We start from the raw sequence: 143281 nt of genomic DNA, 5'->3' as shown, positions 1-143281 counted from the left end.
TCTCGAAATGTCTTTAATCTCGAAACGTTTCGACTTTAATCTCGAAATGACTTTAATCTCCAAACGTTTCAACTTAATCTCGAAATGTCTTTAATCTCGAAACGTTTCGACTTTAATCTCGAAATGTCTTTAATCTCGAAACGTTTCGACTTTAATCTCGAAATGACTTTAATCTCCAAACGTTTCAACTTAATCTCGAAATGTCTTTAATCTCGAAACGTTTCGACTTTAATCTCGAAATGACTTTAATCTCCAAACGTTTCAACTTAATCTCGAAATGTCTTTAATCTCGAAACGTTTCGACTTTAATCTCGAAATGACTTTAATCTCGAAACGTTTCGACTTTAATCTCGAAATGACTTTAATCTTGAAACGTTTCGACTTTAATCTCGAAATGTCTTTAATCTCGAAACGTTTCGACTTTAATCTCGAAATGACTTTAATCTCGAAACGTTTCGACTTTAATCTCGAAATGACTTTAATCTCGAAACGTTTCGACTTTAATCTCGAAATGACTTTAATCTCGAAACGTTTCGACTTTAATCTCGAAATGTCTTTAATCTCGAAACGTTTCGACTTTAATCTCGAAATGACTTTAATCTCGAAACATTTCAACTTGATCTCGAAATGACTTTAATCTCGAAACGTTTCGACTTAATCTCAAAATGACTTTAATCTCGAAACGTTTCGACTTAATCTCAAAATGACTTTAATCTCGAAACGTTTCGACTTAATATCGAAATGTTTCGACTTTAATCTCGAAATGTTTGGACTTTATTCTCGAAGCGTTTCGACTTTAATCTCGAAATGTTTCGACTTTTTTCTCGAAATGAAATTTTTTTTTTACCTTGCGGTTCAGGATTTCCGTTGTTTACTAACTGCTTAAAAAATTTAAACAAATCAATTAAATCTAAATCCATAGAATGATCCCATGGGAATCCCTTAAAGGGTAATGAAAATCCCGTTATGAAATCTGCAGCAAATTTGTGCCCTGAAAGTAGAATTTTCCATCACAAATTGTTTGGATCTATAAGCATGCATGTATTGGTGCGGAAATGTCGTGTTTCTCAGTATTCTCTGGGGCGAGTGCATCTAGGTTGCGATTGCTTTCTCGTAACTCTGATTCATAGTTTGGCCCTGATCTTGAGGGACTCTGAATGCTGATTTCCATTCTATTTTCCACTGGCTTTTTCATAAACCATTAGCTTCTGAAAAGCCTTTGCTTTATATTGTCAGTGGAGTTTTCTTTTTTTCCTTGGGTGACAGTCACACTCATGCTGTGTGTGGATCTGTTCTAGTCTGTTCTTCCTGCCAGATCGGTTTTTAATGTTAACTGTAGCAAGTTATTTTAGTTTATTAGTTTAAAGGAATCTGACATTGACAAAACACAGCTATGGGAGAAGGACTGAGTTTTGTCTTGTTACTATCAGCAATCTGTAAAATCAGAGAACTATGTGAATGTGGAATGTGCTGGACGTTCCAGCTGAAACCAGTTAAAGGTGGTTTTAGTTGGTCGAAACTGGGCTAAATTGGTCATTACTTGATCCAACCTGGTCCAAAGGGATGATTAGTTGTTTCAAGCTGTTCCGAGATTATCCAAACTGGCTATTAGCTGGTCCAAACTAACAGAATGAGAAGGAAAACAAAGAAAAGTGACTCAGCGAGGTGTCAGATGTCTGTCTCAGAGTATTGATCAGTTTTCCTCAGAGCTTTGCCATAAACTCCTCTGCATTTAAAACACATTTACAAGTTACCAAGGCCTGCTCTGCAGAGACCAATGAAATTTGATTATTCACCTTATTATTTATGTTCATTTTACTTCTATTGTCTTCTTTCTTTTTAATATTTAAATATATGTTTTAGTACCTGTAACTAGATATCACGTTTTAAAATGCTGATTATCAATATTACTTTTTTATTGATTACATGATTACATATTATTCACAAAATTGTAATAAATTATTCATAATGTATTGATTCTTCCTAATTCTTTTAAATCATCCATTCTTAAAAGAAATATTAATTTTAATTAAAAAATGTTTTCATTTAATTAATCATTAGCTTTTCATCAACTCACAACCTTCCCTGCATGTTCTTTCAAATAATAGGGAAACTCTGAAACTCTAATTTAAAGCTTAATGCACTTGGAAATAATGGAAAATATTCTCTCTCTCTCTCTCTCTCTCTCTCTCTATATATATATATATATATATATATAGGTACACAATAATCCGATTCAAATCTAAGTGATAAACGAGTTATAAAAGTTACCTTATTATGAGTTTTTTAATAGTAAAAAAAAAGTTACCTAATTACGAGTTTTTAAATTTTTGTTAATTACGGTAATTTTACGAAAAATTACCTAAAATGAGTAATCCTGACAATACTAACAAAAAATGTGTTATGTTATTTGTAATCAGTAACGGACCACAATTTGCAAGTAAACTACCCAGTACTGAATGTAAAACATTAACTTATTATAACCGCACATTTTTCTGTAATTAACCGCGATCTCCAAGTTTGCAATATATTTTTTATTGTAATACTTTCACATTGAATCTACAAAATAGTGTACAAACAACATATGTTATAAAAATTTTACATTTAATTTAAGTGAACCTGAAACATTCATAAACCGATTGTAATAATTGTCACATTTAATAAGTCAGGGTACAATGCTATGTATTTTTTTTTTTTTAGATTTTTACCTGCCCTGCTAAAATGCAAGAAAAAAAGAAGTTTTCTTTGCTTTTTGACCCATGAAACCTCGTAAACAGTGCCTCAAGATTTTCAGTCCACATGGTAAATACATAAACTGAAATGAATTTCTTGAATAATTTGTGTATGCAGTTAATAAACACTAGACAGTCTTCACTGCATAAATTATAAATTGAATATCATTATTAAAGTGATTCAGTCAACAGCAGTGAGTGAATTTCTGTCTTTTGTTCTTTTATTTTGTTCTTGTTAGGCTGTTGTCACTTTAAGACCTGCCACACGTGACGCGAATATGACACGCATCCTATTTACTCATAAATCTTCGCGTTCATTTATCAATTTTTAAGCCATTTAGGACTGTGCTGTATGATACACATCAATAGGCATTTCAACATAATTCTGTGTTTTTGTCCATTCACTCATGAAAGACAACTCAATACGGTGAGATATATTTTTGCGTATTATCACGCTTGAATGGTTTACTTGCACTTGGATGAATGGTAGCGTGATTCAATGAATAACTTCCGCATTTGGAAGTGTGATTTGATCAAATGTCAGCATTGACATTGATGTTTGCTTGATTTGACAGTATAGCGTTATAGTGTCAGAAAGCTGGGCAAATGTCAAGTTAGCTGACCTTCTGACAAGTTCAATTCTAAAGGAAATATCTTATTAGGCAAATGTATTGCCTTCTCCCCATATAATCCCCACATTACGTCACACAGACCCTCACTTGTGACTTTCTGAGAGCCCCTGCCGATGCTGGCTTATAGACACTAATACCCTTCCTTCCGCCACTGTTTAATTGCCATCTGGGGCAGATAAACATAAGGTGGCATCTTTTATTTATAGTCTTGCTTTCTTCCTGGCTCTGATGGTCAATCGATGTCGGAAAGATTCGTTCAGTGCATTAGTGTCTCTTGTGTCATCAGAAATATCCCGGTATCTGCTGACCTCTTCATCAAATCAATACGGATTCAATTATGAAGCTGTCAGAGCAGGTATTTCAGAATATATGACGAGCGAATAGTAGCTTAACTGTTCTGAAAAATATTTTGCAAAAAAGACATCTTGCAAATGAGTCATAACAACGTTTATCTGCAAAGCTTTGATTTTAAAAAGGAAAACTTCAGAAAAGAAGAAACAATGCACATGTGTGTTAAGGTTGATTTTGGAATTATTTTAAAGACGATTAAGTACCCACTGTAATTATACAAAAACTTCATTAAAACCCAACAAGTTAATCTAACTAATTTCCTTTGAGGAAACCAATTGCCTCAATCCATTTAAGTTTAAGAAAAACAATAGTTAGGAGTACTCTGAACCAGTGGCGTAGCCACGAGGGGGCCTGGGTGGGCCTAGGCCCCCTCATTTACATGTCCGGTCCCCTCAGATTTCTGATTGCTAAAAAAAAAAAAAAAAGTTGTTTTATTTATTAGGATTGATAGATTGACCAATCAAAATGCTGCGCGGTAAAATGCGGCTTATTTTCAAACTTGATTTGTTTATATAACGTGTTGCGCGTAACGTACGCTGTCATCTTCATCTTTGCGTTAGAGTTAATATGCCGTGACAATGGCAGGCGCTCAAACTCAAAGTACAATATTACACTTTTTTTAAAAAGCATGGAAAGATCAACTTGATATATATATAAATAAATGTTGCCCCCTCATTTAAAGACGGGACCCCCCAAAAATAAAATTCTGGCTACGCCCCTGCTCTGAACTTGTTTTAATCGAGTTCACTAAAACGATAATGTTTCTTGGAACACAATTAAACTTTATTTACACTGCATTTAATAGTGTATATAGCTGAGACTTCATTCAGTAAAAACAGAGAGAGAGAGAGTGTGTTGACTTTTTCCATTGTCATCTGGTATGTTTCCATATCAAATAATTACCAACACCTGTCCTTCAGTTAGTCTCTTCATCTTGTGTAGTTAAACCTTCAGCCATCGTCTGTTCATTGTCTTGTGTTAATGTTTCATGCGTGATGTTTTTAAGTGTTATTTCATTGTTCATCTGCATCAAGCATCCTGTTTTGGATTTATCAAGACACTTTGTGTATTTAAAAAAAAAAAAAAATGTTTGCTGTATCCAGACACATTTGAGTCACAGACACCTTCACACTTTCCATAGTTCCTCCTACAAAACATTCCAAACTTCTGAGTTCCTGGTTTAGCCTCCATCAATCTGAAGCCCTCCTCGTCGTAGTCTGTGCGTATAACAGCTGGATGTCACAGTTCCTTCTGCATATCCTCAGAAGTCGGCATTAGTTACTTGAAGTGCAGAGGTCATTATATCTGTTCCTCATTAAATACTGCATTAGTTAAACCCTTATCATGAACTAAGAATAAACAATACTTCTTCAGCATTTATTAATCTATTAATTTCAACATTTACTAATATTAAAATCAAAGATTGTATTTCTTCACACTAATTAATGCAGTGTGAACTAACATGAACAAACAATGAAAATGAACAGCTGGATTTTTATTGATAAATACGGTAACACATGTATTGCTCATTGTTAGTTCATGTTAGTACAATTAACTAATGTTAACTAATGAACCTTGTTGTAAAGTGCCACCATATAATATATACAGTATATGGTGTGTTTACATATGGGTTTATATATTTATTACATCTTCTCAACGTCTCAAACTGTGCTCAGATCAGCCCTCAAGTTCAGTTTTCATTTTGATCTTCATTTTAAACATTTCTTATCTAATTCCTCCAAATAGTATGACCTGAGCTGCTACTACTCATTTTACAGCTTGATCCTCTTTGTGAAAGAGGTTGCTCTATAAAATTGACGTTTAATTTTAAAAGCATCATCGGAAGAAGTTTCAGTCGTCAATCCTCACGAACTTGTAATGGGTTCAGAGCTCTTTCTGAGATCCAAATCTTTTCCAAAAATGAGTTTAATGTCTGTAAAAGGAGTTTAATGTTTGTTTTATTCTGTAATAAGAGTAGTTCTCATGCAGATGACCTCTGGTTGTGTTTAAAGTCTGAATAGGCGAGAGATGGGGGAGATTATGAATATTAACACACCACTTAAACATAATCGGGGCTAATGCACCAGTCGCCACAATTTTGAATGTCTCCTTCATGACTTTAAACAGGGAGGGATTGATTCAAACAAGAGGCCTAAAGGCTTGATTACAGTTTCAGTGCCTGAAACGCTTCTTCTAAACACTGTATTTGTGGGTGTTTATGCAGAGGTATACCAGATAGACGAATCTCACATCCATCAAACTCTCTGTCCACCTCAGTGTTTCTGTGCACTCTAAGCTTTCTGACTATATAGCTTTACACTGGAAAATACCTTTTTTGATTTTGCCGTGTGGCTGCGCACCACACACTGTACGACCAAAACTGTTAAACCAGTGATTTTTTTATTGCCATGTGTGGGGCCTCTTGGGTTTGGAAAATCATCTGACAATTTTAAAATCGGCCCATGTGAGCCAGGCTTTACATTTGCATATTATTTTAATTGAGCCAAGAGGTCGGTCTGCGACATTTAGATCCTCTAGAGCTGTACTGATGAGAATTTGTATGCAAACCTGAAAGGTTAATTTGCCATGGCATCTCTCAGAGATTTACTATGGGCTTTTTCAAATTATAAGTAAAATGAGACACGAAGTAAACATTAGCTGAAGGTACTTGCACAATTTGTTAAAAAAAAAAACATAAGCTATTTTTTATTTTATTTTTTAAATATGGCATCTTGAAAATTCAGATTTGAGATGCAGTATGTTGAGTGTAATTTAAGTTGTTAAACAAGACATCCACATATCTCCAGGTCATGTTAACCAAAACAAATGTTTCACTCATAATTTGAAAATCCATTAAACAAAAAACTAGAAAATTCCTAACAAACTCATTGCTTGAAAATGCTAATTCTCTTCCAGGTTTTTGGACTACAACCTGAACAGCTCTATCCCTTTTTGCTATGCAGATTCATAGGTCAAATTTCACCAAGCTTAACCAATCAGAACACCATAGCAACCACCTAGCAACACCTTTACAAAACAAATGAATGAATGAAAACGAATGAAAATGAATTGTTCTTCAGAAAATGATCTTTCTTTTTTGCATTTCTGATGGGTGTCACTAATGGGAATAATAAAAAGAAAAACTATCGTTCACGCGAATAACTTGAGAAAGATTAAACAATAGAACTATTACTCTATGTGTCACTTTGTCATATGATTCTTTCATATTGACCTCTACCAAAATATAAATAAATAATAATAATAATAACAACACTTTTTCTTCTGAAACTCTCAAATAATTCCCTCCCGACAGACTGAAGAGCCGCATCTTATTCCCGGACCCAAAGGAGAAGGACAAAGACATAAATCCCCCAGTGTTGCTTAAAGGGATACTCCACTTTTTTTGGAAATAGGCTCATTTTACCACTCCCCCAGAGTTAAACAGTTTTTCCGTTTTCAAATCCATTCTGCCGATTTTCTGATATTTAGAAGAATATCAGTAACCAGACAGTTTCTGGTCTCATTGACTTCCATAATATATTTTTTTCCTACTATGGAAGTCAATGAGACCAGAAACTGTCTGGTTACTGATATTTTTCTAAATATCAGAAAATCGGCTGAATGGATTTGAAAACGGTAAAACTCGACTGTTTAACACTGGGGGAGTGGTAAAATGAGCCTTTTTCCAAAAAAAAAAAAAAAAAAAAGTGGAGTATCCCTTTAACACCTGAGTCTCTCTGCCAAATATATGGTGTTTGTAGGAGACAGGTTAAATTTAAGGAAGTCTCTTGGCTCAGTTCATTTCAGCGGAGCATTACAGGAACATTGAGTTCAAATAGCACATTTGAAAGAGTCACATTGGTGCGTACTCTTGACATTACCTCCCAGACACCTCAAGGCTTTGAGTAACTCTACAACATTGATAATCGCTACATCTGTACAGGAAGTGTCTGCAGCCCTTGAAATGATGTGTGTATGTTCCCTGTGCTCAAACTCTGAGTAAGTGAATCTTACTTTTGTGTGAAACAGGCCATCTTTGGCTTCTGGTGAAATACAGTGTAATCAGTGGAAACTGCAGTCATTCGGGCTGATATGTTGCCAGCTGTGTGTGTGTATGTGTGTTAGAAGAACTTGTCCGCAACAGAAAACAAAGGGTATTTAAGTTAATCAGACAGTTTGTCTGTAAACTAAGAGATGTGATTCACTCTGCATTGGAAATCAATCTCAAATCAGTTCTTTTGATCGCAATGTTTCATTTTAAGCCACGTCATTTGCTCATTTAAGATGTATTTTTAGGTTTTTCCATGCATGCATCATACGTGCCAAGATCATAATATAATTGTTGCTTAAAATGTTTTATAAATTCAATAATCCACCTGATGTTGTGCTTTCCAGTGCTTTGCTTCATGTTCTGGCTTTTCCCTGTGCTAAAATCACGTCAGATCACTCTGGGCTTTTCAGAAGGAGGGAGGGGTTTGTAGAAATCGGCGTGTTTCCAACAGACTGGGAATAGAGGTACTTCAATAATGTGCAGTATGTGAAGCATAATGTGTTTTGTGAGCATTAAAGCATGTTAACTTATTCTATTACACTCAATAAACAAAATAACAAACTTTAAAATAGCAACATGCAGTGTGACCCCTTTAATGCACGGCCTCTAATGCTTTATTTTGATTAGGCAACAAAGACTGAACAGTTGGTGGAGGAAGAGAGGCCAGACACAATAGCGGGAGTCACAGTGGGTTCAGGATCCCGAGGTCAAGTATGTTGCCAGGTTCGTCTTGGCAGAGGCTTGGGAAAAGGAACTATGATCTAATACAGTAAGTGTGAGGTTGTAAATGTACAGTTGTATAAAATCATGGTTTAAAAAGAAAAAGCAGGGTGTCATGTTTCAAAAAGAGGTTGAGGATCCCATTGGGTTTGTTTAGGGAGATGTCCTGTACTGGTATGCAGTCACTAAAGCCCGAATTTAGCTGGGTGGGTGATAGTTTCACAGAATAATAACAAATGCTCATTCCTCTACGGCTTAACACTGAACGCATTTGTTGTGTTTGGCAAACAAGCCGGCAGGAGGATCACTCGACCCGAACAGACCGGACAGTGTGTGTGCTTTTGAACTGGAGTGCTGCATATTCAGGACAAGCACTAATGTAAGTGGTGCAACATAAATCACATTCCTATAACACTGAAGGATAAAAATAGAAGATGCAGTAGCGATTAAAAACGTCTTTTGCCGGTGCTTCGAAATCACTCTCGAAGTCTTGGGTTTTGATGGGAGAAGAATAGACTTTGTAATGAGAGATATAATGCTGAGTTGGTCTGACTCTGCAATGCAAATGGTATACATAATATAGGGTACAGTTTTCCATATACTTCAATCGAAGGCAGAGTCGCTAATGCCACTTTATTGTACATCCCAACCTATGTTATATAAAGCAAGAGATCTCAGTTCATCACGTTTTCTCATGTAATGTGAAATGTCTCATGTCTCTGTGTGGGCGTGCAGCTTCAAGTGTTCTCGAAAGGCCTCTGCACACATAGTCCAACATGACTTTAATAGTATAGTAGCTTAACATAAATGGCTATATTCACAATCTTGCACACAGCAGTGTGTCACAAACGGCTCTGACATGGAAATCCAGGTGGAGGAGTTGGATCCAAATCTTACATATACCTAAACCTTACATATACCTACCTTACATATACCTAAACCTACCCATCTCCACCCCCTGATCCCTGACCCCTAACCCCACCCCTAATCCTACCCATCTCTGCCCCCTGATCCCCTAATTCTACCCATCTCCAACCCCTGACCCCAAACCCCACCCCTAATCCTACCCATCTCCACCCCCTGACCCCTAACCCCACCCCTAATCCACCTATCTCCACCCCCTGACCCCTAACCCCACCCCTAATCCTACCCATCTCTGCCCCCTGATCCCCTAATTCTACCCATCTCCACCCCCTGACCCCAAACCCCACCCCTAATCCTACCCATCTCCACCCCCTGACCCCTAACCCCACCCCTAATTCTACCCATCTCCCCCCCTGATCCCTAACCCCACCCCTAATCCTACCCATCTCCGCCCCTTGATCCCCTAATCCTACCCATGTCCACCCCCTGATCCCAAACCCCACCCCTAATCCTACCCATCTCCGCCCCCTGATCCCTGACCCCACCCCTAATCCTACCCATCTCCGCCCCCTGATCCCTAACCCCACCCCTAATCCTACCCATCTCCGCCCCTTGATCCCCTAATCCTACCCATGTCCACCCCCTGATCCCAAACCCCACCCCTAATCCTACCCATCTCCGCCCCCTGATCCCTAACCCCACCCCTAATCCTACCCATCTCCGCCCCCTGATCCCTAACCCCACCCCTAATCCTACCCATCTCCGCCCCTTGATCCCCTAATCCTACCCATGTCCACCCCCTGATCCCAAACCCCACCCCTAATCCTACCCATCTCCGCCCCCTGATCCCTGACCCCACCCCTAATCCTACCCATCTCCGCCCCCTGATCCCTAACCCCACCCCTAATCCTACCCATCTCCGCCCCCTGATCCCTAACCCCACTCCTAATCCTACCCATCTCCGCTCCTTGATCCCCTAATCCTACCCATGTCCACCCCCTGATCCCTAACCCCACCCCTAATCCTACCCATCTCCGCCCCCTGATCCCTAACCCCACCCCTAATCCTACCCATGTCCACCCCCTGAACCCTGACCCCACCCCTAATCCTACCCATCTCCGCCCCCTGATCCTTAACCCCACTCCTAATCCTACCCATCTCCGCCCCTTGATCCCCTAATCCTACCCATGTCCACCCCCTGATCCCTAACCCCACCCCTAATCCTACCCATCTCCGCCCCCTGATCCCTGACCCCACCCCTAATCCTACCCATCTCCGCCCCCTGATCCCTAACCCCACTCCTAATCCTACCCATCTCCGCCCCTTGATCCCCTAATCCTACCCATGTCCACCCCCTGATCCCTAACCCCACCCCTAATCCTACCCATCTCCAACCCCTGATCCCAAACCCCACCCCTAATCCTACCCATCTCCGCCCCTGATCCCCAACCCCACCCCTAATCCTACCCATCTCCGCCCCCTGATCCCCAACCCCACCCCTAATCCTACCCATCTCCGCCCCTGATCCCCAACCCCACCCCTAATCCTACCCATCTCCAACCCCTGATCCCAAACCCCACCCCTAATCCTACCCATCTCCACCCCCCAATTCCTAACCCCACCCCTAATCCTACCCATCTCCACCCCCTAATTCCTAACCCCACCCCTAATCCTACTCATATCCACCCCTTAGATCTGGATCCAACTCCGCCCCCTGGATCTCATGTACTGCAATGAGGTGTAAGTAATCAAACATAAAGCCAGGTAATGGGTAATGGGAATCCCCAATTCAGAGGCTGCATCCTTCCAAGGCCATTTGCATCGCCACGAAAAAAAGGGTTTTTCCCAATTCAAAGGCTCCTTAAAATACGGCCTCCAAATGCGTCCTTCGTTTCCCGTGAAATGAAGGATACAACTGACGGATCCTTGTGGCCTTGCCTACCCCAGAATTCATTGCACGGGACGGGAGTGATTTTTTTTTTTTAGAGAAATCGATGAATTACACTTTTAAACGTAAGTTTGGGGTTTCAACTTACTCAAATATCTAATGATACAAATGTTGATCTATCTCTGTATCACTTTCAAATCATTAAGCTCAACCGATGTTTGCGTTTGGTGGCGGGGATTCGTTTTTTTTCCAGACAAATAGCAGATGGAGAAGTGTTTGGGAAACTGTTTGAAATGTACCTTTTTTTGCCATTTTTGGTTGACATTAGAGGCAAAAAAAAGTTTCAAAATACAGGAATTCAGATCAGCATATCTTTTTTTTTGACAAGCTCTGCTTCATTGTTTTTGTGCTTTCAACATCTGGCCTGTTCTGTCGTCGCGATCAAATCCGTCGGGATAGATTCATTATGTGTTGATGTTGTTTTCCAGGGAGCAGAGAAGGTAAAGTATTGAATTATGAGAGATGTGGATTGAGCAGGACTATCTGAAGAGCTGCAGAAACTGGTCTGTCCTGGTCTAACAGAAAACTGCAGGCTGTCTACTCCGCTGAACATCGCAGGAAATACTCTAGACGTATGATGAATAAGGCCTTATGGGTTTGGTTTGGAAACCAGATCCAAAGATCGGCTTGTCCTTCCAAGTTTCCAGCTGTTGCATAATAAAATCGAGTGGAAATTATTATTATTATGAAGCTTGATTAAAAGGTTTGGCCAGAATTAAAGATTTTATGGTGTTGGCCCATTTATAATTACAATTATATGTTTATTATTATTATTATTATTATTATTGTCTTTAAAACATGTGCAATGCAGATGCATATTAAACATTGTTTTACATGGCACAGATGTTTTTCAGGAAACCATTGGCTGTCAAATACAGAGGAATTATTAATGGTGTGTTGTTTCACCTGCTCTCTCTGCAGCAGGCCAACGAAAAACAGCTGCCAAGAAATACCAACATCTCCGTCCCGAGATTGATGTTGAGAATTCACTTTATACATCAATGAATGAAGACGTGAATGTGCAAAACAGCGAAGGTATGTCCTCATTAGCTACTGTTCATCAACTGCACTTTTAAGCAGGTAAAGTTTCATTGCTGCTAACAAGGTCAAAGTTCACCTGATGATTTGTGCACTAATGTAGTCTATGTGGTTCATGGCTCTAATTATGAGATAATGTGTTCAATTTAGGAGAATGTCAATGGTTAAAACATATAGAAAAGCACATCAGTATTGTGTTAAATATTACATTAAAAAAACTAAATGCATTAATTAATCCAAAATATTTTATGGTAATGGAAAAATATATAAAATATTAAATAATTGATAAATATTTAATCAGTTTAAGTTAGAATATATAAAATATTAGGCTATATGAACTATGTATTTCAGCAAATGCTTGAGCCAATAGTTGATCAGAAATAAATGTAAAAAAAAAAAAATTATTTTAGGTGGAAAGTATGAATTATCTTACCTTGATCATATCCATATGTTAAATTTAAAAAGAGAGTACATAGACGTTTTGGTTCATTAATCACTTAAAGATTATAGGGAAAAGCACATACATTCCTCGTCACATATTTATGAGTTATGCTTGTTCATCTTTTTGCTGTTATTTAATGTGCATTTGAGTGCTTCAAGTAACTTTTATTTGGCAGATACTTTTATCCATATAGATCTTCAGGTTATTTTACGAGGATTTGTGTTCTTTGGGAATTGAATCCATGACCTTGGCGTTTCAAGCGTTCCTTGGCGTTCTCTCCCAGAAGCAGTTATCATTTTTTATAAAAATGAAAAGCAACCACAGCAAATTTTACAGGGCATAGTGTAAGAATGTAAAATAATTTCTTTTTTCCTCTGCAGAACAGTCAGATATGACATAAAAAGCACTGTTATCACTTCATGTTAACAAATATTGCTTCTCAAGTCTTTATCAATCACTTGATCTTAAAATGGAGTCAGAAAAGTGATTGTTTGTTTTATTTGTTAATTCATTCATTTTTTTTTTTTTTTTTTAGTCATGTGTCTTCCCGGTTTTGTTATCACAAAGCAATAGATAAACAGCTGGTTGGACATCATCCCATGTTAAATAAGGATGTCCGGGAAGCCCTACATGTACTTGGACAGATAGCAAGGACATATACAGTTGGGGTCAGAATGAATGGCACCCCTTGTAAATATGATCAAAAATGGCTGTAAAAAATAAATCTGCTTTGTTTATACTTTTGATCTTCCATTCAAAAAAAAATTGCAAAAATCGAACCTTTCATTGAAGTATAATAAAATTGAAATGAGTATTGCCAAATTGTTGCCACGAACTAAAATACTAAAATATTTCTGACGTATATTCCCATTAATATTTCCCTTTTTTGTTTTAGCACACCAGGGTGACTTGGAACATGAAATTGTCCAGCTATGACTTCTTGTTTCACAGGAGTTTAAATGTGAGGAAACACAATGGCGAAATTCCCTTAATCATCCGTCACAATGAGTAAAACCAAAGAATAATATTCTTAGGTTTCATCTATTCTTTGGTTTTACTCATTGTGATGGATGATCAGGGAAACTCCACAAAATAGAAAGTGTCTGTAAGAACATAGCTAAAGAGTTGACCATTAGGGCAATAATTAAGAAGTTCCAATCAACTAAATATGTTACGAGTCTGCCAGGAAGAGGACGAGTGTCTATATGGTCTTAATGGACGGTGAGGATGAGAGTTTGAGTGCAACGCATATATATATAATGAAAATAGACACCCTTACTGTTCTATGTGGGACTCTGGAATGGATGTGGGATTGGGTTTAAGCATCTGGTTTGAGTTCTCCCTGTCGCCTGGACTCCCGCGGTGAAAATTAGTCTGGCATTCAATGAATTCAGCAAATATTGTAGAGATGGACAGTGCTAAGCAAATGCAGTATTTTACCACACAATATACCTGCTTTTATCCTGCAAAAGCTTAACATTTTAGGTAAATTCGTACAATGTTAATTTTGTCATAATTTACTCCCTCTCAAGATATTTCAAACTTTTTTTTTTTTAGCACATGCAATATTTTTGATTGAATGAATGATTACAGAGCTTCAGCAGTGAATAATGAGGTCAAGTTTGGGTCAAGTAATATGCTTTTAGAAGATTTGGACTAGTTTTGAGATACTGTTGGGATGTTTTCATTATGTTTTGAGTGTAAGGTGAACGGCTTCCTGAAAAAGTTTGTGGGCATATGGCATTATTTTTTGGTGGAATGGTGATATATATCTTGGTATTTAAAAAAAAAAAAATTTCTTATTTTTTCTTATTTTTTTTTTATTTTTTTTTTCTGTATTTATTTGAAAAATGGTATTTCACATCTGCCCAACGTTGTGGTTCATATTGAAGACTATGACAACAAATACAGTTAATTTAACCATATATGCTATATATCATGTGCAAAAAAAGGGTTAAAAGCACATTACATGCTGACATTGCAACATTACTGTCTAAAAACAAAAATAATGCTTTTTAAAGCAGAATTAATAACTGCTAATCTCCGCCGAGTCTCCGACAGGTGACCCTAGTTTGTGTCCAAATTTTGGAGAGAGATTTTCTTAAGTTTCTGGGGGCGACTGTCAGTCTGTCCTCAGAGAAATGGCCAAACCGAGAGAGACAACCAATGTGGCACATTTAATGTCCAACAACAAATATTTTAGCAAAATGTAGCTATATTTTAGTAAGAATTATTGGCAGGTTCACAGAAAAGAGAATATCATAGGAGTTTGGATGAGAGGCGATTAAATAAATGCATAATTGTCATGTTTTGGTGATGTTTTACATTTGTTTTTCCTTTATCAGTATAGACTTTTTATTCATTTATTTTCATTTGAAGACCCACCACAGATATCCTGAAGATACAATCTCCTGAAGCTTTTCCAGAGAGTACATTTTTTTAACCTAAAAAAAAGAGATTTCTGCAGAACTGGTTGAGGAATATATAAACATTACGGTACAATTAAGATAAAACAACCCCAGGCCTTCATTTGTATTTATCTTGTGTGATATGTTTCTCCCTAAACCATCAAAAAATAAATCTTGATGGTAATTATGGTGATACAGTGACATAATTCTGTGCGTACAAGTTCATAAACTGTTTCAAAATAAATACAAATATTAGTTAAATCCAATATAAAATAAAATGTATATATACTGCACACACACACACGAGAAAATGCAGTCAGCATGGATAAACTCCTTCAATACAGTCAATGAAACATCAGGGTCACTAGTCTTTTGACCTTCTTTTTTCCCCCACAGGGCAGTTATAGACAGAGAAACACAAGGGTCAGTGCATATATAAAAAAACAGCTGCTGATTCTTGTATAATGGCATAAATAAGCGAGAAATGATTTGACCTTTAATGTGGTCAATGAACAAGCTGACCTTTGGACATTTTTAGAGCCCTATTGGCATTGTGAGTAGTTTGGAGTTTGACGCATTTTACATTTTTGCATCACTCCGAATGCTTGTGTTTCTAAAAATGACTAGTCTGGAAATCTGCAGAGTATATCCTTGGCACGCATGGGGGGGTTATCAGTTGTTTTTGTTTCTGCAACACAACATGGAATCTTGAAATAATTTAAATGTTTTCCTACACTAAAGTGAGACGGCAAATGGAGGTCCAGAACAGATGTCCCATCAAACATTCCCTGGTCGTTACGTTATTAATGCATTATTTGCAGCTTAACTATATCAATATTGGCGTTACACTGACTGCTAATGGCTTAAATAACTCTATAGTCCCGCACCAGCATTTAAGGAAAGCTTAAAATCCATGGTAAAAAAATGTTCTAATATAGTAAACATACAAATATAAAACTCAAATGCCTCCATTTATTACATGCCAAGCAGAATTTGCTTCATATATATATATAAATGAAGAGTTCAGATGCAAAAGCCTCTAAATGCCATTTGAAATTTTCTTCTTTAATGATGATTTTTATCAAACTTGTATATTTAAGTTCAGTAATATCACTTAAATAACAATTAATAGGTAATTATCATTGCCATTTAAGTGAAACTACTGAACTTAAATATACAAGTTTGATAAAAATCATCATTAAAGAAGAAAATTTCAAATGGCATTTAGAGGCTTTTGCATCTGAACTCTTCATATATAGCCTTTACTTATGATTAACATAAAAAGATTGATGCATTAATGGTCTATATTTGCCAATGTAATCAGGAAATAAAATTATATAAATTCATATATTGGCGAAGGGCGCTTTCAGTAACTCTGACTATCATTGCTATCATTTATCTTTTGTACAAATAGCATATAACATCTGTTTATGCTGTGGGTGAAAAGCATCTATCACTATATGCGCTAGTGTAAACAAGAAGCTATTTGTTTTTACACGTATCTAGTGCGTCTACCACTATTTACGTATAAAGAAAAGGATCCAAAAAGGAGGTTTTTTGCAGCAATGTTCATCAAAATATCTTGCAGTGACCAGTTCTTAAAAGAATACTTTTTTTGTTAGTTCATTTAAAAAAAGTAAGTAACCTTTTTTTTTGTGACATAAAGAACGTTTAATGCAATGGAAAGTTTCCTAGAACCATCAATGCCAATATACAACCTTTATTTTTAATATTATTTATGAATACGATATGATATATATATATATATATATATATATATATATATATATATATAAAGTAAAAAAAGTAAAAAGTAGCACATATTTTCATTAAGTGCACTGCACCAATGAAAAATTGGTTAAAAATAAACCAAAACTGTACTCATTTTTAACTACATTTAATTATTAGAGTTGTATATGATATGTATGTATGCTTATTAGTATTTTTATTATTAGTATTATTTTTTATTATTATTATTATTTTTATTATTGAAGTAGCTAATCATGTAAATTTTATTGTGTATAAAAGCCCTTCCAGGGACAGGAGTTGAAAATTAGCTATAGCTATAAACTTTATATGCAACACTTCAGTGACATGCTTGATCTTGACACTATGTTTGTTTGCATTGTCCCTGTCAAATAAATAAATAAATAAATAAAATCGTGTTTTTTGCAGTGTTGTCACAGCTTTCTATATTGCATGCACATGCAACATGGTGAGTGTTTAGTTCATCGTCTGTTCAACATTCAAAGTTCTTTTGTTGAATTGTTTCCCATGTTCAAATGCCCATTAGGAAACAACTTGACATAGATTAATCAGTAGCCTTTTCATTTAACACCGCTGTCTTGCTTTCCCTTCAACCTTGACAAGATTGAACAATGTGGACTTAGTGTGTCCATGAGAATAATGGTGTGGGTGGGTGTGTGTGTGTGTGTGTGTGTGTTCTCAGGGAAGGGTGCGGGAGAGATATTGTAGATGTTGGACGTGACCCAAAACACACATGCATCTGTCAGCACCTCAATCTCCCATCATGGGTTTAATGGAGCTGGCCTTTTATGTAACGGCTGACCATGAGAGCTCTAAACATGATTGATATGACTTTAAATTAAAGCAAATTGGCTGAATGGGGAAAAATGCTTTTAAAATAGATTGTTTTAATCATAAATGCATGCAGGATTTGGAGTCGTTTAGGGTGAACCTAAACAATTAACATTTGGGAAGTATAAAAAATCCTTTTATTAACCTCTCGTTTGTCCTTGTTAAATCATTTGAAGGAAGGAACATAGTTTTTTTTCCACTTTTTTTCATTCAGGCTTATCTTAGTGAATAATGAAAGAGAAGTTTAGTTTCATTGACATAATTTAAATGTTGCAAAAAAAAAAAAAAACTAAAATACACTTATATTTCACAATACAGTGCTAAACAATCATTACTCACATTTTAAACCTATACAATGTCAGACATGGTTGAAAAACTTCAACTTTTTACAAAAAAAAAATAAAAAATATATATATATATATATATATATATATAAGAATATACTGTTTGCTTGAATGCTTGTAAATAAGAGTATGTAATTTTGGACACAATATACATATGAATATTTGCAGTGTGGTTTATCTTTGTGATCCCAACAGGAAAAGACAGAGAAAACAATTGTGAATGAGGGGTGGAATGTGTTCTGGAATTCTAGTCCTGTAATTTTTAAAATAATTGCTGGGAAAAGCAGAGCGTTCACTGCTGTTTCGCCCCTGCAGTCAACTTAACATTTCTGTCTCTGTTCTGTCATGCTAAAGCCAGCTTGTGCTATAAGAAACATGTTTTGGTGCCAATATCAACAAATTTGGAGGCTTAAAGGTGAATTCGGCCTCAATCCTAAAATAAATACTAACTTGCTTACTTAAAAGCAGCGCGCAACACATGCAGGAGACACATTTTTTAGTCTCTTGTAGGCGCGAGAAAGCCAGTACTGTTTTCATCCAGTACTGTTGTCAATACAGTGTGGGTCACATGACTTGGTTCAAATTTTCAGTTGTCAAATTGTCAGTTTGACCTAAAGCCAAGATGTCCGTCTAATATAGTTCTGGACATTCTGAATTTGTATAAAGTAGGCAAAAAATAAATAAATAGATACATCTTCTAATATTGTGAACATTGTCTTAAAGGAGCTGTATGTAAGATTGTGGCCAAAACTGGTACTGCGATCACTTTCAAATTACTGTAGAGCAGCGCATCCCCTCCCCTTCCCCCTTGACTCAGGGTTGCCAGATATGCTGCAGGATCCAACATTTTTTTATCCCACATGTTTGTATCTGCAGCTGTGGTAACTAGAGCAGAGCTGGCAACCCGAATGCCACAACACTACTGACTTTGTGATTGGTAGATCGGTGGAGGGTGGAGCATTAGACCAAACACAACATGACAACATCAACATCAGTTGAGGATTCCAACTTCACTTAAAATGACAATATCCTGGCTGGACTACTGTTGTTAGTGACATAAGTATTTGAAATGAACATGATTTCTTAATGTCTAGTGACATATTAGGGCCGTTTTATGATTATTGGAAATACATTTCTTACATACAGCTCCTTTTAAGGTTTTGTAAAATAAAATATCTCCCTTTGCTTTGAACTTTGAGCGTTGTAACTTTGCAGATGTTGTTTGTGCTCAAACAGCAACATTACAAGAATTACACGCTAACTAAAGTTCGAAAAGTGAAATCAAATTCAACTAGCCCTTTAAAAATGACATGAAATTATTTTTTGATTATCATTTTCCACTCGTGCCCAGGTTTAGTGTTAATTATATCGTCAATCATCTTACGAAAAAGAAGTATATTTCAAGTTCATTTTATGTAGTATACTTAAGTAATGTTCAAGTATATTTTTAAGTATACATTATGTAGTAAATATTCTAATGTCACTATGTACTAGTAGTAAACTTGTAAGTGTACTATTTTAATACCGCTTGGGACTAAATTGGCCCACTTTTAGTACATAAAAGTATATGTTTAAGTGTACTATAAGTGTAACAGTAAGTGCACAACTAGTTCATAATTATCTCATGTGTACTGCAAGTGAATTTATGGGTATACTAGTAGTTTACTTTTTTACTGTAATACTTTTACAAGTATACTTTGAATACTTAATTATACTTTTAAGTATTTCTGGATCAAAAGATTGAGTACAAGAACAGGACAAATATACTTGCTTTTCTCTCAGTATAAGTCAAGTACACTTAAGTGTAATTTTAAGTATATTTCTGAGAAGTACATATACTTCTGAGAAGTACAGGAAAAATAAACTGAAAGTATACTTTCTTATTTTTTGTTTAAAAGAAGTATACTGATGGCACACTTGAATAAACTTCTTTTTCTTAAGGGGGAATTTTGTGGATTTCCATATTGATCCATAATTTGACTGTACTGATTCACGATTCAACTCTTATTTATTTAAGTTTCCCAGAAGGGCTTCAGGTCAGACGGATTTGGGTCATGGAGAACAAAACACAGCTGCCAGTATTTTTCCATTGAAATCTGCCATTTTTTTTTTGCTTGACCAATAGATGTTTAGCATTTATATATCAGCAGGTCACGGTGATGCCAAATCATCAGTGTAATTACTGAGATGTCTATCAGAGGTTTCATCAGTTGAGAAGCTTAATGTTCACTTGAGAAGGTTAATGTTCATATCACAGATCAAGGAAGAGTGTACCGTACCAGAATAAGGTCCGAAAGAGTGAGTAATTGTTTTAGTCTTGCAGTGGGGGATTATGGGTAAGAATAGGGGAATTGTTTGTGCATTGAGTGTTAACATGAGAATCCAATGAGACAGCAGATGAGGTTTGGTATTAGCTAATGATGATGATAAGTTATCATCCGTCAACCGCAGAAACTGTTTATTAATCTGTCAGAGGGGTTTGCATGAGAAGATACATGCTTGAGTGTGTGTGAGAGAGAGTTTCTGAAACCAGAAGCAATTCATTTAGTTCTTCGTGCTTTAATATATCAAATTTAGTGAAACATTTCATTAAGGCCTAAGGGTTTTGGGAGGCTGATTTCTCGCAAAATGTACTGCTAATGTTTTTTCAGCTGATCCTGACTGTGGATTTTGGAATCAGGGACATGGACATTGTAATTGCCTCTTTAAAGATGTTTTATATGGCATGGCTTGTGGGATTTACTAATACCAAAAATTTGCCATTTTTGTTTTGACCCAAATCTGGGTCGGGTAAACTAACAAGGGAACACAGGCAGGCAAAACAGGGGCTTAACACAGTGACAAAAAAACTGAACTGCATGTTAAATATAGCCTATAGTCTCAAATATACTGTAAGGCCCCGTCCACACTACTGCGTTTTCGTTTAAAAACGGAGAATTAAAACGAAAACGATCTCCGTCCACACTAGCGTTTTACCTGCGCATTAGAATTTATCTCCGTCCACACTAAAACGACTGAAAACGTGGATGACGTGACCATTCACCAAAACTGGGCATGCGCGCGCCGGTGTAAACAGTGGTTGGCGAATCAGGGAAAGATACGTCATGACTGATGACACCCAATCATAGAGCCGAGCGTGAGCCTCTGCGTCATCGTTTGTAAACTCCTCCGTTTTGTCTCGTCCACACTAAAACGCCCTCCGGAGATTCAAAACGCAAAACGCGGCTGCAGCGTTTCTAAACTTCTCTGTTTTAGGTCTTCATTTTTCCCATTTTAGTGTGGACGGGAGGTGCAAACGTAGCAAAAGGTCTCCGTTTTTAAACGAAAACGCAGTAGTGTGGACGGGGCCTAAGACTGGAAAACTGGAACTGGTTGATGTAATCAGTCTGACCAGTGTCTTCTGAAGATAAAAGGACCTTGCTTGAACAACACACACACACACACACTCTTGAAGAGGAAACTCACACAAGATGGTTTTAATGTGAATGTGATAATCTTTGTGAAGTGTTTGATATCATTTTGAAAGTCTCAGGGTGACTGGTAATAATGTCTCATACCCAAAGAAGTAAAAGGAAAGGCAATAATGTTTTTAATAATATAGAAATATCTTGCACACAAAAGGGTGTGTCTTTGAGTTAATCACCATCTACCTTTTGTCTGAATGCAAACTCTCCATCCCCCAGTAAGCATGGTGGGGGGATTCAGTCCATTGTAGTTTGGTGATTAGATCAGGTAAATTTGGTGATTAGATCAGGTCTAGCTCTATTTAAGGAAAATTCCTTAAATAGAGTTCAGGGCTGCTATTCTGTATCAGATCAGCCCATGATGTTGTGTCTTCAGGGCTCAGCTCATGTAATATGTTGGGTAAAGTTCTTTGAAACATTTGATGATTTGCATTGATTGTCTTGTGGAATTGTAATAATACATTTACCTGACATAATAAATTGTCATACTCGATTATTCTAACGGACTTTGACTTTATTTCATTAGAGTTAAAAGGAATAGTCAAGTATTAACGTATTAAATGAAGCTCAGATATCATTGATAAACCTTTTTCATTTTATGGAGTCAGATGAAACGAGTTAATACATAAGATTAAATGTGTTGCATTTAATTGAAATTCACTTTGCTTGGAAAAGACGGAACACGCTTGAAACCTTCACCCCGAATCGAACCCCCGCCATTTGGATCGATTTCGTGGCCCCTTTTTACAATACTTTATAATCAAACTATCATAACGGTGTAATTTTACATCATCCGTCGACGTGATGCCAGCGATCAGATGCTTTCTTTACTGCTGTTTTCGCAAAACTTGTAATTATTGTTGTGTGTTTATTGACAAGAAAGCATGCAGCACATATTTACATCTAAATGTCGCTCTCAGCAGCGTGGGCGGCGTCGGGATGTTTGTCTGAACAGTTTATCGCTACAGAGGTATTTCCAACTTTTTTGACAATCACGTTCAGTCTCTTGTACGTTACATAAGCACGAGCTCGATTAAGTTGCTGGCTGCAATTCACTTAACGGCCACCGGTGTCGCTAATAACAAGGGTTTCTGAATTCTACATGTAACCCCTTTAACAATAAAAAACACTGGTTTACGGTAATGTACTTATAACAGGAGTCTAGCTAGGGGGCAGAACATTGCACTGGAATAAATGTTATAATACTGATTTTTGGAAAGTTCAACCACAAAAATGTCAATTGTTTAGCCTTGTCTATGCAAACTTACATGCAATTTTCAACTCCTGTAGCCAATTTACATGATCCGCACAATGAACTGTTTACTTACTGTAAAGGGAAATTCAGCCACAAAAACGGATTACTCATAACTAGAAGCTCTACGTAAAACAGTTGTGCAACTTTACTAAAAGGATGATATGAAGTTTACCACTCAAATAATAGTTTTAGAAGAATATGTTCAGTGCACTGCTTCTTTTTAACGCTCTTTAGCCCCTTATGCTAAAGTACATTTTGTTTGTTTTGAGGGACACAACAAAATAATTCTTAGTGCTAAACATCACATATTCTACCGATAGGGCTTGAATCGACCCCAAAACAGTTCTTCAAGATTGATACCACAAACCAATCTCTGCACAACAAGCCAACTTGTGACTGATCTGAGAAGGCCAATGAAACATTTAACAGGACATTACAGCAAGAGTTATAGTAACTAAAGAGGCCTTGGTGGAAGATACAGGAGGCCGTAGATACTCTCAGACGTCACTTCATTAATCTTCATAGCTGTAAATCTGCGGTTATTTCTGGTAGCTGTCAGCCGAGGCACTTGAAGCGACTCGAGCAGTGGCATGACTTTATTTCGAGGATGGGCTGTTTATCACAAGCTCACAGTGTGGCACAGCCGATTAACCTGCAGAGTCCAAGGGGTTCATAGTTCCGGGTGGTAAAGAGGATTTGTGAGCTGTGTGTTTTTGGATACTGATGCCTTAAAGGGCTGCCATCTCAGTTTGTAATTGTAAATTTTTTTTTCTCATACACAAGGACGTCTAAGGGATGATTTCTACATTTCTTCGCACAAAGACTGACCGGTATAGTGGTTTGGTTTCACAAGTGCACTTCCTTTTGCAACATCTTTCACAATAAATAAAGTGTATGCTCCATTTAGCGTCCAGCAACAGTTTTGAGATCTTAATGAAATCAAGGAAGAATTGTAAAATACACTGCAGATAGCATATATATAGGGAACAAGTGTATCATTAAATGAATTAACATGAAGTGGGTATAGGGAAATTTAATTTACCCAACATTTTTTGTGCAATACTAAGTTTGGCGAAATTTCGCATTTTCTGTATGTAATCTATACATTACATGTTGCACTTGGTACGTTATGGTTACCAAAATGCTCAGATTGGTCGTTTTTTCTTTTTTACATCACAGTTTTTCACCATGACTTGCTTTATGCAGTTTTGGTGCCAAACATGTGATTTTCATTTCACTGGAAAACAGATCCCACTTGGGTTAATTGATTACAAAAAGTTCATTTTAAGGACGGAAATGACTCTTAATCGTGCCCCAAATGCACTCTGCGACTATTAGGCTGGCTTAGAAATCTCAACTGCTTTCACAGAGCAATCATGCAAGATTTATGCAAATATTTCATTTATCATTCAAATCGTCTTCCCAAATTGAACCGTAGTTGCAGTGCAGACTAGCCAATCTAAGTATGACGAGTCGACTATAGCACTAGGCCAACCAACATAGTATAAAAAAGCATACAGCATAAAAAATTCATTCAGTCAGGGTTTTTTTTAGCACAGATGTGTTGTTTATTTCCCAGACAACTCCAGCCCATATCATTGCACATGAAACCATTGTTTGGCACAAGAAGAGTCCCAATTCTCAAATATTTACCTCCAGTACAAGACAAAGCAAAACAATTTTTGTGAAATTCAGTGATATTCTGTGAGAAACTGTGATCCTTTTCTGCATTGGGAATAATTTTAGGAAGCCATTATTTCTTAATTTGATGTATTTCTGTTCCAGATATATTTACTTGCCGCCCATCATTGTCCCACAGAGGTTATATTTTCAGTCAAATCTCCCAGAGGAGGAAATATGGATTGCTAAGATGCTGAACACCAAATGTTCAAACCTCAGTCTTTTTACTCTCTGAGAATGGCCAGGTTTCGATCTGTTGCTTTGATGCCAGTAAATCTAAAGATCTTTTTAAGTTCTGCTGCTAGAGAATATGCCCTTGGAGAAAATGGCTTGACGTTTTTATAGCACTTCCGAGTCCTTCAATTCAGTTTCTCGTGCATTTCTGTCCATATTAATCAATGCATTCTCACCCCAAGGCGTCACCTTTTGACCATGCTTCAATATTTGACGCTTGAAGGCCAATTTATACTTCTGCGTCGAGGGTACGCCGTAGTGTACGGCGTTGGCTTCGCACGTAGGCGACGCCGTTGTGAGCATTTATACTTCTGCGTTCAGGTCTTGGTTGCTCTGCAGTACTGCCCCGAAACGCTAGTTGGCGGCGGAGAGTTTTAATGTTCCACTGTGTTTAGATTCCTCGCGGCTAGGTTACTACAAGCAATAGCGACTGAAAGAGAGTGGATCATGTTGGAGTTGGAGCTTATTGGGGTGAAAAAACAGTTAATTTTAGTGAAATTACTAAAACTGAAAGGCAGAAATGAGAGAAGACGTCGGAGGAGATGGTACGTGTGGAAATGCGTATGAGGAAATACGACGCTACCAAGCCGACCAATCACCGATCTTGCGGTCCGCGTCGTCGCGACGTGTAGTTACATTTTTGAAGAGGTGCGCGTCAGGCAACGCGGAAGGGTACGCGGTATGGGACACGTCTGTGCGTATGCTACGCCGTACCTACTGCGCGCACCCTACGCAGAAGTATAAATTGGCCTTTAGGCGTCCTTTAGCGTCAGTTACATGACGCGATCCTACGGCGTCATCTAACTGACGCTAAAGGGCGTCTAAAGGCCAATTTATACTTCTGCGTAGGGTGCGCGCAGTAGGTACGGTGTAGCATACGCACAGACGCGTCCCATACCGCGTACCCTTCGCCGTCGCCTGACGCGCACCTCCTCAAAAATGTAACTACACGTCGCGACGACGCGGACCGCAAGATCGGTGATTGGTCGGCTTGGTAGCATCGCATTTCCTCCTACGCATTTCCGCACGTACCTTCTCACGCATTTCCACCATTGTCTATGATTTCCACACGTTTCATCTCCTCCGAAGTCTTCTCTCATTTCTGCCTTTCAGTTTTAGTAATTTCACTAAAGTGAACTGTTTTTCCACCTTAATAAGCTCCAATTCCAACATGATCAGCTCTCTTTCACTCGTAGTAACCTAGCCGCGAGGAATCTAAACACAGTGGAACATTAAAACTCTCCGCCGCCAACTAGCGTTTCGGAGCAGTACTGCAGAGCAACCAAGACCTGAACGCAGAAGTATAAATGCTCACAACGGCGTCGCCTACGTGCGTAGCCAATGCCGTACACTACGGCGTACCCTCGACGCAGAAGTATAAATTGGCCTTAATGCTTCCCAAGGCGTCAGTTACGTGACGCCTTGGGGGTGAGAATGTTTTGACAGCATCGATCATTCATAAATCAATAACTGATTTAACTCAACTTTTAAAACTTTGTTTCTGAATACTTTTAAAGTCCCTCTGTGGTGAAAATCAAGTTTTTAATGCACGTTTGAGCTTCCGCAAGAACCAATAAGGTTCACTCTAGTGTTCTCACAGGTCAAATATGTATGGTTGAATTTCTTTTCCTTGATCAATGTTTATATGTGAATAAAAGTCTAAATTAAATTTGTTTATATGTGAATAAAAGTTTAAATTAAATCTGTTAAAAAGTGTCTTCAGGAAAATCTAGACTAAACTGCTCAATTCATATAAGAAAACGTTTCAAGATAAGCTAAAAAAAGATGCGCCTTATGTAACGGTACATCCCCAGTGACAGCTTTTAAATCGTTTTTTATAGAAAATGTTAAAGTCTAGTTTACTTTTAAAATGTTTTCTGCAATTTCCGAATTGTGCTTCCCTTTAATATTCGACTATTTCCTCTCATAAGGCAAATGGATGAGCGAAATATCCCCAGTGGTGTATTTTGTGGGCCTAAAAGCCAATGACATCGTGATAGCTGCTAAAGAACATTTGTCTCTGTCAGAGATTCCTCACTGGAGACCAATGAAGTCATTAGTCACAGCAGTACTTAGTCCATTTACAGCTTTTAGCGAAAATGGAAAAGAAAAAAAAAACGTGAAGATGTGGTATATTGGTTAAAGCCCAGGGCTGGTACTCAAGATTGCTGGTTCAATCTCCACTGTGCAAAACACGTCACCTTAGGTTGCTCCAGGGGGATTCATTCTGTAATAAATGTTGTGACACTTGCTGTCTGCTACATGTCCTTGTATGTGTGAAACATATAATTGACCACACTTGAATAGCTTTAGGTTCTGGAATTGTAGCACATTTACCCAAGCCCTGTTGATCTGCTCTTATTCCCCCTCCAGATTTATAGTGGATAAATTCGACTCTAAGATAGGTTTCACACACATAATGACCAGAGGAAAGTGCTTGGGTGATGGCCTGCAGTTTTGTGGTAGGAAGATGTGGCCCAGTTAATCAGGACAACGAAAGCCTCAGCAAATGCCTAAAGTCAGCAAACTGTAGAAAGACGTTCAGAAATGTAAGTCAAAGTAAAGATCACACGCAAGTTTGTGTTTCAAATTTTTTGCAAACTTAAATGCATGTCCATTTTCTAAACCCAGATGATTGTTTTATTGCTCAGAAGTCGCTCTTTACGAGTTCTCAGTTACGTTTACATAAAACATCAAGTAAGTAAGCACAGTTTACGAACTCCCTGAAACGCCTCGAATGAGTTTTCTTGCAGGAACAAAGGGCATAAAATATGTTTTTTTTTTTTAGGATTGTTTTGTAATATTCTGTTGTTTTAAGAGACCTGCATTGTTATCTTTTATACGGTTCTCATTCCGGAAAGCCTGCAGGTATGGTGGGAAATCAAATTCTGGTGCATGTTCCATTATCACAGACCAAGGTTACCCTGATCTTTTCCATGAGACCACCATTGCCTATGGTGAAAAAACAATTGGTTGATGTGCGCCAGATGACTTGGAACTCGTGTTGAGATCCTAGAGAAATAACGGGTTGATATGACAGTGAAAAAAATTGACCAGACAGTTTTTGCATGCATTTTAAATGTTGAAACCATCATGTTCTTTATTAACACGGGCTATAGTCCATCAAACACAACCCTGATAGAAGCAACACAATATGTGGAAATTGGCGAATGCTATATTAATTTCTTGTATTTTATACCCAAGCTGTTTTGCATTATGCAGGTTTATTTTTTTAGAACATTGACATCATGTGATTATTTTTTTTTTCTCTGAATGTTTAAAGGAGATGACGCAAAAGCAACCAACCCTTTCAGTCGTGACGGGATGGTATTTGCTGTGCTTTTCCATTTAGTGCCAAATTAGGTTGGAAAAAAAGGTCAGTACCAGGAGAAAAATGAAAGCTCTGTTGTAAGGTTCACTTGATTGCCCTGTTCCAGTTATGGGCAACTGCTGTACTCTTTTTGGCTCTATGTGAGTGAGTTTCGTATACATCCTTTTTTTTTTTAATCTGCAAGGAATTGGTCTTTTATGGCAAAAAAAAAAAATTACCAATATTTATCCCTCTCCTTCCCTCAAGGTGGAACCTTAAGTGGAACTGGTTCAAGGTCCTTAAGTGGAACCAGTGGGGCCATATTCATGTAAATCTACTTTCAGAAGAAATTTAAGAGAAATTCTGAGAGTTTCATGAGAATAAAGGAAAACATCTTGGAGCGGTGAAGGATCTTTGTTTAATAATCAAGGTGCTCTTTGGTTGGGTTTCAGTTGTATTTATTGGAAAAAAATGGTTCAGAATCTTTAAAAAGTCTTTATTCAAACCATGACTTATCTAGAAACATAAAAAAAATAATTTACTGACTTAAGACATTTTAAGAATAATCGACAATCTCAAGAAAAAAGAGCAGTCTTAAAGATAAACTTTGGGAATGCAATCAATTTTATTCTTATAAGAATGTTTTATGGTCTCATATTCCAGACAAGTCAGATCTAAGACTCTTTGGGAAACGCTCATTTAATTGGAAATATTGGACTGTCATTATTATCTGACTTTGATCCAGTTCATGAATAAATTGCTGTTAAAATCTGCTTTTCATATTGTCACCTTAGATAAGGTTGAAAATCAAGCACCGAGACCTAAATTACAGTGATTAGCCTAAATTAGATGCTATTAATTTAACATTTTACACTATATTTTCAACCTGACAGGTCCATGCCGCCCTGTCCATTTACTTGCCAAGCGCATAGTGTCTCAAAACCTTGTGAACTGCTTACAGCGTCATGATGTCCAACAAAAAAGTATGCTGCCTTTCGAAAAATATGCTTATCAACTAAAATGTGATGCATAAACATACTATACGCGCTCATTATGTATATAAATGTTTCATTCATCTATGACGCCACGAAAACCGTGAGACACAATGACGCTTCAATGTTTAAGGTGCGCAGCAGAGAGTCTCGCGCACTGAGCGCTATAAATACAGCAGCGCGCGCGGATTACGCCACACATCTCGCGCTTCTCTGCGTGTTTTAATCAGACTATAGCTACTACAACACTATTAATATCACTGAATGTGTGTATTAGGATTACAAAAACACTTTTATTCGAACTGGAATAAGTTTTTTCTCCCGTATTAAGACTCTCCAGACTGAATGGATGATGGGAGCCTGATATCGCCTTTCGATTCTCAAGGACTGTTTGTTTAATTTTTCCGCCTGGGTTATTAAATGTTATAAGATGTACAGGTGGAGTGATGCTGCTTTGGATATTCTGAAACGCGTCTCAAATGGTAAATATCTCTCTCCTTTTTCTCCTTTTAAATTGAAATACGCAGAGACAAGCATTGATTCTTCCTTAATGCTATATATAAAATATTAAAATAGCATAAAAAGAAATGTAGACTTATGACTGGTAGGCTACTCTGTTCTGAACCATTGCAATGCAATTGCATGGCTATTGTATTAATTGTTAGTATGTTTGTGTGTTTGTGCATACCTGGTCTGGCCCATTTAAATACTTTCGTGTAATGTAATCAGTTTAATATAGACATTAAATAATCATTTGCGCTTGACAAGAATCACTTGAAGCACATTTTTTTCACAGTGTTAAATTTTACTTATATGTTTGCTATCATCCCCGTATCTCCAAACAGTTGTTTAGTTGTCTTTACTGGAAATTATAGTGGTAAATGGTCAGAAGTGTTGAAATTTGTACTGCACTTTTCTTTTCTTTTTTTTTTTTTTGCTTTCTCATGTACCCTAGAGAGGAAATTGTGAAAAACAATGTTCCTATTCACTAAAGTTTTCTAAAAGGTGTGTCAATGTATAATTTCAGACCTCCAAACATAACTTCCCTCAATTAATGGATGTGTGTAAATAAGAAAAAAAAAAAAACAGGAAGGCATGTAATCACTTGTTTGTTAAATGATTAAAATGTTCCAAATAGCTGAGCTTTGTGGCCAAAATCAACAGTACACCACTATTTTTACATCTTTGTTTGCTGATTGTCTGCTAATAATGCTTACTTTATTTGGTAACATTTGACAGTGTCCTTGTTACATACTTGCCATATTAATAGCAGTAAATTATGTATGATTACATGCCAAATTAACCCAAAACCAAACCTAATCCTGCCCTAACCCTACAGTAAGTATTGGAAATTATTATTACTTAGTACTTAAATATAAAATTACACTGTAACAATGACACCTTAAAATAAAGTGTAACCCTATAATAGAGTTAGGGTTTGGTTACTTGTAATTCTGCATAATTTCTATATTATAACATACATCAACCTAAAATAAAGTGTTACCAAGCTTGTTTGCATTTTATAATCTCATGCAGCTTTACACTTCTTTCCTCTTTTCTCTTTAGCGATGTGTCTCTAAGGTCAGTGGTGCTCGTCCCATAGCCTGGAGATGTTGGCCATCAAACACTGCAACGGTTCAGACGTTGTGGAAGCGTTCAGAAATCAGACCCAGGAGATGTTTGTGGTGGAACCGCTGCGCTGCAAGAAAAACCTGAACTCCACAACCAACCCCACGGCGGCGGGCCTGTCCATGACACTGGGCATCGTGTCCAACATCATAGCTCTGGTCATCCTCGCTAAAGCGTACGCTCGCCTGCGGAAGCGCTCAAAAGCCACGTTCCTGCTGTTTGCCAGTTGTCTGGTGGCAACGGACCTTGCCGGTCATGTTATTCCAGGTGCCCTGGTTCTGCGCCTCTACACTGCCGGGGGAATTTGTAACCATCCTGATGCCACCTGCCATTTCTTGGGCGGCAGCATGGTGTTCTTCGGCCTGTGCCCGCTGTTTCTCGGGTGTGGCATGGCGGCCGAGCGGTGCATGGGTGTGACATGGCCTCTCCTGCATGCCCGCGTGGTTTGCACTGCACGCACTAAGGTGGTGCTGGTGATGATATGGTTTGTGGCTTTAACAGTAGCACTGCTGCCCTTCTTTCGGCTGGGCTCATATACCTACCAGTACCCATGGACCTGGTGCTTCATTAAAGTGTTAGGCAATACAAGCATCGCAGACGAAACACCCCCGACCCTCACAGATGTGGTGTTTGTGCTGCTCTTTTCTGGACTGGGACTGGCCTCGCTGGCCGTGGCACTGGTTTGCAACACTGTCAGCGTGATGACGCTGGTCATCGCCCGCCTCCGCAGGAAGCAATCAGCTAAAGCTCAGCGCAGATCAGCTAAATCGCATGACATTGAGATGGTGGCACAGCTGGTGGGCATTATGGTCACTTCTTGCATCTGCTGGAGCCCTCTGCTGGTGAGTGTGACCATTACAACTTATCAGGGCAAAGCAAGAGATATGAATTATTCTACACAAGCAACACATAATATATCTATCTATTGATCTGTCTGTCTATCTATCTATAGAAATCCCTATGGTTAAATTAACACTCTGAGTGTGGACTCATATAAACACTGAAGCAGTGTTAAAGTTAATAATTGAGTGATGATTGAGCATTATTAAAGAGTCAGACACCTTATGATTACAAGCAGAATCACTGAAGGAGAAAACTGCAATTTTAAGTCACCATTATGGTGATCTGTGTTTGCTTTAGTTTTCCACGTGTTTGTTGTTTGGCTGCTGTATGTGAATTATAACAGCCGGATAAACAAATATAAAAGGTGATCTGATGGTGTGGGTTGTGTTTAAACAATCATTATTTAACAATCATTTGACCTGAATTGCTGAACTCATATAGAGCCCAAATTAGGTTTACTTTATCACTTATAGCAGCACTATTCTTGCACAGCATAGTTCTTTAAACTTTTCGAAAGTATTCAAAAAAAAATGTATACGTGTCTCATATACAAAAAACATTTTTATTTATTTATTTGATACAGTTTTTAAGAATCAGCCTGTGAATTTCAACAATGGTGACGATTATAAAACATGTTGCAGTGCATTCTGGGTGCCACCAATAAAAACTAGGGCTGTCGAATGATTAATCCCAATTAATCACATCCAAAATAAAAGTATGTGTTTATATAATATATGTGGGTGCACTGTGTATAATTATTTTGTATAAATATAAATACACACACATGCATGTATATTTAAGAAAAAAAATATTTATATATAAAATATTTATATTTATATATAATATACATTATATATAAATCTATATACAGTATATACATGAAAATATTTCTTAAATATATACAAGCATGTGTGTGTATTTATATAAAATAATTATACACAGTGCACCTACATATATTTTCTTAAATATACTGTATACAAGCATGTGTGCGTATTTATATATATCAAATAATTATACACCCACATATATATTAAATATGCACCCACATATATTATGTAAACACAAACTTTTATTTTGAATGCGATTAATCGCGATTAATCATTTGACAGCCCTGATAAAAACTCATTCATGGCTCCAATCATGCATTGCTGCATGAATAAATAATGAGCTTATGTTCAGAAGTGATCTGTTTATCACCATTGTTGAGATTCATACGCTAATTCTTGATGTCTGTGTGTGCCAGTAGAAATATATATTTTTGTTTTGATCATTTGGTTTCATTGAAAAGGCTAAAAATATGATGCCATACAAGGACAGTGCTGCTATAATAAATAAAGTAGCCTAAACTTAGCCTAATCTATCTATCTATCTATCTATCTATCTATCTTTCTATCTATATCTATATATCTATCTATCTATCTATCATGATGTTTGATCTGGATTCTCCTTTTGCTGTCACAGCATGACTTTATATTTCTTCGTCTACAACTAACTTCCTCTGTTATTCTGACAGGTCTTCGGTCTGATGTCAGTCATCCGCTCGTACAGAGGCTCTATGGGGAACGATCTGGAAACCTACAGGACTTTAATGGTAATGGGTGTGCGCCTGGCCTCCTGGAACCAGATTCTGGACCCTTGGGTTTATATTCTTCTACGCCGGGCCGTCCTCAGAAAGATTTACCGCTTAACCACCGGCCGCAGTGACCTTAGGGGGAGCACATTCCGGCGGTGGGAGATCAGCTCCTTCCAGAACTCGGTGAAGAACGCAATTAATCTGAACTGATGAAGCGATTCCAGAAGAGTGTGAGTTCTTCCACATGGAAAAAATTGGAAATGTTTGAACCAAATCGCTGCCGTGTAACTGAAAGCAGATGTAAGATCCTACTGTATTGCTTGAATGGTGGATGAAGGAGCATCTTACTGGAAGTTGTAAAGCGAGGCTCTGGAAAAACCACAGACACTTCAATAAGCTTCAATTGAGCACAGTGGGGTTCTGGAAGTCAAAATCCCATTCATTTTCTCCATAAGGAGATGGACGTTAGCAACAATATAGCCTATAAATCTTTTAAGACAGTTGTTGGCACAATTCATCATCAATGACTCATTGCCAATCATTTCATATAATACCATTGTGTGTTATTATTTATTATTTATTTACATCATTCGTAATGCTTCATGTGATGAGTAATTAATTCCCTCATAGAATAATAGTTCTGTGCCTTTTCTTTTTTTTTGCTCTAGTTCAAAGTTTGTAGTGATTGAAATTTCTGGAAGGCCTATGGAGAAAATGTGTGGGATAAGTGGGAAAAATATTTCTGGAACCAAGGCAGTCATTGGTCACTTTTGCAATCTGTAAAGTGAGTCTGCTAACTGAGAATGTGAAATGGACTGCAAACATGACCTCCTCATGTCACCTGCATTATTTTACCATTTCAAATGTTAGGAATGTGAAGAATTGAAGATGGGGATTCAGAGGACGAGCAAATAAAAGAACTAGCGTTTTAATATGCTAGTTTGCAATTGTTACTTTCAGGACAAACAAGCACCATCTCTTGTGGTGAATCATCATAATATAATAAGAGTGACTTCACCAAAATGTTTTTGAACATGAAGTTTTTTTTTGTTCTGTTTAAGAGCAGGATTTCTTATTGTCCATTGCACTATATTATTTCCATTTCATACAATATATAAAAGTAAAATAATGAAAATACTGCATCACTACAGCCTAAAAGTTGAACTTTTACATGTGCATGGCAGTTTCAGTGTTCTTGTAGACCTATCTGTATATTTGTGTCTTGTCCTGTATTTGTGATCTTGAAAAGCTAAGGAATAGTCTATAAAAGCTATTGAATATATTATTTTAACCAATAAAGGTTCACTTGTGGAAGAGTTCTTTCATTCACCATGTGTGTTGCACTTCTATTTCTATCACACTGATTATGATCAGTAAGACAACATGACAACATATGGTTTCACATTGCTTTAACTCGTCAAAATAAGTAGCCTACTTTAAATTAATGCTGTTCCTATGTAGGCTACTTAACAATTTCAGGGAGGATTTATTTTTACAGTAAGTAGCCTAACTTTCTTTTTAAAACCATTTGAAAGAAAGAAAGAAAGAAAGAAAGAAAGAAAGAAAGAAAGAAAGAAAGATAGAAAGAAAGAAAGAAAGAAAGAAAGAAAGAAAGAAAGAAAGAAAGAAAGAAAGAAAGAAAGAAAGAAAGAAAGAAAGAAAGAAAGAAAGTGTGATTTTGAAGTTGCTAGTCTGAATGTCAAAACCACGCCCTCTCCATTCATCACCGTCTGTATCGGACGGGATGATCTTATTGGTTCACTGAGATCACGTGTCCGTGTTCCAGCTTAGCGGTTAGCGCACGCTGTCGCTGATTCTCCTCGGCTGCAGAACAGTGGACGGGCGCATCTTTTTCTTGCAGCATTGGTGAGTAGATAAAAAACATAAATATTCTTAAACATTACATGTTTTAGTTGCAAATAACCCGATCTAATAATTCTTATTTGCTCTAAATGTGTTGGTTCAACATTTATATGCAGTGAAAATGTATACATTTGCTAACAAACGGCTATGGCTAGCAGTTAGCACGCTAGCTCTTCGCGAGTATTACAAAAACAACGAGACTTGAGCGTTACGTGTTATTTCTGCCTTACATTTACGTCTTAATTAATAAACTAGTCTTCTGTTTTGTCTCATTGTGTAGTTAAATGCGCATTCTGGCGAAGTTAAATTCGTTTTTTGGGGTGTTTGGGGGGAGGGTCACGACCATTTTATCTCATTCGCCATCTCTGGCCGTCTCTCAAAACCAAAATGCGCATCTTGCTTAGAAAGCATGTTTTTGCGTCAATAGCTAGATTTTCGTGCACATAGCAAATTTACCATTAGGAACGACACCTTAAAGATCAGTAGCTTTATTAAATGACGGTAACGTTAGATGTTTGAGGACACCGGTCCCCATTGTTTGACTGCAGTCAAGCCAGCCTCCAGTTCAAAATGAGCAGTCAAACTAGCCGCCCCTATATTTCTTTATGCGCTTATACACTAGCTATTACGGTAAGACCGTCAACCTTTCTGAAACTGAAAACATTGATCTTCCAGCAAAAGCGATTTCAGTTATTCCGTCCATCCGTCCGTCCCGTCCGTCCGTCTGTCTATCTATCTATCTATCTATCTATCTATCTATCTATCTATCTATCTATCTATCTATCTATCTATCTATCTATCTATCTATCATTAGACATTCAGAATGTCATATAGACATTCTGATGTTGTTTTACAAAATAAGAGCCCCCTGTTTTGTCCATACATTCAGAAAATCATAAAAATAAAAGTCCTAGCTTCCACAGACCAATTCCACCTCAGATGGAGAGGACACCTTCTCAAGGTGTCCACTGCAAAGTTTCAGGACATTCTGATGTTGTTTTACAAAATAAAAGCCCCCCAAAACTCATATATTATACCTGTTTTGTCCATACATTCAGAAAATCCTAAAAATAAAAGTCCTAGCTTCCACAGGCCAATTCCTTCTCAGATGGAGAGTACACATTCTCAAGGTGTCCCTTGCAAAGTTTCAGGACATTCTGATGTTGTTTTACAAAATAAGAGCCCTCCAAATCTCATATATTACCTGTTTTGTCCATACATTCAGAAAATCATAAAAATAAAAGTCCTAGCTTCCACAGACCAATTCCACCTCAGATGGAGAGGACACGTTCTCAAGGTGTCCACTGCAAAGTTTCAGGACATTCTGATGTTGTTTTACAAAATAAAAGCCCCCCAAAACTCTATATATTATACCTGTTTTGTCCATACATTCAGAAAATCATAAAAATAAAAGTCCTAGCTTCCACAGGCCAATTCCTTCTCAGATGGAGAGTACACCTTCTCAAGGTGTCCCCTGCAAAGTTTCAGGACATTCTGATGTTGTTTTACAAAATAAAAGCCCCCCAAAACTCATGTATAATGCCTGTTGTCTCCATACATTCAGAAAATCATACAAATAAAAGTCTTAGCTTCCACAGACCAATTCCACCTCAGATGGAGAGTACACCTTCTCAAGGTGTCCCCTGCAAAGTTTCAGGACATTCTGATGTTGTTTTCCAAAATAAAAGCCCCCCAAAACTAATATATTACCTATTTTGTTCATACATTCAGAAAATCATAAAAATAAAAGTCCTAGCTTCCACAGACCAATTCCACCTCAGATGGAGAGTACACCTTCTCAAGGTGTCCCCTGCAAAGTTTTAGGACATTCTGATGTTGTTTTACAAAATAAAAGCCTCCCAAAACTCATATATTACCTGTTTTGTCCATACATTCAAAAAATCATAAAAATAAAAGTCCTAGCTTCCACAGACCAATTCCACCTCATATGGAGAGGACACCTTCTCAAGGTGTCCCCTGCAAAGTTTCAGGACATTTTGATGTTGTTTTACAAAATAAGAGCCCTCCAAATCTCATATATTACCTGTTTTGTCCATACATTCAGAAAATCATAAAAATAAAAGTCCTAGCTTCCACAGACCAATTCCACCTCAGATGGAGAGGACACGTTCTCAAGGTGTCCACTGCAAAGTTTCAGGACATTCTGATGTTGTTTTACAAAATAAAAGCCCCCCAAAACTCTATATATTATACCTGTTTTGTCCATACATTCAGAAAATCATAAAAATAAAAGTCCTAGCTTCCACAGGCCAATTCCTTCTCAGATGGAGAGTACACCTTCTCAAGGTGTCCCTTGCAAAGTTTCAGGACATTCTGATGTTGTTTTACAAAATAAGAGCCCTCCAAATCTCATATATTACCTGTTTTGTCCATACATTCAGAAAATCATAAAAATAAAAGTCCTAGCTTCCACAGGCCAATTCCTTCTCAGATGGAGAGTACGCCTTCTCAAGGTGTCCCTTGCAAAGTTTCAGGACATTCTGATGTTGTTTTACCAAATAAGAGCCCTCCAAATCTCATATATTACCTGTTTTGTCCATACATTCAGAAAATCATAAAAATAAAAGTCCTAGCTTCCACAGACCAATTCTACCTCAGATGGAGAGGACACCTTCTCAAGGTGTCCACTGCAAAGTTTCAGGACATTCTGATGTTGGTTTACAAAATAAAAGCCCCCCAAAACTCATATATTATACCTGTTTTGTCCATACATTCAGAAAATCCTAAAAATAAAAGTCCTAGCTTCCACAGGCCAATTCCTTCTCAGATGGAGAGTACACCTTCTCAAGGTGTCCCTTGCAAAGTTTCAGGACATTCTGATGTTGTTTTACAAAATAAAAGCCCCCCAAAACTCATGTATAATGCCTGTTGTCTCCATACATTCAGAAAATCATACAAATAAAAGTCCTAGCTTCCACAGACCAATTCCACCTCAGATGGAGAGGACACCTTCTCAAGGTGTCCCCTGCAAAGCTTTAGGACATTCTGATGTTGTTTTACAAAATAAAAGCCCCCCAAAACTCATATATTATGCCTGTTGTCTCCATACATTCAGAAAATCCTAAAAATAAAAGTCCTAGCTTCCACAGACCAATTCCACCTCAGATGGAGAGAACACCTTCTCAAGGTGTCCCCTGCAAAGTTTCAGGACATTCTGATGTTGTTTTACAAAATAAAAGCCCCCCAAAACTCATATATTATACCTGGTTTGTCCATACATTCAGAAAATCATAAAAATAAAAGTCCTAGCTTCCACAGACCAATTCCACCTCAGATGGAGAGAACACCTTCTCAAGGTGTCCCCTGCAAAGTTTCAGGACATTCTGATGTTGTTTTACAAAATAAAAGCCCCCCAAAACTCATGTATAATGCCTGTTGTCTCCATACATTCAGAAAATCATACAAATAAAAGTACTAGCTTCCACAGACCAATTCCACCTCAGATGGAGAGGACACCTTCTCAAGGTGTCCCCTGCAAAGTTTCAGGACATTCTGATGTTGTTTTACAAAATAAAAGCCCCCCAAAACTCATATATTATACCTGTTTTGTCCATACATTCAGAAAATCATAAAAATAAAAGTCCTAGCTTCCACAGACCAATTCCACCTCAGATGGAGAGGACACCTTCTCAAGGTGTCCACTGCAAAGTTTCAGGACATTCTGATGTTGTTTTACAAAATAAAAGCCCCCCAAAACTCTATATATTATACCTGTTTTGTCCATACATTCAGAAAATCATAAAAATAAAAGTCCTAGCTTCCACAGGCCAATTCCTTCTCAGATGGAGAGTACACCTTCTCAAGGTGTCCCTTGCAAAGTTTCAGGACATTCTGATGTTGTTTTACAAAACAAGAGCCCTCCAAATCTCATATATTACCTGTTTTGTCCATACATTCAGAAAATCATAAAAATAAAAGTCCTAGCTTCCACAGGCCAATTCCTTCTCAGATGGAGAGTACGCCTTCTCAAGGTGTCCCTTGCAAAGTTTCAGGACATTCTGATGTTGTTTTACAAAATAAGAGCCCTCCAAATCTCATATATTACCTGTTTTGTCCATACATTCAGAAAATCATAAAAATAAAAGTCCTAGCTTCCACAGACCAATTCTACCTCAGATGGAGAGGACACCTTCTCAAGGTGTCCACTGCAAAGTTTCAGGACATTCTGATGTTGTTTTACAAAATAAAAGCCCCCAAAAACTCATATATTATACCTGTTTTGTCCATACATTCAGAAAATCCTAAAAATAAAAGTCCTAGCTTCCACAGGCCAATTCCTTCTCAGATGGAGAGTACACCTTCTCAAGGTGTCCCTTGCAAAGTTTCAGGACATTCTGATGTTGTTTTACAAAATAAAAGCCCCCCAAAACTCATGTATAATGCCTGTTGTCTCCATACATTCAGAAAATCATACAAATAAAAGTCCTAGCTTCCACAGACCAATTCCACCTCAGATGGAGAGGACACCTTCTCAAGGTGTCCCCTGCAAAGCTTTAGGACATTCTGATGTTGTTTTACAAAATAAAAGCCCCCCAAAACTCATATATTATGCCTGTTGTCTCCATACATTCAGAAAATCCTAAAAATAAAAGTCCTAGCTTCCACAGACCAATTCCACCTCAGATGGAGAGAACACCTTCTCAAGGTGTCCCCTGCAAAGTTTCAGGACATTCTGATGTTGTTTTACAAAATAAAAGCCCCCCAAAACTCATGGATAATGCCTGTTGTCTCCATACATTCAGAAAATCATTCAAATAAAAGTCCTAGCTTCCACAGACCAATTCCACCTCAGATGGAGAGGACACCTTCTCAAGGTGTCCCCTGCAAAGTTTCAGGACATTCTGATGTTGTTTTACAAAATAAAAGCCCCCCAAAACTCATATATTATGCCTGTTGTCTCCATACATTCAGAAAATCATAAAAATAAAAGTCCTAGCTTCCACAGACCAATTCCACCTCAGATGGAGAGGACACCTTCTCAAGGTGTCCACTGCAATGTTTCAGGACATTCTGATGTTGTTTTACAAAATAACCCCCCCCCCAAAACTCATATATTATACCTGTTGTCTCCATACATTCAGAAAATCAAAAAAAAAAGTCCTAGCTTCTACAGACCAATTCCACCTCAGACGGAGAGGACACCTTCTCAAGGTGTCCCCTGCAAAGTTTCAGGACTTTTATTTTGTATGATTTTCTGAATGTATGCACAAAACAGTTACTATATTAGATTTGGGGGGCTCTTATTTTGTAAAACAACATCAGAATGTCCTGAAACTTTGCAGGGGACACCTTGAGAAGGTGTCCTCTCCATCTGAGGTGGAATTGGTCTGTGGAAGCTAGGACTTTTATTTTTATGATTTTCTGAATGTGTGAACAAAATAGGTAATATATAAGTTTTGGGGGGCTTTTATTTTGGAAAACAACATCAGAATGTCCTGAAACTTTGCAGGGGACACCTTGAGAAGGTGTACTCTCCATCTGAGGTGGAATTGGTCTGTGGAAGCTAGGACTTTTATTTTTATGATTTTTTGAATGTATGGACAAAACAGGTAATATATGAGTTTTGGGAGGCTCTTATTTTGTAAAACAACATCAAAATGTCCTGAAACTTTGCAGGAGACACCTTGAGAAGGTGTACTCTCCATCTGAGAAGGAATTGGCCTGTGGAAGCTAGGACTTTTATTTTTATGATTTTCTGAATGTATAGACAAAACAGGTGATATATGAGATTTGGAGGGCTCTTATTTTGTAAACAAACATCAAAATGTCCTGAAACTTTGCAGGGGACACCTTGAGGAGGTGTCCTCTCCATCTGAGGTGGAATTGGTCTGTGGAAGCTAAGACTTTTATTTTTATGATTTTCTGAATGCATGGACAAAACCGGTAATATATGAAATTTGGGGGGCTCTTATTTTGTAAAACAACATCAGAATGTCCTGAAACTTTGCAGGGGACACCTTGAGCAGGTGTACTCTTCATCTGAGGTGGAATTGGTCTGTGGAAGCTAGGACTTTTATTTTTATGATTTTCTGAATGTGTGAAAAAAATAGGTAATATATGAGTTTTGGGGGGCTTTTATTTTGGAAAGCAACATCAGAATGTCCTGAAACTTTGCAAGGGACACCTTGAGAAGGTGTACTCTCCATCTGAGAAGGAATTGGCTTGTGGAAGCTAGGACTTTTATTTTTATGATTTTTTGAATGTATGGACAAAACAGGTAATATATGAGTTTTGGGAGGCTTTTATTTTGTAAAACAACATCAGAATGTCCTAAAACTTTGCAGGGGACACCTTGAGAAGGTGTTCTCTCCATCTGAGGTGGAATTGGTCTGTGGAAGCTAGGACTTTTATTTTTATGATTTTCTGAATGTATGAACAAAATAGGTAATATATTAGTTTTGGGGGGCTTTTATTTTGGAAAACAACATCAGAATGTCCTGAAACTTTGCAGGGGACACCTTGAGAAGGTGTACTCTCCATCTGAGGTGGAATTGGTCTGTGGAAGCTAGGACTTTTATTTTTATGATTTTCTGAATGTGTGAAAAAAATAGGTAATATATGAGTTTTGGGGGGCTTTTATTTTGGAAAGCAACATCAGAATGTCCTGAAACTTTGCAAGGGACACCTTGAGAAGGTGTACTCTCCATCTGAGAAGGAATTGGCTTGTGGAAGCTAGGACTTTTATTTTTATGATTTTCTGAATGTATGGACAAAACAGGTAATATATGAGATTTGGAGGGCTCTTATTTTGTAAAACAACATCAGAATGTCCTGAAACTTTGCAAGGGACACCTTGAGAAGGTGTACTCTCCATCTGAGAAGGAATTGGCTTGTGGAAGCTAGGACTTTTATTTTTATGATTTTCTGAATGTATGGACAAAACAGGTGATATATGAGATTTGGAGGGCTCTTATTTTGTAAACCAACATCAAAATGTCCTGAAACTTTGCAGGGGACACCTTGAGAAGGTGTCCTCTCCATATGAGGTGGAATTGGTCTGTGGAAGCTAGGACTTTTATTTTTATGATTTTTTGAATGTATGGACAAAACAGGTAATATATGAGTTTTGGGGGGCTTTTATTTTGTAAAACAACATCAGAATGTCCTAAAACTTTGCAGGGGACACCTTGAGAAGGTGTTCTCTCCATCTGAGGTGGAATTGGTCTGTGGAAGCTAGGACTTTTATTTTTATGATTTTCTGAATGTATGAACAAAATAGGTAATATATTAGTTTTGGGGGGCTTTTATTTTGGAAAACAACATCAGAATGTCCTGAAACTTTGCAGGGGACACCTTGAGAAGGTGTACTCTCCATCTGAGGTGGAATTGGTCTGTGGAAGCTAAGACTTTTATTTTTATGATTTTCTGAATGCATGGACAAAACCGGTAATATATGAAATTTGGGGGGCTCTTATTTTGTAAAACAACATCAGAATGTCCTGAAACTTTGCAGGGGACACCTTGAGAAGGTGTCCTCTCCATATGAGGTGGAATTGGTCTGTGGAAGCTAGGACTTTTATTTTTATGATTTTTTGAATGTATGGACAAAACAGGTAATATATGAGTTTTGGGAGGCTTTTATTTTGTAAAACAACATCAGAATGTCCTAAAACTTTGCAGGGGACACCTTGAGAAGGTGTACTCTCCATCTGAGGTGGAATTGGTCTGTGGAATCTAAGACTTTTATTTTTATGATTTTCTGAATGCATGGACAAAACCGGTAATATATGAAATTTGGGGGGCTCTTATTTTGTAAAACAACATCAGAATGTCCTGAAACTTTGCAGGGGACACCTTGAGAAGGTGTACTCTCCATCTGAGAAGGAATTGGTCTGTGGAAGCTAGGACTTTTATTTTTATGATTTTTTGAATGTATGGACAAAACGGGGGGCTCTTATTCTGTAAAATAACATCAGAATGTTATAGATAGATAGAATATAGTTATATAGCTATAGGCAGAATATATAGATAGACAGACAGACAGACGGACAGACAGATAGACAGACGGACGGACGGAATAAATTAAATAGCCTTCGCTGGAAGATCAATGTTTTCAGTTTCAGAAAGGTTGACGGTCTTACCGTAATAGCTAGTGTATAAGCGCATAGAGACATATAGGGGCGGCTAGTTTGACTGCTCATTTCGAACTGGAGGCTGGCTTGACTGCAGTATTGTTTGGCTGCACTAAAATGGCCGCACGCATCTGTGATGTAGACTGCGTTTTCCTTGTTTACTTCCACACTGGTGTGTTTATTTAGATATAAGTTCACTTTAATTTGTGCGAACATTGAACATGTAAAATATACGTTTTTTTTATATGAATCATATTTTTTTCTTATTTAGACTTACAGGGTTTGTTTGGGCGTCAACAAGTGCTTGTGTTGACGTTAAAGTCTTCATAGCAATGAGGCAATAATATTTATTTTAAGTAGTATAGTGAAAAGATCGTTTAAGTCTAATAATTACACATTTTTGTCATTCGTTTCACATCAATGCTTTGGTCATTTTTTACGCTTCATTGTAATATTTGGGGGAACCAGTCTCACTAGTGCAAAATCCAAGCTTTTTTTCCCCCCAAGGTATTTTTGTTACTTTGATATAATACAAATGTTTTCAAAGTGGGGTCAGGGTGCTAGGGGATCTGTGAAGTTTTTAAAGAGAGAAATTGTAAAAAATCGGGCAGGAAATTTATCTAAATTATTTTGATTAAAATTACACAAAGTAATATACATAACCACAAAGCACTGTAGTGAATAAAATATATTGAGTAGTAACTAGATATTTTTTTTTACTAAATTAAATATTTTTTCACAGTATAAATTGGTTTTTTAAAGGGTTACTCCACCGTTTTTTCATATTAAACTGTTATTCCCTTAACTAAGACGAGTTGATGCATACCTCTCGTCTCAGTGCTCAATCTTTCTGACGTGCAAGACACTTTGATAGCACTTAACTAGCCCAGTTCATTCATTAGGATCCAAACAGTAGGGGTGTAACGGTACACAAAAATCACGGTTCGGTACGTACCTCGGTTTTAAAGTCACGGTTCGGTACGTTTTCGATACAGCAAAAACAAAGAAATGCCAGAGAAATTTCCTATTTGTTTAAAGAAAAAATATTTTTAAATAAGTGTGAGTTTTCCTAGATCTTGAAACTTTCAGGTTTATAAATGGGGGTCATCTTTGAAGGATGAACAAATAATGTTTTGGTCATCACATTAAAAATAACATTTAAATATATATTTATTTATATAATATTTGAATTTTGAAATGATGGAAAAAGATGTGTGAAGTACTTGAAAGCATTTCACCATTCCAGCCAAACTGGTTACAGTTAGTGTTACTATATTAAATCCATGGTGAATGTTGCTGGTCTGTGGACGTAAAGTACTAGTTCATTCACAGCACAATGTTTCTCCTGGTTTCCATGACAGCGCTGTTTGATCTAATAGAGATCTACGGTTAATAACGGAGAAATGTGAATGCATCTCACTAGATCTCGCAGCGATGTTATTACCTCAGTGGCGAATTCAAATGTTTTCTTTACCGGATCTCTTAGCGCGGTGTGGTAACAGTGTTGCTTGATCGAGATCGGCTCGCGCTGCACAGATGTTGCTGGTCCGAACTGATAAACGATCCGTGAAGCACATAACGAGGAGCGCAGTTTCGTTCTGCTTTCATTACGCTTGCCATTTGGATGTTGCGCAACGTTGTGTTGGCCGCGTCAGCGCGAATTTTGCCGGCAAGAAAAATGGTCCAAGCAATCGTTCGGTTTGCATGCGTACCGAACCGGAAGCCTCAAACCGAAACGGTTCAATACGAATACATGTACCGTTACACCCCTACCAAACAGAGAAATGACCAAACAGCTCCAAATTTTCTCTGTTTTAATAGTTACACCAAGAACGGTGACACAAAATAAAATGTTGCGCTTTTCTAAGTGTGCGAAGTGGATAATTATAATGTGTGGTGTAATACCACAGCAAGGGCTTGGGAGCACTTCGACTCGGCGCAGTAATATCATCACTCCGGAGAGGACTTTTCACCACTGATATTACTGCGCCGAGTCGAAGTGCTCCCAAGCCCTTGCTGTGGTATTCTGCCATATATTATATGGATCCACTTTACATGCTTAAAAAAGCACAACGTATTATTTTTTTTTACCATTCTTGGTCGAGTTACACTACTTCTGTAACTGTATTTAAATAGGGAAAATGTGGAGGTGTTTGGTTGCTTCTCTGCTTGGCCCATATTGAATGGACTAGGCTAAGTTATGTGCTAACAAAGCGATTGAGTGCACACACTGAGGCGAGAGAGGTATGCATCAACTCGTCTTAGTTAAGGGAATAACATAGTTTAATATGTAAAAACGGTGGAGTATCCCTTTAACATGCAAATGCACTGCTGCCTTTTACAATTTCGGATGGTTTTAAACCAATAATAATAGTCTAGTATTTAGAAGTTGCAGAAGTGAGATGGTCCACTTGTGAATTGTGAGATCAACAAACATTTACTGGCAATTCAAGGAGTGGTGATAAACATTCTGCCCACATATAAAAAGGTGAGAATGGCACTCATGAATAGTGATCGACCGATATATCGGCCGGCCGATATATCGGGCCGATATTTGAAGTTTTTACGTGTATCGGAATCGGCCGATACACCGCTGCGCGTTCGCCGATAGTTTTTTTTCCCCCGGCGTTATTTATAGACAGGCGGCCACGGGCAGCTCTGTGCTGCTGGAGACGCTGCAGTTCACGTGCCCCGCCCTCCCCCACTAGCAGAGTGCAACCTGCTCTTCACGAGAATGGTAACTTAAACTTTCAAAGGATCTTTTAAATGTTTGACTGCTGAAATATTGTCAAACACTTTGAAAATGGAAACACGTCGCCCTATAACTGTTATGTGCTTGCAACTAAGCAAGTTTGTGGGTCCAAATGGAAAACGCGAATGCCTCGTCTATAAAACTTAACTGCTTGCCATTGTATTAGGGAGCTGCAAATAGCTATGGTGTAGGCTATCCGTTCAGTATGCATTAGGACTGTCTATGAATATTCTACATTCGAATATGTATTAATTTTGAAGGTGAAAATTAATATTTGAATATGGAAAAACACGCCCGCGGTTGCAGACTAATAACGTTACCACAGCTGCACAGCTCGCTCGGAGCGCTCACTGTCGGTTCTATACTGTGAAACTTCAATCACTGAATGAAGCCTGCTATATTTGGGACACGAGTCGCGACTCGCAACCTTAAATTGCTTGCACAAAACTCTTGATCAGCACTCAACATTTGTTTGTTGTTCATTTAACCGACGCGCAGAGAGCGTGAGGGCGAGAGAGAGAGAGTGCCTGTGCGAGACAGAGTGAGCTCTGCGGTCTTGGCCATTGGTTGATTTAGTTTGCTTTTTAATACGTTGTTAAATATGTTTAAACTCAAATAAACTATCTAATACTAGTAGTTATGTCTCTTTGCATTAATGTGTCCTGTTATTGACGTAATGCGCGTCAACAACAAAACGCGCTACGGGATGTTCGAATATGTTTTTTAGAGGGAAAATGCAAACGCCATTTGAGTAATTTTGACAGCCCTAGTATGCATACGGGTGCTGTAACAAACACTGGTCATAGGATTAAGTAATGCCAACGTTGTTCAGTGTTTTTTGTGGGAGATTTATTCAGCGCTCTCCTGGCTGAGGTTTGGACGCGTGTGGTGTGTTTCCCTCGCCATCGCAGTGATATAAAGAGTATAGACATGCTCATTTTATTTTATGTAGAAAAATTGAAACCATGCAGTATATAGTTCGTTTCTTTTAAAATGAAGTACAGTGTGCACTGTGCACTTTATTATGCTGGTTGCTACTGTGTGCAATAGTGTAATTATTTAATTTATGCTTAAATATTTATTTTCAGCACTGAACTTTTTTTGTTCTACTTTATGTTTTTAATATTTGTTAAATTGTTTATCGACTTCTTCTTGTTCTACCTCACATGTTTTTACTATTTGTTAAATATTAATTTTTTAAGTTAATTAAATGTTACTTTTATTAAATTGAGACCTGTAACATTTGTTAACATCATGTTATTTTTAAGATGTAAATTGAGGGAGCAAAATGTATCGGCTCCAAATATCGGCTCAAGAAAATCGGCAGCCCGTATCGGTCATCGGCTAAGGCTGATGGGGAAAAAATCGGTATCGGTATCGGCACTAAAAAATCCATATCGGTCGATCCCTACTCATGAACAATAGATTTACTAGCACTTGTGCGATAAGCATGTAGACAATAGCAGGAAATGAGTTTGAGGTGTCAGGAAGTGCAAAAATCCCATTTTTTGAGTTGTAATTGCATGAGGGAGTCTTGTCAGTCATGTTTTAATTGTATATCAGTTTTCAGTCAGGTGAATAAAAAGATGGTTTCAGTTTCTGAGCTAGTTGTGCCGCATCTCTTAGGCCTGGATGACATCATCTGTTGTGTTGAGTCACTGTCTCCATGGAGATCTGAATATGTAATGCTCCTGTGCTCTTTGTGAACATTGGCAAGGATGAACACAGAAGGATTATGTGGATTGGCATAGGCCTTGAGGGGTTGCACTATCTCTTTAATGTTAACCACCTAGACAATCACAGACGGTCTTAAAAATAGCTTTAAAAGAATTACCATGTAGGTTTCAGCTGATTATATAAAGTATAATGAGTGTATTGAATTATGAAAATAGATTGTTTTTCATTACAGACCAACTGGAGCAGCATTTCCCTGCCACATTTAGACCAACACTGCCAAACTGAAGAACTACTTTGTACCCATCATGGTAAAGTATACGTGTTTCAATGCTTCTACATTCTAAGAATGGATGTCTGTTTGCTGATAGGAAGTCTTTCAACAATTGTAAAATTCACTAAAGCTAATTAACACAATCTAGAACTAATGAATACTAGTATTAATATGCCAGAAAATACACTGCACAACCACGAAAAGCGGCTATAGTATTCAATTGTTAAAAAAAGGTAGTGTATGCGCCCAACCTTTTGGTTTAAATGAATGTGTATTGTTAATATGTATATATTAAGTTATATATGTATATGTTTTTCTGTCTTTGTTTCTATGAAGCCTCCTCCTCTTCGTCATCGCTCCATGCGCATCTTTGTGAATGATGACCGTCATGTGATGGCTAAGCACTCAGCCATCTATCCCACCCAGGAGGAGCTGGAAGGGGTGCAGAACATGGTGTCCCACACCGAACGTGCCCTCAAGGCTGTCTCTGATTGGCTGGACGATCAGGAGAAAGGAACTACCAAAGGGATCACCTTGGAGTCCGATGGAGACGCAGAGAAGGAGACGTCAGTGATATTTTAGTTTAATCTTCTCTGTGACTATATGATTAGTTATATTGTTGTGAGTTAGTAACTCCAGATTTTGTCCTCCAGTGAACCAAAGTCCATGGATCAAGCCACGCGTTCCCTGCGTGGAGTCATGCGTGTGGGGCTGGTAGCTAAAGGTCTCCTGCTGAAGGGAGATATTGACCTGGAGCTCGTGCTGTTGTGCAAAGACAAACCCACCATCACCCTGCTGAAGAAAGTGTCTGAGAACCTCACTGCGCAGCTTAAGGTATACCTGCATCTGTAATTTTAACACTTTGAACATTGTCTAATCTCAGGATGTATAAATCATGCGGAAACCTCATTGATCTGTCCTGCAGGTCATCACAGAGGAAAAATATGACGTTAAACCTTGTATCCGTGATGCCACCATTGTCATCAAAAACTCAAAGGAGACACCGCTGACCCTCACCATACATCTGACTTCACCCCTCGTGAGGGAGGAGGCTGAGAAGCAGGCTGCCGGGGGTAGGTTTGAAATCACGTGCCTTATGGTTCCTCTAACCACGCCCACGAACCCAGAGACAGCAAATGCAGATGGGATGGACTCAGGCAGGGATATTGTTTATTGGGCCTTCAATGGAGCTTGGGGATGTTGTGTACAGACTAGTCATGTAACACAGATTGTTATGTTTACTGCCACCTGTAGTCTCTCAGTTCCATGCAGCATGATGTTAAAGTGTTGACGGCCCAATATACAGTAAACATAAGGGATGGGTAAAGCTTTAAATAAGACCCAGTTCCAGGAGATTTTACTGAAGGCTTACTGAGAATTAAGAAACAAAATCACAAACCTTGTTGTTTGCATGTGTTCATATAATGGAGAAGAAATGGAACAGTTTGCATTGCAGCAAAAATGAGAAGCAGAAGTATTGTCGAGCTCTGGTTTGTTCACCAGGTCTTGTTGACAGAGACTGGACGGAGGGCAGGAGGGTTATAGATAATGCTAGACATTAGGACGAAATGTAGCAGAAAGATTAGACTCGGTAAAATACAGCCTGATGATAATGTATGATCCCAGGATCTCAATGAATCTGTAGTTAAGAGCGTCGTGGGCAGACTTAAGTCTAGTAAAGGGCTTTTTCAGGGCTACAGTGTTGGACGGGGAAAATGCCGAAATAAAAACATGTTTCGGTGAGAGAAAACAATTGACCTTCCGCTAAACCCTGCTTTGCAATCCAATCTCAGCTGCTTTAGCCGTTCTCCATTTTATCAGATGAGTTCCTGGTCTTTTCTGATGTTTGTCCATAGAAGTTTGCATCATTTCTGTATGATTTGATCCAAAATATGGTAAAACGTTGTTGCTCAATCGTTTAAATTGACAAGTGCATTGGACTTGGTTTTTCCCTAATGAAAACCTAAACCATTAGATGTAATGCTTACATCTGTGCATAGCTATTAACTGAATGCCATCTTTATGATCTAGAGAGAGTTAGAGAGATGATAGAAACAGTTTAGTCATCCTACAATCCCTTTAAAAAGAAGCTTCTTCTGTTTTTAGTTATATTACTGTAATTAAATGTCTTCAAAGAAAGACAAATGACCGTTAATGTCACAGTTTAATCCAATCCTTTCAGTCAAATTTTTTCTGAGAAAAATCTCTTAATTGGTTCTTTTGAAACTCATCTGAGCTAAGCAACCACAACCAAAGGTGGCAGGGCTTAGCGAAGGGTCAATTGGGAGCAAATTTGAGGCTGAACTCAAAGCCTAGCCCTATCTGTGACCCCATGATTAGTGACGCCTGCCTTTGACCATCACAAGCCATCAGTTTTGCTGCAGTGTGGACTCGTTTTAATCATACCTCTTGTGTATCTGACTACTGCTGCCTGTGGTTCAAAATCTGATTCTCTCTGTCAAGCCTTCTAGTTTGTCAATTTTAGGGACGCTGGACCTTTGACCAACTGGACGCTCTCTGTCTCGGAAGGGGCAAGGCAGTGCACCCAGAAAAAACAAACAAGGGGGCGAGGGGGAGGGGTTCCCCCATGTCACACCAACACACAAATGAACACAGTTCTTCTTTAGCCAGACAAGAACCTCGCAACAACATTCACTCACTGTGCACCTTCATGCCTCAAAATACAGCTGCAGGGGTTCTGTTCCAAATCATAGTGAGCTGCCTACCCAGACGCCATCTATAGGTGAAGACTGTTTCAGTCAGTTGGCGGGAAATTTCTGTTAATCTTTTGTGGTTAAGGCTATTCCAGAACTTTGCATTTTGACATCCAAAGCGGTGTGATGTTTTATGACGAGCTCTGTTAAATATTTGATTTAAAATGTGCGATGCTCACATAGTGTCATTTTATACAAATATTCATTATCGTTAAAATGGTTCCGTCTTAATATTTCTGTATATTTCTCTAAACTTTTGAACGATCTCTAGCCTACTAATCGAAATGCTTTTTTGTGTTAGGTGCAAAACACATTCAAGTCTCATTCAATATATTTGTGTTGAAAATAAGTTCGACTAGATTAATCCATGTTGTTGTCAAGTGTCACCTCACTTGGGTTTGGAACAGAGCCGAATGCTCCGCCCACTTGTAGGTTTCTGTCCTTGCTGTTGTGTACTTGCACAGGAAGGGTTGCTTTTGTTTGGGGGGGTTCCCCCTCCTCTCCCCTCCACTGCCTTTGGTAGGGGTCATCTGCCTCCTCCCCCCTGGCCGTGAGACAGAAAAACCCCTTGGTCAAACTGTACCTTGTCTTCTTATTCCACCTGCCAATAGAAACGCTATCAGTCAACGATCCCCCGGATGTACTGGACAGGCAGAAATGCCTGACTGCCTTGGCGTCCCTCCGCCACGCCAAGTGGTTCCAGGTTTGCATCTTGTCTTTATTTGTCTTCTAGTAGTTGAGTTTGTTTTTAATTTTGTATCTGTGTTAACCTTATTTCATGCTGTGTTTTTATTTCAGTTTGTGTGAGTTTCTTTTCAGTGTATCTGTGTAGATTTTATTTATGGGAGTGTATTTGCCTCTGGTAAAATGTCACATTCTTGCTGGTTAGGTTTGAGTTGCGTTGCTAAGGACATCTTTGTCAATGCTGTCTGACCTCTGCCTGGCTAATTTAACTAAGTTTATTATCACCTCGATAAACTGTTTATTACCCTTTTGACATGATTTTACGGTCCTGTTTAATACTTCATGTTTTTGATCACCTTAATTTTAAATGCAAATGTCGGGTGCGATATTTCTAAAGCCAGCCGCAACGTTTGACACTTGACTCGTCGGAGCCATATAGTTGTAGTTTATCTTTCCCGATTGTAATGTTCTTGGTTCAATGCATCAGCATTTGTTTGCATAATATTGAGTGCCACAGTTAACTTTGGTGGCTTATAGTGTTAATGGAATGCAGACAGGAAACAAACATTAAAATGCACCACTTTTCAAAAGTCTAGCCATGACACTTGTGTAAATTTATATCCAGAATTTAAACTCTTGCAAAAACTGTAGCTTTTGCATTAGACATGCAAGGAAAACCAGAAAGGGACGATTTGTCCCAGTGTTTATCATGGTTTCCAAAAATTAAACCGTACAAAATCGTTTTTCAACATAGATAATGCATAATTTTTTTTAAAATTAGTTTTGCTAAATTATAGTAGGATTACTTTTCAGTATTACAGTTTTATCAAATAAATGCATCCTTGGTGAGCATAGGAGACTTCTTTTTAAAAACATGAACAAATCTCCCTGACCCCAAACTTTTGAATGTGAATTATATAATTATCCATAAAGTACTAGATAATCAAATTAATAGTTGTTTTTATAGCTTTATTGATCAAATAATAAACAGTGATTTGTGACATGCTGTCGTTCGAGGTGTTATGCCACAAATGTTGCCTGCTAAGCTTTCTTAGAACATTATTAAAAGCGTGATTTACATTTAAACCCTGCATAATTGTTTTGGCATTGTCAGCTTTTTTTCATGCCAAAAAGAAATATTGCACCCTTTCCGCCATTTTTAGCATATTCATGCTTTCATTGATGCCCTGCAGTGCTTTAAAAATGCAGCTGCATTTCCCAGAACCTCTAGAACATTCTCACTTCTATCAACTCATATTTATTTAATATCCAATCCGAAGGGCAGCCTCAAACACGAGCTCTGTTGTGTTCTTCATCTCTTCAGCATAATGTATTTAATCTCCTCTCTTAATATCTGTTATATATGTAGCTTCTCAACTGAGTAATATGCTTTTTTTTTGTTGTACCTCTTAATCATTCGTCGCCTTTACATCGTTAATGCTTATCGGCACATTATTCAGTATCGGCAAATCTCACCCCTTTGGTTTGTTTGTTTATTGCTTTGGTGTTGTGCCACATTGAGTCCATGAGATAAACCTGTGGATTGTATCCCTCCTGCTTTTGTCTCTAGGCCAGGGCTAATGGGCTCCGCTCCTGTGTGATCGTCATCCGTATCCTTAGGGACCTCTGTGCTCGTGTTCCCACCTGGGCTCCTTTGCAAGGATGGGTAAGTACAAAAACAACCAAAAGGACAGGGATGACCAATGTTTTTTCTAAAACTCGAGCTTAAGTTGGTGTAAATTTATGCATTGTTTCCATTGTGGTGCAAATCAGCGCTGCATAATAGAAAATGGGTGTTCATTCTAATCAGACTGCGGCTTGGTCCAAAATCACATGCTCAGATTAGTTAATTGTTTTGAATAAGTAATTACTTCACGACTGCTTAAAAAAAGTCTGTTCTATATAGAATGAGTGTGTGTAGTATGAGTGTAATCCTGGACGGACTACATTCGCTATGTTATGTGACCTACCAAATAGTTGTTTGTTTATTTTCACAATTTATATGAAAAAATTAATTTAGTGTGTTCCTCTTTGAATATCCATGTAAATGTGTATTGTAATTAGGCCTGGGCGAAAAATCGATTAAATTAATTAATTTGATTTTTTTTTTTGTTGCGGGTGATTTAAAAAATAAGTAAATCGAGTTTTTGTGTAATGTCACATTTTTGGCTCCCTGGAGTTTCCGTAGTGTTAGTTTCACTCACGTAGCAGTAAGGTAAGCGACAACAACAACATGAAAGCACACATGTAACGGAAAAAGCATACAGCAAGCGGCAACATGGCTTGGGCCGATATTTCCCGTCACTATCCTTGGGTCAGGCCGGGCCCTTGAGAGATGTGCACTGCCAGTGCAATAGAGTGCGGCGCGGGACTAGATTTGATGGTCGAGCGTGGGCGGTAATGCACTCACTCTGTGTGTGTGGTTTGCGGGAGCTTAAAACGATTCGCGGCACTCCTGCAAACTAGAAATATATATTTAAAACATATAATAAGTAATAGATTTGTATTCATCTGTTGCAAAAAAGCTTCAAGAACAACCAAAACAAAATAGAAACGATTTACAGGCCAGATTTTCTATGTATAACATGTTTGCACCGTTGAGCGATGTAGCCAATCACATACATACCGTATATATGTTGATTTCTTGAACGCAATGGCCAATTTAAGCATTTAAGAGACTCCTCACCGCTTAAAACATACTTTTTGTTCAGTGCTGAATTCTTTATGCTGGCAAATCCTCGAATTATAAAAAAAATTGCCTCAGATTTGAATGTTTTGTTAATGCTTTAGAAAATGGTGCTCTCTCAAGGTGAATGTTTAAAAAAAAATCGTAAATCGAATTAAAAAAAAATAAAATCTGAGATTTTTATTTTTAGACCATATCGCCCAGCCCTAATTGTAATTGACGATTTGAGAATTAATTCTCAATTTTATCTGTAAGCGTTAGTCTTTTTTTTCTTTCTTTTTTTTCTTTTTTCATGTGAAAAATATAATAAGTGAACCATTTATTTATATGTTGGCATCCATGTAATGCAGCTCTTATTTCTTGAAGCCCTTAGAACTGCTGTGCGAGAAGGCGATTGGCACTGGGAATCGTCCAATGGGAGCAGGAGAAGCTCTCCGCAGAGTTCTTGAGTGTCTCGCATCTGGAATCCTCATGGCTGGTAAGCATCTAAATCTTAACATTTAAAATAGATTACATAAGCACTGCGTATGGCAGTAATTGAGACCATTTTTAGGGCCCTATAAAATAAAGTTTTATTTTTTTCCCAAATTCTGTTTTTTCCATTTTAATTTTTGGGAATTCCCTTTTTTTTTACCCTTTACTGTTATTGTAGAGTGTGCCTTTAATGTTATTGATTAAAATGTACACAAAAAAATTAGGAATGACTTTAAATTTATTGAAGTAACAGACATTTACTCTTTTCAGCACAAATACTGCATGATGCAACATAACACTGCACTAAGTACTTCAAGTAACAACAAAATATGGTTATGAGCTTAACACTGTCCTGTAAAATAAATTATTAGTTTATGTAAGTTTAAATAAGTCACACTCTGTCTCTCTCTCTCGCTCACTGTCGAGCGCGTTCTCGGACTCTCTCGCACAGTGTCACTTTGCTTTTGTCCAGTCCAGCACCTCATAGATAGACGTGCATGTGTAAGAGAGATGGATGAAGAGCAGGGAAAGGAAGTGCAACTGTGTGTTTTAAATAGCGTTAAACAAAATGTACAGAACTCAATATGTGGCGCACCTCCAGGAATTAGTCTGTGTGGGAAACACTTCATCAAAGTCGCGTGCAAACTGCTCGGCTTGGTACTGAGGGATTAGCGTCGAGTTTCTTAACTTTTTCACGGACGAAAGCAAAGCCGTGTAGAGCCGCTTCGTCATGCTTTCGTTGTTTCGATCCCGCCATCGAAGCTGAAATGACAGGAGGGGTTGTGTCGCCCCGATTTGCATTTTCCTCAGACATACGTTCTTCTCCAATTGGCCAACTAATTATAGGGCCCTACGTTTTGAATCCATTCAACCCCTTTAGCTGTGAAATATTCCTGGATGCGGTCGTTGTTTTAACCAGTCATCAGTACAATGAATGATTGAGAACTACAAAAATGCTTTTGATATTTTTTCTGCTTTCAGATGGTTCAGGCTTTTCTGATCCTTGTGAAAAGGAAGCAACAGATGCCATCAGTCACATGGATCGCCAGCAGCGGGAGGACGTCACTCAGAGTGCTCAGGTTTGTCAATAAATTATTCCGCTTTTTTTAATTACATTTTCCCATTGTCGTTGACAATGTCCCATTGACATTGTCGTCTTTTTGATCGACAGCATGCCTTAAGGCTTTCAGCTTTTGGACAGTTGCACAAAGTACTTGGAATGGATCCGCTTCCTTCAAAAATGCCCAGAAAACCTCGCAGTGACACTCCTATTGACTACACGGGTAAGATGGAGTGGCTGTGGATATTTTTCATTACTTAATGGATTTTTGTGAAACTGATTTTTTTTGTGTGTGTGTGTCTTATCTGCCTAGTTCAAATCCCACCCAGCACAACCTATGTTCCTCCAATGAAACGCCCCATGGAGGAGGAGGAGTCCACTGATGAGAAGAATCCAAACAAGAAGAAGAAGAAATTGCAGAAGAAATGTAAGCGTTCTTCATATGTTCGTAATTGGCTTGTGGTGGAGTTGCACACATGGCACAAAACACTTACCTTGTATTCTGCTGTTCAGCTCCAGAGGAGAAGGCAGAGCCGCCACAGGCCATGAATGCACTGATGCGTCTGAACCAGCTGAAGCCGGGTCTACAGTACAAGCTCATCTCTCAGACCGGGCCTGTCCATGTGCCGGTGTTCACCATGTCTGTAGAGGTGGACGGGAAGAACTTTGAAGCTTCTGGTCCCTCTAAACGCACTGCTAAACTACACGTAGCTGTCAAAGTAAGAAACTGATAGATTATTTGACTTGGTCTGAAACACTTTAAAGGTTTTTTTTTTGTGTGTGTTCTTTTTTTTTGGCCATAAGCTACATACAATATCTTTTTTTTTTTTTTAAATCAATGAATTTCTTGATTCAGAATCTTTCAAATGTAATAATGACTTTCCTTTTCAACAGAAGTATTGATCATATTGGAAAAACTAAAATCTCTGGATTTCTACAGCCCTTGCAGAAACTGAATTATTATTATTATTATTATTTTTTTTTTTAATTCCTTCTCCAGGTCTTGCAAGACATGGGTCTGCCAACAGGAGTGGAGCAAAAAGTACCTGACCCGGTGAAACCGGAGGAGCCAGTGACCGCACAGGAGGTTTTGCCCCCAGTGACCAAAATGGAGCCTGAAACGGTGCCAATCTCTGAAAGCCCCTCTGATGAGGTATTTTAGATCATCTTTATAACATGAACCCAGATAGAGGCTTACAATGACACATTTGTAATTACTACAGATTGCACTACATTTTAATTTTGGAAAATGATTAGCCTTACAATGACCAAGCAATTTTTTACCATGGTCTGTCTGAATACTCTATTCTGATTGGCTGGAAGTTGTGTAATGAATTTAATTACCGTTCTATATTAATGTGCTGTTGAAGCACACACACACACCACTCTCGAACAAAGTGACAGTAAAGACATTTATAATAAATACTCCTCTTTTGAACTTTGTTCCACAAACCAAAACCAAACGGAAAGTGCTAATTACTTCATTATGATTTAATTTGGACTGTTTAGTCACATCAAACCTCCAGTGTTGTGTGTTATTGGGTATTATAAGAGCGTGTTTCTTCCTTGCTCTCTCAGAGCGCTCGGCAGCAGGGGCCCATCCTTACAAAACATGGAAAGAACCCCGTCATGGAGCTCAATGAAAAACGCAGAGGACTGAAGTACGAGCTCATCTCTGAGACCGGTGGAAGCCACGACAAGCGCTTCGTCATGGAGGTGAGGGCACGTCGTCAGAGATGCTTTCTAGTTTACCTATCGCTTCCTTTCTAAGGTCGAATTCACAGTATTTATTCTAGACCGATTAAAATATCCATGCCTTCTGTTTTTCATTCCTGCCTCAGGTGGAGATCGACGGACAGAAGTTCGAGGGTACCGGGTCCAATAAAAAGGTGGCGAAGGCCTACGCCGCACTGGCAGCCTTGGAGAAGCTCTTCCCAGAGGGCTCCAACTCAGAGGCAATCAAAAAAAAGAAAATGGCTCCAATGGTACATCGTTGTTATTCTGTGTTCAGTGGCATTGAAATCTCCTCTTATATATTCTCTCTTTAATGGTCTGATTTGGTGGCTGCAGCACCCCACTGGATTCGGGATGATGAGTGGGCCAGCTTCTGACATGATGGCCAATCCCAGGGGCCGAGGGAGAGGACGTGGCAGGGGCCGAGGCCGGGGATTTAATAACGGTGGAGGGTTCAATCAAGGTACACCAGTGCTGTCTTTGTTTTAAGGATTTGGACAAACCTCAACAGTAAGAGACCCAGGGTAGCAGAATCGCAACTTTTGTATAAAATAAATACCTAAGTTTACTGCTTTTAAAATGAAAAATTTTCATTAAATGTTTTGATATGAATATTTATTGCATTATTTAAATAGATATAGTGAGATTCCTAAACTTTTTATGACTAGATAAAATGTAGCATTAGTCAAATACCCTTGAGTGCTAATTTTTTTAAATGAATCAAAAAGTACTGTTGAAAAAAAAAATGTTGTGTTGCAAATTTGCAAGGTTTTTAACAAATTTTTACCCCAATGTAAATTTTGCCTAAACAACAAATTGTTGCCTAAAGACATGAATATCAATGCTTGGGTCTACTTAATGCCCATCCCGCACTGTTTGTGCTACGAGCATAAGTTCACCTCAAATTATGTCTAAATTGCTTTGCAGACAATAAACCAAAAGTCCTTTTGACTTGCATTTGAACGTGCGTATTCTTGTCCTCTTTCAGGTGGATATGGGACGTATGGATATGGCGGCAATAACAACTCTGGCTACAGTGAGTATTTTCCTATTTGTCACTGGGGCCATTGATTTTTACTTTGTTACATTTTTAATTTAACACCCATTGTCTTTATTTATATCCTAATTAAAATAATAATAAAAACATTCATAATAAAATAGTTCTTGCCATTTTAATTTATTTTTGAATTTCTCTCAAGTAAAGAAATCTGTGCAGATAACCCTGGATGTATTAAAACCACTACCCTAGTTGTTTTTAGGACATTTTTGATGATGTCTTTGAGTTTATGTAGGTATCCGTTATTGTATTTTCCTTTTGATTTTACATTTCTCTGCTTTGTTGTGCCATGGGACGCAAACTTTCCTCGGCGAAAAACGAGAAATGTTCCCAACATGCCAACGCCACTCTTTCTGAGGAAAGCCGCCTTGAGGGTGACCGGAGCAGAGAAATCTAAAAAAAAAAAAAGCACAGAAAACTATCTTTGACCTTAATGATAACTGATTGACATCAAATGCCCGGTGACATTTGTCATGGCATGCCGAACACAGAAGACGTCTAATTCTGTGCTTCTCTGCTCTGTCTCACCCTTTAGGTGACTTTGTCTCAGACTCCTATGGCTGCCAAGAGTTTGCGACATAAACCGCCCTGTTTTCAATAAGCACACAAACGTGAAATGAACAATAGAGACCGAGGGGGAAAAACACTGGTTACCCGCATTTTTAACTTGTTTCCTCGTGATGTATCACCCACAATCTCACCTCAAAAAACCTGCACCCACCGATCAACTAACACTGTGGATGTGAACAGGAGTTTCAGCCTACAGTTGCTATGGAAAATCTGACATTATCTGTGCCACAATCAGTGCAGTCGAGTAATCTGATTGGCTGACGGATGGTCACAAAAGTAGCGGACTGACATTTCATCCTGACTGTCTCTTCAATGCAGCTCTGAATCACTGTATAAGCCATTTTTTGCCTACAGTTTAGTTGTTTTTCCTGGAATAATGTTCCCAATGGATTTTTAACACACACAAAAAAGTAACTTCTACATTGCCATGTTTTTTCAAGTTTATTTATTTTTATGTTTTTAATTGTGGTGAAATCCATTATTTGTGAATGAGAATGGCACAGATTTTGAATATTAATTCTGTCAACCATTGAACAAACGCAGGCATTTTTGCTTTTTTAAATTGATGTTTGTCGATTTAGTTTATTTTTTGCAATAAATTTGAGTTACTTGTGATATCCATGTAAAGATTCTTTGAATATTTCTTAAAATAGATTTGCATCAGGTTTAGCAACGATGTTTTTTTGTGGGAAGTTTTATTTGGTAGTATGATTGAATTGAGGTTCTTTGCCAAACGTTTTAGCAGAATGAAAATTATTTCAATAAAAAAACATGCATACAAATACTATATTGGTGCAGTTGCTGTCAGACCACTCCCAACAAGTTTTAGAAAACAAAATTAGTGCAAATCCGACTTTGAGCACAGAATTTCTTCAACACTGCAATGTCGTGAAATGACATCTCGCTAAAAACAAATTGGAATTATTTCAATAAATAAAGTTAAATACATTGTACTCTACGTTCCTGCAGTGTGTTAAACCTGTTGTTACAGTTTGTTCAATTCAAAGATCAAGCCATGACTTTTTAGTCTTCTAGTGGACATCTGTCTTCTTGTGATGAATTCAGCAAACTTTGTAGCTGAGAAATGTGAAACGACTTTGCACAAGCTTGCATTTTCTGGCCTTTATAGTTAGCATTAGCATGCATTTTGAGTGGAAAGAAAAGTACAGCGTTGACCGTTCCATTGCTGTCAAGCCAGAAAATAATAATAATAGTAATTCGTTACATTTATATAGCGCTTTTCTGGACACTCAAAGCGCTTCACATAGAGGGGGGAATCTCCTCAACCACCACCAGTGTGTAGCATCCACCTGGATGATGCGACGGCAGCCATATTGCGCCAGAACGCTCACCACACACCAGCTTACTGGTGGATAGCCAATTGGTGTATATGGGGATGATTAGGAGGCCATGATGGGCAGAGGCTACTGGGCAAATTTGGCCAGGATGCCGGGGTTACACCCCTACTCTTTCGAAAGACATTCTGGGATTTTTTTATGACCACAGAGAGTCAGGACCTCGGTTTAACGTCACATCCGAAGGACGGTGCTCTTTGACAGCATAGTGTCCCCATCAGTTTACTGGGGCGTTAGGACCCACACAGACCACAGGGTGAGCACCCCCTGCTGGCCTCACTAACACCTCTACCAGCAGCAACCTGGCTTTCTCAGAAGGTCTCCCATCCAGGTACTGACCAGGCTCAGCCCTGCTTAGCTTTAATGGGCAACCAGTCTGATATGGTGATACAGGGTGATATGGCTGCTGGCAGATTAGTCCATAGTTTTATTGAACCTCCATTGTTCATCCAGTCAGTGACGCAAGACATCAAGAAAGACTGTCCTATCCCACAGTTTTTAACGTTAAATGAACATGACGACTCTGTATGGATGTTAGTTTTGAACTGTTGCATTGTACAGCAATATGTTTTTAACCTAAAGCCCAATAAAATGATGATTCTGTAAAAGCCTTCATTTTTATGATGTGAACTGAATTACAGTTAATGTCCCTCTGAGCAGTCTGGTTAACTTGTACGGTGTCATTCCGCTTCAGATTTCTATAATAACGGAGGGTCTAATGGCGGATCGGTGTCCTCGGGTCTTGGAGCGTCAGGTCAAGGCACGAACACGTCTTCTGTCGGAGCAGCAGGAGGAGTGAGCGGTTTTGGCTCGTATTACCAGAGTGACGCCGGCTTCACCTCCCCTATGGGAACCCCCAAACCACCCGTTAAGAAGCCGCCCATGTACCAAAACAACAAGCCTCAAGGATCCGGAGCAGGCCAAGGAGTTTCCTTTGGTCAGTACGGCCAGGGCTTCGGACAGAAGAAGAACTTCGGCCAGGCTCAAGGTGGAGGAGGAAACTTCAACTACAGCACTGCTTATCCCTCACAGGTGACCGGAGGACAGGACTACAACTACGAAGGTGATGAAAACATTCCTGATTTCACATGCTGTCGGAGTTAACTTAAAGGGATACTTCCGGATTTAGCATTAAGCTTTGTATTAGTAGGATTTCCATAGCAAGTGAAGGCAATATTAGTGAGTCAGGGATAAAGAAATTGTGGTGTTTTACTGTGTTTGCTAAATTCTGATTGGTCTGTCTCATAGGTTACAACAACCAGTCAAACTACAACTCCCAGGGCGGAGCCAACCAGAATTTCGGCAGTAGCACCACCTCCTTCAACAGCGGACCAGTAGGGTACGGCCGGGGAGATACCAGTATGAACTACCAGTATCGATAAATCTGCCTTCCTTCCTGTGTGCGGTCCTGAACCATCACTTCCAAACAAGGAGCATCATCCTTTCTGATTCTATCGTTCTTGATTTTCTTTTGCTTTGGCACCAACACCTGAACTAAAACACAGTCGTGTTCTCTAAACATTGTGCAAAATAGTGTATTTCCATGTTTCTTTTGAAGTATGTGTGTTTTTATTTTAGTTTAGTTACTTTAAATCTGTGAACTCCCCCTAAACTACTGCCCTCAAGAGGGAGATACGAACCCAAAGCGACGCATGCGAGGACCTGATATTTGTTAACAGGCAGTGACGGGACACGCAGTCCTTGAGTGATTTTAACCACACAGACATGTCTCAAGCTGTAAATCATTAGTTTTACGATATTTTTTTTCCTCTGTTTGGCCAGCTACATTTCATGATTTTGCCTGTAATCATAGGCTTTTCTTTTAAATTATGATTGCACATGTGACATTGTTTTAAATGGTTACGTGATTGTGAAAGTTGTGACGTGTTGGGTCGTTGTAGCATTTGGCTGTTTTGGGCGGGGGACCTTTATTTTTCCGAACATCGTTTGTTTAAAGAATGTGTGGTGTTTGTAATAAAGGATTTTATTTTGGAGGATATCTGATTTCTGTGGTGTTTTTCAATGCACTTCTCCAGGTGTTTGGGTTATACCTGTATTTACATAATGTATAGAGTTGGGTGTAAAGTCACAATGAAATCTTCCATTCAAGATGTAATTAAGTACATTTAAACTTTAAAATAAAGTTTTAGGATATAACAGAATATTTTTTAATGAAGTTTTTGATCCCATGTTTGAATACTAACACCATTCAAAACTCGGATAATGATTATGTAAATGGTTTATGTTCAAAGGCTTAATAATAAAATATATATATAATATTTTTTTGCAAATAAAAGTTTGTGGATGCCTCAATTAAAAATTATGGTGATAGTAACAGTAGTAATAATGTAAATATGAATATTCAGAAGTCTAACAATAAATACAGAGCTGTTCAAATATACAGGTTGTTTTTTTAAATAAATAAAGGTTTGTGGACCCCATGACTGGACACTAGGTAATATCTTTTTATATTATATTTTAACTATATTATATTTTTTTTTTACAGCGCAGTTCTAGATGGTTTACGGTAAAAACAATTTTGGTGCGGCTTTGTTACTGTGGTTACGGCTGTGTGACGTCATGTCCGTTTCCCCATCCGAGCGCAAGGCGACTCCAGCATGGCTGACACCGGGCTCTTAGAATCGCTTTTACGGCTAGTGGAGAAGGTCGACGGCGGCGTTGACAGCCAGGATGTGGCCGTGTCTCTCGGCGTGGATCATCAGGCGATCGTCGGCGCGGTGAAGAGTCTGCAGGCGCTGGGAGAGGTGAGGAGATCCCGCAGCAGAAACACGCACTGACTGATGCAACAGCGGCGCAAATGATGAGACTCAATCCGGATCATAGCGTTAGTAACCTGAAATCAAGCGAACCCGCTCTTTAGAGAGAAATTATCTGGCCGACTATTATACCCACCTAAATAGCGGCTAATATAAACGAAAAAAGTTAGAAACGAAAATAATACACAAGTAACACAGAATCTCGATTGCTCTGTCTGTCTGTCTATGTATCTGTCTAACTGCATATAGGCTATATATCTGTCTGTCTATCGGTCTAGTATCTCTGTCTGTCTTTATATCTATCTCTCTATCTATCTATCTATCTGTCTGTCTGTCTGTCTGTCTGTCTGTCTGTTGTTTTGTCTGTCTTTCTATATGTCTATATGACCATAGTTCAAGTTCAGTTTTATTTATCACATTTTCAACAGCCACTGTGGCTGGCCAAAGTGCTTTACAGAACAATACGATTAAAATAAATAACATGCATAACAAAAATTAAGAGAAACATAGCTAAGAGTATACTATCCATAAAACAGGAGTAGCAAAACGTCATCTATATAGTAGATGACGTTTAGCTGCTTTGATGCAATCTATATTGTGAAAAGCGCTACATAAATTTTATTTAGCGCTTAATAAATACACTCGACCAGTATATAAAGTATAGTTGCAAAACCGTATCTATCTACTTAAGTATATACCGTATCGTCTCTATATATGTTTCTATATGTATTTTTTATTATATATATATAATTATGAAGAGTTCAGATGCAAAAGCCTCTAAATGCCATTTGAAATTTTCTTCTTTAATGATGATTGTTATCAAACTTGTATATTTAAGTCCAGTAATTTCACTTAAATGAACTTAAATATACAAGTTTGATAAAAAATCATCATTAAAGAAGAAAATTTCAAATGGCATTTAGAGGCTTTTGCATCTGAACTCTTCATATATATATATAAAGTTATATATGGTCACTGTGATTTTGCCAAGTAAGACATGTCCGTGTCTGGAACAACATTCCTGTTAAAAAACAAACAAAACAACAACAAAATAAACACATCCCTAAAATCAGAGGGAAAGTATATGTGAATCACACCACACTGATATAGAAGCACCTAACCCTGGTTGTAAGCCTAAACTTGGCTAAAACTGTCAACTTATCCCTCCAATCTGATTGGTTAATCATAATGTTATTATTATCATCGCTGTATGTTATTGTAGCCCAAAAGCATGTTGCACTTTACTTGTGAAATCACATACATATATTCATATATATAAATGTGTGTGTAGATAGATCTTCTATAAATTTGTGATTGTTTATCTGTGTTAACCTGGCTGAATGACGTGTCCAGGTGATCTCGGCTGAGCAGAAGTCCTCCAAACACTGGGAGCTGACAGGAGAGGGGTGTGAGATCGCGGAGCAGGGCAGTCATGAAGCCCGAGTGTTCAAGGCCATCCCTGCCGAGGGTCTGCCGCAGAATCAGCTCATGGTGAGAGAACAGCGTTATCTACAGTGTATCACACCGTCATGTGCTTGCTTACGATGAATCTCAGGTCAAGGTCATATTTCACCTCAATCAAATGGAATTTATATATATATATATATATATATATATATATATATATATATTCTATATATTTAGTTTTTATTTTTAGTACTGTTAGGAAGTATTTGTACAGAATTGAAAAAAATAAATAAATTTTTGACCAGACAAGGTCATTTTCATCACTCTTTTACAGTAATGTATATGAGATTTTAACATTTATTTTCTAGTGTTATTAATATTATTATTATTTTGCATAACAGTTGGAACAAATATGCTAAATATAGTCTTTTTTCTTTTTTTTTTTTGCTTTAATAACATGTATAAGATCACTAGGGTTACCTATTAATCCTGTGAATTCAAGACTGACGCACATACGTTGGTATGCATGTATATCTAGACCTGTGGAGATTTCATAATGGGCCTTTTCCTTTTAGAAAATGCAGAGCGGGAAGGTCGGTTTCAGCAAAGCCATGTCCAACAAATGGATCCGTCTGGATAAAGCTCACGAGGGAGGACCACGAGTCTTCAAAACCGTGAGTTACATGCAGTGCGGCACAGATCATGAATTAAGCCCAGATACCTATATCAATGTGTTATTAATGTAGTGTGTGTGTGTCTTGCAGGTGGAAACCATTGAGGATACAGTAAGGGACAAACTACAGCTGGTGCAGAAGGGACAGTCGGCAGATCTGGAGGAGAAAGAAAAAAATGAACTGAAGAAACGGAAACTGCTAGCGGAAGTGTAAGAGAGCGTTGAGTTGTTCATCAAAGGCCCTGTTTACACCTCATATTAAGATGCACTTTGGTCGATCGGATCGCAAGTTTTTTTTTTATCCGTCTCTTTTGTCCACTTTCAACCACTTCGGTCCTGATTTCTTCCTGGGGAGGGTCTATGGGCAGGTAAATGTACGTTGTTTTCAGATCTTTCGAAGCTTCTGGCAAGCGCACTTTCCATAATGTTTACGCGTTAGGTCAGTATGCGGAGAGTAAACGGTCTTTAGTGTCTGTTCGAACACATTCAACCACACAAAATCAATCCAGTCGAATGTGTTTTCAACTACCTCTGGAAGTGGTCAAAAGCTAAAAACGTTCTAGACCCGTTTACACCTGTATTTAGCGTCGTCCATTTGTGATCCAATCCACCAAAACACATCTTTATACAAACGTGTATACAGGGCCTAAGATTCGTCTAAGTGTTTGATTGGTCTGCAAATGATGCAGGTGATTATTTATTATGTGCTACATGAGCACTAGGAGGCGCTACAGCTCAATAATAATCATCTCATGTAAGGGAGACGCATGTAATATATTCCTAATTTGTCTAAATGAATTTCATTATAAATTCTGAATGGTTTTAGGACGGTTAAGTCTTACTGGATCACTAAAGGCAGCAGCTTCAGCACCACCATCACCAAACAAGAGACAGAACTGACTCCTGAGATGATCGCCAGGTGAGACCGAAGGGAAATACTGTCAGATGCAGTTCACTTCTTGTGATTCATGCTGGGTTTTTAATATTAAAGAGCCACACACTCATTTGGGTTTCACAAACACTTGGTTGGTCTTTGGTTGGCTTGTTTCTTTCAGTGGCAGCTGGAAGGAGAAGAAGTTTAAGCCGTATAATTTCGAGGCGATGGGTGTTTCTCCAGACTGCGGTCACCTGCACCCGCTCATGAAGGTCCGGACACAGTTCAGGCAGATCTTCCTGGAGATGGGGTCAGTCCCTTCATGCTTACAAAACACTCTTCTACCTTACATGAGAAACTTAGCAGATTTGTTTGTTTGGTCACCATGTTATGGACAAAAGTTATGGATTTCACTCATATACTGTATTTTTAAGTTGTGCGTTGTTTTATTTAGCAGACGCTTTTATCCACAGAGACTTACAAAAAGCAGTTTGTCAAGAGCCTAGGCTGCCTACAGAGACACGTTTTTTTGACAGCCTGCTTATGGGGCGGGCAGCTAGCGGATCGTTAGGAAAATTAGATGAATGTGATCATTTTTGTTTGGACCTGAAATCGCTGATACACCCTTTAACATTAAAGGACAACTCCGGTGTTCTGACATTCCATCCTACCCGTCAGATTGTCCTACCAAGGCTTACTGCGCATGCGCACATCAATAATACGTCATTTTTGTCACGCTGAACAACACGCCCATAATATTTTACTACTTGCGCGAGATCTTCTTCATCTGAGGTAAGTTTTTCACTATTTTTATCAATTATTACTATACAAAGATGTAACGAGAACTGTTTACTCTCACATTCATACAAAGCAAATTCATATTAGCATTTTTTTCATGAAAACATTAACGTAAAATCATTCTACTCGTTTATTTCATACTGATGAGGCATTTTGCACTGTAAAATCATACTACTCGTTTATTTCATACTGGTAGCACAATCTGATGAGGTATTTTGCAACGTAAAATCATCCTATCGTTTATTTCATAGGACAATCTGAAGAGGTAACGTTACTTTGCACTGTAAAATCACCGTAACATGGCCTAATAAGAAAATTCTGCAAAGTTACACAGAAATATTTTATGTAACTTAGTCACAGATGCGAAGCAGAAACGCTCAGGATTTTAAGACGAGGTAGGATGAACCGATAGATATGGCTATAATTTTGCGCTACGGTAGGAAAATCTGACAAGGTAGGACAGATCGACAGAACACCGGCGCAAAATGAACCTTTAGTCTAATTACACATTGTTACCTAGTCAACCGTTATCTGAGATTTGTTTTCATGATTGCCGAATGTAAATAGTTTTATCTCTAAAAACAGTTTAGCCTATAACGCTAGTATAATGCTAGTATATAGGGCATAGAGTAATGACAAATAAAAATCGCTTGTTATTACCACTAACAAGGCTCAAAATAGCCCCACACCAAAACGACAGCATAAAAAGAGTCCCTACATTCAAACCGAAGCGTTGAGAACTTTGTCAGTGTCCAAACAGTTTAATAAGCAGATGTTTTATACACACAGTAAATTTCGCGAATTCAGGAAGAAGCCATCTTGGAAAAATAGTCTCTACCAGTCGATCTACGAACGCCGATCCAAGTGTGCTGGTGAGATGTAAATAAGGTGATAAGGTGAGCGCGAACAGTAGGCTACGTGTACATATTGAAGAGAAGTAAAAGGTTCGTGTTTGTGTTTCTTCTGGAAACAACGGATCATATGAGATTCTGCACAGTTCAGCGCACTTGGATCGGCGTTCGTAGATCGACTGGTAGAGACTATTTTTCAAAGATGGCTTCTTCCTGTATTCGCGAAATTTACTGTGTGTATAAAATATCTTCTTATTAAACTGTGTGGACACTGACAAAGTTCTCAACGCTTCGGTTTGAATGTAGGGACTCTTTTTATGCTGTCGTTTTGGTGTGGGGCTATTTTGAGCCTTGTTAGTGGTAATAACAAGCGATTTTTATTTGTCATTACTCTATGCCCTATATACTAGCATTGAACTAGCGTTATAGGCTAAACTGTTTTTAGAGATAAAACTATTTACATTCGGCAATCATGAAAACAAATCTCAGATAACGGTTGACTAGGTAACAATGTGTAATTAGACCAAAGGTTCATTTTGCGCCGGAGTTGTCCTTTAACATTTAGAGAAAAAAACATTTAGATTTGTGTTCCCTTCAGTTTATTTCTTAGAATTCAATTCAATCTCCTAAAAAAGTCGTACATTTTCCTTCATAAAACCTGCAGAAACCCTGATTTGTACGATAATATTGTACTAATTTAGTAGAGCCCGACCGATAAAGGATTTTGAAGGCCGATACAAATATTTTTGGGTTTTAAAATCCGATATTCCGATATATCGGCCGATATTTTTTTTTTAATATAAAATATTGTTGGATTTCACACACGTGTAAAAGAAAAGCTAACTTTTCTGCACAAGATACGTTTGATACTTTTTCTCTATGTCTAAATGTTCGCAAGTATAACTTACATTTTACAATGCAGGGGCTGTAACTAGAGATATGCTAGTTATAAATACAGTAATCATTACTTTATTTTGGCATAAAAAGTTCATTGTGGTTTCCAAGCTCGTTAATGTTAACATTAGCAGTCCTACACTGATGATAATGGCATTAGCTAGCTTTGTGGTAGTCTATGATGAGCCATAATTTAGCAATAGATGACAACTGCAAATTGTAAAACATACATTTTCAATATAACAGGCCAAGGAGAGATGATTGAAGCGTGTTTCATCCTTTTTATTTTATTTTTTAAATATTAATTTATCGGCCATTATAACTGCCAATACCGATATTTTGGAAAATGCCTAATATCGGCCGGCCGATATATCGGTCTGGCTCTATAATTCAGTACTGTGTTGTGTTTCTTGATACAAGTACAATGGTATTACTGTTGAACTGAAATTAATAGTTGAATGCATCAACCAATTGTACCTTCATATACAACTTTTTACTCCATACCAGTGTTTTTTTTTTTATCTTAGATCATTCATCTACATCATATTCCTTGCTATTGTGTCTTTGATCCACAGATTCACAGAAATGCCCACCAATAACTTCATCGAGAGCTCCTTCTGGAACTTCGATTCACTGTTCCAGCCCCAGCAGCATCCAGCGAGAGACCAACACGACACCTTCTTCATTTCCGGTGAGAGCATTCCTCCTCTGTGCCGTCCTCGACTTGCACGCTGTCAAAGCATGTTGTTCTGGTCTCTAATTAATCGTTTGTGTTTCTCAGACCCAGCACTGGCTCACGATTTTCCTCAGGAATATCTGGAGAGAGTGAAGAAGGTTCATTCTGAAGGAGGTTATGGATCGCAGGGGTAAGACGAGTGCCGTTCATTTATTGTTGTTTATTTACACAACCATTCAAAGGTTTGTACGGAGCCCCCCTAGTCCCACTTTGGCAAAAAAAATGAATTGATACTATCTCGTGGCCTCAAGATACTAACTCGTGGCCTCAAGATAGTAACTCGTGGCCTCAAGATAGTAACTCGTGGCCTCAAGATAGTGACTCGTGGCCTCAAGATAGTGACTCGTGGCCTCAAGATAGTAACTCGTAGCCTCAAGATAGTAACTAGTGGCCTCAAGATACTAACTCGTGGCCTCAAGATACTAACTCGTGACCTCAAGATAGTAACTCGTGGCCTCAAGATACTAACTCGTGACCTCAAGATAGTAACTAGTGGCCTCAAGATAGTAACTCGTGACCTCAAGATACTAACTCGTGGCCTCAAGATAGTAACTCGTGGCCTCAAGATTGTATCTCGTGGCCTCAAGATACTATCTCGTGGCCTCAAGATAGTGACTCGTGGCCTCAGGATAGTGACTCGTGGCCTCAAGATAGTGACTCGTGGCCTCAGGATAGTGACTCGTGGCCTCAAGATAGTGACTCGTGGCCTCAAGATAGTGACTCGTGGCCTCAAGATAGTGGCTCCTGGCCTCAAGATAGTGACTCGTGGCCTCAAGATAGTGACTCGTGGCCTCAAGATACTGACTCGTGGCCTCAAGATACTGGCTCGTGGTCTCAAGATACTGACTCGTGGCCTCAAGATACTGACTCGTGGCCTCAAGATACTGGCTCGTGGTCTCAAGATAGTGACTCGTGGCCTCAAGATAGTGACTCGTGGCCTCAAGATAGTGACTCGTGGCCTCAAGGTACTATCTCGTGGCCTCAAGATACTATCTCGTGGCCTCAAGATAGTGACTCGTGGCCTCAAGATACTGACTCGTGGCCTCAAGATAGTGACTCGTGGCCTCAAGATAGTGACTCGTGGCCTCAAGATAGTGACTCGTGGCCTCAAGATAGTGACTCGTGGCCTCAAGGTACTATCTCGTGGCCTCAAGATACTATCTCGTGGCCTCAAGATAGTGACTCGTGGCCTCAAGATACTGTCTCGTGGCCTCAAGATAGTGACTCGTGGCCTCAAGATAGTGACTCGTGGCCTCAAGATAGTGACTCGTGGCCTCAAGGTACTATCTCGTGGCCTCAAGATAGTGACTCGTGGCCTCAAGATACTGTCTCGTGGCCTCAAGATACTATCTCGTGGCCTCAAGATAGTGACTCGTGGCCTCAAGGTACTATCTCGTGGCCTCAAGATAGTGACTCGTGGTCTCAAGATACTGACTCGTGACCTCAAGATAGTGACTCGTGGCCTCAAGATAGTGACTCGTGGCCTCAAGATAGTGACTCGTGGCCTCAAGGTACTATCTCGTGGCCTCAAGGTACTATCTCGTGGCCTCAAGATACTATCTCGTGGCCTCAAGATAGTGACTCGTGGCCTCAAGGTACTATCTCGTGGCCTCAAGATAGTGACTCGTGGCCTCAAGATACTGTCTCGTGGCCTCAAGATAGTGACTCGTGGCCTCAAGATAGTGACTCGTGGCCTCAAGATAGTGACTCGTGGCCTCAAGATAGTGACTCGTGGCCTCAAGATAGTGACTCGTGGCCTCAAGATAGTGACTCGTGGCCTCAAGATAGTGACTCGTGGCCTCAAGATAGTGACTCGTGGCCTCAAGATACTGTCTCGTGGCCTCAAGATAGTGACTCGTAGCCTCAAGATAGTGACTCGTGGCCTCAAGATAGTGACTCGTGGCCTCAAGGTACTATCTCGTGGCCTCAAGATAGTGACTCGTGGCCTCAAGATACTGTCTCGTGGCCTCAAGATACTATCTCGTGGCCTCAAGATAGTGACTCGTGGCCTCAAGATAGTGACTCGTGGCCTCAAGGTACTATCTCGTGGCCTCAAGATACTATCTCGTGGCCTCAAGATAGTGACTCGTGGCCTCAAGATAGTGACTCGTGGCCTCAAGATACTAACTTGTGGCCTCAAGATACTAACTCGTGGCCTCAAGATAGTGACTCGTGGCCTCAAGATAGTGACTCGTGGCCTCAAGATAGTAACTCGTGGCCTCAAGATAGTAAATCGTGGCCTCAAGATAGTGACTCGTGGCCTAATTTTTTTTTTTGCGAAAGTGGGACTAGGGGGACTCCGTAGGGGTTTGGGATCAGTACGATAAAATAAATTAAAAATAATACATATATTTATTGTGGAAACATGAAACTGATCAGAAGTAAAGACATTTATAATGTTACAAAAAATAAGATACAAATAGATGCTGTTCTTTTGAACTTTCTAACAATCAAAGAATACCTTGAAAATGTATCATGGTTTTGATAAAAATATTAAACTGTTTTCAACATTGAGGAGTAATCATGATGAAAATACAGCTTTGATCAGAGGAATAAATTACAGTTTAATAAGAATTTGAATTTTTTTGCTGAATTTTCAAAATTATTGATTATCAAATAAATGAGCCATGGTGAACAAAAAAGACTTTGATTAAAAAAATGGAAAATCCTACCACCCCTAAACGTTTGTGGATTTGTCATTTTAACTTCTCAAATCAATTTTAAGATACAAGTATGACTGGAAGATTGAAGAAGCTCAGAAGAACCTCCTGCGAACACACACCACTGCAGTCAGCGCTCGGATGCTGTATAAACTCGCACAGCAGGTGAAACACACACTCACACTCATGGCCTCACTCACTGCCGTTTACATCAGATCTCACTCGTCTCTGTCATTCCTTCCAGGAGAAGTTCACACCAGTGAAGTACTTCTCCATCGATAGAGTTTTCCGTAACGAAACTTTGGACGCCACCCACCTGGCGGAGTTTCACCAGATCGAAGGCGTGGTGGCCGACTACGGCCTGACCCTGGGGAACCTCATGGGCATCCTGCACCAGTTCTTTACCAAACTAGGTACTGCACTCCTTGCTTTTTACAAATAGGATCTGAAAAGAAAATATTCTTTTTTATGTGTGTAATTAATATGATTAGCCATTTACAATGAAGGAGGATTCATTTTTGATCATAAAATATTTTACTCCAGGAATCACAAAATTGCGTTTCAAGCCAGCGTACAACCCCTACACCGAGCCAAGTATGGAGGTCTTCAGCTATCATGAAGGTAAAACTCTCCATATGATGTGGTATGTGACTGTTTGAGTATGCTAAATGCTATGTTTATATTGCTAATGTCTTTCATAGCCTGCTGTTAAATCGGGAACTTGCCCCAATAGGTCTAGGAACTATGAAAACGTTCCTCTGGTGCAAACCGGAGTGTTTGTTGATCTTATGATTCAGCTCGCAGGTTGAATAGGAGAAACACTAAGGCTATGTATGTGGGCGTACTCTGTTGCCCTCTATAGATGGAAAGTTAACTGACCCAGTTCAGCATCACCAACCTTTGTCTCTGTGAATCTCTCTTAGGTCTGAAGAAGTGGGTGGAGGTGGGTAATTCTGGGGTCTTCAGGCCTGAGATGCTGCTGCCCATGGGTTTGCCCGAGGGGGTGTCAGTCATTGCCTGGGGTCTGTCCTTGGAGAGGTACGTCAACACACGCATATAAAATTGCATTGTTTGTATATAAAATCTTCAAGTTAAAAAATCTCTCTTTTTCCCACTTCACCTTCAGGCCCACCATGATTAAGTACGGAATCAACAACATCCGAGAGCTTGTGGGCCACAAAGTGAACCTACAGATGGTGTACGACAGCCCTATATGTCGACTGGACTCTTAAATGACTTGCACTAATTTGTGCCCTCATGACTCATCTGCATAATTATTGTCCATTTAAGCCATAACACACACCACTTTTCTGCTCGGGCATTAGTTATAAGGACCGTGTTGTACAGGCTGACGTCAAAACGGAGGAAAAGATTCACGTCTTTGCATGAGGAACGTCACATTGACCTTGTTGCAATGTCACCGCCTGATATTGACATCCCTGCTGGGCTCCATTTGAATCATATATATGATTTCAATTGATTTATTGTCTTTTTCCACAAGCCGTTTTTTTTTTTAATGCCAGCTCTGTATAAACAGCCACCCAGTTTATTTCGCAACCCAGAATGCAATGGAAACTATTGAAGTCCTCATACTGTAGCGATATTAAATTAAAAATGTTTCAAATCTCCAAAATGACCTCATTAATGGTTGTTTATTCTGAAAGCACAATTTATTTAAGTATATGAAATGAAACCGGGGTCTTTGTGCTGTATCTTTCGTGGCTGCAGCATCAGATCCCAGTGCACCATTGACCATCTCTATGGTACGTGACGTGTACGTTTGTAAATGCTGAGCTCAAGAGGTCTGGGTCTTAAGAAGGTCTTGGGTCATTTGTGTTAATCATTTGTGCTAATCCAGTGAAGAGGTTTAAGCTTTCTCCGTGCATTTCTCCGTAAATCTCCCTGTTGGTTAAACGGGAGAGTCTGTTTGATGCCAGTGTTTCCATGTTTGAGCACAAGATGTAACAGAGTTCTGAACAGGGGTGCGTTTCCCGAAAGCATCGTTAGCCAACTATGGTCGCAAGTTGGTCGCAATTTCCATTGAGCTCTATTGGTATCGACGGAACTCGCGACCATAGTTGGCTAACGATGCTTTCGGGAAACACACCCCAGTTTTGCAAAAACGCATGTGATGTTTAATGTGTAGCTATGAGAAGGGGACCAATGAGATTTCGCTGTTGTGTGGGCGGGGCTAACCAAGAATGCAGTGTGGTTCTAAATCTTTTTGAGGCCCCACATTGTCCAACATTATCGATGACTCTGATCGACTTTTTTTTTTTTTTTTTTTACTGCGATATATTTGTGCTCCTAATTTTGTTTTGGAGGTCTCCGACAATATATTTACATGCATCAAAGATCAAAAAAACGCTTTATTTTCTCATAATAAACTTCTTTTCTCAGTGTCTGAAACAGTTTAAAAAAGGATTGAGATTGAGTCTCTCTAAACCCCTCCTTTCTAAGAATCTACTCTGCTCTGATTGGTCAGATGACCCCATCTGTTGTGATTGGTCTACTCTGCTCTGATTGGTCAGATGACCCCATCTGTTGTGATTGGTCTACTCTGCTCTGATTGGTCAGATGACCCAGTCTGTTGTGATTGGTCTACTCTGCTCTGATTGGTCAGATGACCCAGTCTGTTGTGATTGGTCTACTCTGCTCTGATTGGTCAGATGACCCAGTCTGTTGTGATTGGTCTACTCTGCTCTGATTGGTCTGATGGCTAAGTCTGTTGTGATTGGTCTACTCTGCTCTGATTGGTCAGATGACCCCATCTGTTGTGATTGGTCTACTCTGCTCTGATTGGTCAGATGGCCCAGTCTGTTGTGATTGGTCTACTCTGCTCTGATTGGTCAGATGGCCCCGTCTGATTGGTATTCTGCATACAGTGCTTGTCAGAAACAAAACGTGTATTAGCATATCTGAATTTCAGCTCTGGATCTTCCTCACTGTACTTGATACACAGTGATCTGTATGAACAATAGCATCAGTTTTACTGTATCAATTCCATCATAGAAGTCCTCATAGAAGTGCATTAAAGTGCATCAAAGTCTTCTTGACATGTCAACATCACGAATAAAGTTCTTCCAGTCTCAGGTACAACTATAGTGTTTGAGGGTCAAAGTAGACGCTCACGGGGTGCCAATGAAGACCATGGGTGAGCATTATGCAATTTTGTTACATTTTGTTATATCTAATAAAAAAAATAAAAAACATAATAGTGGCACTTTAAATTAATTTACCACTATACATTTTGTGATTCCAGAACTTTCGAGAACAGAACGTACTGTTATGTTTAATATAATTAATATAAATATTTTATTTAGATATATTTATTTTTAATTAGTTAAATTTAATTTCACTTATTTAAATATACAACTTTGTAAGTTTCTAAAGGGGCCCAGGTTGAGAACCACTAAAGTCACATTTAAATTGATGTTTCTGCTAAACGTCTCCTTTTCTCTTGTGCTGTTCTGTGCCTTTTCTAAGTGATATTTCCTTCCTCGGTTTTAGTTGAAAATGACGTAAAAATTTAAGCAGTACGTTTTCATCTCTACGGTACACGTGTACCATATAGTCAAGTTCCATCAACAAACTAAATAAGATTAGTAGCACTAATTCCATTTATTTCAACAAAACTCATGGTTGGAAATGAGTTGGCTGCTTTTCATGTCTCTACATCTACCACTTGTGCACTACACTAAAATTACATAAACACACACAACTGTTCAAAAGTATTTTGTAAAGCTATAAAAAAAAAATGTGCTCAGTTTAATGCGTCCATTGTAACGTTTAAACTTATTTCAAATTAAAAAAAAATTACTGACACCAAACTTTTGAATGGTATTTAAATGTTCTTTATGAACTGGACTTTAAGATTTGATTTGCAGGCTTTGAATTAGCGTCCGACAGACGGTTACACCATGGAAACATGGCTTCAGTAATCTCTTCATTTCCCAGCATCTCTTGTAGTTGGCACACATAATATTATGTAAAAGCACATGTGGAGAGGATGTTGGTTGTTAAGAAGGGGATGAAGCTTTGAATCTCAAAGGAAAGCACTTTTTGCAGAACTCTTACCACTGAAAAAACTGTTTAGATGATTTGAACACAATCCAGATTCGAGAGGGCAGTTGGCAGCGTGTGGTAAATCTGTTCGCCCGCCGATTGCCCTTTGGGGGAGGAGAGGTTCAGGGAATACCTTTGTGACACTGAAGGATTACATCTTGTTTACTTGCTTAAATGTTGTAACATCTTAAGTGCCCGGGTCAAGATAATCCCATATCGTTTGGAAATAACCTGTCTGAGAACAGCTCTACGTTAGCCGTTAGCTGTTAGCCGTTGCTCCATTTACTACCTGTTTGGATTGCTTCAACATCAGACTAGTATTTTCACTTTTGTAGTGTTTGTTTTCTCACAATGAATGTAGACACTATACATTGAAATATGTATACATTGTTATGGAAATGACTTTTTTTCCATGAACACCTTCAGGGTTAGCACAGTTCTTTATTTACAGCATTGTAACCATTCATAACAGTATTAGTTCATTTCTGTAAAAGGCTTGCAAAAAAAGAAAATTCAACACACTTTAGCAAAAATGCCAGTGTAAGAATACAGTATGGTGGTGTTCACACAGCACGTAGGCTACTTATGTTGGAAAAAACTAGTCGGATCGCTTCGCTACAGGATGGGCCGAAGTGAACATAAGATGGCATTCGCAACCCGTTTTACATTAGTAAAGTGAAATGGGAGATTTGGTGAGAATGTCTGTACAATAATGCAAGTTTGCTAATACATAACTAACTGGCTATATCACACATAGTGATGGATTCCTGTAGAGTATTGTGCTAGCAACAGCATGATCATGGGTTTGATTTCCAGGGAATGAAAGTCAAACATTATTATTTGCTGTGAAATGACGTGCCCTGATTAGGGACACAATTAGACGGGGAACATATTAAATAGCCACAGTTTTTCATAGTTTCTCTACACTGTAAGAAAAATACGTTCATGATTTGTAAACACAACATTGTTTTTCTTTTGTCAAATCAACTTAAATAATTAATGTAGTTCAGGTAACATAATATTTTGAGTTTCTGGTGATTAAATCAATCTCCTTAATTGTATTAACTCAATTTTTCCATTTCAATGAACTTAAAATTTTAAGGCAACCAGGTTACTTCATTTTTTTTAAGTTAAACCGACAATATTTTTTTACAGTGTACTAACGTGACCAAAACTGGATGTTGATGACTCAAAATTCTGAAAAAACAGCAGGACTGAAAAAAAACCACAAATGTTGACCAATATTTAAGAAACGATGAATGTGTCCCGTGTGAACAACCCCATGTGGTCTTCAAAATGCAAACTAACAAAAACAAAGATTCTAGTGCATCTATACAATGATAAATCCAATGTCAGCTTGACATCTAGCTCCACTGTTCACATTCAGATGTATTAAAGATTCTCGATCAGCTTCTTGACCCTCTCAAGGGCATTTGGTGTTGCTTTAGGCATCTGTCCAAATAATGTTCCCTTTTTATCCTTCGCACCGCCCATCTCTGATTTCCAAGAGACTGTATCCCGTATAGAGACGCTCCTTTGAGACCATTCGACAATGTTCCGGGTTTATGAAAAGTCTAGACTTGAGTCGTTATGTCATTAATACCAACTGAGAATATAATGCTGAGTCATTCTGAGCTCAAGTCCTGGTGCTTTTTTTTGTCTTGTTTGTTTAAATAATCCTTCTTTTGGGGACGAGTTGAAATGATGTGCTCATAACAGAGCTTTCCGTAAATCGTCTTACACAACAGGAAAAAGTAATATGACTCAAGCAATCCATCCCCTTCGCATTTCCAAATGACTTTTCGGAGTCCAAAAACTCTGGAAAATAAAATGAGCGAGGCTTCCAATGAAGTTGATCCTGCATGTTTCTACCGATGCCAAGGTTATGGGTTTGATTCCCAGGGAAAAGCACAGACTGGTAAAGCATGTCGCTTGAATGCACTGGAAGTAGCTTTGGATAAAAGCGTTGACGAAATGCATGATTGTAAAGGTTATCGGATTCATAATATCACGTCGGTTTTGAAAAGTCGTAAACCAGAGAAAGTGCACAATGTCTTTTTTGGCGTACAACACTTGTCCTTCAATGTGTCTGTTTACTTTGGTCTTGACCCGTCACACTGTCAAAACATCATATGTAGCAACCTTCTTACCTTCTGTCTTTCTCAGGCGTCCCGTGGGATAGTAGGACTGTTGGTCATTGACAGGCTGTTGTTGGAGCTGGATGTGGGGAAGAACGAGGGGATGTAGGGGATAGCGGACAGCAGCAGAGGGCTCATCTGGGGACTGTCGTCCGATGGTAAGGGGATCACCACATCATCCTGGTCCCACACGTGGAAGGCGTTGGCATGTGAGAGAGACAGCGCCTGGGGAAGACGGGTGGGTCTGATACCCGATTTGTCGTCTTTTTCGAGATCATCTTCGTTTGGGCCAAGCACACAGTCTACCATGGGTGACAAGGAAATCGAGAACAATTATTTGGTTAGATCTTTCTAAGGATCAGTTCATTAACATTAGTTAACACATTAGTTTAAATGAACTTAATTTAAATTAGTAAATTCTGGAGATTCATTGTTAAATACAAGTATCTTTTAGTTAATGCACTGTGAACTACCGTGAATAAACAACAACTGCATTTTTATTAACTATCATATATAATGATGTTAGAAATGTATGTTCGACTAATGTTTACAAATTAGACCTTATTGTAAAATCTTATCAATTGTTATATGGTAGAAAGCTTTCGGCAGTGTTAATTTGACTTTAGTTGAAGTATTGTGTCAAACGTTTTTTAAAAGGCAAAAATATCCCACCAAAATCATACTTGAGTGAAAGTTTTGATTAAAAAGTAACAGTAAAGTTATTTTTGTCTGTGCTTTAGAGATTAAAATCAAGAGACATTGTCAAGAGAGGAATAGAGATTTTCTTATAAAGTAATTTAGAGGCCTAAATTCTGCAAAGCAACCTATTTATTCATATTTTTCAATGTCCTGATCATGAGGATACTGAAACCAATATCCTAAATTAATTAATTTAGTTGTCTTCTCTTAAATAAAAGTTACATTAAAATAATGGGTGATTTTTTTTTTATTTAACTCAATCTTATAATATAATATAATATAAGTTATAGTACTTCACACTCATGACTCAAACATGTTTGTATTCAGTTCTTGCATTTTAAGGTTAAAATGTTTTTTTTTCTTCTTTACATTATACACTTTAAGGACCCTTACAAGAAAATCCTCGCTACAAAAACACGGTATTGATCCCTGTATCAGGGATTGTAATAGAGAATAATACCATGACACTTTAATAGATACCATTTAAAATACTCCAGAGCATTGCCATTGTACAAAATAGGCTACATTATTACATGCACCCGTAATAATGATGCCATGCTACTTTTGGTTCTGGAGGTTTTTCCATGTAAGGCTTGCATGGAATACAGAAAAGACAGACTTAATCTCAAATTACTCCAGCAACTCTTTCACAATGGCAATGCTATGACTTTTGACAGCCTGAATCATTATTATTACTCTTTATTTCAGACCTATGGGTCCATATCAAACAAACAAAGAAGATTAAGCATAGAGTTTAGGGTTAAGGTTTAAGCAGCTAAGGTTTAACCACAAAGGTCATAAATCATACCTTACCAACTATATCATTAGCGAGGTCTTTGATTAGATGTCCCACTATGGCATAGGCGACTGCAACAATCACCAGTGCGGCCATTAACAGGTACAAAACCCCCTTTGGTAAGGGAATAAGGTCCCGCTGCACTGGCTTGTAGTCTTTGAACATCGGGTCCTCGCTTGAAAAGGAGTATTGAAAAAAATGCCCAGTCTTATCCGTTACGTTCAAACTTGACTCGTTGAGAAAATTCATTACCAGCCTTTCTTTCAACAAATAATTCCTTCAAAAATTGAGACTGTGTAGCCTATTTGATGGTTCTTTCACGAACTGGCCGCCAATGAATGGTGCTTTGATTTCTGATAAAAAGCTTTTCGCTTTACAATAACCTGGAAAAATGAAATCATTCTGAGGTAAGATTTTGGAAAGAGAATGCATGCTATGGCTAATATGTGTATTCAAACTTCAATATCCAAAACAGTTTAATAATTTAATAGCTTATTAAATGTCCTCACCTTCATTGTTGAAGTTGAAGTTCTTTTATTCACTTAGTTTGTTGTTTCATTGCGTTTGCATCTTCGTTTCTGAGGGTTTCACAGCCTAAATAGACAAGTCCCCAAGTCCTAAGATTCAGGCGTGCTGCGCATGCGCGTCTGAGCGCTGTCCGGTGCTGAAGCCTCCGCGCGCGACTCTCGGTTGACGCCAACGTAATCAATCATTCCGGAGGAACATTTCCAACACCGCCCACTTTCACCCGCTTTGGATCATTGGATAGAGGTAGATAAACTCTTTCATCCCGCCTCCAAGAGGTTGATAATGCCGCCACTGCTCACGTCCCAAGTCCTTTAATTAGCTTAATTAAGTTGGGGATTCCGCGAACATGGTGATCCCTCTGAAAAAGACGTGCTTCCCTATTACTCTCGTTAAGTCCAGTTTACTAATTGCCTTTATTTTGGCGAAAATAAATCACACTGCCTGACAATAGCCAAGTCTTACAAGTAGGATAACGTTAGCGTTAGTCAGAGGGCCATTAACGCTATAATTCATTTAAAAATGATTACGATTTTGACAAAGCATAATTTACTGTTCCAAAACAGCAACCAAAAAAATCCAAATAGTTTTTCGGTGACGTTTTAAAAGCAAAACAGTTTTTAATTTTTATTGGATAGGAAAATCTACATTAAAAAGTGATAGATAGTGGTTGTTGCACGTTGCTTTGTTTATTATTCGTCAGTACAGCTCCCAACGGCAAGGTCACTGTTGCTACGGTAACCACTTCACGCGACTGTGCAGTAGTTCACGAGCGTTTGGCGCAGTTGGATTATACACACTCTGACTTAATAGTCCAGTCATTTTAAGCCAAAATGGGGGTCAACCTTGAACAAATTGCAACAGAAGCAAACTCAACTGATTTTGTATCCTCAATATCTGAGTAAGGAAAAAAAGCCCCGAAGAATCCCATTAGGGGAAAGCTTCGAAAAAGACCCAAATATATCCCATTCAATCGCCTATTTATTCTTTTTCTCACGTAAACAGGGTAAAATTTTTAATCTTTAGATATCATCATGAAAATCACTAAGTTGATTACTTACATCAAGACAAACAAAAAAATGTATTACAAGTTTTTTGCAATTGTTTGTTAACATGGACAAATGGTGCATAATCTCACATATGTGCTAATTTGCATAAATACTCAAACAGATCTAAACATTGGGAATAGCAGGTGAATTTTTTTTTTTTTTTTTTTTTTTAATCTTGTTGACATATAACAGTAAAAGACTTAATGGACTTAAGGTCTGAATGGAACCCATTTAGGCTACCCATGAACATCAATGCAGGAAGAAGTGCTTTAGAAACCAGCCTTTATTAATTATTATGGCAGAGATGGGGTTTGGGGCTGGGTCAGTGGGACTGTACTGGGGGATGAGTCTGAGGGAAGAACAGGAGACATGGGTAAGGAGAATGCAGAAGACAAAAGGTAGGTAAAATAAAAAGTGTCTGGATCAAAAAATCTAATTACGTACACAATGCACTCAATGTCCAAACCCCATCTCTGCCATAATAATTAATAAAGGCTGATTTCAAAGTACCTCTTCCTGTAATGGTTAGCATCAATGGGTTCCATTCAGACCTTAATATTAAGCCTTTTACTGTTATATGTCAACAAGATTCAAAAAAAATATTTTCACCTGCTATACCCAATGTTTAGATCTGTTTGGGTAATTATGCAAATTAGCTAATACGTAAATATATTATGCACCATTTGTCCATGTTAACAAACAATTTCGAAAAACTTGTAATACATTTTTTGTTTGTCTTGATGTAAGTAATCAACTCAGTGATTTTCATGATGATATCTAAAGGTTAAAAATTTTACCCTATTCACGTGAGAAAAAGAATAAATAGGCGAATGAATGGGATATATTTGGGTCTTTTTCGAAACTTTCCCCTAATGGGATTCTTCGGGGCTTTTTTTTCCTTACTCAGGACATATTGAGGATACAAAATCAGTTGAGTTTGCTTCTGTTGCAATTTGTTCAACCTTTTCTCATAAAATGACTGGACTATTACTAAAGTTTTGTTTTTGGAGAACATTCTCATCGTAACTGGTGGAAAAGACAGAGTAGAGTACCGTAAGACACAGACACATTTTTATAAACACAAACTGGAATTAAAAAATGGAAAGATCGCATCCTGTATGTCACTGAATGCTATATACAGTAGAGTAAACCATTATTTATGCAGAATAGGATCAATACAAAACTTATTACTTGTATTTATTGACCTCCATTTTGTCCTTTGCACATGATGTATGAAAGGTGATTCAACATGCCCAGATAATAAACAGGGGAAGAAAAAAAATATAGACTTACAATAGACTTACAATAAAAGATTACATCATAGCAACAATAATATTATGTTGCATCAATATAAACTTCATATGCTTGCTCTTGTGTGGATCAAAGAAAATTGCAAAAAACAAAACAAAACATATAGGCTATACTATAAAAATGCTGGGTTGTTTCACTCCAACTTTGGGTCAAATATAGAACATTTGGGTTACATTTTTTAATGACATTTTTAACCCAACGTTTGGTTTTTTCCATATTTAATCGAATTTGGTTTAAAAATAGCAAACAAAATATAGAGATTTTTTTTTCATTCACTTGGGATAGTTCACCCCCAAAAAAATTAAAATAAAATTAAAACTCATACATTAAAATAAAACTCATACAAACACAAAAGAAGATATTATGAAGATTGTCGGGTACTATGGGTATACTCCCCCCCCCCCCCCCACCCCAACTATGGAAGACTATGGGGTCAATTTACTGTTTGGCAACCATAATATATGCCAATATTCTATCTATATAATATAAAGATATAATATATCTTCTTTTGTGTTCAACATAAGAAAGAAATCCAGAAATACTCTTTGCTCGTAAACAACAACAACAAAAAAAAACAAAAACAAAAAACAAAAAAACAAATGAAGACAGCTGAACATGTAAAATGTATTTTGAAACTCATCATTGTATACAAATCCCCCTAAGCTGTTGTTTTATTACCTCATCTATCAGAGTTCTTCATGTAACTGAAGGTTTCCCTTCATTTTCCAACATTAAAGCAGCACTTTACTAAAAAAGCAAGTATGTTGGAAGTTCTGTCAGGATATATATATTGTCAAATTAATTTTAAGCTACAGTTAAGCAGTGTTCCTCTTACATAACCATTTGAGCTTGAGCAGGATTTGTTGATTTCATAATGTTCCTCTTCAAAATCAGCGTGGCTTGACAGAGGACTATGAGCCACCTGTGTTAGTTGTTCTGTTGCCTCTTTGTCTGCTCAGTGCATTTAAAAAAATCGTTCTGGTAAATACACAAAAAGTTAAACAGTAAAGAAGGGGTCCGATGTTGCATGGAAGTTGGAACAAATGCGATATCAAGAAATTATTTAGAAAATCTCAGAGTCTCATAATATGATGCAGCCCTCATGTCAACAAAATATGTTATTGCTATACATATACATTGGACTTATTGTTTGATCATTGATGTGGTTCTTCTTGAGACTAGAGCTAGTCAGCACAGATTTTACTTTGTTTATAGGTTTATTTTTGTATTTAGGTTTATTTACAACTACCTGTATAGGCTCCCATATGCTTTAGATCTGTAAGATTTGTTTAAATGTTTTTAAAAGACGTCTCTTCTGCTCACCAAGTCTGAAATAAAAAATACAGCAAAAACAGTAATTGTGAAACATTATAACAATTTAAAATAGCTGTTTTCTATTGTGATATAGTGTAAAATGTAATTGATTACTGTGATCAAATCTGTATTTTCAGCATCATTACTCCAGCAGTGTCACATGACAGAAAATCACCTTCAGAAATCACTCTAATATGATGATTTGATGAATATAAAGTTAAAAAAGAACAGCATTTATCTGACACAGAAAGCTTTTATAACATAAATGCTAAAAACATTTTTAATGCATAATAGTATTAATTGCTTTAATTCTTTCTTTAAAAACAAACAAACAAAAAAACATCTTACTAACCCCAAACTTTGGTAGTGTAGTGTATAATGTTAAAAAAGCTTTCTATTTCAGATAAATGCTGAGAATAAAAAGAAGAAATGTTTCTTTTGCTCAAATCATCATATTAGAGTGATTTCTGGGATCATGTGACACTGAAGACTGGAGCAATGATGATGAAAATACAGGAATAAATACATCATAGGAATACATTTTCAATAGATTACAATAGAAAACAGTTTTTAAATTGTAAAAATATTTCATAATATTACTGTTTTTGCTATATTTTGAATCAAATAAAAAAATAAAATGAAAACTGATCTCAAACTGCATGGGAAATTGTGAACAGAATCTGAGCTGTCATGATATTTAGTGCAAAACACTGATGAATACGATCTTTCTGCAATAATGTGTCAGCACGGGTTAATATCAGATGTCTCTCTAAACAGATTGACATCATGCTTTCACAAAATCCTGTTCTCTTTTCTGTATCCCTCACTGTTTTCTATTTTCAGATGAGCTTTTAAATGAAATCTGGCACCTGGTTTGACTTTGAACATTTGTGTGTGTGTGTGTGTGTGTGTGTGTGTGTGTGTGTGTGTGTGTGTGTGTGTGTTAGAAGTCAGTGTCCTCGAAAGTTCTGCATTATCTGATTGTGCAAATTTTTTGTACAAATCCAAGGGTCATTTAATATCTCAAAAACAACCAAAATACAACAGGGGTAATAGGTACTCTAAAAATACTGGGTTGTTTCAACCCATTTTTGGGTCAAATATGGACAAACCCAACCATTGGGTTGAAAAATGTCCATATTTGACCCAAACACTCTAAAAAATGTTGGGTTGTTTTAACCCAACTTTGGGTCAGATATGGACAAACCCAGCCATCGGGTTACATTTTTTAATTACATTTTTAACCCAACGTTAAAACAACACAGCATTTTTAGAGTGCATGCATTTTTATTTTAGAGTTTGACACTAAGTTGTTCACATGGAAAAAATGTTTAGCCTTTAACTAGAATCTTCAGAACAACAGCGTTGGAATTATCTAACATTAACAAAGGTTAATGCTGCTAATGCATTATGCAATAATTAATGCATTATTGACATAATTTTAACAATAGGCTTTTTTTTTCTTTAAAAAAAATCATAAAAAAAAAATCATTGTGCAAATGTAGATCCTTTGCTGCGGGTTGTCCCAGCTGGCTCAGCAACAGGGATTATCTGTGTCCTCTGACACTCATTCATCTCATTATTACTGTCCATTATGTTCTGAGCCAGTGAATGTATCTGCATTTATGGATTAATGCTTGCTCCTCACTGACCTGAGACAGTGCAAATCACGGGGTTAGGTCTCCATATAAAACTCATGTTGTTGGGGTCTGTACATTGTCTGTATAAAAAATATACAGTTTTAAAATACAAATGATATATACTTTTTTGTTCACTTTTCAATTACACTTTGTTTTAGGGGATGTGTGGTACTTTTTTTATACATATTTTGCACATAATTACTCAACTACACCATTACATAGCTTACATCCATTTGAAATATTACATTTTTGTGAAAGAATAAATACTTTAATGATGATGTTAACTAAATATAAGTTATTGTTTCTGGATATTGATCTAGGGTTTTAGGGACAGAATCTAGCTTCTAGCTTCTTGAATCTATCTTCTTTTTTTTTCAATTTTCTATACACAGTATGTGTATAAAAATGCCACAAAAGTTGCCACTTTAAGTCAAGACTTTGTGTGTGTGTTGTTCCACTTTGCATTTGTAGTGTAGTACCAGACCTTCTTTTATATATAATTATAAATTAAGTATAATAAATGAATTACATATATACAGTATATGAAAATGTTTAAATTTTTAACTCTTTTCATTACTTTTTTCCAACCTTCCCATTCATTTTCAATATCAGCAATCGTCAACGAAGACAACAATGTGACTTATTATTATGTTATTATGTTTTATTTTTATTTTTTTACATACCTTCAAAACAACCGAATCAAAGGAGTCCTCAAAGACAATATGTGGGTTAAGGGAACTTGCTTGATTACATAACACAAAAAATGTCTATGGTTTATTGGGCGCATACCAGTCTGTATGTAATTTAGACTAATGTAACGTTACCATGGTAGTCGTTCACTAAAACTATTAAGATAATACATTAATAAAAATTAAAACTACTAATAAAATGAAAAAAGTACATAACGAAATGACTAAAATTCTAAATAAAATTACCATGAAAAATATAAAATTAATAGCTAATGCAAAATATTAATAAAATCGACGAGTGTGTGTTTTTTTTTTTTTTTTTTTTTTCCTTCTACGGCGCGCGTGCAGCCGTGCACGTCACGTGCATGCTCGCGCGTTGTGGACATGGTTGTGGATTTGTAAACAACACAACTTCGATAAAACGAGCAAAACTACCTCCCATTTGTTACTTTGTTACTTTTGACTGTTAAAAAACCCTAGAGACACATAATTCGACGCTGACATATCAAAGAGTGTAAGTTTAAGACGTGCTAATTAAGCAACGAGCTAGTTACAGCATTTAACATGCTAATTTGAACGCGAGATTTAAAAAAAGTTCGTTTGACTTAATTTTTAGCGGTGAAATTATGGATTATTTACCATATTAATTACCTGTACAATAGAAGAAATATGTTATTCTTTGACGCTTTTGGAGGATAATACCATGTGGTTTATATTAAAAGTATAAAAATCACCGCAATATATGTACCCCAGGTCGTGTTTGTATGAGGACGCAGGTTAATTGTCCACGTGTATTCATCATATACATGTGTTAATTATGTTTTTCAGGCTATGGCTCAGCATTTCTTTGGAAATTCAGGCTCCATGACATTGCAGTCAACACCCAAATTGAGTCATCACCATGTATCAGCAAAGGTACATCTGACATACGTGGTCAAATGTCTTATAATATTCTAATTTAAATACTGAAGTGAATCTTTTCTATGCAGGTGCCAGATGATGGTCTTAACTCATCGGGTGAAACGTTATCATTTGTTACCCTAAATGACAGCTCTGAGCAGCAAAGGTGAGCCAGTAATTGAAAACATATTCTTTTATAATACCCATACTATTGTTGATTATATTTATAGTAATTTTACTTATTTCTCACCCTGTGACAGTGAGGACTCTGGTATCGGTGTTTCAAATACCTCAATTAGAAGTTCACCCATCAACAGTACTATGGAAGATGTTGGCATTTTATCTCCAATAAATTCAGGGATAGATGAGATTGGAAAGAAAGCACATGACCTTATTGAGAGAATCAATGAGAGAAGGGCCATGGACCAACATGAGATGAACAGCTTTGAGGAAAAGCTCATTAAAAAGGTACTCATTACAACAGACATACTCTCACATAACCAGACCTTCAGTCTGACTCCATTGGAGTTGTCATTGGCCAATCACAGTTTGTAAAGTTCAGTGTCATGTTTAGGGTTGTGAAAATGTAGTCTATATCGCTACAATAACAAGCACACAACCAATAAGTCATTCATTCAAGAACGTTGTGCAAATTTACTGCAACAATGGTGTATCACTCTTAAATTTTTGAAAACACAGCATTTAGTCGATCCTGATAGGCGTTCATTGTCACAGTTGTAAACACGACAGTTTCTTCTTCCATGAGACAGTTTGGCGTCACGGCGTTTTGTTTTTCCGCGGACCGTTAAAGAATGTGACGCCCACGTCTCCCAGAAACCCTGTAGAATTCTTTGTAAAACTTAAAAAATTTCCAAAGTGTTTCCCATTTTGTGTGCCTAAATGTATCAGACGTTTAGCCCACGGTCCGTGAATGTGACTTCTGAGGCTGGGACTATAAAACAGATATAAACATAAGAAACATTAGTTCATGACTGAAATTGTATTTTTAAAGAGTCAATGCAGTTGGCAAAAATAATACCAAGAAAATAGCATGTTTACTAATATACGGGTATATCATAAAACACTGATAATCATAAAGATAATCAGAAATGAAATGTTCTTTGCAACATTTTCATTTTATGCACATTTTTTTGTTTTTAGATGCACAATACACTTAACTTATACTTAAGAAATACAGTTAGCAGCCCATGCGGATTATCTCATTCTAAAAATTGCTGGGTTGTTTTAACCCAACTTTGGGTCAAATATGGACAAACCCAGCCATTGGGATAATTTTTTTTTTAATTACATTTTTAACCCAATGTTTGGTTTTGTCCATATTTGATCCAAAGTTGAGTTAAAACAACCCAGTATTTTTAGAGTGATATATCCGCTAGTATTGTTCTGTTTTATCTATGCAATGCGGTTTTGATAACAACAAATTAATTGAATAAGCTGTATACACATTTCAGAGGTCCCAAACCTCTGATGAGTGGTCAGGGTTACAAATGTTTTCAGGAAATTATAATTTTCACTTGAGATTTGGAGCCAAATTACAGGGTGTAAAAATTTCACTGTTGGCATATAATGCAACAAAGATTGCTAAAGTCAACAGATTTTAGTAACAGACCTATCAATCTCTGTTTAAATATAAAATAATGATGCTGCCATCTTTTTAAAGTCATTTTTAAGCTGAAAAATTGTCATTTTGACCGCCTTCTACAAAATAATGGATTACTCAGTCAATATACATTCATGACATTAAATATTTTGGCTTTCTTCTACATTTATGTATTTCTTTCACCAGAAATTTTTTTATCAAAATTTTCTTTTAACTTAGGACCTCTGGTTGAGTTGACACAGAATGACCCTATAAATGATTGTGTAACACAGCTCAGCAACAACTGACCTAAAATTATGCAAAATCAGTAATGCAGACTGTACAATTTAGTCTTTCAAATGCAGAGACAGCTTTCAGTGAACTGTAATGGAGTTGCGGTGTGTGTCCGTGCAGGTGAGTGAGATGTGTCAGCGGGTGAAGGAGGAGATGTTTGAGTATTATGAGCAGCACAGTCAGGTCATGGAGGCCAGCATCGCTGAGCTGTCAGAGGTGCTGGAGAGAAGCAGTCAGCTGAGTATGGAGCTACAGGGAGCCAGTCAAACGCTCGCCGCCATCAATAAAGGCCTGCAGCACAACACTGAGCAGTAGAGACACAACCTAACTATAACCTGAGGCAGAGTACACTTTTGGTTTTTGTGTAACTTGTGGTACATACACACATCACAACAAAGGCAGAGTTTTGTTTACTAACAGTAATTTAACTTAAGGAGTAACTGTTCAAAAGTGAATATTTTAGTTAGTGTAGCTGATTTTTTTTAATATAATATGTTAAAGACAGTTCAAATGTGAATGAATATGCTAATCTGATTTATATTAAATGTGTTTCATTACATTGTTTATCTAAAAGACTTTTACTATTATTCCTTCTTTACCCTAAAGTGGTTTTGGTAACTACATTATTGGTTGTTTCAATAACTAAGGTTTGAGATATGTAGGATTAAGGCTTTTCTCCCCCAGCATTAGCTGAAAACCCATATAATTCGTTGTCAATTCTCTTTATGGCTTTCTCGGTACAAATGAGTGGCTCTGAATAAATATAGATGGCAAGATGCAACCATTACAAAATTAGGTTTTGATAACAGACCATAGAGCATCCATCTGCGTGATGAAAGCAAAAGGGGAAACACTGTAATATTGAACATTTTATTCACCTGCATTAAATATAATTTGTTCGAGACAGCCTAACACTTTGAGATTTTTTTTTTTATAATACATCAATGTACAACCAAAAACATGCAGATTTTCATTTTTGCGATCCTTGGTGCATTTCTTTACAAATCTACTGCGTGCAAACTTTGATTCAAAGTTTTGTGATCTAGTTATGAGGACATAGAAAAATAGATATCTGACAAAGACTACATAAAGTACAGACATTCAATTACCATATACAGTACCTGAAATACTGCTAACACGTTTTTGTTTTAAACCAGATTCAGAGAATATTGTGTTTATTAAAGATTTCAAATAAGTAATGTAATGGTAAATGATGCAAACTCTACATGCGTTCTTGAACTGAATGGATAATACTGTACGTCAAAGGCAGAAGTCAGTGTAAATGATGTGTACAGTAGGGAGACGGCAGCTCATTTGTCCACGGTAAAGGACTGCAGTCCAGTGATGGCTCTGCCCAGGATCAGGGCATGGATGTCATGGGTACCTACAAAAGACCACAATAATCAACGTGTTTGGGAAAAAAAAAAGTTACTCAATCAAGCCTTCAATCAGAGCTAGCTCATTATTATAGCTGGTTTTATACCAAGTTTTTTTTTTTTTTGTGATTCTTTATTTATGAAACATTTTACGTGAATAACTATTGACGACAAAGCCCAAGATCCATAAGACTAAATAAAATAAAAAATATGACAAGAAATTAAAATAAAATTGACCAAAACAATATATAGAAGGATCTCAAAGTCTTAGTCTCAATAAGGTGCAACCAAAATTGTATCGTCTTTCAACCAGTAGGACGGCTTTCTTTTTTTCATCCATTTGAGATAAAAATATTGCGCTGACATAAATATAAACATAAACAAAAATATTGCTGTCTATCTCAGATTTAGGCCTACACCACGTGAATTCATCCACTTCTCCGGAAATACATTAAAGTAAGTGGCTGGTGAGAAGAACAGAGTAAATTTTATAGTTGCCTACACAATGTGTATCTAAACAATTTACAATTGCCGCTTCCATAGACATCAGTGTGTATTTTACAAACAATAAATGTTGTTTTGCTAGTACTTATGTTTACTAAAATATCTGAATATTATCTAATATATGAAGTTGTTGATCACACGATCATAACATTAAAGCAACACTAAGTAAGATTTTTTACCTCAAAATCGTTTCAGTGGTTCATCAAGTCGTGACATGGTGAAATGCACTTATGCCACTGCTTTGCGGTCCTTTATCTGATTTATCCCTGCTATGTAAGATTGCCAGATCGGGTCGCGTTTCTGTAGTCCGAATGAGACATAAGAAAACTACAAATTTGACTTGCTTTACGGCGAGCGTTACAATTGCCGATAGGTGGACTCGACAGTAGACTACAACTACATTTAATATACATTTTTAAATGGGTACAACTACAACTACATTTTTATATGGGTAGCTTTCGAATTGTCATCATGATTCCAAAGCTAGTGCTGGATAAACAGAGAGTATGTGTGTGCGTGCGACAGTAGGTCAACCGCAAGAATGGACAATTCCGCTTCCAACCTGTAGGGTGACCGCAGAGGAAAAGTTCCTTGGTGTTGCTTTAAAGGATTAGTTCACTTTTGAAAAAACTTTTGCTGATAATTTACTCACCCCCATGTCATCCAAGATGTCCATGTCTTTCTTTCCTCAGTCGAAAAGAAATTAAGGTTTTTGATGAAAACATTCCAGGATTTTTCTCCTTATAATGGACTTCCATGGGAACCAGGTCCAACCGAGGTCCAAACGACAGTATAACAGTTACAGATGCAGCCTTAAATGTCTTTAAACGACACCAGACGATGAATAAGGGTCTTATCATGCAAAACGATCGGTTATTTCAAAGCTTATTCCAAAAATGTAACTTTTCTAAGGACAAATGCTAGCCTTTCTCCATTCTGTGAGGCGCGTTTGCAACGTCACGTAATATGTAATTACGTTCAAAAGGTCACGGGCGACGTAGCCAGAAGTACTGAGTCAGAGTGTTTACAAGTTGAACGCATAGGTTGAACGTGCAAACTAACTCAAACACCGTTTACAAAAAAGGAATTAAAAGGTAAAACAACGATGTCGGACGATTTTGATTCTGTACTTCCGGCTACGTCGCCCGTGACCTTTTGAACGTAATTACGTATTACGTGACGTTGCAAACGCGCCTCACAATATCTTACAAGGCTAGCATTTGTCCTTAGAAAAGTTACATTTTTGGAATAAGCTTTGAAATAACCGATCGTTTCGCATGATAAGACCCTTGTTCATCATTTGGTGTCGTTTAAAGACATTTGAAGCTGCATCTGAAACTGTTATTAACACTATCTTTCGGACCTTGAACCATCCGGTTCCCATTGAAGTCCATTATAAGGAGAAAAATCCTGGAATGTTTTCATCAAAAACCTTAATTTCTTTTCGACTGAGGAAAGAAAGACATGGACATCTTGGATGACATGGGGGTGAGTAAATTATCAGCAAAAGTTTTTTCAAAAGTGAACTAATCCTTTAAGCACATCATACGCGTTAAAGGGTTAACTAGCGATCACATGTGGTGATAATACGTCCGTTTAGGAGAACCAGAGGGCAGATATTTCAACAGACAGCTGAGACATTTAAGTGGCACTGAAATGAGGCATCGAAATCTGCGTTTTGATGTGGTCCCGTTACTTATCGGTTCCATATCGGAACCTGGTTTCAGTACCCAACCCTACCTGAGACACATTATCAGTGTATTTTCTGGAATCTCTGTGTGAAAGGGGCTATAAAGTTTAAGTTTAATGTAAAACTCAGTTCCTGGAGGGCCAAATATTTTACAATGTTATTTGGACTAAAAATGGCTAGAAAATCAAAGCCAAAATTGCGTTCCGCTAAAAAGTTTTAGGCCTGGTTTCACAGATTAAGCAAGGACTAGGATTTAGTTAAATAAGGACATTTGAATAGGTTTTCTAAACATGCCTTAAAAAAAACATTACTGGTTTGCATGGATTTGTTCGTGTTGCAAGATCTTGCTTGGAAAAAACAGTGAACACGAAAAAGCCCATAAATCCAAATGCTTTACATTGAAAATAAAACAAAATATCGCAACATGCTCCTGACTTTAATATCTCAATAAACTTGATCGCTTTATGATTGCAAATGATTTATGTTCTTAACTTAGTGTAAAACTATGCACTAACAGCCACCTTTATGGCTATTTTTTTTACTTACAGTGGGGCAGTGTTTATGAAATTATGTATTATTCCTTAAAAAAAAAAAGAACAAGGGAAAAGTCAGGATGTTTTGAACAAGTTTGTTGCTGTTCAAGGCAACCAACTGGAAATAATATAAAAAGTGCTTTAATGCAAGCTTTCTGATGTCCTCCAAAAATAACGAACTTTCTTTGTAATCCTGATCACTTTCCTAAAAGCTCAAAGCATTACAGACCTCTCGTCTGTGCTGTGACCAGCAGGAAGTTTAAATCAGGGATTACACACGGGTTTCTCTGTAATGCCTGATCTTTTCACTGTATTCACATCTCCGTCACTCTCTCTGACCTTCATAAGTGTTGACGGCTTCCAGGTTCAGGACGTGCCGAATGACGTGATATTCGTCAGCGATGCCGTTTCCTCCCAGCATATCTCGGGCCTGTCTAGCGATATCCAGGGCTTTCCCGCAGGAGTTCCTCTTCAGCATAGATATCATCTCTGGAGCCGCTCTGTGAACGTAGATCAGAGAGTAAAGACCGTTAGCTTGGATGTGATCAGTTAGACATCTACGCGTGGTGTTTTTCTTAATACATATTAAAATCATTCTTTCAAGACAGGGTTTACATTTTAAATTAAACTATGTTTTAGTAAACGTAGTAAATAAGTGGCCTTACTTCCTGCAGAGCAGCTCTATTTTGACAGGAAACTTCACTGGGGTGTATTTTTGTAATGATAAATATTGAAGTGACTTAAAGCTACACTGTGTGATTTTGACCCCCATCTAGCGGTGAAAACGTATATAACCATCCAGTGAATATTAGTTTCTGTTCCTCTCAATTCCGATTTTGTTTTAACTCCTACAGTGGCCAATGTAGTCCAAGATTAACATGGCTTCCAGTTCGACCTCGTATATGAGTGTTAACTCAAACGTAAACGCGAAAGGCGAAGCCTTTTGTCCCTCTTTGGCTAACGTACATTCAAGATGGAGGGGAAACATTACCCGTATGTATTTTCAATGGCATATTATACACTCACGAGAATCCTTTAATACTTGAACGAACTAAATATACATTAATGAGCACATATATTTTTGAAAGAACTAAGTGTTTTTAGCTAAGAATAAACTAAAAGAGTTACACAGTGTAGCTTTAAAAATGAAGAAAGTTAAATTACTGGACCTTTTAAAAAATAATTTACTAATCACATTTACTTTGTTAAAAAGGTTATATTATGCCATTTTTGTACAAGTTAATATGAATCTTTAGGGTCTAAATTAAAACTTTGTAATATACTTGTATTAAAAATTCTCATTAGTATTGTAAGAAAACACTAATTTTACCTGGTCAAAATCAGCTGTTTTCAGCATGCTATTTCAGTGCATATGCCTTTAAATTTACATTTACATTTATTCATTTAGCAGACGCTTTTATCCAAAGCAACTTACAAATGAGAACAATAGAAACAGTTAAACAAACAGTAGGACAACAAATGCAAGTGCTATGACCCCTCTCAGATAAATTTAATGCAGTTTTATTTATTTTTAGAGAATAGAAGATAAAAGAGAAAGTATTAGTATTACAGGATCAAGTGCTGCCGAAAAAGATACATCTTCAGCAGTTTCTTGAAAGTGGTTACTGATTCAGTAGCTCTGGTTGAGTTAAGCAGATCATTCCACCAGCAGGGAACAGTCACGGTAAAGGTCCGAGAAAGATTTTGTGCCTCTTTGAGATGGTACCACAAGACGACATTTGCTGGCAGATGGTCATGACTCATGAACTTTTTTTCGCGATTAAAGATTAATATGAAGGTTAATCAAGCGTTACACTCACTTCTTCTGGAGGTGCAGCAGGGACACGAATAGTTGGCACTGATTCTTTTTTCAGGAGCAGCTTCATAGTAAAACCAGTTTATAAAGCAGACCCTTGTTTATAAAGCAGTCTGGTGAGAAATTATTCTCGCAAACATGAAAGCTTTGACGTTGATCGTGGGGAATATTCCCTTCGAAAACAAAACTCAGCCACTGCGTCTTCAGCGGATTTAGGAACATCAAAATGACTGTGTTCGTTATTACACCCAAGAACAGTCAATCGCTTAGACGCCATTCTGCTCCAGTGTATCAACAATGGCGGACTAAGATGACAGCTCGCTCAGGGTGGGGATGTGTAGAAATGTTGCTGTCAATCAACAATCGTGGGAGGGGCGTCCGATTTAGTGACGTCACAAAATCGAACAGCTCGATTTGAGACAGGAAAACATACAAGAAGATTAAAACAAAAACACTGGAAGGATTTTTCTCCATCCAGTAAAAGTGTATGTACCATTATATGACCTCTTTTAAAAAATGCAATTGCAGTGAACGAATGGGAAGTGTCTAATGTTTCCATGTTTCTCTTCTTAACCAGAATTCACAAAACTTTTTGACTAATGAATTTGTGACTTTTGTTGATTTTTTGGAGAAGATTTTTTGTTAATCATATTATAGGGAAAATAGTCATAACGACCAAGTCAGTTATATAATATTTGAGGCCTGAGTAAAACTAAAATTAGGTCACTATATACTGTATATCCATCACTTTTTTTCACCCTGAGATAATCGTAAAAACCAGAGCAGCGTATAGATGAACCTCACTTTTTGTCATCTATCAGTCGGCCCAGCTGCAGACACGACTGCAAGCCGATAGTGATCTCGGTCAGCATGTCTGCCATCTTCTTCTGGATCAGTTGGTTTCTGGCTAGAGGAACTCCAAACTGGATCCTAAAGAGAACATTACAGGAACATTGTTACATTCTGAAAAACAAGAAGCATATACACATGAACTAAAAGGAGAGCCAATCTTAGCAAGAAAGCAAATTTACTGAGACTCCACACTTCCCTCACTATCCAGTCACTCATTAATGAGAACAGATTGCAGACGTGTTCTGACCTGTCCAGTGTGTACTGTCGTGCGGCGTGAAAACAAAACTCTGCGGCTCCCAGAGCTCCCCATGCGATGCCATAGCGAGCGTTATTCAGACACCCGAATGGACCCTGGTGAAAAATCACAGCTATATTAGCATTGAGATTCACTAAAAAATATCATAAAAAAAACATATCATGCATTGACTAGGTGCTTGTTTGAGAAGCCATAATTGGAAGAAAAGACTATTGCAACTTCCGTTTCATGCCAGTGCTTCATTATTGTGAAAGACTATATCTTGCATTGACTTTAAGTCTATGCCTACTAATAATCAAGTCAATAAACTCTGAGCCAGTGGTTCTTGATGGTGTCTCATGCGATTTCTCCCTCACTCACTGCCAGTCCTGAAACTTTGGGCAGCAGGTTTTCCTCTGGCACTTCCACCTCGTCCATGATGATCATGCCGGTGGCTGAAGCCCGCAGAGAAAACTTGCCCTCGATCTGGGGGGTGGACAGACCCTTCATGCCACGCTCCAGGATGAAACCACGCACCTTCCCGTCATCGCATTTGGCCCAAACCACACAGATATCAGCCACGGGTGAGTTCGTAATCCTGTGCGAGAGAATGAAGCAAGTTTAAGACGATAGAAGAGACTCTTTGTTACTTCTCTTGTCCTCAATTTAGATCATTTTTCAAAACAAGTGCTGCAGGAATGAGACCTAAAAACCGGAAATTAGCATTTTTAGCTAATTTAGAAGTCAATAGTCTAGAAGTCAATTTTATTTTTTTTTGTTAAATGCCTGAAAAAATATGTGTGTTTAACACAAGCTCAAGATATTTAAATGTTGTATTGTTTTTCTAAAGCATAAAAAAAAACACATTAATGATTTTTTTTTAATGATTTTGCTTATCTTGAAAAAGGCAGTTGATTACAAGAGGCTAAATGGACTACAGAGGTCATCATTCGTAAACTCTTCGTATCTTCTCACTGGTCCACCATTTTCACAGCTTTGCTGAGGTTATACAAACTATTCAAACTCAAACTTTCCAACTTGTAGGTTTTAAGTAAAGACTCAAAGATATGTCGTAAATGTTGTGATGATGATGTTGAAGTCAAATGACCGTGGTGTAGGACGTTTATAGTCTAATTTTAGATTTTTACTTCAGGTGATGTTAATGTGTAAAGATTATCATGATGATCAAAAGGTGTAAGAAAGAATCATAATCTTTAGTTGGTTTTCTACAATAATCCAAAAGCCAGTAGAAAAAAAATCCTTTTGGGTTTCTGCCAAGGGAATCAGGGTCTTGCAAACTTCTGGGATGGCCTACAAAAACACACCATAACTGCTGCATTCTGGCACTGGCAGCATCTGTCCATTAACTGAACGCAGGCTTATGACACCACCATGTGGACACAGACTGTTACTTGTAACCTTGTTCTGTACAGGATTGTGATTTCTTGCCCTTTACTGTTGTTCTAAGACTGTTGGCGCTTAGACGCACCAGGTCTTGGATCCGGTGAGGGTGAAGGTGCGACTGGACGGGTTGTACTTGGCTTTGGTCTCCATGCCGCTCGGGTCACTGCCGTGGTTTGGCTCCGTCAGTCCAAAGCAACCTAGAATCTCTCCTTGTGCTGCGCGACACATAGACAATATGATGTCTGTATGGTTATGAACTTAAAGGGATACTCCACTTTTTTTTGGAAATAGGCTCATTTTACCACTCCCCCAGAGTTAAACAGTTGAGTTTTACCATTTTTTAATGTATTCAGACAATTTTTGTATATTTAGAAGAATACCAGTAACCAGACAGTTTCTGGTCTCATTGACTTCCATAGTATATTTTTTTCCTACTATGGAAGTCAATGAGAACAAAAACTGTCTGGTTACTGATATTCATCTAAATATCAGAAAATCGTCTGAATGGATTTGAAAACGGTTAAACTCAACTGTTTAACTCTGGGGGAGTGGTAAAATGAGCCTATTTCCAAAAAAAGAGGAGAATCCTTTTAAGTGGGAGAGTCTTTTGAGCAATATTTCAGCCCATAATCAAAAGATAAAGAATGTGAACCATTAAGATTTATTGCATTGTGACACATTCTCTGAGTCTCACCCAGTCTGGGCAGGTATTTCTGCTTCTGTGCCTCGGTGCCGTAAGCGTTGATGGGGTGCATGACCAGCGAGGACTGCACACTCATGACCGAGCGATAGCCGCTGTCCACTCGCTCCACCTCGCGAGCGATGAGACCGTACGCCACGTAACTTGTGCCAGCACAGCCGTAACCTTGACAGGGAAGAGTGCATGAGTGAGGGAGAGTACTCTCCCTTGGGCACCAATTAACCTAGAGCCGGACATGTGCATTTGTTATTAGCCGGCCAACTTTATCGTGTGGAGCTGTGTCTACCGAGGTAATACATCATGCACAGTATCATGGAATTATGTCGAATTGCCATAAAGCAGTTTGTGGTTCTCGCTTCTCACAAGACTTCCTATTTCCAACTTAGCGGGACGTTAGCACCCATGTTGCATGGTTGGTTTTCAGCCTGGGGACGCTTGGGAAAGTCACCATTCTCTCCAGAACAGGTTATTGAATCATTCAAATGATTTCAAAACGGTTTTATTAAGTTGAAATAGTTGCCAAGTCCCCTTTTAATCACGGGACTGATATATTATACATACCTTTAATAGTTGGGCCCAAAACACCCAGTTCCCCCATCTCAGACACAATCTCACGATGAAAAACTAGTGGAGAACAAAGAGAAGTTTGTTTAAAAATGCTAAATCAATGGAAACTAACGCCCTACTACACAGCCTGTAGCCCATTTTAAAAGTCCTGTTGTAAACTACAAGCTGTCATTATGATATTAATATACACTCACCTTCATTTCTGTTGGCCATCAGGATACGCGGCATGAGTTTCTCCTGGCAGTAAGTGCGAAAAGAGTCTCGAATCATGACCTCCTCCTCTGTCAGGAGACTCTCCAGCTCCAACGCATCACGCCAGTCAAACTGCACTTTAGCTGAGGTTTACATGACGGGATATAACAAACACACAGGTCAGAGATCAGCAGATAAGCTTACAGCAGGAAATATTGCAAACGAAGTAAACATACGTGTTTTCACTTGCTTCTTTTCACCAGACTTCTCTGCATCTGATTAGAGGAATAATAGAATTATACATATGCATGTGCGAATAGAAATATGCATTCGAAATACACTCCCATTCAAAAGTTTGGGATCATAGAGATCCTTTACTACTTTATTAAGAAATGATGCATTGAATTGATCAACAGCGAGTCGCGACGGTAAAGACATTTATAATGGTTTTATTATTATCATAGTGAATAATAATAATAATAAAAACCAGCACAGGGGTGCTTTAGTGTGCATTATATAAAGACATATATCTGACAAACTGCTGTTCTGACCCCATGGAGAAGCCGCAGCAGTTTTCTGTGATCTGCAAGCTGTAAAGAGGACGGCTCTCTGGCTGTTCACAAGCAGACGGCTCGCACTCCTTAACGCCATGATGAGTGAGCCTCTGTAAAAGTAAAAATGCATGTCATAGAGCAGAGCAATCATATACATTACATGTGTATCAAAACATCCAGCAATGCCTTAATCATTTCTATGCATTTTTTATATAAAATCTTTATTTTACCAGGCTGCCCCTTCAAATTAATATCTGTTTTAAGAGAAAACTGCCCAAAATGGCAGCATACAATATCAACATAATACATATTATAGAGTTATTAAGTCATACTTTGCTGAAGTAACTAGTAATAACACTTGGCATACAGGACATTAAGATTGTGTTTTAAATGACAGATTTCATAATACTACTATAGCTAGGAGAGTTTCAGTCACTGGCCAACGTAGGTAAACAAATAAATCCTCAAACACTTATTCTGTAAACAAGCATTAGCGTCACAGTTCTTGGCCACAAGACGTGCACACGAATAGCAGTTGACCCAAAAGCACAGGAGCTAATAACGGACTCCGGTATAATGTCATATAAACAGATAAAAGCTTTACGTACCTGTATACGACGAATTATGATTTTTACAGCCTATGCTTTAAACAGGTGTGCTTTTAGTTCAGTTTGAGTTTGACAGGCAGCGCACGGAGGGCGGAAGAGGATCATGAATGTGTGAAAGATGGAGAGTCCCGGGCGCCATTTTGAGTGTGGCACACAGCGTCACTGGACCATTGAAATCTTATTTTTATTTTACGGCGGTTGGCTTGAACATTACCAGGTATTATAAAATAGGCAGATTTTGGAGGACTCATAATCTAAAACTAAAAATCTAAGTTTTTGAAGCGCATCTCTTTTCTAAAATGGCTCATGTTCGGTTACTTTTCGATTCCTCTTTTGATCAATTTAGTGTGCTTTTGCTAAACTAAAGTCGCCTATTAATTTATTGTTCTTTTTTTACTTTTGAAAAAAAAAACTTGTTTGCAACATTGATAATAATAAGAAATTATCAAACATAAAACATCGCTAGTTTTGATTGTAGGCCCTGCTTTGTGTAATTTCCAGAAGACATACTCTGAGACTACTTTCATAAACCATTTATTTACATGATAAGAAAGAGACGTCAATCATGTAAAATTATTACAGCCCTGATTTGATTTAATCTTAACTTCATTATAACTTTTTCCACAAAGCATAATTCAAACAAACACACACATCCACCAACTTTCTGCTGCAATTTTAGTTTGTTAAAACAAACCCTTATTTGAGTAGACCCTGAAACCTTTGTAATTAAAAGAGAAAATATAATCACAGCCTTTTTAATCTGTGAATCCATCTACTGAACGACAAAACCCAATAGAAATGAAGTTATATAACAAGTTTGAGAACCATGCCCTCAGTGCTGAATGTGAAAACTGCAAACGCTTTCGCCATGTAATGTCATCTCAGCTTCTCCAATAATCCCAGTCTAATTCTTTAGCCACTCTATGTAAAATGATGAAGAAGTCCGGGAAAAGACCAAAAATGTTGTTCTCTTCAAATTCATTCCTGACATTCCTGTTAGAAACAAAAGATAGAGGGAACTAAAATCAAAACAGAAGCATTAAAAATACAAAATGAAATCTGGGTGGACATTAGTGTCCACTTACCCATGCACCAGTTTGTTGCGCAAAACACGCAGCAGGCCAAGTACGTCCTCCGGAAGCTTCTTGTTGATGTCTGGCCATATTTCTGAAAGCTGCAAATAAGACACACACCAGCATGGATGGTCCAGTGTGCTACATTACTAGTCCCAACTCAGCCTTGAATGAACCAAGATAATGTGCAGAGCAAGGACAGGAAAGCTCTTGTCTTGTGTTTAGACGAGTCTTGTGGTTTCAGTTTAACTCACCTGCAATTTCCAATTAGAAAAGGTTTTTCCCTTTGTGGCCTCCTCTGCAGTTTTGAAGAGCTTCCAAAGGTTTTTTAAATCCTCACCCACTATAGCAAGGATATCCTTTCTCCTGAAGGACAAAAAATGAACAATCATGAATCACATGTCAACTATGTTGTATCTATGTTAATGTCATGTGAAAAAGTACACCTTTTTGAATTCTATCTTTTTACATATCGGTGCATAACGAGAGCTGTGCATAAATGCCCCACAAACCTCAATGAACAGAAGCAACGTTGTAAAGAAGAGAGTGCCATAACTCCTCCACAACGATGAGAGACTGATAAAGAAAATAATTAATTTAAATAAGTAATAATAACTGCTGCTAATGGTGGTTCTTCGCAGTTAAATCATAGTGTGTACTTATTACGCATGGCTTTTATTTAAATAAACCATGAGTGTAATAAACCTATAGTGTAAAATATCATGTATTGTTGTTCATCTGAGGTTGTATTTCCCTGATTTTAAGACCTGCCAAGGACCTGATGTTTTATTAATTATGTTTGGACACATAAAAGCATAGAATTTAAAAGGTTTACTTTCTTTTTCACATGCCTGTATATATATATATATAAACCTTACTTCTTTTCATTCTCGATTTTAAGTTCACTGAAGGCCTCATAGATGGTCAGTGTTGCTGTTGGGTCTGTTTCCTCTGTGTGATCCTTTTCTATGTAGAGGTTGCGAAGTTTTGCTAAATACTCGTAGTTCTGGATTTCAGGCCTATCACCCAGCTTCCTGAGGACTGTATCTTTGCTGAAGGAAATAAAATGTAGGCATTGAGATGAGGGTGAGAAAATAATGGCAAAATTGTCATAGTGATTCCTTGAACATTCTCAGACTTACAGCTTAAAGGGATACTTCAGGATTTAGCATTAAGCTTTTTTATTAGTAGGAAACCTGTATTTTTTTGTCTGGAAAATGTGCTCCGATGATGCAAAAAATCACCATTTTGTGTCATCGGAGGATTTGTTGGCCAGCGGCTAAAGACTTCAGTCAGTAGTAGGGTCTGTCCCGCATGTTCTCCATAGAGGGTGGGATCTCACTCACAGAATAAACACATAGTGTCAGCCATCTTTTTTTGGAAGCTAAGCTAGCAGGCTCTTGTTCTGTGGAGAAAGCTGAGTAGTAGGGGTTACCATCCTCTTTTTTCCAGGACATGTCTGGCTGTCGATGTCCAGGATTCAGCTTTTGCTTTCTGCAGTCACCATTCATTGTTTACATGAACAGCTTTTAAATCTAACTAAATTCATTCTGATTGGTGAATCTGAATGTTGTGTTTACATGAATGCTAAACAAGTGCGTTTTAACATAGCCTAGACTTGTTGTTTAACCACTGCGCTCTGTTACCGGTAGGCGTGGCCTCCTGGGCAGCGAAGCAAGTGCATTCTGGGAGTTGTTGTCTTTCATCCACATAAGCCAAAAATACATTTTCTGGCTTTTCTCAGTCTAGAAAGCTCCAAATTCAAAAATAATTTCACATTTCTTCTACATAAATGACCCATTTTAAATACACACTCATTTTTCCAGAGGTGAAGTATCCCTTTAAGATAAAGCAATCTAAATGAATGTCTTGGCAGTGACTCTTTTGACAAGCATCACTTATAATTTACCTGTAATCATCCCAGAAAAAAGGGTGTCGTAAGACCTCATCAACAGTCAGTCTCTCTACTGGTTCTATGTTGATCATCCATTCAATGAGATCCTTGGCTACTATATCTTGTACATGTTCAAGAGAGTAGTTCCCGTTCTTGATGTTCACCTCACGATCCATGTCCCCAAATGGATGTTTCCCATCAGAGAGGATGTAGTACACCAACATCCCAGCAACCTGCAATAAATTGGGCAAACTGTGAAGCACATATGAACGGGACAGCGAGATATAAACCGGAAGAGCTGTACTCGCATGTTTCCACTCATCCATTCACATTTTAACTTTATTGACACATCAAATGGTGAATGTAATCAAATGATTTCTGAAAGATATTTCAGTTGCTCTTTCATATAATGAAAGTGAATGGGGCTATCAAAATAAAAAAAATAACTTCATGAACTTACTATAGAGTTACTGTTAGGGTCAGGTTTAGTTACTTGTAATTATGCATAATTTACTGTTATTTAAGTAAGTAAGTAAGTACATAAAGTAACATGTATCTACACCAACTTTTAAAGTGTTGCCAAAATAAACCATAAAATGTTCGTTTTTTTTTAACAATATCTTTAAAGAACAGAACAATAAGTTGTTATTGACTGACAAACTGGTAAAGGAAGGTAAGATTGTCAGAGAACAGCAAGTTAACCTTTTTGACTCACATATATCTTCCATATTTCTAATGGGGCCTACTTCTGCCATATTTACGACAAAGCTGCACGTTTTCAAACTATGTTTATTAGCATAAACTGCAAGAACTGAAATATAATATTAAACGAACCATGATTCATTGTTCGATCCTCTAGCATTGGTCATAGAATTGGAACAAAGAATGTCACAAGATGTAATGTAATACTAAAATAATCTTACACCAAGTGCAAATAGCCCGCCTTGTCTGCAGAGGCTTCACCCACTAATCATCAGCAAAAATGAAACCCCAATCCACCCTTAGCTTGGTGAACTCTCAGTAATCTCACGACTGCAGTTGATTCATGATATTTCACAAACCTGGATGTCCGAGCTCTTTTTATAGCCACTCTTTTCAGACTGATTCAGGATCTCTGTTGCCTCCCAGCCTCGAGTACCAGCTCTATTAGTATGAACTGTGCTTCTGCCCTCCTCCAGTTTGCGACTCAAGCCGAAGTCGGCCAGCCTTGCATTTTTCCCTGAATCTGTTGAAATATGAGTTTAGCTTACCTGTGATATAATCTCTCCATCTCTCTCTAATTAATGTTATAGACTAAATTATGATACATTCCTTGTAAAGCTGCCACAGTAGTAAATAAAACCTATTTTTGATACCTATCAAAACATTTCTAGGCTTTATATCACGATGTATCACGTCAGCGTGGTGAAGAACTTGAAGGCCAAGAAGCATCTCCTTCACTATTTTCCTCAAAGCGTTGTCTTTGTCCTTTTGCTCCTGCAAACGAAGATTTTCCATGTAGTCCTCCATATCATATTCACAAAGCTGTAGCGCAAGATAATAAAAATCTTCATCCTCTGCCAAGTCCACATACCTGACGATGTTCTTGCTCTCAAGCTTTAAATCTCGTAGATGCTTCAGTTCATTTTCAAAGTCTTTGCTATTCAGTGGATCCTTGGTTATTCGTTTAATGGCCACCTCAGTGCCATCTTCCTTCAGGCCGAGATATACTATACCACTTCCTCCAGAGCCAATAATGTAATTATTACTTCTAGAAAAGAAGATGTTACTGACTTTTTTCTTGGAGGGATCTTTCTTGAGTTCCTCAATTTTACTTCTGTGTTTTATTGAGGATGGGTTGCACCTGATGATGTCATCATCTGGTTTGTCTGTCTTATCTTGCACTTTTTCTGTTGCTACTTTTTGATGGTGAGACTCAGTTCCCTGTTTGTCATCGGCCGTCTGTAAGAATGAACCTGGAAAATCCATTTAAAATATTAAAATAAAAGTTGAGTTACAATAGATGTATATATATATATATATATATATATTTAAATATGTTGTTTACTTCATACCTTGAAGCTTTTGAATGACATCAGGCTCTATTTCTTGCAGTATTTCGCAAAAAGCTGATTTTACTGCAGATCCTCCAGATTTCACAGCTTTTAAAAGCTCTGTACTTTGGGTCCTTTTTGTTGTTTGTGTGATCTTTGAATACTGTTTCCAGGTAAGCTTTCTGTTTTCATGCAGCTTATCAGCGATGGTCATCACAGATGTTACGTTCTGAATGAGAGCTTCATAGTGCGTGTCCACAAACTCAGCATCTAAGTATCAAACATCAACACTTAAATGTGTCACTCTTTTCTCATCTTCAGAACACAGTAACAAACCAATGAATCAGCCAGCAAACCCAGAAAGAATTAAATCAAATGATTTTTGTATGCCAATATTATTTCAAATGTGGTGTCTTTTCATGTAAAACTTACACTGATGTTCCATTGTTTTTCTTCAGTCCCTTTAAACTAGCTAAAAAGACAAAACATCAACATTAACATGCTGCTTTTTATATTATTCTTTATTCTTAATAATTTAAATAAATAAAATGCTTGTTTTCGCTATTATTAGTTTTGAACCAAACAAAGTCAGACTTTACTTGATATCAGTTTGGGGTAAGTTGAACCATCACAAGTTGAGATATTTTTTTGGCATAATTGTTTTGCTGTGACATTGTGAAACGTACATATACATAAGTAATAATTTATTCATTCAACTGTATTTTTTTGTAGTCATTATTTATCTATAGAGAAAATGACTTTCAAAAAGAAACTAGACTGAGAAACTAGACTAGAATGTTTTCAGTGACATTTGAAATCGAAAGGAAATCACTGACCGTCAGTCTGAACGTAACAGTCTCTAGCATCTAATAAACGTCATATTTTATGCATATTCAGATGTGATCTTTATATACCTGTAGTTTATAAGCAAGCGCGGATACTTTTTGTCGTGTAGAAATCGGGAGGATAGAAAGAGTGCGGAAGAGGGAAACGATAACATGCAGCCAATCAGTGTGCTAGCATACAACAACACGAGATCTCAGTGACTTTATTTTCGGAGAACTCCACACACCCCTATATAAAACAATCTCATCTTTTGCGGTCTTCTCAAATCGTCGTTAATACAAATGTCAGAGACATAGTTGTGATATATAAATCTATATTTGTGTAAAATAATAACAAAATGTATTTTCTCAAGCACAAGCAGCCTATTGCTTTGGTTACTTCCTGAAGTGAACTTTCCTCATCAAAACACTGATGAGGTCATCCCAACCAGAGCCATATATTGAGAACTTATAAGCACAGCAGGAGGAATTTCAAGCATTTTTTTTTTTTAACATTTTGAAGAAAAAACAGTAAATTAAAAAAAAAAATACACAAAGAAACACAACCCCAATATAAATGCCATGAGAACATGTTATAAGGCTACATCAAATTTACAAAAAAAAAAAAAACTATTTAAAAAAACTTGAATGAGTTACAATTGTTTGCAATGATCTGCAGAAGGTGAAGCTGTGTCCCAAATCAGGGGCTTCATCCTTCGAAGGCCGCAAAGAACGTCAGACCAAGCATTGTTAAATGGGACGGTCTACTTTAGTCTCTAGTCGCCTAGCAACTTTGACAGCTTTTGTTGATAAGCCACAGTAACATTGGTACTAGACTTTTTATTTTATTTAAAAAAAAAAGGTTATATTAAACTGTCTGAAACCAAAACGTGGTTCACAACCTGTCTAAATATTTTTATCATGGTCCATTTCTAATAAAGAGTAAAACTATATAAATCGCATCTTAGTAAGACTTGTCAACATTTGAATCGCTTTAAAACTTTTTTTTCTGCGGAATGCAAAAAAAAAAAAAAAGTTTGCCACAAAATTTTACCGGAGGAAGAGATAAACGCTTACACCCATATAGCTAGCATGATGCCTGACAAAGGTTACCGGAACTTATCTGAACTAACGTCATGATCACTGCCACTAGATATAAAGAAAACTTGATTTTTTACTCAGTGCTATCCAATGACAGTAAAAATATATATATGTGTCGTTATTGTGCACAAATTATATACATATCTTGAGTGATTTATGTACCCATTAATCGACAGTGGTGGTTAACGTGCATGCAACACGGCGATTAAATTTGGCAATTTCTCTAAAGAAAAACTGCCGTGCAATGAATTCTGGGGTAGGCAAGGCTGTGAAGGATCCATCTGTTGTATCCATTTTATGGGAAACAAAGAAATAATTTTAAATGAGCCTTCAAATTGCCACAGCCTTCATCTGCCGCTGTGATGCAATTGGTCTTCGAATGATAGAGCCTCTGAATTGGGACTCTGAATCTAAAGACTACAAACCATTTCACCAAACCAATATTTATTTATTTTTTTTTATTAATTTAGCTGACGCTTTTATCCAAAGCGACTTACAATTGCTATATATGTCAGAGGTCGCACGCCTCTGGAGCAACTTGGGGTTAAGTGTCTTGCTCAGGGACACATTGGTGTCTCACAGTGGATTCGATCCCGGGTCTCACACAACAAAGGCATGTGTCTTGTCCACTGCGCCATCACCACCCCTCACAATACATGAATGACATACACATGGAAAAAGAAGCAAAGCATGTATTAAAATCATTACATCACTGATTTGATTTTGAAGTCAAAAATGTCAATATTGATCTAAGTCAATAACATGATAGCAAAGATACGCAGGCCTTGAAACCACCATCAACAGCCTTGAGCTGAAACCAATAATGTGGAGTTTATATTTGGCCGATGGGGATTCATTAAAAACGTCATTATTCAACATGAAGTGCAAAGCAGTGGAAGTGGCTATCCACAAGTTTCCTACGCCCCATGAGGCCTTGCGTCAAAAGTGGGCGCCACTTCCGGTTGGAAGTAAACAAAGCGCGATTTGACATGCTTGACACTCGTTCATTCAACAGTTGACAGTCATTCAAGTTATAGCGATCCAAACTAGCTAACGATGTGGGAACACAACCTCAACGAAATTCAAAAGGGTGAAATAACAGTACCTTTACCCTCCGCAGTAGTTGATTGGGAGTATTATAATAACATTATTAATAATCAATACTCATCAAGGCATGGTGACAGACAGTTGTGCGAGCTGACAAACAATTAAAATAAAAAATACACACTTAGTCATTGTGCTTTGGAGTTTGTTCAAAATTATAAATGAATGTGCTGCTTGAATACATTAACTGGCACATTTGGTATTCTGTCAACACAGGCTTTGATCCTGAGTTTAGGTGTAACATCAGTAGCGAACAGCCAATCACATGCTGATAGAGTTTATAGAATATTAAGAATTTAAACAAATGTACATAGGAAGATTCGTCGTCTTTTGAGAGGTGATGGAAACGACAGTTGTTGGCAGGATCAGAGACGGGCTCTGGCAGGATCACTCTGATTTCGTTTTCAGCTTATGTTCAAAACAATCCCGTTTAAGCCACTGAACTAGTTTAGTCCGGTTATACATACAACCGCAAACAGCACATGTTGTCCCTGAGCTCCGTAACGACATCTCTCATAAAGATTTGCGTCTTTAAATAGCAAAATAATTCTTCGAAAAACAGCTAGCCTCTTCGCTAACTAACACACAAAATACCATTGGAATGCTACTTCCGCCGCGTCACCGGAAGTTTCACCCACTTTATTTTTTACAGGAGCGCCCCTCGGAAACTTGTGGATAGGTGTCTGCATCCATCCAGTCTCTTCAATATTCCCAGCCCATGTCAGTAGCCAACCGGTGTAAACTGATGAGGAAATCTGGGAACCGATCAATCATGTTCTCTGCATAGAAGAGTTTTTCCCTATTGGAAACAAACTAGAACTATTAAATCTTACAATATACAATAAATAATATACAATAAGAAATATTATTTACAGAACCTTCTGTAAAACACTGTAAAAAGGTATGCAGAAACTACTCAGGTTGTCTTTGTTAAACCTTAAAAATCCCCCCTCCCAATTTTTGTACTTACTGATGTCCCAGTGCATTGCGCAAATACCGTAATAGGCCGAGTAAGTCATTGGGAAGATGTTTTCCAATTTTTGTCCATGTTTCAGGAGCCTGAAAATACAAAACCGGAGTCTTACATCCAGAAATCTCAGTGCAGAAAACAATGACAGCAAACATCCATACAATACAACACTGTTTTTGTAATCATTTAATATGTTATATTAGTGAATATTGCAGTATTTATTAAAAATAATTTATCCGTGCATATTATTTTTTTACATTCATGTTCCCCCAAAATCTTTAATCAAAATAACTTCCCCTCCCTCTCGCAGCTCATCTCTACTCTGATGATATGTTTACTGTGGGGGCGGGATCAACCTGTCACTCACATGAGCTCGACCAATAGCAAACCAAAACCATCTAACCAACTATCCAATCCTTTTGCAGTCTTCTCAAATTGTTAATACTAATGTCAGAGACATAGCTGAGATATGTAAATCTACAGAAGTGGGAAAATAGAACAATATTCAATATTCATGTACTTGCATTTATTTCCCCATGGACAAAATCAAGTCCCGCCCTAAATTTTTCCTTATTTAAGAATCCGTTTTACACTCGTATTTAGGCCTATGCTATAAATATAAAGCAAAGACTATCGCAACTTAAGTTACATGCCGATGTATGAATGCAGTCTGGTTTGTATTTCCCTTTGCCTTACTCCGTTTGTTGCATGATTTATGAGGGCAGAATTAATACATTTGTAAGACACACATCTTTTTACAAACAAAAATATAATTGGAAAGCATTTCCTCTCCCTTTAAAAGTGTTAAGCCTGGCGTTTTATTTACTATCCTAAATATACTTGATTAAATGGCCAGTTACATTTAGGCTTGGGTATCGAGAATCGAGTATCGTTTGGAACCGGGACTAACTTTTCGTTTTTTCCCGGAATCGTTCAAAAGTTAAAATTTCGATTCCTAGTTTTGATATTCACAGTCCGCCGAGCGGAATAAGAAACCGTTGAACAACATCAACGAAGAAGCGTCTACCGGAAGTGTTGGCATAACCGCGTGAGTCAAACATGAGTAGCTTACGTTGGCGGTCCAAAGTGTGGCTTCACTTTTCTAAAAATAACGAAATCTCTGCAAAATGCAAAATTTGTGACAAAAGGAGTATTTCCTTCAGAAAGGCCGTTGGTTAGCAAGGTTAGCTAAACTTTTTTGACCCTGCCTCTTAAATGAATCGAAATCGAGAATCGTTCGGAACCGGAATCGAAACAAGGAATCGGAATCAGAATCGTTCAAATTCAAACGATACCCAACCCTAGTTACATTGTACTATTTATTTGTCCAATCAGAACAGAGCTACAACCCAATTTGAAGTCATCTGCTAGTTGAGAATCACTGATCTAGGTCTTAGCCTGGGAAAACTTTGGGCAAATTTGGATTAGCCAAGAGCCCTTCCAAGCCCATTTCCAATTTTTCTAAATCGAGGCACTAATCAAAAACGTTGATGCAAACTTTACATGATGACGATATCTCTAATTGGTTTTAGGTCTATCCATTCCAAATACACCCAGAGGCATTTGAGCGACGTCCGTTGATGACGCCCCTTTGGAAATGGGCTGTGAATGAACCTTCCCCAGACCAACTCTCAGTTACAACCGAGAAGGGTCTGGTGCCAACCAGGGTACTGTGTGTTGTTAACACACCCTTTGACACATCTCATACGTTTGCTGAAGAAGTCTTTACTCACCTTTGACTTCCAATCACAGAAGGATTTTCCTTTTGTGTATTTCTGTACAGTGTCATGAAGCTCTTTATTGCTTTCATAATTCTTGTATTCCTGGACTTCCTCTTTATTACCCAGATTGTGAAGGACCTCCTTTATCCTGAAGGAAAAACATTGTTGTGAAGGCATACAGTAAGTGTGAGTCCACGTCAATTCTACACATTGATCTAATCCTTCTTTCAGAGAAAAAAGCTGGTGCGTATATCAATGGAGGATTTACCTGACACAGTTTTACTCTTATTAATATGATGACATAGCAGCACACTGTAGAGACATCTCAAGAACTGACACAGATAGATAGATGCCAAGACAACGAAGAGGCCAAAAGTCTAGAAACAAGATCCTGCCACAGCAACTGTCTGGCTCACACTACATGAGTTTTAGGCCGATTTATGCCTGATTTTCCCCTCACGATAATCTGAGAAAAAAATCTTGTTGATTACCTCGATCGGATCCGATGCTCGGCGTAGGTTATCTGGTAATGTGAGGCTTTCACAGATCCGCGTCTTGCACCTACCGATCTGCTCTCACACAAATCGGGCTCGCCCCGATCATATCAAACATGTTTGATATTTATCGGGATGAGCAAGATTGCGTCAGTACTGTCTAGCCAATAAGAAATAAGTAGGGCTGTCGTGGTGAAGGAATTTCCATTGTTGTAATTTTGAGCTGTAATATTTCGATTCTCAAATCTCATTTTACCAAAGGCTTTCTGCTGATATTTTACCACTTGGCATTCCTCGTCTCTGCATGTTATAGACAGGCAGTCGCTCGGGGTAGTTACATTGTTACGTCTTTGAGTCATTAAACTGTTCATTCAACGGAAATGTAAAAAATGCTGATTCATTCAGATATATGAAATGAAACAAGCTGTTATTTATTTTAATATTTAATTTTAACTTTGAGCTCCACTTTACAAGGCTCAGCAGCAAGGCGGCGCATGGGCAACGCGAAGCTGATGCTTCACTTTATAAAGAGCAATGACACTTTTCATTGTATTGACCAGAGCTGACGCCATTCACTAGAAATAGCCTAACCTTAAATGTTAAATGGATGATTAGAAAAATAATAATTCTCTTTCCTTGGTCATGGCAACATTTTCACGAATATGAATTTGTAGTGTAAGCCAGGCATAAGAGGATGCAATGAAAGAGTAGACACAAGATACATCATTATTGTATACTGTAAGTAGCCTAATAGTGAAAAAACAAAGCGAAGTGAAAAGCAAGAATAAGCAGCAAAGAATCTCTTCCTAAGCATCAAACATTAATTTTGATTTACCTTTTATCATCCCAGAAATAAGGGTGATCTAAAACCTTGTGAACGGTTGGTCTCTGATCTTGGTCTTTGTTGATCATCCATTCTACGAGATCCGTTGCTTTTTTGTCAAGGTCACTGTCAAGACAATATTCACCTTTATAGATGTTCACCTCACAGGAGATGTCATCTCCAAAAGGATGTTTCCCATCAGAGATTATGTAATGGGTTAACATTCCCGCAACCTACAATAAATGAGGATCATTTGTCAGTTATCTAACAGGGAAAGCTGCACAATACTAACCACTGGACATGATTGGAGTTGCAAAAGTGCAAGAAATCAAGATTTCTATGAGCTAAAATGATAATCAAATCCTCTCGTAGCTAGATGGTCTCATGTTAGCATGACTGCAGGTGATTTGTGGTATTTCACAAACCTGGATGTCTGAGCTCTTCTTGTAGCGGCCCTTTTTGGTCTGATTCAGCATCTCTGTTGCCTCCCAGCCTCGTGTACCAGCTCTGTCAGTATACACTGTGGTTTTTCCCTCCTCCAGTTTGCGACTGATACCAAAGTCAGCCAGCCTTGCCCTTTTTTCTACATCTAAAAGTAGAAATATTTTAGCTTTGAATACTTACGAATTAAAGTTCAATTCTGTCATTATTATCTCTCTCATGTCTAACCTTAATAGCATTTTTTTTTTACAGTGAAAGAGAGTAAGAGAATTTTAGGGCGAGTTATCACTTTTAAAAGTAAAAGTCAACCAAATAGAATCATTTGTATTATTCGGAGATTGTTTTTAAAAAATTGTACCTATCAAAACATTTCTAGGCTTTATATCACGATGTATCACTCCAGCGTCATGAAGGACTTTAAGCCCAAGAAGCATCTCCTTCACTATTTTCCTCAAAGCGTAGTCTTTGTCCTTTTGCTCCTGGACACGGAGTTCATCCATGTAGTCCACTAGATCGTATTCACAAAGCCGGTTTGCAAGATAGAAAAAGTCTTTATCCACTTCAAAGGTCACATATCTGACGATATACTGGCTCTCAAGCTTCCGATCTTGCAAAAGTTTCAGCTCATTTTCAATCTCTTTGTTGTTCTTTGGGTTCTTTGTTATTAATTTAATGGCCACCTCAATGCCATCTTTCCTCAAGCCAATATATACTTGTGTGCCGCTTCCACTAGGGCTAATCATGTACTTCTCATCTTTTTTAAAGTAGAGATTCCCCACTTTTTCAATGTCAGTCTCTTTTAACAGCCCCTCTAGTTTTGTACCATGTCTTATGGAGGATATGTTGCACCCGGGGATTTGTTTCTCCTCTGTCGTTTGTTCAATAGTTTGCACTTGTACTGTTTCTGCATGTTGAGGGGGAGATTCAATTTTCCGTAATTTTGATGAGGTCTGTCCCGAAGACCTTGGAATCCCTTGTTGAACTCCTACATAAATATAAATTATATAAGAAAATATATTATTTATAAGACCAAGAGGCTTGCAAATGTTTTTCCATTGTTTCTTTATAGAACATTTATTTACTTTCAAAGTTAGATATCTCAATTGCACAACAGAGCATAATGTTGTACTTGTTGACAATGGAATTATTATTACGCAAACTCACAATTTAATCCAAGAAGTAGCATTAGCATATGCAACATGAGAATAAATATCCATTCAACGTTAGAATCTGTGCTGGGTTCTGAAAATCTGGGTTTTGTCTTGTATGTGTTGTTAAATGTTTAGTATTTACTAATCTCTCTCACCTTTTCGTTCAAGATCTTTAACCAGTAAATTCTGCTGGTCTTTAAGCAAACTGTAAAAAGCAGATTTTGCTTTGTCAGAGTTTAGAGTCTTAAGGAGCTCTCTCATTTGATCCATTGTTGTAGTGGCTGCAAGAATCTTTGAGTATGTTTCAGAGCCAATTATTGTAGCAGCCTTCATTACATCAGCAATGGGCATCACAGGAGTAACACTCTGGATGAGATCTGGACTACAACGGTCCACAAATTGAGCATCTGAAAAACAAATGACAGTTAAACCAGAATATTTCCCAACATGCACTGTGAGTATTGCAGAGAGGAAACATCCATTCAAGTGGATCGAGTCGTGTGCATTGACTGCGCATTAAAGCCAGTGGAGTTTTGATTGGAAGCTTGGTTCTGCCACGGAATAAGAAGTCAAATTTTGTTTTATGTGGCATAAATAAGCTTCCGTAGTCTTGCATTGTACAGTATTGTGTTGACAAATGTTTAAAATTACTAAATCTCTCTCACCTTTTTGTTCAAGATCTTCAACCAGGTTTGGATTCCTAGTTTTCAACTCATTGTAAAAAGCAAATTTTGCGTTGTCAGTGCCCAGAGCATGTAAGAGCACTTTCATTTTATTCACATCTGTAGACGAATTCAGAATCTGTGAGTATATTTGTTGCTGAATTATTGCATCGTCTTTCAATGCATCAGCAATGGGCATGACAAAATTAACCCTCGGGATGAGATCTTCACTGTGATGTTTCACAAAAAGAACATCTGAAATAAAAAACGACATTAGCTGAAGATCAGTTTATGCATCATAGTGAGCTTATGCAGAATGTTGCATATGAACTGCATTTGTAATTTGCCAGTCTGTGGTGGACGTGAGTTGGAGTGTCACTTTGAACTTACGCAGCGTCTCCATTGTTTTGATTCAGTGGCTGAAAAACTATACAAGTCCTGCAAACCTAATCAAAAGATGAAAGAAGCGAAAACAGAAGTAACATGTTGATTAGAAGAATATACAGCAAATCTATACTATACACAATTAATGTACATACAATCCATCCCATGTGAATGTCAGTATTCAAACATCATGCATGGTTTGCAACTCGCTAAACATGGTTAGGCTATGCGGCTCAAACACGTCACAATTACTTACAGGCAAAACTAGTCTAAATTGTAATTTAATCAATTAAGTATTCTTTGTAATAAATAATAATAATAATTATTATTAACAACAATTATGAGTATAATAGTGTAACATCTCCCTTAATTTACGATGATACATCTGGAGGTTTTTTGATAGCTTATTTTATGTAAGTTACCCAGCAAACTGACATTGAATCAACGTGGAAACGACGTCTCTCATGACATTGAAACAACGTTGATTTTGCTCATCGAATTAACGTTGAACCAACGTCAAACGTGGCATTCTTCAAAGCTAAATGAAAATCGAAAATTGGTTTGCATTCATAACGTTGAAACAACGCGTTGATTTCAAGTTGATTTTCCGTTAGTTTTGAAAGAATGACGCGTCTGACGTTGGTTCAACATTAATTCGATGAGCAAAACTAAACAATGTCAGATCAACGTTGTTTCGATGTCATATTTCCACCTTGATTCAATGTCAGTTTGCTATCTGGGTAATGTTAACGTTACTTGCTGGCTTTTTTTATCATTTAAATTTGTCTGGGTGGCTAATAACACATTTTTCTGTGGTGTGAAAAACTCAGACACACATACACACTTAATTTTGACTGTAGCGGCTTGAATCCAATGATGTTACCGCTGAGACTGAGACAGGGACTGTTTGCAACTGACTGACGCAGAAACACATATCGATGAGGCAAATGATTTTTTACTAGCAATTCTTTATTGCTGGCTGATGTATATTGATTGTACAAGGTTTGCTGCTCAAAGTTTGCTGGTCAACATAGAATACATCGCCCCTGCTCACCCCCTCTCACCTGACATAATCAGTGAACAGGTGACTAATATTCACATTCACATGTAATCACGTGACCCGCCACCAGGATCAGGTGACAATAAAAAACAAAACAAAAAACCATTAACTCTTTCATGTCCACAACATTGACTTTATAGAAACTTTACGAGTTTTCTGTTAAAACGGTGTCGTGTTAGCGTTAATACACAAATAACTTAATAACTTATGATCGTTACGACGGAAGTGAATCAATTAACGTTACAACCATAGTATACCACAGTATAAGATTAAAACTAACTTTAGCTGGAAAATAACTATTCTAGAGCTGTCATAAAGCCAAAACAATCTATGTTACTTTAATTTACTATTATCACTGTGTCAGCACAATATAAAACAACTTCACGCAGGTAACGTTAAAAAAGACATTTAAGAAATCTTATTAACGTTACATCTTTCTCCTCACCTAAAGCTGAAAAAAGAGTCGTTCTTTTAACCCGGATATTTTCCTTCTTATGATTCCAAGCGAACAGAAATCACAAGAGTTTAGAGGGGTTGTCATACAGACAGTAACTGAAAGATGGTTATGGAATCTCATGACGGTTTCTTCCTTTCCTTTGTTTAATGTCATTTGATTTAACTAACGCAGGATTCTATTGGCCATTCAACTCCACTTGTCAGAGAGCAGAAAGCCCAGTGATTGGTTTAAAGAACTGCCAATCAAAGCACTCTACATGACTCTGCTCCGGTCTGCTGCTCTGCAGTTTGTTGTGGGCTGAAACGCATGAACACAGAGAGTTCACCACAGTCCGTACATGCTTGTTAACCTGAAATGGATATGGATGAGAAGCCAAAATACGGCAAGTTTATTTTGGTTTTATGTTTGCTGCTGTCTGTATTGAAAGTGTATGATTTGGTGTTATTAAGAGCCCTCCTCAAACATTAAGGCTACCAAACAGAAACTGAAATTCATTTAATAACTTCGCTGCCGCTAATAGTAAGCACTGTTACATGTTGTTTTGACTCAATATGCCGCGTTAATGTGAAAAAAAAAACAGCTATGTTATGAGTAATAAAAATGTTAGTAAGGCAACGCCTAAACCCCTGTTATTTAACGTTACGATGTCAGAGTTTGGGAATTGCTTTGCTACTTTAACTCGGGTTATGTGTACATATTTTCTTAACGTTACTCCTAACAGTCTTATCTGTAAACGTTTGTCACTAATGTTTGTAGCTTACTTATTTGTAGTTACTGTAAACAAATAAATCCTGTGCTTTCATCACACGTGACAGCATGGCTGAAATGAATGCGTTCAGTTGTACTATAATAGTCTACATGTTATTTTTTAATTGTTATAATTATTATAAGATAATTATAAGAACTAAAGCTGTGTGACTGGAAAGATGGAATATGAGAGAACTGTGTAAAGCAAATACAGGAAAGTTGTGTCACAGGGTAAAACTACACACAGACATATGAAACTACACAGCTGTTGTGAGTATGAACATCTCATTGTCGACACATGGAAACCATTGAAAGGGTCAATTGTTGTTTTAATAGTTTGCATGTGATTTTCTGTTGGAAACTCCTTGCTACGTTGCTTTTACAAGAACGTTGTTGCTCGTTTAGGTTAAAAGTCAATATTTGGAACAATTGTGTTGGAAAAAAAACTTTAGCCTTGGTTTTACTTGTGTATATATCCTTGCAAAGTATCTGGGAACCAAAGTCATAGAGCACAGAGTCTGCTCTCGAGTGGGAGTGCGTGTACTGGTAATTAAAGGGTGGAATATAGGATGGTGCTTTTTAAAGATATAAAATAAGGCTTACTTTTAAACTTAAAGCTGTAGTTATGTGCTATTTCTGCTGCTGAGAGACTGAGTGCGATGGCAGCTGTTTCAAATTAGGGAAGGGATAACTCTCATTCAGTGGGACTTCTCAAATAGGCTAGTTTGCGGGCAATGTTCGTCACCGAATTATATTTTATAGCCTATTGCCTAATTTGTATTGTATTTATTTATTTATAAAGCATATTTCATGCTACACAGTAACTCCAAATTGCTGAACAATACAAATAATATAAACTATTTCAATGAGAATTGTATAGCAGGCCAAATACGATCTAAATCTGTTTTTAATGGACGGACGCACATGCTTAAGTTAAAGATCCTTTTAACATTTTTTTTTTATGAATTGAACCAATGGAGGATCTCTAGGCCTATATTGTGCATTTCTATTAGTTAAATCGATAATTTACCGTGCAAAACAGTTTTGCCTGGTTCTAAAACAAAAATAAATGGCCATTGAAATAAAATATAAATGAGCTTTTTGCAATCAGGTCTTTATATCTTTTGCTGCAAGGCTTTACATGCTTGTTGTCTTGCTAACTCGTTTTATAGCTCTTGTTGTTAGACTTCTTCTCATCACATCCTGAACTGCTGATAGCAGCTTTCCTTCCATTAGTCTTTTAGTACTAGTGGAAGTGCTATTGATTTCATTTCTTACTTTTCTCATTTTTTCATGAGCAATGACTATATTGAACGTTTCTGGTCATTTGGAAATGTTTCAACATTTGCAAGAAAGCAAAAATAATTTGAAAAATCTTTGACTTCTTATTTTTCCTGCCATCTTATGTTTTGTCCATTTAGGGGCTCCTAAGAGAAGTCATTATTATTACAGCTTAATAATAAAGCTGCAGTCTGCTGTTTTCCCTCTTTGTCGCCATCTCTGCTCAAAATCTGCAATTGCAGTCATTTGCGGAATTATAAACTTTACGCGAGTTGTGCTTCGACACCCTCGACATGGCACAGCGTGGATGAACATAATGTTTGAGGAGAGTGTGCAGCTGTCAGTCACCGCGCCAGTGTGAATACTGGCATTCAGAATCACAGATTATTCTATTTGAAAGTATGACCAACATAATAATTTTGTGGCGTAATGACACAAAGACATTCTTGAATCTCACGCTGAAATCCACCAGCTTACCGCTTTGAATCGAGCTAAGGCAAGCAGATAGTTTTAAACACTGGCTGGTTATGTATTTTCTCAAATGAATGTTTTGGATAATTTTTAACCCCAAAAAAAGCTACGGTCTGCAGTTTTAAGAAAAAGGATGGCTTAGGACTTGAATAATGTATATATTTTTCTTATAGTGAAAATGCTTTAAAGGGGTGGTAAATTATGATTTCACTGTTCTAACTTTTGTTAGTGTGTAATGTTACTGTTCGAGCATAAACAACATCTGCAAAGTTACGAGTACGATGCTCAAAGTTCAAAGAAATGGAGATATTTATACACTTCTTGAGTCTCCATCTTTGTCGGATTCCGGTTTGAACATAAAAGGCTAAAAGTTTTTGAAAATTTCAGTGCATGTCCGTGTGAAGAGGTAGGCTAATCGAAGCTCCGCCCTCTGTGCCGGGAGCAGCAGCTCATTTGCTTTTAAAGGGACAGACACAAAACACAGTTAAATGTGTTTTTGCTCACCCTCAAAAAGTGACAACTTTAACATGCTATAGAAATAAATACGTTTTAATAAATTAACTTTATTATAAAAATAGAAATATCTGTGGGGTATTTTGAACTAAAACTTCACATACATTCACATACACACACTGACATCAGATATTTATTTTGCATCTTGTGAAAAGGTGAATGTACCACTCCTTTAAACAGGGTTATCATAGTTAAAGGGTTAGTTCACCCAAAAATGAAAATTAATTCATTAATTACTCACCCATGCTGTACCAACCCCGTAAGACCTTTGTTCGTCTTCGGAACACAAATGAAGATATTTTTGATTAAATTTGAGAGCTGTATAACTACCACATAGGCTCCTAAGGGACTGCCTCTTGACGGCCCACAAAGTCAATGAATAAAATGTTTAAATGTCCCAAGTGACTACAGTGGCTCAACTATATGTTTATCAAGCGACGAGAATACTTTTTGTACGAAAAAAAACAAAAAAAAATAACGACTTTATTCGACTATTCCTTTTCTTCGTTGTTGGCCTGAAACGAGACTTCCTTAGATTTCCACGACGCATGCGCGAGAATTGCGATCTCCTTCAACTGCCTCAGTTCAGTTCTTGCGGATTAATATTATGACTTAATTAATGACTTAATTTTCATTTTTGGGTGAACTAACCCTTTAACAAAAAAAATTAACTTATGAACAACCTAAACTTACTCAATTTCATAATTCATATTAATAAAACAAACTTTATTGGTATCTCAGTGATAACTAAAACTGCTCTGTAGATTTTCATCAGATTTGGCAACATGCAGTTAATGAAAACAGTCAGTTTTTGATTGATATCAGTTTTCATTTCCTATTTTGTCTGAATCTAAGCGGAATTGAGCCAACTCATTTGTCGCTTTAATGAAATTACATAACCAGCTTTATGAGATGCACATGAGCAGGTCCCATTAGATATTGTGAAAGGCCATTAGATATTGTGAAAGCTTCAAAAAAGGGAAAGCTTTTCTTTTTTCACCTTTTGATGTTCCACCTTTTTTGCATAATAAGTTGTAAAAAAAAACATGTAGTATGAAATGTTGTGCTAGACAGCTAGCAACCAAGCTGCCCTGTTCAAACAAGTCAAAGTATTTGGATCCTTAAAAATATCTGAATCTGAATATCTCATTGATTTCACATGCTGATAAACCTCCACCGAAAGCAGGTTGTCCGTGACCTAAACCAGAAGTTCGTATGTTTGTTCAAAAGATGCCACTCACGTTGGTAATGGCTCAAGACATTTGCACGATGAAGTTGGTTTGCAAAAGCATCTGCAAGACAAAATGACTCTAAACCGAGTCAGGTGTCATAATGTCGTCACACCCAGCTCTGATCCCTCCTGATGTTAGAGACCCAAAACTGCGCCGTTTAGTCCTTCAGAGACAAAAGAAACAATTCAGAAAGAACACAAAGCCAAGTTTAGAAAGATCAAATGAGAGAAACCCAATATTTTCTAGCTTGAAAGGGTGGTGTTTTGTTCAGCTTAAACCTGTTCAACCAGTTTTCAACAGCAGAAAGTTGTTTTCCCGCTTCAATTCAGGAAGTTAAAGATAGACGGCTGAAGGACTTTTCCCTTTACATTGAGGAAAGATTATCAGATCGTCAGTGCCACTGAACACCAAGATGCAAGGGGAGGAAGGTGCTTACAAAAAAAGCGGTAACGTCTCTCTCTTGATGATATCTCCTCAAGTATGCAAGGTTTTTTTAATTGGTTTTGACGTGGACAAACCCTTTGACGCTGTCTTTGTTGTAACTTACCACAAGTTGTCCTAGTTGTGAGTAAAGGTAAAAATGGCAGTGTTTAGCTGAATCTAAACTCTATGTGCAGTCAGCCTGCTTGGTTCACCGTGGTTTCCCATAACGTTGGATATTTCAGTGACACTCACTCTCAGAATGAAAAGCTGTCTTGGGAGGTACACTTTCAAAAGGTACACCTTTTTACAATATTTACTCCTCAAGGATGCACATTAATATCTTAAAGGTGCATATTAGTACCTTTTGGAAGGGTACCGTACTACTAGCTTTTTTTTTCCAGAGAGTGCTCTAATGGCAGTACTGTTGGCTTATATGCCATTAGCCATATGCGTTCATTTAGTGCATTAGTAAAAGTGTGTTAAAACTACGTTAGTCATACTAGGCCTTTTTAGATCTTCACAATACCCTGGTCTGCTTGGGAACTGAAGCACTCAGTCTTTGCATGTCTACTAGGGTGTGGATGTTTACAGTCAGATCCAACAGCAGAAATTCCCATGGCAGTGTCTTGTCTCTTTAAGTGGTGAGGGTTTGACGTTTTAGCAATCCTCACCAGTTGCTTTGCTTTCGTTCTTAGATGACAAAAATATTGTAATGGAGGTTACTTGTATAACAAAAAGTTGAATGATATTATAGTAACAACCAAGGCTATAAGCATTTAATTAGTCCACAACCATAATAAACCAAGACACTTACTACTACTAGCTACCATTTAATGCATTTCACATCTGCCTTTCTAATCTCTTGTATAGTAAACTTGGCATTGTGTACTATGAAGGATGTCAGGTCTTATGACCAAATACTGGTGGTGTTTCTCATTTTGCATAAAAGCGTATGCTAAATCAATAAATGTAGTCCATTATGTTGATCACTTTTTTATGCATGTTTTTTTCGTGGATGTCTGAGACGATTTTTTTGTTCCAGCACACGCAAGACATTTTTTTTACGAAGTAAATGGAAAGATTGTACCAGTTATTTCCGCACCAAAGCTCTGTGGTTGGCAAAGAAGAGCATTTGCACATCTGTTCTTAGTTTATTGCAGTTCACAAGATGAGAGTAGAGTGGCCTCAAAAAGTACAGTTTTTGGACTCACTTGAACTAACAGTTATCAAAGCAAGTGGCCCAACATGGGCTCATCATCAACCGCTCTTCTCTGAAATAATACTTCTCTTTTCTGACTGTGAGCCATTTTTGTAAGGAACTGGAAGTGGTTTCAAAGTGGTTCGCAAAAACTCTTTTTTTGTTTTGAAATCTGTTGGTTTAACATTTAAAACCCAAATGTTTTTGTGAAATCCTGAAATGCATGAAAAAGTGCTGTGCAATCTTTTAAACAATTTTAATTGTATGCAATTTTAAACAAATGCAGCTGGATTGACATTATTTTCGAATACAATGGCATTCAGATATATTTTTAAGTGTGGCATAAGGATCCAAATACTTCCAGATGACTCATTGTTTGAGCTAAATTAACTTAACAGGGCAGCTTGGTTACTAGCTGTTTAGCACAACATTTCATATTACATGTCTTATTTATTTTGGGAGCAACCCCCCTGCTCTGTTAACAAACAGCAACAAATGTGCATTAAAAAGCATGCTTGGCTTACCTTTTATGTGCCAGTAATAGGAAGCTCCATTCTAGGGCTGTAAATTAAGAAATATTTCCAAAACAACACATGAGGGATGTTGTGGTTTCTGGTACAACTAGACTAGACACTTTCTGAAGGTAATGTGGGTGGTGTTTAGCAGTGTTTGCCCATATAGAAGTCGCTATCACAAGTTCACTAATGACTTCTGGTGGTTGACACATTGTGCTTAATCGTGCTAACAAACGCCTGACTGAGCAAAATTATGCCCTGTAAGTGAGTGGTTATCTGTAGTGAAATCTTACATGGGTGCCTTGTGGTCTAACAATGTCTGTAATATTGACTGATTCAGTTGGGTCGTATTTAATTTAGTTTCTCCTTGTTGTTCTCACAGGAGAGCCCAAAAAATATGACCCCAACTTCAAAGGGCCCATCCAAAACAGGTAAGAGTCAAACTGATTTGTTTTTAATAGCTAGATTTTGCTTAAACATCAAAATTATAGCTCACACTCACACAAAATGTCATTGTTTACTCGCTCTCATGTCGTTCCAAACCTGACTTACTTTCTTATGTGAAACACAAATAGATTATTTGATGAATATTCATTTCACACTGCTCTTATTTTTGCCCTAAACAAAGTGACCAGGGACTCTCACGCTCCAAAAAGCCCCAAGTGTCATAAAAGTTCATAATGCTCATGTGCCAAATTCCAATCCCATAGCAGACTAAAGTCAGTTGTTAATTGCCAAAAATCATTTATGCTTTGTAACTCATTCCCACATTTGGTACAATTTTCCTGTGCTGCTAATCTTCAAAAGATATGCAAGAACCAATAGAGTAGTTTATCAGCTCTGACGTCAAACCTTTATTAGTTAGAAGATTTTACATGCAAATGATGTTGGTTCGTCATATAAGACATTGATACATTTGTCCTGTAGTTTTAAAGCATGTTGTAACGGACCATTTCTTTCTGCACCACAGAGGATGTACAGACATTATTTGCTGTATCTTCTTCATCGTGGCCATAGTGGGCTACGTCGCGGTGGGAATACTGGGTAAGTCAGTCTGCAATAGTGTAATGAACTGGGTACTGTGTAACAATGAACCTTTTAATGTTATATGCAGTGATGAGCGTTAGTGTGTGTGTGCATGTGAGGACTGGTGATTCAGGTGGTTAAAAGCCTCTCGGAGATATTTAATATAATCTATTTGCTCAAAATTGTCGCACATCCGACATGGTTTTGGATGGGTAATGGCTACACAAAAAGGGCATTAAAATCTGTCAAAAGCTTGCGTGTGTGTGTGTGCGTGTTAAATACTCATCATTTCTGTCTTGCACCCTCAGCCTGGACTCACGGTGACCCGAGGAAGGTGATCTACCCCACAGACAGCATGGGACAGTACTGCGGCCAGGGAAATCTGGAGTAAGTCTCACAAATATAAGATTAGAATGACTTTTGTCGCTCCAGGTTTGACATCACATCATGGGCCCTATTTTAACGATCTGAAACACAAGTATCAAGCGCGAGGTGCAAGTAACTTTGGGCGGGTCTTGGGCGCAAGTTTAAAAGGGGTTGGTCTGAAAGTAGCTTCGTTATTCATAGGTGTGGTTTGGGCGTAACGTAAAATAAACCAATCAGAGCGTCATCCAACATACCCTAAGAGCAGGTGCGCATGTTGCATGACGGATTGTTATTATTATGGCGGATTTACCTGGAGCGTTCACAGCCGAGGGGACCGATGTTCTTGTCAGGGCATTGAAAGACAGAGAAGTGACGTTGTATGGGGATGGGAGAAACCCACCCAAATCAGCGTCGGTAAAACATTGGGTACTATTGGTACATGCCACTATTGGGTAAACAGGTCTGATCCGTCTCTATAATTAGTCTGAAAAAAAATGGGTAAATATGTAAGCTAGATTTAGGCCTACATTTTTTTTTTTCATCTTCATGGAAATCACAATGATGTGTTAATATTTTTCCTTGTTATAATGTATGATTTGCAAAAATAAAAGCTGCTGCATCTGTGTTGATGAGAAAATCCAAGTGTATGCGTTGTGCATTGTAGCGGACATTATGGCCAAGCATGAGTGCTTAAAACAGCATTATGAACAATCAACGCGCAACTGACTTTAGACTAGGTTTTTTCTGGCCAGTGGCGCAATTGTTTTCTGGAATTGCAAAATAGCACTAGGGAATGTTTGCACCGAAACACGCCTCCTTTTTGCGCCAACCCGCCCAGGGAGCACAAGTTAATTTCCTAGTTTACCGACGTGCGTCTGTGGAGGGAAAAGCTCGCTTTGCGCGGGTGCAAAATAGGAATGAGACATGCGTCAACGTACAAAATCATTAGCGCAGGGTGCAAGATAGAGCCCCATATAACCTTACTTTTTGTTTTTAAGGATTTGCAAAAACTAATTTGCAAATCTTTTGAGATTGTATCAATGGCATTGTGGTGGTGGATGGACATTAGTAGGTGGTGATGTTGAAGATTTTATTATTTAGAAAACAAGTAATTTAGCTATAAGAATACACAATTATTTCCTCTGTGTGTGACTTTGGATTTCCTCTGTGTGTAACTGAAAGAAGCCTGTAAAAAGACCTTGAAAGTTGAGACAGCAGTCGATTCTATTCTGAGAAGTCACATGGTATAAGATATTTACCCAAAACTATCTATAGGGTGTCTGACCTTCTATGGAAGAAGATGTATGTATATAACTCTGAACCCAAAAACACTCTGGAGCGCCAAAGTGGAGAGCGTTAGAGCGCCGTTCTAAGTCTAATTATTTCTGGCATCAAAGATCTTTACAGAACAATTAAAACCACTTCGGTGACGGGTTACTGTTAAAAAAAGCATTTGAAATTAAATCATTACTTGAAGTTTGTTCAAAAACACTGATTCATCCAGTAAGTCTTTATGAGCGAGTCATTGAATCATTCATTAAAATTTTTTTTTTTTTACATTTTTTAAATAGACTTAAATTTAAGAAACTCTACTAAACTTCGTTATTTTGTTTAGTTGTTTGTTCAGAATCGTGTAAACACACACAAAAAAATCACAACTCTTAATGTATCCTTAATCATGCAGTTCTAGCATACAGTAAAAATGCTTTTTCCAGAAAAAAAAAATGTTCAAGGCACACTTTTGTGTGATGTGTCAGTGAAATAAATTCACTTAATTGAACATATGTTTTTGTGACGTGTGTAACAGGAAGCAGCCGTTGTTGTTCTACTTTAACATGATGAAGTGTGCCAGTCCCATGGTCCTCCTAGAGTTCCAGTGTCCCACTCCTCAGGTTTGTGTCCTCTACACTCCATCTGTTTCATTCTTAAAAGGGTCTTATCTAGCGAAACAAACGGTCATTTAAAAAAATAAATAAAAAAGTTTAAGTTTTATTAGCACAAATGCTCGCCCTGCTCTGTTCTGTGATGAGTGTTCGTGACTCTCCTGTTCCTCAAAATCAACAAATCTTTTTTCGAGTCATGACTTGAAGGGTCCTAGATAAGGACCCCTTATTCATCGTCTGGTGTCGTTTAAAGCCCTTTGAAGCTGCACTGAAACTCTCATTTGGACCTTGAACCGTTTGGACCCCATTGAAGTCCATTATGGAGAAAATCCTGGAAAGTTTTCATCAAAAACCTTAATTTCTTTTCGACTGAAGAAAGAAAGTCGTGGACCTCTTGGATGACATGGGGGTGAATAAATTATCAGCAAAAGTTTTTTTAAAAGTGAACTACTCCTTTAATATTCAGTAATATTATCAATTTGAGTGGTTTCACTGATGCAATAGAAATGAGAACAAAACTTGAACTCAAATCAACTGCATGATAACACTATTGTCTTCTGCTTTATAGCTGAATCAAATGCGTTTAACTCACAAATTGTCCTACATTGACACTTTGATTAAACTTAATTAACACTGAACTGACTCAAGCTAAATATCGACCCTTATTTCCCTCCGTTTACCGCTGAACTGAACTCTTTTCAAAACTGATGAACTTTACAGTTAATCAGCTGAATTCACACTGAACTGACTTGAGCTGAATTTGTCATATTTAATGAAGTTTGCATCATGATCTGTTCTCTTGCTCACAATTATGAAGCTGCTTTGAAATGTTCTTCATTGTAGAAATAAAGGTGACATGCATGTGCAGTGTACAACCAGGGCACTGTTGGGAATACTGTATCCCACGATGCAATGCACTAAACTTATTTTTTTGTTACATGTATATATATTTTTTTAATTATTTTAATAGGTTCCACTTGTAATGTTGATAAAGTTTTTTTTGAACACACACAACCCTCATTCTTCCCCTTGGCTACTTTAAAATCCAGTGAACAGTTGTGAAGTCCCTCAATATCCCAACATCCATGGGAGCTTGATTGAATAAAGGCTTTTTTGTTATATTATAAGAAGGACAATTAGGACATTTTAAGCTATGAAACCTGACAGTCAAACCTGTATAAATCTTTATCAAATTGTTCTCTTTCTGTGTTTAGGTGTGTGTAGAGAAATGCCCTAACCGCACCATGACTTTGCTAAATGCCAAATTAAATCCATCCGATTGGAAAGAATACAAACAATTTTGCAGAGAAGACCCTGGAAATAAGGTAAGTTGTGTTTTTTTTTAACATCAAGGTTTTGTTTGCAAGTAACTAGAGTTTGTACATTTCTAATGACTGACCAATTCTGTCTCCCTCTAAAGCCTGTGCCGGAAATTTTGCGACAAAAACTGTGTCCTGCATATCTGATCTCCAGCAAACCATGTGAGACTCTTGTTCTTATTATTACACTTTTAATATTTATTGGGAATTATTGCAAATTGAGTTTTAATGTCTGCATTACATAATGCTATTTTTCCTCTCAGTTTTGCAACGGTGTTTTCCGTCTCTGGGCAAAAAGGGTGAAGTCATCACTGTGGGCGATCAGGAGACATTTAATGATGGAGAGAAGACAAGAGATGCCAAAGACCTAGTGGCCGGGATGAAGTAAACATGTTTATAACACTCAAACATACGTTTGCAAGAAAATAACTCATTTGCATGTCGTTACTGCAGATGCAATTGGGCTATTTATTATAAATCCATGTTTGCTTTGACAATCGCAGGAACGCCACAATAGTCATGGAGGGTCGACAAGTTGCAATGAAGATCTTTGAGGATTACACAAAGTCTTGGTACTGGATCCTAATGTAAGTCATTACATTATTTATATTTTTGATAGAAATTTACTCTTTTTATTTTTTTATTTTTAATTATTTATTTAGTGCTAACATTTGGATCTGTGTTCTTTTAATATCATCAATATACTGGAGTATAATAGTATTATTCATATTTTTTATCAGATTTCATTTTTTCAGCTTATTCCAGTTTTATTGGAGTTTAGTTAGTTTGTTGTAGTCATTTTGTTGGCTTTATTATTATGCTTTTAGTAATATGTCTGTTTAATTTTTTGTTGTTTTCAGTTTTAGATTGATTATTTTCAGTCGTAATTTGAGTAATTTTAGTTAAACTGAAGGAAAATTAGAAATGTTGGCTTTGAAACTAGCTGAAATAAAGTATAACAGATTTGTGTTTCTATTAACGTAAAAAAAAAAATTTTTATATTAAATAATTTTAGGTTGATGGTAATTACAGTGGTTTAGATGCTTCCTTCCTGCTGTGAACAAGCGTTAATCTGTTTCTTTCTGCAGTTGTTTGTTGATTGCTGTGGTGTTGAGTCTGATCTTCATTGTTCTCCTGCGGTATCTGGCTGGAATCATGGTCTGGGTCATGATCATCATGGTCGTCGCTGTCATTGCCTATGGTAACGTAATATACACTAAGGCCCCGTCCACACTACTGCGTTTTCGTTTAAAAACGGATACCTTTTGCTACGTTTGCACCTCCCGTCCACACTAAAACGGGAAAAACGAAGACCTAAAACGGAGAAGTTTAGAAACGCTGCAGCTGCGTTTTGCGTTTTGATCTCCGGAGGGCGTTTTAGTGTGGACGAGACAAAACGGAGGAGTTTACAAACGATGACGCAGAGGCTCACGCTCGGCTCTATGATTGGGTGTCATCAGTCATGACGTATCTTTCCCTGATTCGCCAACCACTGTTTACACCGGCGCGCGCATGCCCAGTGTTGGTCAATGGTCACGTGATCCACGTTTTCAGTCGTTTTAGTGTGGACGGAGATAAATTCTAATGCGCAGGTAAAACGCTAGTGTGGACGGAGATCGTTTTCGTTTTAATTCTCCGTTTTTAAACGAAAACGCAGTAGTGTGGACGGGGCCTAATATACATTTATCTGCTGCAGTACATCTGTTGATACAAAACAAAGAACACAAAATCCAGATCCAACTCCTCCCACTTTTCCTAATCCTACCCATCTCCACCCCCTGATCCCTAACCCCACCCCTAATCCTATCTATCTCCACCTCCTGATCCCTAACCCCACCCCTAATCCTATCTATCTCCACCCCATTGATCCCTAACCCCACCGCTAAACCTACCCATCTCCACCTCCTGATCCCTAACCCCACCCCTAATCCTACCCATCTCCACCCCCTGATCCCTAACCCCACCCCTAATCCTACCCATCTCCACCTCCTGATCCCTAACCCCACCCCTAATCCTACCCATCTCCACCTCCTGATCCCTAACCCCACCCCTAATCCTACCCATCTCCACCTCCTGATCCCTAACCCCACCCCTAATCCTACCCATCTCCACCTCCTGATCCCTAACCCCACCCCTAATCCTACCCATCTCCACCTCCTGATCCCTAATCCTACCCATCTCCGCCCCCTGATCCCTAACCCCACCCCTAATCCTACCCATCTCCACCTCCTGATCCCTAATCCTACCCATCTCCACCCCCTGATCCCTAACCCCACCCCTAATCCTACCCATCTCCACCTCCTGATCCCTAACCCCACCCCTTATCCTATCTATCTCCACCCCCTGATCCCTAACCCCACCGCTAATCCTACCCATCTCCACCCCCTGATCCCTAACCCCACTCCTAATCCTATCTATCTCCACCCCCTGATCCCCAACCCCACCCCTAATCCTACCCATCTCCACCTCCTGATCCCTAATCCTACCCATCTCCGCCCACTGATCCCTAATCCTACCCATCTCCGCCCCTGATCCCTAACCCCACCCCTAATCCTACACATCCAACCCCACCCCTGATCCAACTCCGCCCTCTGGATCTCATGTACTGCAATGAGGTGCTACTGAAAATGTATAAAAACGGTCATTCGTTTGTCTTTACACAGGTATTGCTCACTGCAGCATAAAGTACGTCAATCTGAAGGACTCGGCTGGCTCTAATATCACTCTACAGCAGCTGGGCTTCCAGCCCGACTTCTCCGTCTACCTGCACATCAGACAGACCTGGCTGGCCTTCAGTGAGTAGCTTCACTTAATGCTTATGTGCTTATATTTTATGTAGTGGATTAGCTCAAATGAGGGGAATGTGTATATATATAATCAATAGTTAATCATATTGGTTAAGATCAATTATTACCTAAATATTTTAAATCGCCCAAAAAGGGAATGTGTGTGTATAATATATTTATATACACTATTTGGTGACGGCTAGCCATTTTTTTTTTAAATCTCTGATCACATTCAGTTTAGATTGGTTCTTATAACTTTGCAATTTTTTTTTTTTTTTTGCATTTTGGCTGTAGATTCGCATTAAAAAGTAATGTAATTAAAATACTTGAGCTTCATTTAAATATTATTGTAAATGCACTGAGCACATGTTTCTTTCTTCAGTAATCATTCTGGCTATTTTGGAGATCATCATCATCCTCCTCCTCATCTTCCTCAGGAACCGAATCCGAATCGCTGTCGAGCTCATAAAGGAGGCTAGCAGGTTTGTATGTTTTGTGGGATTTTTCCTATTATTAAAGTTTATTGGCACATTGGTTATTTTACCTTTTTAATCTTTGGTTTGTGTTAGTGCTTTAGCATAGTTCTTGCTTACCGTTGTTGTGGTTTTCTTCGACCTCTTTTAGGGCCATCGGTTATGTGATGTCATCACTGTTCTACCCAATCTTTACCTTCTTCCTCCTGACCATAGTCATCGCTTACTGGGGTGTCACTGCAGTGTATCCTTTACTCAAAACTCAAGCAGAAGTTTTAGTGTGTGTGTGTTAGCGCTTTTGGACAGGAACTTGCATCCTATAGTTAGTCACTCACTTAAATCTAAATTAAAATAGTTCTTAGTTCAGAGGGAAAAAAGGTTTATCCATTATGTGTGTACTTGCCTTCCTATAAGCCCAAGACAGGTGGTAAGGTGTTCCTCACACATAAAACACTTCACACAGTGAAATCCGTTTGAACGGTTGTTTTTGTCCATTTAATCAGATGTTACAGTTTTTACATTGCATTGGTTTTATGGTAAGAACCATATATTCCCGCCACCTGTCCCCTTCTGATTTAACCCAAGTCAGTTTAAATACCATGTGACGGAACAGGTGTTGCTTTTTAAATACCATGTGACGGAACAGGTGTTGACACCGCCATCTAGTGGTGGAACAAATTCCATTTGGTGCTTACAATATGTCTTTAAAGGGATAGTTCACCCAAAAAATTTAAATGTTAAATCATTTACTCATCCTCAAGTTGTTCCAAACACTGTAGGCATTTATTTTTTCTGCTGAACACAAAAGAAGATATTTTGCAGAATATGGGTAACCGAACAGTTGATGGACCCTGTTGACTTGTTGATACAATGGAAGTCAATGGCGTACATCAACAGTTTGCTTCGTTTTTGGGTGGATTATCCATTTAAGCTGTAATTGGAAGCTGCGAAAACATCTAATTCAGTTTGCATTACATTTCAGTAAAATTTCAATAAATAATTTAATCCGAATACACAGATACTTTGTGTCTTTTGTTTGACCGTCAGTTACAGTACAGACAATGTGTTTGTCCTTATAAGGGTGTAGTTACAGCATCTGCCAGCAGGGGATAATGGTTTGTAATGGATTATTTTTTTAATAAGATAAAGTTGGGGATATTTTATGATGGCAATGCTATATAGTTCAACATTTTCAGCACCAAGCAATTATTTATATATTGTAAAAAGTGTATGTGTGTTATGATTACACCAATGCTAGTCCTTAATTGCCCTGGCCAGTTTTCTCTCTACATCTAGTGAACCTGTTTATAAGGTTTTCAACGAAACAGTATGTTCATATTCCAGACAAACCTGCGTCCCTGAGGTGTGTATACTCAATAAATAAATAAATAATTAAATAAATAAATATTTAGGCACAGTTGTAGTATTAAAATATTAGGTGCACCATTCTATTTTTTTAATGCAAATATATAGTATGTTATAAATAGATATTGATAAAACCAGCTACCTGACATCTTTGCAAATATATATATATATATTTTTATATATTTACTATTATTTTTATATTTGTTATTTATATTTATTTATGCTATATATTTATTTATTGTATATATTTATCTTTATAAATGTGTGTGTGTGTGTGTGTGTGTGTGTGTGTGTGTGTGTGTGTGTGTATATATATATATATATATATATATTTATTTATATTTACTATTATTTTTATATTTTTATTTATATTTATTTTATTTATTTATATTTATTTATTCTATATATTTATCTTTATAAATGTGTGTATATATATATATATATAAGATTGATACTTGTTTAATGGAGTTTATATAATTGTCTGACATGGAATAAAATTCTGTGGATGTACTATAGCAGGCTTGATGGAAAAATCAAGTCTTCTTTAACAATATTTAATATAACCTCATGTTTTTAAGTTAGTGAATGATCCCTGTTTCTCATTTCCCTATTCCCTGCAGAACTACAGTGTTTCTGTTATGAAGACAGAGTGTCCGCGGTCTGAGTGCCTGTTTGCCTTCTACGGTGGGGAAACGGCGTATCACAAATACCTGATCGGCCTTCAGTTCTACAACGTCTTCCTGTTCTTCTGGTGTGCCAACTTTGTCACCGCTCTGGGTCAGATGACTCTAGCAGGAGCGTTTGCGTCCTACTACTGGGCTTTAAAAAAACCAGACGACATCCCCGCTTTCCCATTGTGTGCCTCTCTGGGCAGATCCCTCAGGTACGCTTCAGAAACACATGTATGCAATGCAATATGCATGTTAGCGAAGTGTGTCATTCAGGTTTAATTGATGCATTTTGTCTACACGCAGGTATCACACAGGCTCTCTGGCGTTTGGTTCTCTCATCCTCGCCATCGTCCAGATCATCAGGGTTCTGCTGGAGTATATTGACCACAAACTCAAAGGTCAGAGAAAACATTTTGACAGAACGTTTATAGTCAGTTATAACTCAGGTTAATAACACCAATATGTGTGCATACACTGAAAATAGAAACAGTTTTCACTCAGAAACTGCTTGTAAATTTTACAGTTAATTGCAAAGAAAGGCAAGTAACACATTAAATTAATCTTAACATTTTGAAGTAGAAAGACTGAAATAGCAATATATTAATATTTGTTTTTGTAATATAATTTACAACTACGAAAAATCTTTTTTTACAGTGTATAATGACTGTTAACTAATAATTGAATATTGTCAGCTATTCTAGTTTCATGTCTTACGAATCACTCTGCAGCCTTTTTCTTCTTGCATCATAATTTCATCAACTGTTTATTATCGCAAAATAAACCCTTTTAAGGCAATTAGAGACCCTGCTCTTTACTCTTTTGAGAAGACGGGAAACATTATCTCTTGGCATATCTCACACTGCCCTCTGTAATCTGTTTGTGAGCTCTTCTGCTTGCTTTTGTGCCCACAGGAGCAGAGAATAAATTCGCCAAGTTCCTGTTGTGCTGTTTGAAATGCTGCTTCTGGTGCCTGGAAAAGTTCATCAAGTTCATCAACAGGAACGCTTACATTATGGTGCGTGGTAATGCACTACAGTGTAATATTTAAAGCAGAAACTCTTGGACTGATTGAACTAAACCAGAGGTGTCCAATCCTTGTCCTGGAGGGCCACTGTATGGAAGCTTGTATCCGCCACTGAATAAAAAAAAAAAGTAAATAGTTGCGACTTTTTATCTCATAATTGCGAGATATGAAGTCAGAATTGTGTGTTATAAAGTCGCAATTGCGTGTTATAAAGTCAGAATTGTGAAATATAAAGTCAGAATTGCATGATATAAAGTCACAATTCTGAGAGAAAAAAAGACAGAATTGCGACTTTTTAATCTCACAATTCTGACTTTTTTTTTCTCACAATTGCGAGTTAATTGCAAGTTTATATATCGAAATTCTGACATCTTTTCTCAGAATTGTGAGATATAATCTCGCAATTGCGACTTATCAGGCCAATTCTAAGGGGAAATAAGACTAACTTTCCTCCCCTCAGAATAGTTTATCTCACAATTCTGACTTTATATCATGCATTTCTGACTTTTTAACACACAATTGGGACTTAATATCTCGCAATTCTGACTTTATATCTCGCAATTCTGACTTAATATCTCGCAATTCTGACTTTAATATCTCGCAATTCTGACTTAATATCTCGCAATTCTGACTTTATAACACGCAATTCTGACTTAATATCTCGCAATTCTGACTTTATAACACGCAATTCTGACTTAATATCTCGCAATTCAGACTTTATAACACGCAATTCTGACTTAATATCTCGCAATTCTGACTTTATAACACGCAATTCTTACTTAATATCTCACAATTCCGACTTTATAACACGCAATTCTGACTTAATATCTCGCAATTCTGACTTTTTAACACACAATTGGGACTTAATATCTCGCAATTCTGACTTTATAACACGCAATTCTGACTTAATATCTCGCAATTCTGACTTTTTAACACACAATTGGGACTTAATATCTCGCAATTCTGACTTTATATCTCGCAATTCCGACTTTATAACACGCAATTCTTACTTGATATCTCGCAATTCTGACTTTATAACACGCAATTCTGACTTTATAACACGCAATTCTTACTTAATATCTCACAATTCCGACTTTATAACACGCAATTCTGACTTAATATCTCGCAATTCTGACTTTATATCTAGCAATTCTGACTTTATAACACGCAATTCTGACTTTATAACACGCAATTCTTACTTAATATCTCGCAATTCTGACTTTATAACACGCAATTCTGACTTAATATCTCACAATTCCGACTTTATAACACGCAATTCTGACTTAATATCTCGCAATTCTGACTTTATAACACGCAATTCTGACTTAATATCTCACAATTCTGACTTTATATCTCGCAATTCTGACTTAATATCTCGCAATTCTGACTTTTTAACACACAATTGGGACTTAATATCTCGCAATTCTGACTTTATATCTCGCAATTCTGACTTTATAACACGCAATTCTGACTTTATAACACGCAATTCTTACTTAATATCTCGCAATTCTGACTTTATAACACGCAATTCTGACTTAATATCTCGCAATTCTGACGTTATAACACGCAATTGCGACTTTATATCTCGCAATTCTTACTTTATATCACGCAATTCTTACTTTATATCACGCAATTCTGGCTTCATATCTCGCAATTCTGAGAAGTAAAGTCAGAATTGCGAGATGTAAACTCGCAATTGTGAGAAAAAAAGTCAGAATTGTGAGAGAAAAAGTCACAATTACCTTTTTTATTTTTAATTCTGTGGCGGTAACAGAATTGTGAGATTTAAACTATTCTGAGAGGGAAAAGTTAGTCTTATTTCCCCTTAGAATTGGCCTGATAACTCGCAATTGCGAGTTTATCTCACAATTCTGAGAAAAGATGTCAGAATTTCAACATATAAACTCGCAATTATGTGTTATAAAATCAGAATTGCGAGATGTAAACTCGCAAATGTGAGAAAAAAAAGTCAGAATTGTGAGATAAAAAGTCACAATTATTTTTTTCTTTTTGTTTTATTCAGTGGCGGAAACAAGCTTCCATACCACTGTCCTGCAGACCCTAATCAAACACACCTGAACCAGATAATCAAGGTCTTCAGACTCACTAGAAGCTGAAATCACCCATTTCACAAGATGTAAACAACACTGGTCCAGAAGCACTTCCTGTTTCAGTTTTTTAACACTACATAAAAGCTGGGATAAAATACAATCAACAGAACATATAAAACTAAATCAAAAAGTTAAACAAACATCTTTAAGATGTTTCCTTAACATGTGAAATAAAGAAAACGGTTACAAACTGAAACAGGAAGTGTTTCTGGACCAGTGTTGTTTACATCTTGTGAAATGGTCTATACCTCTAGATAGGGCATTATTTGAGAGGATAGCCATTTTTTAGTAGTGTCCGAAACCATAGTGGACGTTATCGGCTGCACTTGTTCAATCCCACAATGCACTGCAATAACGAGTGTACGGCCGGATTCAGCTGTCCGAATCCACTCATTTGTTTTCATTCACTCCTTGAAGTGAACTGTATTAGTGGATTAATGTTAAGAATAGTGATTGAGGCTATAGAGGGCGATTTCGAATTCAATCATGGAGTGTCCGTGGCTCTATTGGAGAAAGTGTAACGGCTAACTTGGATCATGTGTGCCTTGATAACCAATCACATTACAACATTGAAGTCACTGAATTTCATTCAGAGTTGTGCGACAGTCCATTACTCAACTAATACCATAGAAATTATTGAGTAGGGGCGTAAACTGAGCCTCTCACGCAATTGTCAGTGACTTCTCTTATAAAAAAAAGTGTTTTTTTTTCAGTGAAAACTTAAATAGATCAATCCAAAAGGAATGTTTAAGTTAGAAAATTAGTCGATGGGTTGTCGATTCATTAAACCATAAGCTATTTCCTCACAAAAGTGGTTTATTCAGAGTAGTGAAGTCTCATCCAATGGCATCCATTAAACAAAAACGGCCTCTGGTGTCCTTCCACAACGTTAGCAGGAGTTGCAAATTGTGTTTGATTAAACTTTGCTGGACAGTGGCCCTCCAGGAGCATGATTGGACACCACTGAACAACTATTATTTACTTTTTTGAGGTGTTTTATGTAGTTTTATCACTCTCAGCCTGAGAAACTATGAACTAATGTGTCAAAGAGGAGGCAGTCTGAAGCCTACGTACTTTAACTTTATAATATAGTCCTATATGGAGTCTTTGTTGAATAAATGTCTCCTCTGCCACAGGTGGCCATATACGGGAAAAACTTCTGCCGGTCAGCAAGCGATGCTTTCCTGCTCCTGATGAGAAATGCAATCAGGTGGGTGATCCCTGACACTGACTATAGAAGAGACTGGAACTGAATACAAGAGTTTGACATATTTAAATTGACAGTGTTTCACACCATAACTGGTGCTTTTTTAGATACTAACAAACAATGAAATGTGATGCTGATAACAAGAAGGATTTAAAACATGTGTTTCACTCTCGTCACAGGGTTGTAGTCCTGGATAAGGTCACCGATTTCATCTTATTCCTTGGAAAACTCCTTATTGTTGGGCTTGTGGGTACGTTTTCTGCTTTAGACTGTTTAAATAATACTGAACTAAACATTAGATTTAACTGCTGATGGTAAAATTCATGAGTTGTAAAACGTTCATCTTGTTTAGTTGGACTAAATTTAAACATTTTCTCCCCAGGGATCTTCGCTTTCTTCTTCTTCTCAGGACAAACGGATGCGTTTAAGGGTGCTGCACCCAGTCTCCATTATTACTGGGTTCCTATTTTGGTAAGTGGTTTGAGAGTGAGAACATGAGAAAATGTTATATACTGAATAAGGATATAGGCAGCATTTATTTGCTAAATAATACAGTAAAAACAGTAATATATATTATTGACAGTTTCTATGTGAAAGTGTTATTTATTCCTGTGATCAAAGCATCATTACTCCAGTCTTCAGCGTCACATGATCCTTCAGAAATCACTCTAATATTATGATTTGATGCTCAACATTTGCAGTTTACATTTCTGATTATTATCAATGTTGAGTTTTTTGTTGTTGTTAAGGATTCTGTTGAAATGGAAATCTTTTCCAACACTGTTCATTTCTTAAAGGTCATTTGTAATCAATTTAATGCTTCCCTGCTTAAAGAGATAGTTCACTTTGAAATTAATTTTTGATATGTTTTAGCTTACCTCAAGGGCATCCAAGATGTAGGTGTCTTTGTTTCGGCAGTATTTTCAATTTTGATGTTTTTAGGTCAAACCGTTCTTGTCTGTCAGTCATATAATGGAGGTCTATGGTCACCACCTCAAAGAGCATGCACAGAGAAGTCCAAATTAAACATGATCTAATGACGTGTATGTCACTCATTGTTTACACAGAGATTTCGGAAGTTTTACCTTTCACTGTGAAGATCTAAACATATTTAGATATACAGGAAATTGCAATGGAAGACCATTTCGATATATCTAAATATGTTTAGATCTTCACAGTGAAAGGTAAAACTTCCAAAATATAGGTAAAAACGATGTTTTTGTGTCTTAGGCCATCAATGTGTACTTACATTACGAGTCATTCAATCATGTTTAATCTGGACTTCTCTGTGCATGCTCTTTGAGGTGGTGACCATAGACCTCCATTATATGACTGACAGACAAGAACGGTTTGACCTAAAAATATCAAAATTGAAAATACTGCGGAAACAAAGACACCTACATCTTGGATGCCTGTGAGGTAAGCTAAAACATATCAAAAAATAATTTCAAATCGAACTATCCCTTTAATGAAAGTATACATTTCTTTAAAAAACAAATCTTTTGGATGGCAGTGTATGCTACCTGTCTTTAACACGTGTTTGCGTTGTTTCTCCAGACAGTGTTGGTGGGCTCCTACCTCATCGCCCATGGGTTTTTCAGCGTTTACGCCATGTGTGTGGACACACTCTTCCTCTGCTTCTGTGAGTACTTGCCATTAATAAGCGTTTTCACCCCAGAATCCAGTAGTTCAAGTATGAATATCAAGTCCACTTTTGAACAAGTGTAATTTTGGATCCTTTTAAAAATGGTAAAGCTTTGCATTTAGAGAAATATTATATCTGAAGCTTTTAAGCCACTAATGACTCTTAATTGCGCATGGCAGTGTGTGTAGCTCGGTTTGCCCTTAATAAACCTCTCATGGCTCGCTAGACTGATCATTTACTCTGCGGTTACTATGAGGTGTTTCTAATCTGTTTTTGGTGCTTTTCTTCCCTTCATCTCATACTGACCTGATTCTTTCTCTTTTTATTGTTGTTTCCCACACTTTTCTCATCATTCCTCCTTTGGTTATTCTTCATTTTGAAAATTTTTTCCTCACAATCTAAATATCACACATGAATCATTATTACTCTTTGTTTATACCTCCTGACAACCTCACACACTCATTACTAAACCCACTAACGCCACATAAAGGTGAAGACCTCGAGCGTAATGACGGCTCCACTGCGCGTCCGTATTACATGACCGCATCGCTGCACGACGTTCTGATGAAGGACGCGGACGCGGCTCGGACCCCCGCTTCACAGGACGAGACCATCCAGCTGACGGAGCCCGGCAAAAACTGTTAAACTGGTCGAAAGCTGTCGTAATATGGAAATATAACCTCATTTATTACATTAAGAGACTGAATGGTCACAAGATTCAATCATAACTGCAGTTAAATAATCATGTGTTTAATCGACTGATAATGATTAATGTATGGTAAGATAATATTTAAGGTAATAGGATAGAGAGGGAAATGACAACCTTTGCCGAAAATAATTTATTTGAAGTCAACATTAAACAACCTACTTTACTTATATGATGTGACGTTTCACCTAATGAAACAGATGTTTAAGGGGTCATGTGATGTGTTTTAAAAGTTCATTATTCTGTGTATTGGGTTTAATTGAATAGGTGAACAACATGCTTTAATGTTCAAAAAAAGTTTTTCTCACACTTTGCCTTAGGCCTCCATTATGCTAATATTTCACATTGTGGCGTAGACGATCGAGGGACGATTTAGGCACGTCTGGATTAATAATCTTTGTTAGATGGAATAAATCACTTTGTGGGAAACCATGATCTTTATAACTTCACGGATCGTAAACATTACGCACTAAAGGAAAAGAAAAACATTAAAAAGCATCATAGGACTCCTTTAAATTATAAAAATGGTAACACTTTACAATAAGGTTTCATTTGTTATGTTAACATAAACTAACAATGAGTAATGTTTTCTATAGCAGTTCTTAATCTTAGTCGATGTTAATTTCAGGATTTACTAAAAGAATTATTAAAATTCAAATCAAATTAAATAATACAACTTTTGATGTGCCTAAACTAATTTGAACTTACAATGAACAGTTGTATTTTTTATCAATTAACTTTGACGAAGATTAATATACTGCAACAAATATATTGCTTGTTGTTAGTTAAAGGTGCAGTGTGTAATTTTTAGCGGCATCTAGTGGTGAGGTTACGAATTGCAACCATCAAAAGTTACGGTGGCATACAGGCGATGTCGTCGTCTGAGACCGCAGAGAGTTGCCAGTTAAGCAATGAGGTTTATTTACAAAGATAAATTAAGACATTGTTTACTTTATTATTCAGTAAAATGATAGGTTATTGCAAATATTGTTACTTGTTGATCATTGTGTCAGTGTTTTATTCGCTGACTTTAGCTAGCTTTTTTGCACAAAGAACAACATGGCGACGAAATTCATTTAGGGCAACATGTCGGCACAAAATGGCAATTTAACTGTAAGTAGATGGAAAAGGCTTATTCTAAGGTAATACAAACATGACGGTTCATTAATAAGGTCTTTATACACCACTGAAAACATAGTTATGTATATTATATTGCATTTCTGTCTACAGATCATCCTAAATATCACACAATGCACCTTTAATGTCAGCTGATGCATTAACTGGCATAACTGATTGGATCTAATTGCAAAGTGTTAATCATGAAAACAATAGTGGCACTGGGATGATGAAAAGTGTCTCTATGAAACAAAAAGGGCTTATGATTACATTTTAATAATCGTATGTGAAGACAAACAATGAATCATGCAAAAAGGTTCAAGTTGACTTTAAAGTAGCCTGTTTATTTAATCGAAAAATCAATTCATAGTTCTAATATTTTTCATAGTTGATTATTGGAGTATGTTTTATAAGAAAATCTTTCTACTTCAATGTTTTAATTTAATTAAATGGGTTGTTTGCTGATTTCATAATTATTTGTGAAATTGCTTTAACTTCTGATTGAAATTTGTTTCGGCACTACATTTTTTTTTTCAGCGTAGTATTTATTTTTACGTAAAAAATATCAGTAAATTTCACAAATAATTGCAACCCATGGAAGCAAGCATGAAAGACCTAAATAGTAGTTTCTTCTAATACATATTCCAATAATATTTGTTTTTAATTTTACAACTTGGTTGTAATATAATTGTTTACACTGTTCATCAAATGATGTGATTCAGTGTTGGTAGTTGTCCGTACTGTCAGATAAATGATGCATTTAGATATTATTTTTTATGTACTGGCTGCTTTAATTTGTTGCTGCTGCTTTATTCTACGATAGAGTGCACATCCAATGTTACTCTTAAACTGCTGATAATATTTCTGTATTATGTAGATTGTAAGCCATATCTATTGAATGCACTTTAAGGTTGGTTATTGTTTTTTTGATAGCAATTTGCAACCGTTTTTGGAAAACCAAAACACCTTGTTGCCTTTCTGAGACGCCTTTAACTTTATGTGCTGCCTTTTCCACTGTCTCTTGGATGCTTAATGTCTTTTTTAATCTTTAATAAATACTATGCAAGAAGGTACATGTGTTATTTAGGTCTGTTTACATGTGAGTGTGTGTGTGTGTGTGTGTGAGGAGTTTGTCACTTTCCTTTCCTCCTATGGTTAAAGGTATAGGCCATGGCTTGTTTGTTCCTCAACTCTTTTCTCACATTCTCCGTTTATCGCAGTGGAGGACCTGGAGAGGAACGACGGCAGCTCGGAACGACCCTATCTGATGTCTGATAACCTTCTGAATGTTCTGAAGAAGAAGAACCAGGCCAACTAGTCCACACCGACGGTCAGGGTTATACGTAAAGTGCGTGCATGTTTTCTGTGAGGCATTGGGATAACTGGAGGTGCCTGAAATCGCTTTCGTTGCCATATTCATATTCACCGTGCCTTAGAGAGCCAGAGACAATCATATTAATTATGAAGCGCATCAAACGTGGTTGACGTCTGTGTCTCGTCGGCCATACATTGAGATTTATTATACAGGAATAATACCACAATTAGGTCAAATTACACCTCTGATTTTTTTCAGAGGCTTTTTTGAAGTGGATTTATTTAAATGTCTAAAGTTTTGCAATAATTGGCACGCATTTTAATGGCCATTTTACAGAATACCTTTTGAATTTTGATGTTTAGGTTTTTTTTTTTTGTTTGTTTATATTTATGGTTTTTATATAAACACAATTTAGTGTCGTTCATTGTGCTGTTGGACAGGGTTGTTGAAGAATGTTGTCTTTGCCACTACATATGCGTAATCGATCATAGAACAATGTTTATGATTAAATATTGCAGATACTTTAATGTTCGATCATCTTTTTATGTTCCGTAGAGTTAAATCTTTGGCCTTGTGTACATTTATTATAAGAAGTGCCTTTATGTTGTTCAAACAGTTAAAGACCTCGACTTGAAAAGTGTTCATGACTTTATTCAGTGTTTTAAGGTTTTTGTTACATGTTCGTATGCCTCAATGCATGGTAAATAAAGAATTTTCTACCAAAAAAAACGTGTAAGACCTGTTTATGAGACCTTTTTGATCAGTTATTGATGAGTTTTGTTCTGTCTTAAACATAAATGTGACTTAACTGCCATATCAAAAGCTTATTTTATTAAGTGTTTAAAAAATTTCACCCAAGAATTTTGTAGCTGTAGAACTTTCTTGTTTTCAGTTAACCGCTAGGTGGCGCTCTTTACCAAATATACAGATGTCGCTATATTTAGCAGAAGGTGTGAACTGGAGCAAATCTGACATTGCACACTTGAATTTCAAATGCATTTTTGTGTTTAAAAAAACGGTCTAAAATAACGAAAATGTGTTATTCACTACATTTTGGAGGCATCAATTTTGTTTGTTTATTGTTTTTATTGTTAATTTGATTAATCAAATACAGTAGAAAAGTAAATAGGGTGAATTAAGGTAAATGTCTAAGTTCACTCTATTTTAAAGTCAGCATTAAATATTTAAATATATATAAAAAAAGGTTTTAATGGAATATTGCAGTATTTATTATAAATTATTTTTCCATGCGATGTGTTGTTGTTCATGTGGTGCATCTTTTTTATCAAAATATCTTCCCTTTCATCTTCTCTGATGACAGTGGGGCAACCTGCCACTCACATCAGATCAGCCAATAGCAAACCACAACAATCCAATGATTCCCGGTGGACAAAATCAAGCCCCGCCCTTCTTTTTTTCTTGTTTGGGAAGCCATTTCACTCAGATGTATAGGCCTATGGATGCTTTTAACTACTGGGAAGTTCATATTTACAAGTTGGGAAGTCCAGTTTACGACGTCCGTTGCGTTCAAGTCACTTATGGAAAGAGTGTCTTAACCATAGTTATGGTCTTAACTATGTGTTTGCTTTTTTTTATGTTTTTTATTAATTAATGAGGCCACTGTAAACTTCGTTCTTTATATATTGTTTACAATGCTATAATATGTTTTGCAGGCAGTTTGCTCAGGGTTATTTCATTGTAGGCCTAAATAATAATAATAATACACTCTAAAAAATCCTGGGTTGTTTTACCCCAAATTTGGGTCAAATATGGACAAACCTAAATGTTGGGTTAAAAATGTAATTTAAAATTTTAACCCAATGGCTGAGTTTGTCCATATTTGACCCAAAGATGGGTTAAAACAACCCAGCATTTTT

At 37.6% G+C, this 143281-nt stretch overlaps 9 protein-coding genes across 20 annotated transcripts; 5 read left to right on the top strand and 4 right to left on the bottom strand.

Annotated features, from left to right (window-relative positions):
* Positions 1-28357: 28357 nt before the first annotated feature.
* ptger1b (prostaglandin E receptor 1b (subtype EP1)) lies at positions 28358-34444 on the top strand. The gene is made up of 3 exons (XM_039662763.2): positions 28358-29545; positions 30630-31534; positions 33049-34444. The coding sequence occupies exons 2-3, from the start codon at positions 30674-30676 to the stop codon at positions 33316-33318; spliced, it is 1131 nt and encodes a 376-aa protein (XP_039518697.2). The 5' UTR covers positions 28358-29545; positions 30630-30673; the 3' UTR covers positions 33319-34444.
* A 404-nt stretch (positions 34445-34848) lies between these two features.
* On the top strand, positions 34849-62095 carry ilf3b (interleukin enhancer binding factor 3b). 5 transcript variants are annotated; one of them, XM_039662720.2, is made up of 19 exons: positions 34849-34974; positions 47726-47801; positions 48101-48330; positions 48418-48598; positions 48690-48837; positions 51090-51181; positions 52733-52828; positions 54215-54326; positions 55304-55401; positions 55494-55605; positions 55696-55809; positions 55896-56101; positions 56383-56535; positions 56961-57098; positions 57224-57367; positions 57453-57579; positions 58105-58152; positions 60793-61161; positions 61347-62095. In XM_039662720.2, the coding sequence occupies exons 2-19, from the start codon at positions 47799-47801 to the stop codon at positions 61478-61480; spliced, it is 2505 nt and encodes an 834-aa protein (XP_039518654.2). In that variant the 5' UTR covers positions 34849-34974; positions 47726-47798; the 3' UTR covers positions 61481-62095. The 5 variants fall into 5 exon arrangements, with proteins under 5 accessions (XP_039518654.2, XP_088984393.1, XP_039518656.2 ...); XM_089128267.1 differs by having other exon boundaries at positions 54215-54328; positions 55309-55401; XM_039662722.2 differs by lacking the exons at positions 34849-34974; positions 47726-47801 and having other exon boundaries at positions 48095-48330; positions 57224-57337.
* A 574-nt stretch (positions 62096-62669) lies between these two features.
* Positions 62670-73401, top strand: farsa (phenylalanyl-tRNA synthetase subunit alpha). Its single transcript, XM_039662751.2, has 13 exons — positions 62670-62863; positions 64229-64366; positions 64858-64956; positions 65047-65165; positions 65782-65874; positions 66011-66139; positions 68948-69063; positions 69154-69238; positions 71834-71933; positions 72013-72181; positions 72312-72389; positions 72692-72806; positions 72895-73401. Exons 1-13 carry the CDS (start codon positions 62717-62719, stop codon positions 72998-73000), a joined length of 1494 nt encoding a protein of 497 aa, XP_039518685.2. The 5' UTR covers positions 62670-62716; the 3' UTR covers positions 73001-73401.
* A 2853-nt stretch (positions 73402-76254) lies between these two features.
* LOC148981982 (uncharacterized) lies at positions 76255-80235 on the bottom strand. The gene is made up of 3 exons (XM_089128265.1): positions 79976-80235; positions 79484-79849; positions 76255-78273 (listed from the first exon to the last, which is right to left on the bottom strand). Exons 2-3 carry the CDS (start codon positions 79713-79715, stop codon positions 77996-77998), a joined length of 510 nt encoding a protein of 169 aa, XP_088984391.1. The 5' UTR covers positions 79716-79849; positions 79976-80235; the 3' UTR covers positions 76255-77995.
* On the top strand, positions 80128-89375 carry syce2 (synaptonemal complex central element protein 2). Of its 2 annotated transcripts, none has more exons than XM_039662800.2 (5): positions 80128-80237; positions 86823-86909; positions 86984-87060; positions 87155-87362; positions 88909-89375. In XM_039662800.2, exons 2-5 carry the CDS (start codon positions 86826-86828, stop codon positions 89101-89103), a joined length of 564 nt encoding a protein of 187 aa, XP_039518734.2. In that variant the 5' UTR covers positions 80128-80237; positions 86823-86825; the 3' UTR covers positions 89104-89375. The 2 variants fall into 2 exon arrangements, with proteins under 2 accessions (XP_039518734.2, XP_039518735.2); XM_039662801.2 differs by lacking the exon at positions 80128-80237 and adding an exon at positions 86353-86508.
* A 269-nt stretch (positions 89376-89644) lies between these two features.
* Positions 89645-99978, bottom strand: gcdhb (glutaryl-CoA dehydrogenase b). Its single transcript, XM_039662756.2, has 12 exons — positions 99820-99978; positions 99209-99321; positions 98894-98932; positions 98660-98800; positions 98460-98522; positions 97893-98063; positions 97284-97413; positions 96176-96392; positions 95807-95910; positions 95512-95637; positions 93231-93391; positions 89645-90172 (listed from the first exon to the last, which is right to left on the bottom strand). Exons 2-12 carry the CDS (start codon positions 99306-99308, stop codon positions 90099-90101), a joined length of 1326 nt encoding a protein of 441 aa, XP_039518690.2. The 5' UTR covers positions 99309-99321; positions 99820-99978; the 3' UTR covers positions 89645-90098.
* A 359-nt stretch (positions 99979-100337) lies between these two features.
* LOC120473084 (serine/threonine-protein kinase/endoribonuclease IRE1) lies at positions 100338-107332 on the bottom strand. 2 transcript variants are annotated; one of them, XM_089128264.1, is made up of 10 exons: positions 107242-107332; positions 105252-105291; positions 104841-105089; positions 104142-104741; positions 103848-104011; positions 102802-103019; positions 101771-101944; positions 101147-101258; positions 100905-100993; positions 100338-100812 (listed from the first exon to the last, which is right to left on the bottom strand). In XM_089128264.1, the coding sequence occupies exons 2-10, from the start codon at positions 105262-105264 to the stop codon at positions 100701-100703; spliced, it is 1731 nt and encodes a 576-aa protein (XP_088984390.1). In that variant the 5' UTR covers positions 105265-105291; positions 107242-107332; the 3' UTR covers positions 100338-100700. The 2 variants fall into 2 exon arrangements, with proteins under 2 accessions (XP_088984390.1, XP_039518673.2); XM_039662739.2 differs by lacking the exon at positions 107242-107332 and adding an exon at positions 105734-106092.
* Positions 107333-108505: 1173 nt separating this feature from the next.
* On the bottom strand, positions 108506-122487 carry LOC120473083 (uncharacterized). 3 transcript variants are annotated; one of them, XM_089128262.1, is made up of 11 exons: positions 122401-122487; positions 120265-120418; positions 114501-114556; positions 114114-114365; positions 113604-113855; positions 112656-113282; positions 112282-112445; positions 111869-112089; positions 110552-110687; positions 108819-108907; positions 108506-108647 (listed from the first exon to the last, which is right to left on the bottom strand). In XM_089128262.1, exons 3-11 carry the CDS (start codon positions 114511-114513, stop codon positions 108551-108553), a joined length of 1851 nt encoding a protein of 616 aa, XP_088984388.1. In that variant the 5' UTR covers positions 114514-114556; positions 120265-120418; positions 122401-122487; the 3' UTR covers positions 108506-108550. The 3 variants fall into 3 exon arrangements, with proteins under 3 accessions (XP_088984388.1, XP_088984387.1, XP_088984389.1); XM_089128261.1 differs by lacking the exons at positions 120265-120418; positions 122401-122487 and adding an exon at positions 116000-116148; XM_089128263.1 differs by lacking the exons at positions 120265-120418; positions 122401-122487 and adding an exon at positions 116000-116149 and having other exon boundaries at positions 108508-108647; positions 108846-108907.
* Positions 116256-142127, top strand: LOC120473080 (choline transporter-like protein 2). Of its 4 annotated transcripts, none has more exons than XM_039662732.2 (22): positions 116256-116393; positions 122774-122822; positions 123362-123435; positions 123726-123804; positions 125591-125675; positions 126881-126991; positions 127087-127147; positions 127249-127369; positions 127489-127572; positions 128074-128186; positions 129649-129780; positions 130154-130253; positions 130396-130488; positions 131523-131607; positions 132230-132492; positions 132584-132678; positions 133192-133295; positions 136552-136625; positions 136802-136872; positions 137005-137093; positions 138180-138264; positions 141310-142127. In XM_039662732.2, exons 1-22 carry the CDS (start codon positions 116366-116368, stop codon positions 141405-141407), a joined length of 2094 nt encoding a protein of 697 aa, XP_039518666.2. In that variant the 5' UTR covers positions 116256-116365; the 3' UTR covers positions 141408-142127. The 4 variants fall into 4 exon arrangements, with proteins under 4 accessions (XP_039518666.2, XP_039518664.2, XP_039518663.2 ...); XM_039662730.2 differs by lacking the exon at positions 141310-142127 and adding an exon at positions 138758-141162; XM_039662729.2 differs by lacking the exons at positions 116256-116393; positions 141310-142127 and adding exons at positions 120489-120701; positions 138758-141162.
* Positions 142128-143281: the final 1154 nt, after the last annotated feature.

The sequence above is a fragment of the Pimephales promelas genome, chromosome 3 (genome assembly GCF_988280905.1).
Source record: "Pimephales promelas chromosome 3, fPimPro1.hap1.1, whole genome shotgun sequence".
Lineage (NCBI taxonomy): Eukaryota > Metazoa > Chordata > Actinopteri > Cypriniformes > Leuciscidae > Pimephales > Pimephales promelas.
This window is presented reverse-complemented; position numbering and strand designations above follow the sequence as displayed.

Coding starts and splice junctions, on each gene's coding strand:
- syce2 (XM_039662800.2), top strand. CDS start 86,826: ATGGCTCAGCATTTCTTTGGAAATTCAGGCTCCATGACATTGCAGTCA. Junction 86,910..86,983: donor ATCACCATGTATCAGCAAAG/GTACATCTGACA, acceptor TTTTCTATGCAG/GTGCCAGATGATGGTCTTAA. Junction 87,363..88,908: donor AGGAAAAGCTCATTAAAAAG/GTACTCATTACA, acceptor GTGTCCGTGCAG/GTGAGTGAGATGTGTCAGCG.
- ilf3b (XM_089128266.1), top strand. CDS start 48,095: ATGAAGCCTCCTCCTCTTCGTCATCGCTCCATGCGCATCTTTGTGAAT. Junction 48,331..48,417: donor GGAGACGCAGAGAAGGAGAC/GTCAGTGATATT, acceptor TTTGTCCTCCAG/TGAACCAAAGTCCATGGATC. Junction 56,102..56,382: donor AACTACACGTAGCTGTCAAA/GTAAGAAACTGA, acceptor TTCCTTCTCCAG/GTCTTGCAAGACATGGGTCT.
- LOC120473083 (XM_089128262.1), bottom strand. Junction 113,283..113,603: donor TAAAGATCTTGAACGAAAAG/GTGAGAGAGATT, acceptor ATATTTATGTAG/GAGTTCAACAAGGGATTCCA. Junction 112,446..112,655: donor GCCTAGAAATGTTTTGATAG/GTACAATTTTTT, acceptor TTCTACTTTTAG/ATGTAGAAAAAAGGGCAAGG.
- LOC120473084 (XM_089128264.1), bottom strand. Junction 103,020..103,847: donor AAAAGAGCTCGGACATCCAG/GTTTGTGAAATA, acceptor AATTTATTGCAG/GTTGCTGGGATGTTGGTGTA. Junction 101,259..101,770: donor AAAATCGAGAATGAAAAGAA/GTAAGGTTTATA, acceptor TTTGTCCTTCAG/GAGAAAGGATATCCTTGCTA.
- LOC120473080 (XM_039662729.2), top strand. CDS start 120,668: ATGCAAGGGGAGGAAGGTGCTTACAAAAAAAGCG. Junction 123,436..123,725: donor CGTCGCGGTGGGAATACTGG/GTAAGTCAGTCT, acceptor TTGCACCCTCAG/CCTGGACTCACGGTGACCCG. Junction 130,254..130,395: donor CTCATAAAGGAGGCTAGCAG/GTTTGTATGTTT, acceptor GACCTCTTTTAG/GGCCATCGGTTATGTGATGT.
- farsa (XM_039662751.2), top strand. CDS start 62,717: ATGGCTGACACCGGGCTCTTAGAATCGCTTTTACGGCTAGTGGAGAAG. Junction 71,934..72,012: donor TGTATAAACTCGCACAGCAG/GTGAAACACACA, acceptor CATTCCTTCCAG/GAGAAGTTCACACCAGTGAA. Junction 72,807..72,894: donor TGGGGTCTGTCCTTGGAGAG/GTACGTCAACAC, acceptor CTTCACCTTCAG/GCCCACCATGATTAAGTACG.
- gcdhb (XM_039662756.2), bottom strand. CDS start 99,308: ATGGCGTTAAGGAGTGCGAGCCGTCTGCTTGTGAACAGCCAGAGAGCC. Junction 97,414..97,892: donor GAAATACCTGCCCAGACTGG/GTGAGACTCAGA, acceptor TGTGTCGCGCAG/CACAAGGAGAGATTCTAGGT. Junction 90,173..93,230: donor AGCCGTCAACACTTATGAAG/GTCAGAGAGAGT, acceptor GGTCTTTTGTAG/GTACCCATGACATCCATGCC.
- ptger1b (XM_039662763.2), top strand. CDS start 30,674: ATGTTGGCCATCAAACACTGCAACGGTTCAGACGTTGTGGAAGCGTTC. Junction 31,535..33,048: donor TCTGCTGGAGCCCTCTGCTG/GTGAGTGTGACC, acceptor TTATTCTGACAG/GTCTTCGGTCTGATGTCAGT.
- LOC148981982 (XM_089128265.1), bottom strand. CDS start 79,715: ATGAATTTTCTCAACGAGTCAAGTTTGAACGTAACGGATAAGACTGGG. Junction 78,274..79,483: donor CCTCGCTAATGATATAGTTG/GTAAGGTATGAT, acceptor CACCCATGGTAG/ACTGTGTGCTTGGCCCAAAC.